Consider the following 144,179-nt stretch of genomic DNA (forward strand, 5'->3'; position numbering starts at 1 on the left):
GGTCATTTTAACTGGCAATTAGGTTTAATTTTATTATTGTGCAGGCTTTGACAAGGCCATCAAGTTGAAATTTTAATTTCATTAGGTAGCTTTCCAATTTCCACAAGACTTAATCCTGTCATGCATGCTCTCCAATTCGTAGAGAACCTAAAATTTGATGTCAAATTGTTGATCTAGCGATGAATACTTTATATTTCTTCGTTTTGGGCTAAGGAAGTAAATTGAGAGTATCTTTCTTTTACAAAAAAAAAAAAAAAAAACTACTTTTAGTTTTTTTCTCTCTTTGTGTTTTAAGACATATATGTAACATAAAAAAAAAAGGAACAAACTGATTAATGTGCAGCTGTTAATCAAACCCTACATATCCATTTGTGTAAGATTTGGTAATCCTTTTTAGTTAAAAAACACAATTTTATTCCATGAAATCTGCTCTAATCATACATGTTACATATACAGTAAATTTGAAGAATCACTAGATTTGCTAATCTAAAAAATAATGAAGATTATATTATGAAACTCTAACAAATTTTGAATTTAAATAAATCACCAGCAATCCAATAAAATTTGTACATGTCAACACTAGATTTACTATTCAATTGGTTCAAGCTTAAATTCGATGCTGAGATTTGATGAAATGATCCAAGAAATCAAGATCCAACATACAAATACTTTTAAAAAAAAAAATCTTAGATCCAATACAAAAGACAAAAAGCTAAAAAAAATATAGAATACAAATAAATTGTGATCTTATTGCCTACAATTTAGTGACACAAGTTATTCTTTGGGATGGGTTAAATCCATACTCCTACAATCTAAATTCACACCCTTAATGCACTAATGACTTGGACTGCGAGTACTGATAAATTGTACTATTAGTATTAAAAGTTATACCCAATATAGATTTGGGTCATAGGGGTGTAGATTAAGTATCACCTATGTTCTTTTCATGTGCATTTGACAATGTATTGTTTCACCTGATAATTGAGTGTAAAATGACTGGATCACAGTCCATAACTTCGAGGAAAGTTAGGGACTGATCTCAACCACAAAATGGTTTTCAAGCCAACTTGTTACCAGCAAATCCAAAGTCCAGTCAATATTTCTCATACCAAGAATTTTTTCTAATTTTTTTAATTTAGCACCTATTATTATTATTATTATTATTATTATTTTGTCAATCATCATCCTTACTTCTACTCTATCCTAATCTTGCAACTTGGTAAATTGGGTTCGCATTCTTGCAAGGCAGATTGTGAACGAGGGACGACAGCGGTACTTGCCCTCTGTGTAAACTGTATTTGAGGAGTTGATACTCCAGTACTAAAATTTTTTTTTCTTTCTTGGGATAAAAAATTCTTGCATGACGAATTATCTTAATATTTGCTCTACCATTTTCTAATCCAGTTAATTTTTTTACAAAAAAAAAAAAGAAGATTGAATCAGTTATTCAACCAAATTAGGATACCCAACCTGGTCTATTTACTTCCAAAGTTGGCTCTACGAAAATGACTCGGTCTATACTAAAGTAGGTTAATTAAATTGGAAATTGACATAACTCATAAGATAAGCTAGCAGTTTAACTTAATAATGAGGAACTAAGAAATGGGAAGCAATATAAGTCTGATCAATAGAATTAAGTACGGAGCTATAGCTATTGGTATAAACATAACCATTGGTGGTTCATTTCAAGTTGCAACCGATCAATAGTACTAAATAACCATTGGTGTTCCCTAAATTCTCATCACCATGACTCTAGTCTTCAATGTAATACAAAGTGAAAGCAACTTTACTATGTCGTAGTTCTTCCGTAGTTTCCAAGGAAAAACTATAGCAATTTCATCAATTAACACAAGGAAGGGTAAAATACATCAGAGCAAGATTCAACATAAACTTAACAATACAGCAAGAGAAACAAGATGAGGTTAAAACCAAACCTCTAACAGGAAGAAAAGTACAAGACTCTAGATTCAATGCAGCAAGAGTTTCCTGGTGGAAAGAGAATATCTTGTACCTTATTTCAATCACTGAATTTGCCACAAGATCTACGGCCTTATTTCTATCACAACAATTGTTCAAAAGAAAATTTGACATTTTCAAAGATACTGAGAAAGAAAAACAAGCAAAGAGATCATAGCAGCAGAATGTCGTTGCCCGGAGATAGGTACCAGGCCTTTATTACAGCAGAATGGAGAAGAAACACAAAAGATCGAGATAGAAGCTTCAGTGCCTCCAAGTTATGAATTCGTTTGGGCGAGCAGAAGACAAAAACTAGCAAGCATGAAATCCTGCAAAATTCATTGTTTCAAGTTTGCAAAAGATGATGGATTAAGATTCAGGAGTGGAAGTCAGAACAAGTTTACTAACCTGTTAAAGAAGCACTTACAGAGCAGTTTGCTTGGCGTTCAATACTCTGGAGGATAAACAATGAGCTTAACAGGGCTAGCCTTTTTACTCTTTTGCTGCAAAAGCACTTCCAATTGTAGTTGCACAATTCTCCTGGCAGATGAAACTACCGAATCCTTGGTATGTTCAACTTTGATCATCTCGAGCTTCTTCATGTGAACAAAGTCAGCTGGGATCCGCTCAAGTGTTTTGCACTGCTTGAGAATAAGGCATTTGAGTTCTGGGAAGTCATTGGCTTTAGCGTCCCAACGCTTTAAATCTGTAGCTCCAATGAAGAAAACTTTCAGAGAAGGAAAACCCCCTTGTTTAGTCTTCCAATAATCTCCCTTAAAGGCATAGTCCTTCAACTTGAGCACCTCAAGATACCTAAGGTTTCCGAGTATAGACATGTAATTCCAATCTAGACTTGTATTATGCAGACTCAGCCTTGTCAGCTTTCGTGGGAATTTGTGTGCCTGAGGAAGGGCAAGCAGCTTGGAGTTTACATCATCACCATATAGCTTCAAATTTTCAAGCGAATCCACTTCGCAAAGACTGTCAAACAAACTAGACTCGCCATTGGCCTCCACAAGATCGTGCAACTTCCCACGTATGCCGAGCTTCTTAAGGTTTTTAGCCCTTTTAAACACTTCTTTTGTAAGACTTTCAGGTGAAACAGTAGATAGAGTTTGTAGGTTTTCACCTCCAGGAGATTGATCTGAACATTTAGGCAAGGTTGTGGAGGAATTAGTATGTAGATGCCTTAACTTTTTCATTGCCCAAATGTCTGCTTCTATTGCAAGGGTAGGGGATGTGGTGCGAACTACAAGAGTTTGCAAGTTAAGCAGGCTAGACATTTTTTTGGGAAGGATCTTGAGCTCACAACAGATGGCAATGAACTTTAGGAGAACAAGGTTAGGCAGTTGGACTGGAAAACGAGGTCCAGGGAGCTTGATGGACAGAATATCCAACACTCGGAGTAGATTGAACTGCTTAAATACATTTGGGTAGAGATCTTGGTTCAGTGTAGTTTCTTCCTGGCCAAAACTCAAGAATGAACGGACATTCTGAGCAGGTTGTTGACTGGAAATGTAGTTCGAGAATTGAGAATTAATGCAGAAAAGGCGACGGCTGGAAGATGAAACCGTCCCCATGTCACATTCTTGGAAAAGATTTTCAGCTTTGGCTGTCCTTTTGCAGAAGTCACGCAGCGTATCATGGACTAAACACGTCTTAATCCGACCACTTAAGGTTCTCTGCCTCACCATCACTAAGTTCCTGTCAACCAATTCCCGCAAACATCTCTCTGTTGTTTCCTCCATACTTTCTCCCTTAATCTGGGGAATGAAGCCTTCCGCTATCCACAACTGGAACAATTTTGAAACTTGGATCTCCAAGTCTTCAGGGAAGACACCAAGGTATAGAAAACATGACTTGTATACGTGACGCAAGTTATCATAACTCCGTCTTATTAAATCATCCACTAATTGTTTCTGGCTGTCACTGTCTAACTCATCCATGCTAAGTGATTTTTGAGCCTTGCTCTCCCACCACTTCTCGTTTTCTGGATCATTCCTCAGAATACCTGCTGTTACCACTATTGCTAATGGTAGCCCGCCACATTTTTTCAGAATTCTTGATTCAGCAGGTTGCAGCTTCTCTGGGCATTCATTTTCATTGAAAACCTTCGTCCTTAGTAATTCTTCAGCTTCTTCTATAGTCATAAATCGCAACAGGTAGGGATCAGTCTTTGTTGCAGCACGCTTGGCCAGACTCTTGCCGAGTAGTTATCAACACCCTACTGCCCTTGTTATAATCTGGAAAAGCACCCTTGAGATCTTCCCATGCTTTTGTATCCCAAACATCGTCCATGACAATCAAATACTTGTACTTCAGTGTCTTTCGGACCTCGGCAACTAATTCTGGCACCGACATGTTACGATCCCTAATGTCCTTGATGAAGGCACTTAGTATACTAAGAAGCACTTCTTTCTTGTTGTAATCCTTCGAAACACTGACAAATATGCGAGTGAAAAAATGATATTCAACTTGAGGGTCATTCAGCACCTTTCTTGCAAGCGTTGTCTTCCCGAGTCCAAGCATGCCATGAATTGACACTATTTCAAGCGGGTTTTCGTCACCATGTTGCTCTGCCTCCGATGTGCTCTGCTCCCTTGACACTATTTCAAGCGGGTTTTCGTCACTGTGTTGCTCTGCCTCCGATGTGCTCTGCTCCCTTGCGTCGGACCTGCCTGGGTCTAGTTTGGGTATGCCAAGAAGGTCCAGTACCATGTCAGCTGCATCCTCAAACCCAATGATTCTGTCTCCCCATTGATTGCATGCAGGCTATTTGCATGAAAGTAAAGGAATCAATGACGAATTGAAAGAGTTGAACCAGAAGATATTAAGGGCTAAAACTTTGAAGCTCTACACCTTAAATTTAATAAAGGAATCAGAGACAAATTTTAAGGAATAAGGGGCGAGTTTAAAATGCAGACGACAGGATGGATCCAGATAAATGTATCAACAATTCAATTGTGAAGATGGCAGGCGCAATTTGCATTGGCACAATAACCGATTATTACTCGCAAGGAGAAGAGAGTCATAAGACATCCAAGAGTATGCAACTGATTTCCTCAGTTGCACCTTGCTGCTCTTTGTCAGTAAAACTAGTAAGTCCATATTTCGCAGGTAAGAGTTAACCCTTTTTATATTTAATATGGTTTTCTTCTATTTTGTGGTTTTCTTCTATTAATTAATTAAGGGTTGTGTCTTATATAAATATATATATATATAGGTCTTTTATGAGATTCTTAACAGTATGATTCACAAGAGGTGGACCTACTATTAATACTCCAATATTTTAGCATTAATATTTGCATTTTTTGCAAACAAAATAACACCGAGCACATTTTTCATATGGATACAAAAACAGAAAACAAAATCTTTTAAAATATACCCAGTAAAGAACCAAAAGGATGACAACTAATGAAGCCAGTGAGAGTCTTAAGATCTACACAAGGTTAACCTGCTTTCCTTCTTTCATTTTGAAAATCACATTACCTTCGGGAGTTTAATTTAGTAATTTAGAATTTTTTTCATAACACCCTTTTATATAATTAACTAATTAGAATGTTCATGCGTGTTTTTATTGACAGTAAATTTCCACCCAAAAAAAAAGTGGTGAAACTTTTCAACCCGTCCCCTCTCTGCTGCCAGCCTCGCCCTCCCATGCTACACTCCCCCTTCCTTCCCCTACTCCCAACAGTTTTACCCTCCCCTCCTTCCCCAGCTGCCCTTCTTTCATTTCCTCCTTCCTCTAGAGCAACTTCAATAAGCAACTTCAAATTAAATGAAATAAATTAAAATTTTCTAAATACACTTTTTTTTCATTTATTTTAGTCAACTGACACTGGAATTTTTCCTCTTTTTTGCTTTCCTTCCTCGATCCAAACAACACATCCAGTGTTTGCTTTGTATTATTTTTATATATAATTTAAATAAGGGATAATTGCAGAAACCTCCCCTGACTTTTATAGTAATAGCATGGACCTCCCCTATCAATTTTGAAATAGCACTGACCTCCCCTATCAAAAGTTGGAGGCAATTTAATAAGCAAAAGTGGGTCAATTTACTAAAGTACCCCTGACATGATTTAATTTTACCAAATGAATGTGATGAGTACTTTCATCAAACCCAACAAAACATTTGTTAATAAAAATTACACTAAATTAACTATTTCTGCATAGTTTAACTAATTAACTAAATAACTAAATAACTAATAATCTAATTAATAAATAACAAATTATCTAATTAACTAATTATCTAATTGTTAATAGTTATTAACTAATCAAACTATTTCTGCATAGTTAAACTAATTAACTATTAACTAATTATCTAATTAATTAATTAACTAATTTCTATTTATCTAATTAACTAATTAACTAATTATCTAATTAACTAATTAACTAAAGCTGTTGTCTGTCCGAAACTAACAAACTATTTGCATGTTAAACTAATTAACTAATTAACTGCTTAACTAATTAACTACCTAATTATCTAATTAATTAATTAACTAATTTTTGTTTATCTAATTAACTAATTAACTAATTAACTAAAGTTGTTGTCTATTCGAAACTAACAAACTATTTGCATGTTAAACTAAATAATTAATTAACTAACTAATTATCTAATTAATTAATTAACTAATTAACTAATTTCTGTTTATCTAATTAACTAATTATCTAATTAATTAATTAACTAAAACTGTTGTCTATCCGAAACTAACAAACTATTTGCATGTTAAACTAATTAACTAATTAACTAACTAACTAATTAACAAACTATTTGCATGTTAAACTATATGCAGTACGCATTATCTATTTAAAGTATCGGCTCTTTATGGGTATTTTACTTTCAAACATTTAATTTATGATAAAAACATCAATGTTTGTAAGTAAAATTCAAAAAGTGTTACAGTAATATCAATATTTTTAATTTCAAACATTTAATTTATGGTCCTATGCCCCTCCCTTTTTGTAAGAATATTACTGTAACACTTTTTGAATTTTACTTACAAACATTGATAGTTTTATCATAAATTAAATATTTGAAAGTAAAATACCTATAAAGAGCCGATACTTTAAATAGGTAATGCGTACTGCATATAATTTAACATGCAAATAGTTTGTTAATTAGTTAGTTAGTTAATTAGTTAATTAGTTAAGCAGCTAATTAGTTAATTAGTTTAACATACAAATAGTTTGTTAGTTTCGGACAGACAACAGCTTTAGTTAATTAGTTAATTAGATAATTAGTTAATTAATTAATTAGATAATTAGTTAATTAGTTAATAGTTAATTAGATAATTAGTTAATTAATTAATTAAATAATTAGTTAATTAGTTAATAGTTAATTAGTTTAACTATTAACTTAACTATTAACTAATTAGATAATTAGTTAAGCAATTGTCAAGCAAATAATAATTGTCAAGCAAGTAAGGGCAAAATTGGAAGAAAATTCTTATCTCACTTCTACAAAAGCTGTCAAGGAGGTTTCTGCAACGAATTGTTACTGTTCAGGGGAGGTGAATGCAATTTCTAAACCTAGAGGGGAGGTCAGTGCAAATGTCAGAAATCTCAGGGGAGGTTTCTGCAATTATCCCTTTAAATAAAATGGATGTGAACTACTTTCCTCTACAATCATCGTTTCAAAAATCAGACTGAATTGGTGGTTCAATCGATCAAATCACAAATCGGCAATATATCCTACTTTGTCCCTTGCAAAAATTTCTAGGCACAGAGGAAAAGAATTAAATACAAAACAAAATTTTAAAAAAAAAAAAACTACAAATGGTCGAAACAAGAAATACCCCCTCTACGGACAAAATATGAGCTTTTCTTCAAGATGGACGTAAAAATTTTGATAGAAAGAGGATGGAATTGTACCGTATAATTGTCTGCGGGAATAGGATCACATATTCCGCTTGTTATGATGCGGACGCCAATGTCCTTGTTGTCATTGCACGCCTTCTTCACCTTTTCAGTCAGCTCACGAATGGCTTTGCCCAAGTTCCGTGTGTTTTCTAGGCGATCCCACAAGCCCACCACTTTCCCAACGAAATTCTTGTTTTTGAACCGTGACACCTCGACGATGTGGGTTTCCAGGACATCTTCAACTTCATGCACCCGATTCCTGATCTCGTCCGCCAGCCCCCTCAGGATGTCGTCTTTGTAGTACTCGTCAGTGTACAACTCCATGAATTTCTTCAGTAGAACGAGGTTGTCCGTAAGCTCCTTGATTTTGGCATCGGTACCGCTCATCAATTTGCGGTTCTCATCGATCAACTGCAGCACATATGTAAAGATAAATCCTACTCCAAGTTCTATTGCCTTGTCCATCTCTAATTGACTTGTTTTTTGCTTTGATTTCTCTGTTGACAGAGGAAAGCAAGCTAGAACTGATTATTACTCCTCCAAGAAATGCACTGTAGTATGGACTGGGATTGGGAGGCCGTAGCTGAAGGCGTAAGGCCTCGTACAAATGCTACTACTACTTATACTCGCTCGGATCTTGTCCAGTTTCGCGTTGACTTGACTTGGTCTACTGTGGGGCAGCAACCAAGGACTTGATAACCTTGTGGGGTGGGGCAGCAACACGTCAAGTCAACTCTTGAATTTGTTTAAGAGAGGTAAAGGAGGAGAAGGAGGGAGGGAGGGAGGGAGAGAAGAGAAGGGGAAAGAGGCAGAAGGAGAGAGAAGGAGAGAAGGAAAAAAAGGGGGAGGGTTGCGCTATTATCGACGCCAGAAAAGATGTCAGCAGAAGTGCCGACCGACTAATGTGGGGAAAGAGAAAGAAGAAGAAAGGCAAAAAAATATTCATGGGGTTTTGAAATGTTTTGGGATGTCTATTTTAAAATTTTGGGGTATTTTTAAAGAGTTTTTATAGACAAATTTGTAAAAAAAATTTATCTATTAAAAATTCCTTAGATTTTTGACAATTTCACTCTACTCTCTTGAGGTTTACGTAATTACGGAGACCTCCCTTGGTTTCAGAAAAGGACAACAATCCCTTCATTAATTTTCAATAGACAAATTTGTAAAAAAAAAAAAAAAATTATCTATTAAAAATTCCTTAGGTTTTTGACAATTTCATTCAACTCTCTTAAGGTTTACATAATTACGGAGATCTCCCTTGGTTTGATAAAAGCACAACAATGCCCTTCATTAATTGTCAACTAATTGAAAACTCTATCAAATATTAAAACTCTCTCATCTATTTTCAACCAATAATTCAAACTACAGCTTTTTTCATTTAATTATTTATCCTCTTCTTCCTACATTTATTTTCTTTTTAAACTCGTTTATTTATTATTATCAACCAAATGTGCACTTTCGCCACTAATAAATCACCATACATACCAAACCACAAATACTTATATATCTTGGTATCTATTCTCAATTCCCGATATTTCATTATTATTAAATGGTTTCCTTGCGCCCATTTTTGTTTCCAATTTTTGATAGGCATTAGCAAATTTGAAATTGTCAAATGATAAATTGAGTGCTAATTTCATTATCAATCTAGATCAAGATGAAGATAGTGATAGTGATCAAAAATAAAAATTAAGGATAAGAAGTGGAAAATGAACTAAATATAGGTTATGCTGTTATGGTTGTCATGAAAAAAAAGTGTTCTTGGTATATATTTATAATTGCATTGTGTTTCTATTTTTTATTTACAATTATTGATATTATTCCTCTAGAGAGAGTTTAATTAATTTTGAGCTCTGTGCTAATGGAATATAATGGATATTGATATTACTAGTGATTGTTTAGATTATTTTGTATTAAGAAAGTGGTAGCCATGGAATTAAAATTTAGGAATATTGATGAATATTGTTGTGTATTAAGTAAAATCTGATATTGATATGAGATTGTAAATAAGTTTTTGGGTATCTGATGTAGCGTTTATAGTTGATACAATGGCCTGCATAATAAATTTTTTTGTAAAAGAGGAACATTAGAATAAATATAAATGTTTATTTAATAGTAATTTGGAAGTTGATGGGTAGGTAATAGTGAAGGACCAAATGAACAAATAAACTTGATCTTCTTATAAATAACGGCAACATCTCTGGCTTTCCCGCTGTCTCGAACCATAATCAATATCAAGTTGTTTTTTTTTTCCCCTGGTTATAATAATCAACATCAAGTGGCACAGCATGACAATGCAAAACCTTTCTACATCAAATTTCTTTTGGCTTTCATCTTAATGCATTGATTACACTAAATAAACTAATAGAAATAACAGCTCTCAGATTAGCCATCATCACCCTATCAACCTACGATGTTGAAAGAATATTAATGTAAACAATGGTTAGGTGATGAAAATTGGATTTACGTTTGTAAATAAGCCTGCAAATTATGTTAGAATATTATTATGGTGCTTTTCATGGCCACATGATATGATACCATGAATACTTAATTGTTTCTCTCATCAATTATATGACAAATTATTATGTAGGACAAGTTGCCACACGGGTAAGATATTATGAATAGCTAATTGTCTCTCATCAATTAAATGAAAAATAATTACTACACGTAATATGCATAAATGCAGGATTGTTAAGCGGACAATGTTTTACAACTGAGATATACTATGACAACTAAAGAACCAAATGTATTTGAACTGAATTATGAGAGATCAAACTAGGACTCAAAAGATAAAGACACCAGATTAACTTTTCCCAAGCAGTTAACATGGTTGATTATGGAACTTAAGCTGTTTGATAATTTGCCTTAAAAAAAGGTTGTTAGAAGATTCACTTGGCACCTAAAAATAAGGGATAATTTAAGAAACCTCGGGAGAGATTTCTAACAATTTCACTGAACTCCTTTGAGGTTTTTCAATATTACACTTACCTCTCTTGATGATAGACAATGACTATAATAACCTTCATAACTTTTCAAAAGACAAGCCATTGATAAAGAAGGGAAAAGATAACAGGAAAAAGGAAAACAATTCTTCGTGACTAGGGATGGCAACGGGGCAGGGTTGGGGCAGGGGACCCCTCCCCCATCCCCGGCCCCGTTGCCTACAAATTCCCCCCGCCCCTGCCCCGTCCCCTGTCCCCCGCTCCCCCCACCCCGTCCCTGCCCCACCCCGCGTCCCTCGCAGGTGCCCCCGCGGGGTTAATAAAAATTTGTTCGCGGGATTAATAAAAATTTTGTTATATAATTTTATTATAGTTAAATTCTAGCAAATAATCAAGTACTAAAATATCAACACATCACCAAATTATTATTTATTGTAATTTCACAATTGAAACTTATAAAAATAATCAAACAAAAGTTATTTGAATACAATCCAACATGATGAAATAAATACAACTGAAGTAGTCAAGTTTTCACTTTTGACACAAATACAATTACTAATTCATTATTATGCTTGTGCTTGTGCTTTTTTTTGAGAAAAAAATGATATTATATTAAGTATAGTCAGGAATTTAGTATAAATGTATTAGCAAATTTAATATAACCAGTTAATAATTTGTATTAGTACATATATATAATTATTAGTATAATCATATAATATCAATTATATTATATATACTAATATACATTATATAATACATATACCTAATAATATTATTATCATAAGTTTGTAACTAATTAAATTATATATTATATGTATAATTATATACATATATATTGTATATTTATATTTTTAAAGCGGGTGGCCGGGCGGGGAGTGTACCCCAGCCCCCCGCCTCGTTTCTAAGCGGGGGAGAATTTTTAACCCCCGTCCCCGCCCCACCCCCCGCCCCATTGGCATCCCTATTCGTGACCAGGCCATATACTGTGGCCAAACTATTTCAGCTATAACCATTAAATTGTAACCTTCTATCACTCAAATATACTAATCAAGTAAATGTCTCCTTCTTTCTATCACTTAAATATGCTATTGCTATTGATGATGATGGAAGCAATCATCACTGACAACAACTCAATTGTTCATATTATTAAATATAAAAAAGTTACTGGATTACGAGAATGTTTAATTTGATAAATTGTATTAAAATTATTACCCCAAACTTGCACTTTTGTTGATGTTTTGCCTTTTAAAATTTTTTTATGATTATTCATATTAAGAAAATTTAGATGAAGGCAATTTTGGGCATTCATAGACTTTTTTAGCCTTAAATCATCAAAGTGAAACCCAAATCTATGTTCTAAGGGATATATGTGTAATTTTTAAAACATAAGAGGAGCTGTCTAAAATTACTAGAAACCTCAAGGGAGGTTTCTGAAATTATCCCAAGAAGAAAGGCAAAAAAATATTCATGGGGTTTTGAAATGTTTTGGGGTGTCTATTTTAAAATTTTGGGGTATTTTTAAAGAGTTTTTATAGACAAAGTTATAAAAAAAATTTATCTATTAAAAATCCCTTAAAAGTACCCCTACCAAGAAGACATTTTATTAAATTTTGGATCAACTATTAAATATGACAACTAGTTAATTTTCACTAAGATAATATTTCTTAGGGTAAGTTTATGCAAATTTTCAAATTGCACGTGTAAGAAATTATATTAACAAGGTACTCGTCACTGAGAAATATTGTCATTAAAGATCAATTTTCTTGTAGTTCTTGGTGAAAGGACAAAGAAAAATGCTTTAAATCCTAACAAAAGATGAAAGAACATTTTTTAAGCCAATCCTACTACGTTTAGTATGACAGTTTTTCACAGTTTTTGAAAAGCAAACTTTACCAATTCTATTGGGTTACTTGATAATTTCACATTCCGGACTTTGCTGATTTGCCAAGACTTAGCGTTAAACCGAATTTTTATCATGAGCATCTTTCTGATCCATCTTTTAGACCAACTCATCCAATGTGCCTCGTGTGTCTGAAATATTGGCATCTAGTATTCATCTTTGTCACTCATTTTTTACACATCACGATTACATCTAAACCAGTCAAACCTTCAATTTTTCTTATTCTCAACGCATTTCGACCACTTCAATTGGTTTTTGTTAATTGACCGACAGTAGTGTTATTCCACAAAAATCCAAATACAGGGTTGTTGGATTCAGGGAAGAAAGCAATAGGAAGGCGCAGGAAATATTCTGGAACACCTAGCTTTTAATTAAACTGTAGCCCCCTCCCCAAAAAAAGACTTTTTTTTTTTGAACCCCACACCCAGAAAAAGACATGTTTATTTATATTTATCGCTGGTTATTTCATATCTGTTGCTCCCTTGAAGTTCTCATCATCCAAGTCTCTTATAATCAACCAACTTCAACTTCAAAATAGCAACTAAGGAAGCACCATTTACACAGGAAACAAAGATAAAGAAAAAAAAAATCAACTACTTCTACAATGGTAGATTGACGTGAATTACAGAAAAGTAGAAACATTATGTAAAAGAAACACCAAATAACTCTTTTTAATCATCCAAGCATCAACTCTTCCCCAACTCATTTCGAGACCTTTCCTACACAATTCCAATAAAATACATGTATGCATATTTGTGTGTGTGTTTTTTTTACTGCATTTTAAATTTTATTGCATTCTATATTTTTTTTGTTGCAATCCATATATGTATTCCATTGAATTTTTTTATTGCATTTTAAATTTTAGTTTTTAATTATCTAAAATATTATTCTAATTCTAAGCTTGCGTTTTGGAATGACAATTTGTCAGTTACTCTTCTTGTCAGTTTATTTATTTGGTAATTGATTATGAAAAAAAATTGTTTTGCAAGTCTCCGTCAAAGTCTTCTTGTCTGCAGTTGGCAAGAAAGAGCAGATACTAATAAAAGTACTTTCATTACAGCGAAATTCAGTAGTAAGTGGGTGTGAAATTTCTCCTACTCCCTTTGCTGTGCTGTGTTTGTCTTCTGCTATTGACTAATGAATAATGGACCGACAAAGTCTTGATCAGGGCATGCTTTAGGTCTTTCCCGTGGCTTGCCATTCTCAATCTAAGGAATTTAATACGAAAGGGATTGGACCATTATAGATTCATGGAACCAAAGATTCTACTTCTATTGAATTTGTTACATTTTGAAGTCTGTTGATTTGCCAAGACTTGGCATTAAACCAAATTTATTCTGATCCATCTTTGGGACCAACTCATCTCGGAAACTTGCATATGGCGTGAAATTAATATCGGCATAAATTTGCTTTGCTTCAAATATTCTTCTGCTCGCACCGTTTCCACTACTTCAATTGGCTTTTTTTCAATGGCTGATCGAGTTGTAGCACTGAATTCCAAACACAGCTGTCGTTGGATTCCATATATGGAACCTAGGAGGAACTAATAACACATTGTTTTATGGTCTTGTTTATGTATATTACGTAGTTTGTACTTTGAATATATTCACTACGTGAGCAATGTGAAGGATCAGTATCAGTAAATGTGAGTGAATGGTCATTAGCTTTTAACATTTTTGTAGTTTGGCACTTTGTGGTGCATTTCAACATAATTTTCACTACCTAATTATGGCGCTTCCTTGCAGTAATTTCAGCCTTTTGAATTCTCAATGCAGCCTTTCAAAGCAATAAGTGCGCCAGGCAGTCCCACTACTTTATTAAAGAAACTTTATGACTTTGTCTTCCGATTGAATGCTCTCACGATGCTACAATAATCTTGAAGTTCTTCATCAACCGTTTCACTGCTAAAAAGATCAAAAAGTATAATAATATCATTATCGTTTTACCCCCTGTGGTTTTGCATTTATCACGCAAACCCTTATTGTTCACTAATATCGACTTAGTCCCTTGTGATCTTATATAAAGTGAAAAATAGACCTAAAATATTGTCAGTTGTGGCGGTTGACTGAAACGCGTGCTAGAAGTACATGTGAATCATGAAATAAGAAATATGTTGAAAATTATACATCAGCTAAGCTCCAACGGGCTCACATTCGACAACTCGTAATTCATCTATAGTTTTATATAAAGTGGTTGTGTACTTCTGTTATGTGTTATTTACATATCGATAAATTACACATAATTGCCTTTTGATTTCACCTATTTTCAGGTGACTCAACCAACATTTTAAAATATCCACTTCATCCCCTTATAATTACATGCAAAGTGAAAACTTGATGGGAAATAGTCTATGTAATGTCATTAGTTAATAAAACAGTTTTGCCCTTGCTTAAATACTAAATCAAACAACGACCTAATTACCTTACATAAAATCATAAGAGAATTATGTGAATAAATACAAAACTAAAGAGGATACAGTGGATACTCAAACAAATCATAGGGAATTTAAATAGATATTATGATTCAATCGCACGTACTTTTGGAGCATCTCTAATTTAGTCGTAGGAAAAAATGGTGCATTCTATTCATTTTTTACTGTACATAAAATCATAGAAGAGTTATATAACTATTTTAAACCTTTAAGAAGGTCATCTAACAATTTGCAGAACTTTAGAAGAATTATATGTAATTTACTCTTTGAATAAGAACATAACTAGAATTTTACTTTGGGTTCTTTCTGTCCAGTTTCTACTTCACATAAAATCATTGGAGGTTAAGTAAATATTTTGAAGAATAAGAGGATTGTGTAACAAAACTTGATCAAGAACAACGAAGAAAATCGATTCTACTAGTGTTAAGAACGCAGAAGAAAGAGAAACAAAGGAATTAGTTGCCAGTTGGCAGCGTGCAAGTCATTTTCTAAATCGAAAGTCACATCAGATATAATCGGAGAAAAGAATCTGATGATAGCATCGAGCACAAAAAGAAAAGCAAGTTGATCAACAAAAAAATTTTTAAGTGAAAATCGTTCAAAACATCTCTTATATTCTGCAAAATTTTTCATCTCTCATTTTAAAATGCTAGTTTTATATTTCTTAAAAAATTAAGTCGGTCAAATCTGGTCTTAACCTATATTTTTTATCACTTTTTTAGCCTAAAAATATAGTATGTGACCTACACATAATCATTTTTTAAGGTGAAAAAGGTCATATCGGATTTGTAGTTAAAAAATTACGCAATTTACATTCGTTTTTGCCCCTAAAAAGATTTGCATGTAAAAAAGTACTCAACTCACATCTATTTTTCCCCTAATAAAGTGGAACTTGACTTTTTACACGTAAAAAAAAATGATTATGTGTAAGTTACATGGTGGATACATGCTAAAAAAAAAAGGCCAGCTACGTAAGATTTAGACTAATTTGACTTGTAAGAGACATAAAGTCAACATTTTAATAGTAAGAGATGGTAACATTCATTTGACAATATATGACGGACATTTTGAATAATTTTTAATTAAAACTAGACTTTCTTCAAATATTGAATAATACAAGTGGAAAATAATAAACAAGAGAACAAAGACAAGCTATTACATGATGGATTAATTCTAGGAATAACAAACAAGAGAACAAAGACAAGCTCTTACATCTAGTTAGAACGTACGGAGGGCATAATCATAACAATTTATTGCAAAACATGATGGATGACAGGTGTCGAACCTGTGCAATAATAATTACCTACTCAAGAAAATTACAAATTTTGTATATAGCGGTGAGTAGGGTCGAATCCACAGGGACTGGGAATAATTCGTTTCTTCTAGAGGTCAGAGTATGGGGGGTTTTTGATGGGAGGAAAATAAAAATAAAAATAAAACAAAAAAAATTCAAAACTAACTCACAAAGCACAATTTACTAAAAATAACAATTAATAAAAGTTCTACCCAAAAGATCAACTGCTCAGGCACGGTTCAATTAAATGCTCATCGATGCAAAGATATTTCATCCATTTATCACTAGGTTGGTTATAGCTATCAACAAGCTCTGACAGCCAATTTTTCCTTACCTTTTCGACAGCCAAGGTACGACCGTTGACTGCTTCTCTAACCAGAAAACAACCCTAGGTACGACCATAGGAATTTAATTATCCAGTTGCATTAAAGCTAGAAAAACCCAACCCTAATCAATAAATACGCTAAGAGGGTTTATTTAAATTAGATCCTGCGCTTCCCCAACATAAAGCCAATTATGGTGGTTGTCACTAATTATCAACTAAACGAACAATTACGGATTCAATTTAGTTAATGAGACAGTAGGCTATTCAATTAAATTAAATATCCGGCCGTTGATATTCAATTAATAAAATACCCTTGAACAATTAATTCAGGAAACGCACGAATAGCAACAAATTGGAAGAAATAATAAAGATTCGATTAGATCTCACAGATGTTATGGACCGCGCCTTCGCGTTAACCTTTGGGTAGAGGAGAAATCTAGCCGCTCCTCATCGTATCAATTTTGCGTGGGTTGGTTGATTTCATCCGCACAATCATCAGCGAAATTGGAACGATGGAGTAATGACGAAAGAAAGAAAAGAAAACGTCTTCCTTGTCTCTGCGTTAATGTTCGTACTAAAGTCGAAGTACAACGCAAAAGCCAACGAAAATTGTACAGAGCCAAAGCCAAAGCAAAAGAGTCAAAAACGTGAAAGCCAAAAAGCAAGAGAAGAGTCTACAACGTCTGACGGCTAGGGAAAAAGGGTCCTCAGCAAACCTTTTCTTTTTGGGGTTTTAATCCCATGCCTCTAGTTCACGCGGGCCTAACTTCTTAATTGCCCACATTTTTGCTGCTACCAATCCCGCGTGTTCGGCTTTTTCACGCAACTCCACGTTGTCTGGCGTGGGCACGCCAGATAATACCTAGTCTTCTGGAATTTGCCCTCTGGAGATTACTTTTAATACCAACCACTTATAATTCGCACAAATATCAAATATGAGCAAAATTTTAATTTTTAGCACCATAAGTAGCCAAAATTATGACAAAATAACAGTGCAAAATGTGCCCAATAATTGCTCTATCAAATCCCCTCACACCTAGACAATGCTTGCCCTCAAGCATTTCGGAGCTCAGAAGTACAACCAAGAGAGCAAAGGTCATGTAGTAATTTGTACTAACACAAACATCTCAGATCCCTGACAATGCTGCCAAAATTAGAGCACACCGGACAAGTGGTAATTCAAAGAAAGTAAATGAATACTAGGAACGCTCAAATCAACATCACGGAATGGCATTACCATAGGCTTGCACATTTATCACATCTCCACCACTCGCAAGTGAACTAAATACACAAATCAAAGGGACTTTAATAAGGTTGTAATGGGGTTTAGGTAAAAAGCGGGACAAGAAGGTAAAAATAGGGTGTAGTGTGTCAAGAGAATGTCTAATATCCACCACATCACCACAACGCTTCATCAGAAAAATTTCACGAGCAAGGCATTTTCATTTGCCATTTCCACTGTGCAAGTGTCGAAACTCTTCCCCTTTTCTCTTTTTTTTTTCTTTTTTTTTTTTTGAACAAGCGGCTCGCAAGGCGCGGGCACGCCTTGTAGGCTAGAGTTTTCTGCTCATGAGCTTTTTTTTTCTTTTTTTTTTTAATGGAGCAGCTGTCTTGCAAGGCGTGGGCACGTCTTGCAGGCTGGAGTCTTCTGCCCACCAGCTCATTGCCGATTTCTCCCCCTTCCATTTTTTTTTATCTCAGATGCACAGAGCACCATACAACTTCTATTCCGACAACACTTGCCACCTTAGATTCATTTGCCTTGCACAAACAACGGAATTCAGACATCTCTTGACGACACAAGGTTAAACAAGAAAGTCTAAAAAGGTCATGGATTATCAAGTACGGCTAATCAAACAATAGCGAAGGATAAAAGCTCAAATAGGTTCACAATGGGGAGACAAGATGAAGGCATGGTTTTTAGAAAGTCAAAAAAGGTTAAATCCTAAATGCCCTTATCATTTCAAATGCATCCAATTCAACAAAATGTGGTCTCGACATGTATAAAATAGCAAGTTCTAGAATGCCGATACCATGCATGATACCCACTCATTCAAACAAAAATAGAGCAAACAAGAATAATGTGCTCATATAAGGCTAAAAAGCTTCCAAAAGTTTCAAGAATGGGTCAAGTCCAACGTATTCAACACTCAACAACACTGCCAAGGGAAAACAAAATGCATAGCTAGTATATTTACCCACATACCCATGCACCATGATTGTAATATCCATCACAACAACATGCTCCAGCATTAACAAGCATAGAAATAAACAAAAAGCTGACTAACTACAATGTTTTCACTTTTTTTTCATTTTTCCCATTTTTTTTGTTTTTTTTTTTGTTTTTTTGAGTAACAAAGCAAAAAGAAATAATGGAAGCCACTCCCCTACACCTAAAACCTACATTGTCCTCAATGTAGAAAAGACAAATGAAGTATTAGGAGAAAAGAAGAGAAACTTCCTTGACCACCGGGGAGGGAAAGCGAGACACTAAGGCGGAGGAGGGTGAGGCGGCTGAGTGTACAAGGTGGTGTGGTAGCGGCGGATGCAAGGTGGAGTGGCGGCGACGGACGCAACACGAACAGGAAGGAGAAGACGTCAATTCCAAAACTTCATTCCTTAGGTGTGACGACCTAGCGTGGGGATGTCTAACTGCCAGCTTCCTGCCACAAAATAACAACTCACTAAATGACACTAACACTTAACAAAAACTTCAAAAATATAAGAAAACTAAAACAAAAGAAGTCTTGAGTTGCCTCCCAAGCAGCGCCTTTCTTTAATGTCTTTGGCTAGACATAGCACCACTCTTTAGTCTGGATGTAATTGAATTTTCCTTGTAATTGGTGGCCCTCCTCCGAGATCCACGTGGCCATTGAGTGCAACCTTTTTCCTAAATTTTCTCTCCATTTTCATCTCATGAATTTTTTTCATCCTATAGGACTTGTTCGCAGCAACCTTGAATTTACCCCTATAAGCAAACTTAGAAAATTCTTGCACAGAGGGATTAGTGGCATAAATAGCAAACACAGAATGAGAGTTAACATGATGTTTCATTGTATCAAAAATATTGAAGTGGACTATTTCTCCATCAAATTCCATCATGAGAGTACCCTTACTAACATCAATTTTAGTCTGGGCAGTACTCAAAAATGGTCTTCCTAATATAATGGGTGATGGATTTGGGGCACTTCTATCATCCATGTAAAGCAAATAAAAATCAGCAGGAAAAATTAATCCATCTACTTGCACTAAAACATCCTCAACTATCCCATCCGGATAAGCACATGTACGATCAGCCAATTGAATTATTATCCCTGTTTCTTTTAATGGTCCTAAATTTAGGGAATCATAGATTGACTTAGGCATCACATTAATAGAAACCCCTAAATCTATCATGGTGTTTTTTATACTAGAGTGTCCAATCTTACAGGGAATAGTAAACATACCTGCATCCCCGCATTTGGGTGAAAGTTTCCTTTGAAGTACAACTGATACATTCTCTCCTACCATTACTCTCTCATCACCCCTTAACTTTCTTTTGTTAACGCACAAGTCTTTCAAGAACTTTGCGTATTTGGGTACTTGCTTGATCACGTCCAATAGGGAGATGTGTACTTGAACTTTGCGGAACACATCTAGGATTTCTTTTTTCTTTTCTGCCCTCTTTGTCTTTTCCAACCTGCAAGGAAAAGGAGCTGGATTAGATTTAATAGGGATCGAAGGAATAGATGTTACCTTAGGATCTTCGCGAATGCGCCCTTCCTCTTCAATCTCCTTTTATATCTCCTCCTCACTTTTGCTTTTCAAATTTACCAACTTAGGTCCCTCCACCTCTTTGCCACTTCTTAATGTCAGGGCGCTTACATTCTTGGGATTTGTCTCGGGTTGTGATGGCAGTTTCCCATAAACGTGGGACTCCAGGAGATTAATGGCAGTTGCCATTTGATTTATTCGAATCTCCATGTCTTTCATGCCTGCTTTGGTGTCCTGTTGGAACTGAGTAGCGCTCGCGACCAAGGATCTAGTCTCTTGCTGGAGTTGAGCAGTGGTCATGGCCAAACTCTTGACAATTTCCTCCAAAGAACTTTCTGAGCTAGAGGACGAGGGTTGAGACTTTTGTTGCCACGGTTGTTGGAATCCTGGTGGACGATTGGAGAATGAATTCTGTGGCCTATTCCCATAGCTGAAATTGGGGTGATCTCTCCAACCCGGATTGTACGTGTTGGAGTATGGGTCGTACGGTCTTCGAGGCGCGGACACACCTCCAGCCATGTTCACTGGTTCAGCCACATCCTCTTGCAGCAAAGGGCACGAGTCAGTGAGATGGCCCACATTTGTGCAAATTCCACAGGCCTTTGCTTGATGCATGTTTCCCACAGCTAATTGTCGTACAAAAGATGTCAGCTCCGATATCTGCTGCTGAATGGACGACGTCTCTACCTCGTTGACCCTACGGGTAGGGTTACTCTCACAGAAGCCAAACTGTTGAGAATTCTCTGCCATCGATTCAATGAGTAGCCATGCTTCCCTTGGTGTCTTGTTCGCTAATGCTCCCCCACTTGCAGCATCAATGATACCCCTGTCGGACGACTGGAGTCCCTCATAGAAATATTGGATCAATAGTTGTTCACTAATTTGATGTTGTGGGCATCTAGTGCACAACTTATTGAACCTTTCCCAGTAATCATATAGAGATTCTTCAGGATACTGTTTAATACTGCATATCTCTTTTCTTAGACTTGCAACCCGGGATGCAGGGAAAAATTTTTCCAAAAACTTCTTTTTCAACTGTGCCCATGTGGTAATACTACCTGCTGGTAGGTAGTACAGCCTGCTGGTAGGTAGTACAGCCAATCTTTAGCTGCATCCTTGAGAGAGAACGAAAAGGCTCTCAGTCTAATTTGCTCTTCAGTGACCCCAGGAGATTTTATACTAGAGCAAACCACCTCGAACTCCGTAACGTGTTTGTGGGGTTTTTCACCAGAGAGATCATGGAAAGAAGGTAAGAGGTGAATCAACCCCAACTTCAATTCGAAAGCAGTATTCTTAGCCAAAGTGGGGAATGTGATGCATAAGGGCTGGTGAGTCAGTTCCGGGGCAGTTAGCTCCCTTAATGTTTGGGTGTTGGCCATGCTTACTTCGTTTTCTACTGACTCGTTTGCAATAAATAAATGCCCTTTTTTTCGTCTCTTGGTCTCTTGCCTCCGCCTACTGACAGGTGCCGAACCTGTGCAATAATAATAGTAAAAACCTAAATACCACTAAAAGCAGTCAAAAATTAATCCTAGGTATTGGAGCAGGGACTCTAGGTGTGCAATGGGTTACTTGATTCACCCTGTTCCCGAAGAATTTGCTGAATCCGATATACCAGAATTAATTAATTGACGAAATTTACTAAATAGTAGACAGTGACAAATAGGGTCGTCTCCTCAGGGACTGGAGATATTTGTCTCTTTTAAAGTCCAATTGGTAAGAGGGGGATTTCACGGATGGGCAACTAAAAATAATTAAACAATTCAACTAAAAATAAATAATTAACTAGCACAAATATAGTAGGAAGTAAATCAGGAATAAATAAATTCTAGCCAAGGATACAACTACTCAGACACTGTCCATTTACCCGATCATTGATGCAAGAGAGGTTCACTTAATTTATTAATAGACTAGTTATAGTCGCCGACAAATTCTAACGACCAATTTTTTCTTAATTTATTGACAACCAAGGTACGACCATTGATTACTCCTAACCAAAAAATACTCCTAGGTACGACCGTAGGAATTAATTTTTCAATTGCATTAATCACTAGAAAAATCTAGCCCTAATTAATAACACGCTACGAGGGTTATTTAAATTAGATTGCATGTTCCTCTAATGTGTAAACACACCAGTTGCCACTAATATTAATCAATCAAACAATTACGGATTTAATTGACTAAATTGGCATGAGATTAATAAATCACATTGAACATCGGGCCCTTGACATTCAAATAATAAAATAATCTCATGAAAATTCAAGCAGATAACGTGCAAATATTAATAAATTGAGGAACGCGTGAAAACTAATTAGATCTCACAGATTTTCGGGACTGCACCATCGAGTTGACCCTTGACTAGATGGAAGGCTTAGCCACGCCGCATAATTAAACCACCACACGAATTAATAGATTGCAAAGGCATTGCGTTTTCTACTAGAAAGCAAAGGATAAAAGGTGTTTTTCCCGTTGGGAAATATTGTCGAACACCTGGCGTGTGTCAGAGGCCAGTCGAAAGAAAGAAAACTAGAACTAAAACTAAAAGCTGAAACTCTCGCCGTCTGTACGGTTTTTTCTTGTCTACTTAAAAGCTAAAAGAAAGAACCAAATCTTCTCTCCAGTGGTCCCCACCCAATTGGTAGTCAAAGCTACCCGAAAAGAAGGCCTGCCGATTTTACTTCTTCCCTCTTCATCTATGTACGTTACTTTCTCCTTAAGAGCCAAATGACTAATTCTATTTCGTGGGCCTCCACCGAATTGAGAAGATGAATTACCAAGGATAGGCCCTGCCGAATTGACTCTTGTCTCCTATTGCTAGTAGGACCATTTGGTAATTTTCGGCTTCACTCCTGAAATTGATTCCAAATACCAAATATAAGTAAATATCAGCAATTAACACAATATTTGTCAAGGATAAAAGGGAAAATTAATAATAAAATTACTAACAAAATATACCCTATCAATTCCCCCCACACCTGAATCATGCTTGCTCTCAAGCATGGGGACAATTCAACTCAACAATGGCTAGCTTTCACATTATCATTGCCAATTGTGCTTATACCCAAAATTAAGATTTAGTGGCTAAGTGTCAAGACATATCTCTCCCGGTTAGCTCCTAAGTTCATAGATCTGTCCAATTCATGGCTAACTCACTTAGGAAATTCAAATATTAACTAGCAACAGTCAGTAATTAAGTCAACTGGCAACCAAAATCTCAACATTACAAACCAAGGATCGGCAGGCCAACATGATCATAAACTAACATATTTTTCACATCTGATTTTTTTCTTTTTTTTCGTTTCCTTTTTCTTTTTTTTTATTTTTTTTTTGATTTTTTTTTTTGGATTGCACGAATAATGCTTAGTCCCAAGCTATTCAAGTCTTTCGACGTGAACTCTGACATTTTTAGATGAAAGAGCCCAGTTGCTCAACTTTTCACAGCTCCAGGACTACTTACTCATAGACATCGCCACTTTTTGACGCGAGAGCCGACACTTGTGGTGAAGACTCCCGGTTACTGGGTGACGACACCAGCGGAGTATAGCCATACGTTATTCACCAATAAACACCAAAATACCAAGTAATTACAGATCATACCCTGCGTCATGTCCTAAATACGGAGAACTAAGGTAAACAGGAGACCAATCTACACAACAATGCCAGCAAAATATTTATATTGCCTAAACAAGTCAGCCATAAATTGCACCAAGTCGTTAAACTCAAAATATTCACCAAGACCGCATACTCTTACTTGCCACCGAAACTCAACTCATAGTATAAACTACAACTAACAATAAAAAAAAGTGAGCTGCCAACATACTCACCAAGATAAAAGCAAGAGAAAACACCCAAAAGAAATAAAGGAACAACACCTAAACAGAAAACACTCAAACTAAAAACATAGGAAAAACACCCCAAAAATGAAAACTGGAAATATCTAGCACAAACTGACCCCCCCCACACCTAAGTCACACATTGCCCTCAATGTGATAACGTAACAGCAAAAAGCAAGGAGAGGGGCAACGGTACTTCCCTGTAGTCGTCAAAACAGGGGTGGATCGGGCGCGAACTGAGGAGCAATTCCCGCCTGTTGCATAAATGCAGCCAGATTTTGCGCCATGTTATGCAAGTTGATGCCAATGTGAGTCACGCGAGTCTCCAGTCTCTCAACGGTGTTCCGGAGTTGGATCCAATCGTCGGCCGATGGGGTGGTAGGTGGCGGAGCGGAGGAAGACGGGCCAGAGTCGCCGCCCTCAGTGGAAGCTCGGGCAAAAGATGACCGAGGGGGAGGGCGTAGCGGCCCCGGGGGAACTACCTCCCAACCATTGTCGCCCTCCCGAACTAAGCCCATTTTCTCTAAGCACGGGATATCCAAAGGCTCCATTTGACAGGCTATATGCAAGTTATGGTTAGAAATATCAAATACATGAAAATTAATAGGCAAGTGAGTAATGTAAGACCCAAGAATCAAGGGGCGCTTCTTTTTAGGCAAAATGGACTTGAACTGAGACGCGAGCCAGCACCCCAGATTAACCTTAATCTTGTTATGCATGCACCATATAAAGAAAAATTCGGGCTTAGACAGAATGCCCGAACTATCTCGCCTACCCGAGAAACTATAGGCCAAAAAACGGTGGATATAGCGAGAGGCCGGGTCCTTCAGATAAGAATCCTTAGATAGACGAGGGTCATAGTTATCCCTGTCTACGGACATCTCATCCCAAATATAGCGATAACGGGAGAAAAACGGTTGGACATAGTCACATGCACTCTCAGCATACTCCCAAGACTCGGCATATGTAGGATCAATAAAACCAAGGGCCAGATTGAAGTCGGTTATGGAATGGTGGAACTCCTGACCAATTAAACGGAAACGAATGACATCAGGGGTAGAAACTGTGTAACCAGTGGGAAGGTCGAATTCAAATGTGGCATAGAACTCCCTAACTAACTCAACGAAGGCTGGGAGGTCAGTAATACGAGAATAGAGGAGCCACCCAATGGCCTCAATCAAATCGTCAAAACGAACTCGAATATTTAGGAGGCCCAGCGTGGTGGCGTCCCGATAACGGCATGGAATAATCCGCCGTTCACAAGCCTCAGTATATCGCCGCTTGTCGGCTGCCCTGGTGAAGTCCAAATGACCCCCAAACTGTGCAGGGTCAGAGATATGGATGCCTCTTTGTCGCCCAAGACGAGCCCGCCTCCCAGAGGAGGAAGGATCGTGCGAGGGGTCAGAGGCGGGAATGGAGTGCTGGGGTGGAGGGGGCTGAGGGGTTCTAGAGGTCCTAGACCTAGAAGAGGAAGACCGTGGTCTGACCATGGTAGCTAGCAAGTGACCCAATCAATAGAAAGCACAATTCAAGCACCTACAGGCTATAAAAATTACCTCAACAAAACAGCACAAGCAACCAACAAGCACTGGGGGTCCAATTTAATCAAAGGCATAAACAATACAGCCCAACCACAATAAGCAATGGAAGTGCCACAGTAGGAATGATTAAGAAATGAAAAGCAACCCTACAACTAGTACCACTGGTGCACAGACAGGAAAGAATTAAATTCAATAGCAGCAACTCAAATGCAAGAACTTTAACTTCAAAATAAGCAAGTATCTTCAAATATAAACCACAACGATAGGCAAAAGATCACAACCAGTACCACTGGTGAGTCGCAGGGAAAAAGTAATCAAAAGGCAAGCTTTTCAACAAATAGCAAAAAAGAACCTCACTATGGCAACAATTAAACACCTATTCTGTCCAACAAGTTCCCCAGAAAATGCCGAAATCACCCCCTGCTTTATCCAAATAACACCGATTATCAGATGCTAAACAACTACCATTACCAATACCACTAGTGAGTGTATAGGGAGAATTAAAGCAAATAACCAACCCAATGAACAAAATAGATTCGAACACCCAAGCAGCGCCAAAAATGAGCCAAACTTAAAGCCAGAATTAATTGGCAACTTACTCCCAAAGTACCCCCAAATATCGCAGCAGTTTAACTCAACTCTACCCAAAATTAACTCCAGAAAATGGCCAAAATCACTGCCTGGTGTATTCCAACAAGAAGCCCAAGAAAAGGTACAAAATTTTGCAATTCAGGGTTCAGAATAAGACTAATTGAGGCAGGAATTGCAATACCTCCACCTGCCAAAAATTGACAGGTGGTAACGTGCTGGGATGGACGGCCGCGAGAGGGTTGGAGCTGGTGCTGGGGTGGAAGCGAATTGGAGGTGAGGCGCGGCGAGCTTGGAGGTGGCGGCAGCTGTGGCAGAGTGAGGTGAGAGAGGGAAGAGCTGATGGTGGCCGCGAGTCTGGTGTCGCACGCGGGTAGCGGACGAGCTGAGGAGGAACCGCACGCGAGGGAGAAGGAGCGCGCGCCCGATTGCTGGTTGCGCCCGCGGGCTGTCAGCGGCCAGGTGAGTGCGGCTTGACGGAAAATAGGCGGCGTAGGCAGCGCGCCAGGCCGCGACAGCGTTGAGCTCGGGCGCGCGCGAGGGCGTGATGGTGCGCCGTTGGCCGCGGCTGGGGTTAGCTGGGCGCGGCGAGGGGTGGAGTTGCGACGGCGGTCTGCTGCGGCGTGGCGAGCTGAGGCGGACGAGGCTGAGGAGAGCTGGTGTGGTGGTGGAGCTCTGGTGATTTGGGTGAAAGGGGCGGCGGCCGAAAGAAGAAAAGAAGGAAAAGGGAAATAGGGGCAGCGGGGAAGAAGAAAGAAAGAAAGAAGAAGAAAGAAAGAAAAGAAAAAAAGAAAAAAAAAAAGAAAAGAAAGAAGAAAAAGAAAAGAGAAAAGGGAAAATATATATATATATTTTTCAAACATTACTCTAATGTAAATTGTCCAAATTAGAAAAAAAAAAATTTTTTGTTTATTTATATTATTATTATTATTTTTTTGTTTATTTTTCTATTATTTATTTTTTTGTTTATTTTTTTTTTCTTTTAGGGTTTAGATAGAAAATAATCTTTTCTTTTTCTTTTAATGTAAGTAATAATAATAATAATAATAATAATAATAATATTTTTTTTATTGCAAAAACCTGGTTTGGGTCGTCCAACACCGCGTGGGCACGCCAAGATTAGTTTTCGTCCTCTGGTCTCAGAAAACACAAACACCGCGCGGGCACGCCAAGATTTCACTTCCTGATCACAGTGGAGGAGATATTAGCATTGATACTACCCAATGGAGAAACGACAAAACTAAAGAAATAAACAACTAAAAACAATAAAATCTATATTCGGGTTGCCTCCTAAACAAGCGCCTTTCTTTAGTGTCTTTGGCTAGACACAGCCCGTAATTCGCTTAAACCAAGCAAATCGGGTCCTCTAAACGCATCGTCTCTACCCGTTCAATTGGAGCCCCATCATAATATGGCTTGAGACGATGACCATTCACCACAAATTTCTTCTCCGTCCTTAGACTCTGGATCTCCACTGCACCATAATCAAAGACATTAGTTACAACAAAGGGACTTATCCAACGAGAACGTAACTTACCTGGAAATAACTTCAACTTCGAGTAGTACAGTAGAACTTTTTGCCCACATTCAAACATTTTCCTAGACACCTGCTGGTCATGAAATATCTTATTTTTCTCCTTATAAATCACAGCATTCTCATAGGCCTCATTGCGAATTTCCTCCAATTCTTGTAATTGCAACTTTCTTTGAATTCCGCCATCTTCGATGTCCATATTGCATTGTTTAACCGCCCAAAATACTCTATGCTCGAACTCGACAGGGAGGTGACATGGCTTCCCAAATACCAAACGATAAGGGGACATGCCGATTGGCGTCTTGTACGCCGTTCTATACGCCCATAAGGCATCTTCAAGTCGCATGCTCCAATCCTTCCTATCGGGGCGAACCATTTTCTCCAAAATTGACTTGATCTCCCGATTTGATGTTTTCGCCTGACCGTTTGTCTGAGGATGGTAAGAAGTGGAGACTTTGTGCAAGACACCGTACCTCCTGAAAAGTGCAGCAATCGTCTTGTTGCAGAAATGGGTACCCCTATCACTTACAATTGCTCGCGGCATCCCAAAGCGGACAACAATAATAGATTTGACAAATTCTACAACCACTTTGGAGTTATTAGTATGGTGGACTTTGCTTCCACCCATTTCGAAACATAGTCTACGGCCAGCAATATATATAGAAAACCATAAGACGAAGGAAAAGGGCCCATAAAATCAATACCCCAAACGTCAAAAATCTCCACAAAAATTATTGGGGTTTGGGTCATTTGATCCCTACGAGAAATATTACCTACTCGTTGGCACCTATCATATGACTTACAAAATAAGTAGGCATCCTTAAAGAGGGTCGGCCAATAAAATTCACTCTCTAGAACCTTACGAGCCGTCCTTTTTGGTCCAAAGTGACCTCCACATGCAAAAGAGTGACAATAAGCTAAAATAGATTGGAATTCATTTTCACTTACACATCTACTAATGATTTGATCGGCACCACGCTTCCAGAGGTAAGGGTCATCCCAGATGTAAGACTTTGCGTCACTCCTTAACTTGTCCCGTTTTGCCTTAAGCCATCCTGCAGGAAACTTGTCAGTAACTAGGAAATTAACAATATCTGCATACCAAGGCAAAGATAAATTAGCAGAAAATAAATGCTCATCGGGGAATGTTTCTCTCAGTGGGAGGTCATCCTCGGTGACTTGTACTCGACTCAAGTGATCTGCTACCAAATTTTCGGCTCCTTTTTTGTCTCTGATCTCCAGGTCAAACTCTTGTAGCAATAGTATCCACCTTATAAGTCGTGATTTTACCTCTTTTTTGGTCAACAAATACCGCAAAGCTGCATGATCAGAGAAGATAATAACTTTAGCACCAAGTAAATAGGATCGAAATTTCTCTAAAGCAAAAATCACAGCTAAAAGCTCCTTTTCGGTGGTCGAATAGTTCAATTGAGCTCCGTTCAAGGCTCGAGATGCGTAGTAGATAGCATGGGCTGCCTTTCCCACTCTTTGACCCAGCACCGCGCCCACTGCATAATCGCTGGCGTCACACATGATTTCGAATTGCAGGTTTCAGTCGAGCGGTTGGATAATAGGTGAGGAGATTAATAACTCCTTCAACCTATCAAACGCCTTCTTACATGCTTCATTGAATTCAAAGGGCACCTCATTTTGCAAAAATTGGAACAGGGGCGCTCCAATTTTGGAGAAATCCTTTATGAACCTCCTGTAAAAACCTGCATGTTCCAAGAAAGAACGCACTTCCCGCACACTCGCAGGGTAAGGTAAAGTAGATATAACATCTATTTTCGCTTTATCAACCTCAATACCCTTAGATGACACTATATGACCCAAAACTATCCCGTGCTCGACTATAAAATGGCATATTTCCCAATTGAGCACAAGATTAGTTTCTATACACTTAACCAATATTAATTTCAGGTTATCTAGACAATTATCGAAACTTTCCCCATATACACTGAAATCATTCATAAAAACCTCAATAATCTTATCAACATACTCTGAAAAGATACTTACCATGCATCGTTGGAAGGTAGCAGGTACATTGCATAACCCAAATGGCATCCTCCGGTATGCAAATGTTCCAAACGGGCACGTGAAGGTTGTTTTCTCCTGGTCCTCGGGTGCGATAGCAATCTGGAAATAACCTGAAAAACCATCCAAAAAACAATAGTAAGCTCGACCCGCTAATCGCTCTACCATTTGATCAATGAAAGGAAGGGAAAAGTGATCTTTTTTCATGACGGCATTCATCTTCCTATAATCTATGCACTGCCGCCACCCGGTGGGCTTTCGAACCGGTACGAGTTCGCCCTTTTGATTTGACTCTTCCGTCACCCCTGCCTTCTTCGGGACCACCTGTACTGGACTCACCCAGGGGCTATCTGATATAGCAAAGATTATCCCCACATCCAGCAGTTTCAGGATCTCTTTCTTCACTACCTCCATCATAAGGGGATTCAATCTCCTTTGAGCTTGCCGGATAGGTTTAGCATCTTCCTCGAGTCGAATTCGATGCATACATACCGCGGGGCTAATTCCTTTGATATCGGCGATGGTCCACCCTATCGCCTGCTTATGGTCCCTCAAAACTCGAATCAATTTGTCTTCTTGGACTTTTGATAAACTCGCAAAGATGATTACCGGGAGTGTCTCCCCCTCACCCAAGTATGCATACTTGAGGTGTGTCGGTAGGGGTTTCAACTCTAGAATAGGTGCCTGCACCACAGATGGAAGTAACCTTTGGTGAGATTCAGGTGTAAAAACGGGTGCGAGACCATATCTTATTTTTGTGGTTGGCAACGTTTGCAACGCTCCAATCACACATTTGAGCTCTTCACTCAACTCTACTCCAGACGCCATCTCTGATTCGAAGTGTCTGGTCAAGGCGACTTCCAACTCATCCCTGCCTTCAATTTCAAAAACTTCTCGTACAGCAGGGTCAATAACATTTATAGAGAAAACAGAGCCAGCATGTGATTTTGAAGGATATTTCATGGACTCGAAAATATTAAAATGAACAATCTCACCATCAAATTCCATAGATAGGGTGCCCTTATTTACATCAATTTTAGTTCGAGCTGTGCTCAAGAAGGGTCTTCCTAACAGTAAAGGTGATGGGTCGTGAGAGTGTTCATCATCCATATCAAGCACGTAAAAATCAGCAGGAAAAACCAATTCATTAATTTTCACTAAAACATCTTCAATCAATCCGTCAGGGTATGCATTGGTTCGGTCAGCCAGTTGGATTATTATTTCAGTGTCTTTCAGAGATCCTAATTTCAGAGAAGCATATATAGATTTCGGCATGACATTAATTGAGGCTCCTAAATCTAATATAGCCTTTCCAATCAAGGTATTGCCTTTTCTACAAGGAATAGTGAACATACATGGGTCTCCGTATTTCGGTGGAAGCTTTCGTTGCAGGATTGTTGACACATTTTCCCCCACTACCACTCTCTCATCTCCCTTCAACCACCTTCGGTTGACACACAAGTCTCTCATAAACTTTGCATATCGAGGTACTTGTTTGATCGCATCCAGTAGGGGAATGTTGATCTCCACCTTGCGAAAGATCTCCAGGACTTCTTTCTCCTTGTCCTGCTTCTTTGATTTTTCTAACTTGCTAGGAAAGGGAGGAGGTGGATTACTCCTAACTGCAATGATTGGATCCGAGGTTACCTTTGGATTTTTGGTGTCTCCGCCCACCTCTTCCAACTCTTTCTCGATTCGTTCCTCGTCCTTGTCCTTAGGAGTCACAGGTTCGGGCCCCTGAATTTCCTTCCCGCTCCTTAGGGTCATTGCGCTCACGTTCTTCGGATTTAATTCAGGCTGAGACGGTAATTTACCTTGGTTCTGGGAATCCAACCGGTTGATTGTTGTGGCCATTTGACTTATCTGATTTCTTGTGTCCTGCATTTCGGAGTCCGTCCTTTGCTGATTTTACGTAATGGTTGTCATCATTTGTTTCATCATCTCCTCCAAAGATGGACCAGAGTTTGGGGGCGGAAGTGGTCGGGGTTGGTATTGCTGCTGGTACCCTGGTCGCTTATTTGGCACAAAATTAGACTGCCTGTTCGGAGCAAAGTTGGGCTGCCTATTTCTTCCATAACTGAGGTTGGGATGATCTCTCCACCCGGGATTGTAGGTGCTTAAGTAAGGGTCGTACTGCTTTCTTGGCACGGACGCGTGGTCAGTCATGTTCACCTGTTCTGCAGTTTCTTCCTGAATCGTTGGGCACATGTCTGCAGAATGTCCCATACCAGTGCAAACCCCACATACCCTGGCTTGTGATGCATTTTTCACAGCCAGTTGCCTAACGAACGAGGTCAACTCAGTTAGCTGCTGCTGGATAGAGGATGTCTGAACCTCATTCACCTTGCGTACTGGGACATCCTCCCTCGTACCGAACTGTTGTGAATTCTCTGTCATCCCTTCTATTAGCTCCCTTACTTCCCGAGGGATTTTGTTCACTAGTGCCCCTCCACTTGCAGCATCAATTATGCTCCTATCTCTGAAAAGGAGCCTCTCATAAAAATACTGAATGAGCAACTGCTCACTTATCTGGTGCTGGGGACACTTGTGCAACAAGTTCTTGAACCGTTCCCAATACTCATAGAGTGACTCCACTGGATGCTGCTTGATCCCGCAAATTTCTTTCCTTAGGCTTGCAGCCCTGGACGCCGGAAAATATTTGTCTAAAAATTTTTTCTTCAATTGGTCTCACGTGGTGGTGCTATCTGGTGGCAGGTAGTACAGCCAGTCCTTTGCAGAATCCTTCAAGGAAAAGGGGAATGCCCTCATTTTTATCTGCTCTTCTGTAATTCCCGGGGGCTTCATACTATTGCACACGACATCAAACTCCTGCAGATGCTTATACGGCTCTTCACCTGGTAAACCATGAAAAGAGGGTAAAAGGTGAATTAGACCCGATTTCAATTCAAATGAAGTGTTTTCACTCAAACTCGGGAAAGTAATGCATAAAGGCTGCTGATTTAAATCAGGAGCAGCCAACTCCCTTAATGTTCGTGCATTAGCCATGGGGATTTCTTCCTGCTCCGATTCACTTGAAGTGTTACCAAATGAATCTGTTGGTTCAACTTCTGACTCAGGTCTCTGAGACGTAGCACTGGAGTGCTCCTTTCTGAGTTGTCTGGTTTCCTTTCTCGTTCTACGCGCGGTCTTCTCTACTTCAGGGTCAAAAATCAAATCACCTGTACGAGAAGATCGAGGCATACACTAGAAAAATACCAGAAAATTAGAACAAAAATGAATTTAAAAAGAAACAAATAATAACGCCAATCCCCGGCAACGGCGCCAAAAATTGACAGGTGCCGAACCTGTGCAATAATAATAGTAAAAACCTAAATACCACTAAAAGCAGTCAAAAATTAATCTTAGGTACTGGAGCAGGGACTCTAGGTGTGCAATGGGTTACTTGATTCACCCTGTTCTCGAAGAGTTTGCTGAATCCGATATACCAAAATTAATTAATTGACGAAATTTACTAAATAGTAGACAGTGACAAATAGGGTCGTCTCCTCAGGGACTGGAGATATTTGTCTCTTTTAAAGTCCAATTGGTAAGAGGGGGATTTCACGGATAGGCAACTAAAAATAATTAAACAATCCAACTAAAAATAAATAATTAACTAGCACAAATATAGCAGGAAGTAAATCAGGAATAAATAAATTCTAGCCAAGGATACAACTACTCAAACACAATCCATTTACCCGATCATTGATGCAAGAAAGGTTCACTTAATTTATTAATAGACTAGTTATAGTCGCCGACGAATTCTAACGACCAATTTTTCCTTAATTTATTGATAACCAAGGTACGACCATTGATTACTTCTAACCAGAAAATACTCTTAGGTACGACCGTAGGAATTAATTTTTCAATTGCATTAATCACTAGAAAAACTTAGCCCTAATCAATAACACGCTACGAGGGTTATTTAAATTAGATTGCACGTTTCCCTAATGTGTAAACACACCAGTTGCCACTAATATTAATCAATCAAACAATTACGGATTTAATTGACTAAATTGGCACGAGATTAATAAATCACATTGAACACCGGGCCCTTGACATTCAAATAATAAAATAATCTCATGAAAATTCAAGCAGATAACGTGCAAATATTAATAAATTGAGGAACGCGTGAAAACTAATTAGATCTCACAGATTTTCGGGACTGCGCCGTCGAGTTGACCCTTGACTAGATGGAAGGCTTAGCCACGCCGCATAATTAAATCACCACACGAATTAATAGATTGCAAAGGCATTGCGTTTTCTACTAGAAAGCAAAGGATAAAAGGTGTTTTTCCCGTTGGAGAATATTGTCGAACACCTGGCGTGTGTCAGAGGCCAGTCGAAAGAAAGAAAACTAGAACTAAAACTAAAAGCTGAAACTCTCGCCGTCTGTACGGTTTTTTCTTGTCTACTTAAAAGCTAAAAGAAAGAACATAATCTTCTCTCCAGTGGTCCCCACCCAATTGGTAGTCAAAGCTACCCGAAAAGAAGGCCTGCTGATTTTACTTCTTCCCTCTTCATCTCTGTACGTTACTTTCTCCTTAAGAGCCAAATGACTAATTCTATTCCGTGGGCCTCCACCGAATTGAGAAGATGAATTACCAAGGATAGGCCCTGCCGAATTGACTCTTGTCTCCTATTGCTAGTAGGACCATTTGGTAATTTTCGGCTTCACTCCTAAAATTGATTCCAAATACCAAATATAAGTAAATATCAACAATTAACACAATATTTGTCATGGATAAAAGGGGAAATTAATAATAAAATTACTAACAAAATATACCCTATCACCTACGCGCTGCCTTCTCAACCTCGGGGTCGCATATCAATTCACCTGTGCAAAGAGAACGGGGCATAAACTAGCAAAAATACCAAGAAGAATAGAATAAAATAAAATAAAAACTGAATTTGAAAAGAAACAAATAATCCAAACGCTAGCTCCCCGGCAACGGCGCCAAAAATTGACAGGTGTCGAGCCTGTGCAATAATAATTACGTATTCAAGAAAATTACAATTTTGTATATAGCGGTGAGTAGGGTCGAATCCACAGGGATTGGAAATAATTCGTTTCTTTTAGAGGTCAGAGTATGGGGGGTTTTTTATGGGAGGAAAATAAAAATAAAAATAAAACAAACAAAATGCAAAACTAACTCACAAAGCACAATTTACTAAAAATAGCAATTAATAAAAGTTCTACCCAAAAGATCAACTGCTCAGGCACGGTTCAATTAAATGCTCATCGATGCAAAGATATTTCATCCATTTATCACTAGGTTGGTTATAACTATCAACAAACTCTGACAGCCAATTTTTCCTTACCTTTTCGACAGTCAAGGTACGACCGTTGACTGCTTCTCTAACCAGAAAACAACCCTAGGTACGACCATAGGAATTTAATTATCCAGTTGCATTAAAGCTAGAAAAATCCAACCCTAATCAATAAACACGCTAAGAGGGTTTATTTAAATTAGATCCTGCGCTTCCCCAACATAAAGCCAATTATGGTGGTTTTTACTAATTATCAACTAAACGAACAATTACGGATTCAATTTAGTTAATGAGACAGTAGGCTATTCAATTAAATTAAATACCCGGCCGTTGATATTCAATTAATAAAATACCCATGAACAATTAATTCAGGAAACGCACGAATAGCAACAAATTGGAAGAAATAATGAAGATTCGATTAGATCTCACAGATGTTATGGACCGCGCCTTCGCGTTAACCTTTAGGTAGAGGAGAAACCTAGCCGCTCCTCATCGTATCAATTTTGCGTGGGTTGGTTGATTTCATCCGTACAGTCATCAACGAAATTGGAACGATGGAGTAATGACGAAAGAAAGAAAAGAAAATGTCTTCCTTGTCTCTGCGTTAATGTTCGTACTGAAGCCGAAGTACAACGCAAAAGCCAACGAAAATTGTACAGAGCTAAAGCCAAAGCAAAAGAGTAAAAAACGTGAAAGCCAAAATGCAAGAGAAGAGTATACAACGTCTGACGGCTAGGGAAAAAGAAAACTAAAGCTAATCCCATATTTTCACGTGAATCTGGCTTCTTATTCTCCTCGTAGCGCCGCCAGGAGAATTCCACTCAAAGGGTCCTCAGCAAACCTTTTCTTTTTGGGATTTTAATCCCATGCCTCTGGTCCACGCAGGCCTAACTTCTTAATTGCCCACATTTTTGCTGCTACCAATCCCTCGTGTCCGGCTTTTTCACGCAACTCCATGTTGTCTGGCGTGGGCACGCCAGATAATACCTAGTCTTCTGGAATTTGCCCTCTGGAGATTACTTTTAATACCAACCACTTATAATTCGCACAAATATCAAGTATGAGCAAAATTTCAATTTTTAGCACCGTAAATAGCCAAAATTATGACAAAATAACAGTGCAAAATGTGCCCAATAATTGGTCTATCAATGGATTAATTCTAGCAATTTTTAGTTCTTTCGTTCTATCGCCAACGTTACACTGCTTTCTTCAATATTCTACTAGTAATTACAGAACGTGATGAATTTAGTTTATTAATCTTGAGTTTCTGTGTGCAAAAAAGTACAATCTCACTACCAAACGCAGCATTTTAGGTCACGGACTAAAATCCAGCAACAAATAAATCATTTAAACTAATGTGACTAAGTTTTAAAGCTAGTACGTGAAGAATCCTAATTTTAGGAGTACTCGTATTATAAATTTGAAAGAAAACAAATACTCACATACCGAGGTATCTGGAGAAGACTTCAAAAAACTCACAACATGTATCATCTCAAACAGTGAAACAGTGAAGAATCACCCAAGAATTAAAATCCAAGATTAGTCTTGCACCCTTTCAGTAAATTCTCCAGATTATCTTCAAAAAAATCCAACAATTTCCTTATTTATAATAGAGTAAAACATTGATAGTATATATACTATCATAGTTGGATATACGACAACACATATGTAAAATTTAGGTTTCAAATTCAAATTTGGATTATGTGTCGTGCATCCAATGGTGAAAGTGTATACGCTATCAGTGTATATAAGATTAATTCTTTAAAATATACAAAAGCTGGTGAATATGAGACTTCTTTTTTTTTAAGTTACAATTTTTCCCATCTTACCACCCAATCACACTCCTCAGACCGAATATGAAACATGTAACATAACAAATTACTCACTAAAGTATCCAAACCACTAGTAAAAAATAAAAGCAAGAGATGGGTGGGATTTGAGAAACTAGAAGAAGGAATGGGAATTTGAAACCAAACCACTAAATAAATAAGTACCAAAAATATTCTAAAAACTAGTACGAAAGATTTTCAAACTATTATTATTAATAAAACACTACTTTGCAGAGTTCTCTAGCATAAAGTTGCAAGATTATAGGATTGAAGGGTAAACTAATCAGTCAACGAAATTTATGTGGGAGAAAGGGTAACAAAATCAAGACATTAATATCCCAAGCATTGAAGAAATTCTCACCATGACAAAGGCAAAGAAGAGTAGCCGTAAACTCTCAAAACTCTCCGGACCTTTCCGAAAACATACTTCCTTTTTTTTTTTAAAGATTTTTGTTAGCAAGTGAAGGGTGGAATTAAAAAGGAAATTAAAATTCACAACCTCTAAGTCTTGAAGCCTTCCAAAAACATACCTCTACTTACACTCATTCGTTATTAATATAGTGGAGGAGGCAAAAAAATTTTCGGTGAGAGCAAAAGTAACACTAAAATTTTTTACCTATTTTTTTTCTAGTTTTTTAAGCAAAAAAATATTCACCAACCAGTTAAAATGAAAAGCTTTTATTTAACTTATTTCAAATAAAATTTTATGACTCACATATCCTTTTATAATATTAGTTTGTGAACTAATTTAGAGGACCACGTAATTCTTTCACTTTCTTCATAAGAAAACTCCGGAGACACATTTGGAATTATATCAAAATTCTATGGAATACTATAGAAATTTAACGGGGTAGTGGACGCCGTTCCCCCACCTTGAATCCGCCACTGTATAATGTCACCTCATTATTAATATCACCATAGTTGTTCTCAAGAAATCATCACATAATTGCCAAAACAGTAAGCCATAATCAAATAATTCAAAAGCCTATCTTTCAGAACTCTTGAAAAATTCATTCACTCTAGCAATCAAATCTTTAGTTTCATGACTACCACATTCTTTAAACAAATTTTCAACCCCAATAAAATTTGCATTATCAACCCAACCAACAATTTCATTACAGGATAATGACAATAAGCTGCTCTAATGTTTGCCACCCATGCCACTATGTTCTCTCGGTCGAAACTAGCGATACCTTTGAAGGGTCTCTTCTATGAACAATATATGTCAATAAGTTTTCCTACAGTACATTACTATCATGAAGATATGATTGATTACAAATGCAGTTTTTTACAATCCAACTTGACAATAAAAGGGGGTGGTGAATCTGGTAATGGCATGATTGCCAATGGAGTTGATAAGAATGGAAATGATAAGAGTAATAGCAATAATGAAGGAAAAGCAAAAAAGAGTGGCAAAATGGTTAGTTTTGATGTGGATGTAGTGAAAGAAGATAAGAAGAAGAAGAACTTGGAGAGAGAGTGTTGTTTAGAGACGATGATGGCGGATATTTTGAGTCCAGCTACCCACATTTGAGCCAATTGTTTGGTGTTCATATCTGGATGTCAATGATGTTTGCAGGTGAAAGGAATTTCTTGAAAAGGAACATCAGTTTGATTGGGGATGCCAAGGCAAGGGAATTGGATGGCAAGTGAAAGGAATTGCACAATGCTGAAGCAAAAGTTTTGTTGAAGTTGGATTTGATGAAGAAGCATACTAAATTGGTGATGGATGCTATGCAGAACAAGTAAATATCTTTTGATATTAAGGCATAATCTTTTGAGTTTTAGGTTGACGCATAACCAAGGCATAATATTTTTGAATATCAAGTTGATTAATCCTGAAGCTTTATAATTCTTAGTTTTGGTCTAGCTATGGAAACAATTTGGTTCCTATTTTGTCAATTCAGGTTTCGAGTTCTTCTGAAAGTAATAACATTTATAAATTCTTGGGTTTGAAAGTAGTACATTTGGATACTTTGTGGTTTCAAGTTCGGTTATCAACTATCATTAGATTCCTCCTGGTTTTTGATTGATTACTCCTCCCCTTTTACAATTCTATGTTTTCGACAACTCTTGTTCATTTGTGTTGGAAAATGACTTGTCTAAGTTAAAAGATACAGGGTATATAAAATTAAAGCTGGCTATCTTCTCCCCCCTAGTTATGCAGCTGCCGGAAATTAGTATTTTGCCCAAGTAGAACTGGAAAGTTGAACTGCAAGTAACTCGGACGTAGCTTGGTTTCCAAATTTGTGTGGCGATTGAGCCCATATTAGCAAGTAACCATGTGAATTTCTTGAAAGACACAATGGCCATCTTTGTGGAATAGAAAACTTGATGATCCAAAGAGGTGACTGCTAGACGTCGTCTCTTTGATCCTTATCCAAATAGCAGCAAGATGCCCCTTTCCATTGAATTGGTCCAAATTCAATGTTGCACCCAAGATGTTGTACAGTTTATTGAAATGCTATCTTAAGATGAATCAGAAAAATGTTGTTGGCTCTTTAGCATTTGCTATAAATCTGTGTGGGTATTCAAACTTGACATCTCTGTTAATTAAGTTACTGTTTTTATCAACTCAATTGAGATGTTTAGATTTTAGACTCAAATTTATACTGGAAACTTTTTTTCCAATTAACACAGTCTGCTATGTTTCCATGTCTAGTATGATCGAGTACTTTTCCAAACAATATTAAGCAAACACAGCAGACTTCTCTATTCTTGAAAAAAGGCAAACGTGAAATACTTGAAAGATAGTTCACTGAAATTATTTGTCCAAAATTCCTCAAATATCACATAAAAAATTGGTAGAGCAAATGGGCCCTAAATCAGCTCCCATTCTTCCTTGATCTCGTTTACTAATGTTGCACCCTTTTTATTGCCCAAAGAATTTATGAACGAACTTACTTTACAGTCTGTCTAAAAGAATCAATAGATGTCAATACATTTTTCAATATTGTAGTACCTTTGCTGGACGCTATCATGAAAATATGACTGATCACAAAGACAGTTATAGAAACCATCTAGGAGGAACAAAGTACAAGATTATGGTTTCCCTAACAAAACATAGGCTTGTTCTCGGTTTCTTTAGATTTTCTTGATTTGATGTATTCGATTAAGGGGCAATCCTTTCTACAGTGTAAATTCTTCTCTGAATCAATAAAAGATTAGGAATTTACATAAATAAAAAAAGAAATGATAAGCAATATAAGTCTGATCAATAGAATTAAGTACAGAGCTATGGATATTGGTATAGACGTAGCCATTGGTGATTCATTGCAACTGATCAATAGTACTAAATAAAAGCTTTTAACAAAATTCTCATCACCATGACTCCTTTATACTAGGCTTCAAAGTAATACAAATTGAAGGCAACACGTTTCAGCCTGAGGAGCAAGACAAGGGAAACTTGAAGCTGGAAAGCAACTTTACTAGGTCGTGGTCCTTCCTTCGTTTCCAAAGAAAAACTATACCAATTTCATCAATTAACACAAGGAAGGGTACAATACATCAGAGCAAGATTCACATAAACTTAACAATACAAGGAAACAAGATGAGGAGGTAAAAAACTAACCTCTAACAGGAAGAAATGTACAAGACTCTTGATTTAATGCAGATAGAGTTTCCTGGCAGAAAGAGAATATCTTATACCTTATTTTTCTATTACTGAATTTGCCAGAAGCTTTAAGGCCTTATTTCTATCACAACAATTGCTCAAAAGAAAATTTGACATTTTCAAAGATACTGAAACAAAAAACAATGCAAAGAAATCATAGCAGCTGAATGTTGTTGCCCAGAGCCAGGTACTAGGCCTTTAATACTGCAGAATAGAGAAGAAAAACGAAAGATCGAGATAGAAGCTTCAGCGTCTCCACATTACGAATTCATTCGGGGGAGCAGAAGACGAAAACTAGCAAGCATGAAATCTTGCAAAATACATTGTCTCAAGTTTGTAAAAGATGATGGATTAAGATTCAGAAGTGGGAGTCAGAAACAAGTTTACTAACCTGTTAAAGAAGCACTTATATTGCAGTTTGCTTGGTGTTCAATACTCTGGTGGATAAACTATGAGCTTAACTGGGCTAGTCTTTTTACTCTTTTGATGCAAAAGCACTTCCAATTGTAGTTGCACAATTCTCCTTGCAGATGAAAATGCCGAATCCTTGGTATGCTCAACTTTGATCATCTCGAGGCTTTTCATGTGCACAAAGTCAGATAGGATCCGCTCAAGTGTTTTGCACTGCTTGAGAATAAGGCATCTGAGTTCTGGGAAGTCATTGGATTTAGCATCCCAACGCGTTTAAATCTGTGGCTCCAATGGAGAAAACTTTCAGAGAAGGAAAAACCCCCTTGTTTTGTCTTCCAATAATCTCCCTTGAAGGCATAGTCCTTCAGCTTGAGAACCTCAAGATACCAAAGATTTCCGAGTATAGACATGTAGTCCCAATTTAGACTTGTGTTATGCAGGCTCAGCCTTGTCAGCCTTGGTGGGAACTTGTGTGCCTGAGGAAGGGCAAGCAGCTTGGAGCTCACATCATCACAGTATAGCTTCAAATTTTCAAGAGAGTTCAGTTCGCAAAGACAATCAAACAAACTAGACTCACCATTGGCTTCCATAAGATTGTTTAACTTCCCACATATTCCAAGCTTTTTAAGGTTTCTAGCCCTTTTAAACACATCTTTTGTAAGACTTTCAGGTGAAACGATAGATAGAGTTTGTAGGCTTTCATCGCCAGGAGATTGCTCCAGACATTTAGGCAAGATTGTGGAGGTATTAGTATATAGACACCTTAGCTTTGTCAAGAGTGGAGGATGTGATGTGAACTACAAGAGTTTGCAAGTTAAGCAAGCTAGATATTTTTCTGGGAAGGACTGTTAGCTCGCAACAGATGGCAATAAACTTTAGCAGAACAAGGTTAAGCAGTTGGGTGGGAAAACGAGTTCCAGGGAGCTTGGTGGACAAGATATCCAACACTCGGAGTAGTTTGAACTGCTTAAATACATCTGAGCAGAGATGCGGTTCAATGTTGTTTCTTCCAGGCCAAAGCTCAAGAATTAACGGACTTTCTGAGCAGGCTGTTGATTGGAAACGTAGCTCGCGAAGTGTGAGTTAATGCAGCAAAGGCGACGGTTGGAAGATGAAACCGTCCCCACGTCACATTCTTGGAAAAAATTTTCAGCTTTGGCTGTCCTTTTGCAGAAGTCACGCAGCGTATCATGGACTAAACACGTCTTAATCCGACCACTTAAGGTTCTCTGCCTCACCATCACTAAGGGCCTGTTTGGAAGTGAGTTTTTTGGCCAAATTTTTTAGTTACAAGTTTTTTAACAATTTTAGTTACAGGAACTCAAAAAAATTATCAAATTTTTTAATTTACACACTTCAAAATATCTAATACACAAAAAACTTCTATCTTTCTTCTTCTTTCTCCCCCACCCCATCCACCATACCTTCATCGCCGGCCACTACCTCCACCGCCGTTTCCGACACCGGCCACCTATTCCGGCACCGGCGTTCCTAAAATTTTTTTTCTTCCTTACTCCCTCCCTCTCTCCTTCCCTCCCCTCTCCCCCTTCCCTCCTTGGCCAAACTCCCCCGACCTATGCAGCAGCAACAGTTACTTTCCTCCTGCTCTGGTTTTTCTTTCTCCCTCCAGTCCCGCCAACGCTACGGCTGACGGGGGAACAGGGGAACAGGGAAGGGGGTGGCGGGAAACGGGAAACGGGAAGGGGAACAGGGGAGGGGGAAACGGGAGGGGGATGGTGTGCAAAGGGGAGGGGGAAGGGGCAGAGGAGGTGGCGGGAGGAGGGGGTGGCAAGGCAACGGGGGAAGGGGAAGGGGAAGGGGAAAGGGAGGAGAAGGGTGGCGGGAGGGGGAAGGAAGAAAAAGAAGAAGAAAGAGAGGAAAGAAAAAAAAGAAAATTGAAAAAAAGAAAAAAAAAAAGGAAAAAAAAATTCACCTTACAAAAACTTTTACAAAATTTTTTATCTTACAAAAACTTCTACAAAAAAGTTTTTCACCTTACAACTTGTCCACATGTGTGGGGACCACCTAGATAGCTTTAGTCTATCTTTCTTTTGTTTCTTAAATAGGGAGAACGTAGGGAAAGAAGACATCTCTAGTTTTTAGTCTTTTAGTTTAGTTTTAGTTTTTCTTTCTCCTGACTGGCCTCTGACACACGCCAGGTGTTCGACGATATTCCCCAACGGGAAAACCACATTTTATTCCTTGCTTCTTAATAGAAAACGCAATGCCTTTGCAATCTATTAATCCGTATGGTGATTTAATTATGCGGCGTGGCTAAGTCTTCCATCTAGTCAAGGGTCAACTCGACGGCGCAGTCCCGCAAATCTGTGAGATCTAATTAGTTTTCACGTGTTCCTTTATCTATTAATATTTGCATGTTGTCTGATTTAATTTTCATGGGATTATTTTGTTAATTGGATGTCAAGGGCCCGATGTTCTCCCTATTTAAGAAACAAAAGAAAGATAGACTAAAGTTATCTAGGTGGTCCCCACACATGTGGACAAAGCCTCCAAAGTACTTCTTGTTCCAAGTCTCTTTTTCGTAGCTTTCTTTGAAGAGCCCAAATGACTTATAACTTTGTGGTCCCTACCAATCCAAGGGCCCAAGGATTGAAGCCCTTAGAAGTCTCCATATTCTTCATAAAATCCCTCCTTTTTGGTAGTTTTCTGTTTCATTCCTGAAATTAAGTCCAGATACCAAATATGAGTAGATATCAGCAATTAACACAATATTTATCAGGGATAAAAGGAGAAATTAATAATAAAATTACTAACAAATTATACCCTATCAGGGGGAGGGGGTTGCTTGCAGAGAGGAGGGGGAAGGGGCAGAGGGGTTGGCGGGGGAAGGGGTGACGGGGGAAATGCAGAGGAGAGGAGAAGGGGAAAGGGAGGAGAAGGGTGGCGGGAGGGGGAAGGAAGAAAAAGAAGAAGAAAGAGAGGAAAGAAAAGAAAAGAAAATTGAAAAAAAGAAAAAAAAAGAAAAAAGAAAGAAAAAAAAAAGAAAAGGAAAAAAAAATTCACCTTACAAAAACTTTTACAAAATTTTTTATCTTACAAAAACTTCTACAAAAAATTTTTTCACCTTACAAAAACTTCTACAAAATTTTTTCAAAAACTTCTACAGTGCACTACGGTAAAGTTTTAATCAAACTCCCAAAAAACTCAAGTTCCAAACAAGCCCTAAGTTCCTATCAACCAATTCCCGCAAATATCGCTCTGCAGTTTCCTCCATGCTTTCTCGATCAATTTGGGGAATGAAGCCTTCCGCTATCGAACAATTGAAACAATTTTGAAACTTGGATCTCCAAGTCTTCAGGGAAGACACTAAGGTAGAGAAAACATGACTTGTACACATGAAGCAAGTTATCATAACTCCGCCTTATTAAATCATCCACTAATTGTTTCTAGCTATCACTATATAACTCATCCATACTAAGTGATTTTTGAGCCATATTCTCCCACCACTTCTCGTTTTCTGGATCATTCCTCAGAATTCCTGTTGTTACCAATATTGCTAATGGTAGCCCGCCACATTTTTTCAAAATTCTTGATTCAGCAGGTCGCAGCTTATCTGGACATTCATTTTCATTGAAAACCTTCGTCCTCAGTAATTCTTCAGCTTCTTCTTGCTGCATAATTGCCATGGATAGGGATCAGTCTTTGTTGCAACACGCTTGGCCACAGACTCTTGTCGAGTAGTTATCAACACCCTACTGCCCTTGTTATGATCTGGAAAAGCATCCTTGAGATCTTCCCATGCTTTTGTATTCCAAACATCGTCCATGACAATCAAATACTTGTACTTCAGTGTCTCTCGGACCTCAGCAACTAATTCTTGCACCGACATGTTACGATCCCTAATGTCCTTGATGAAGGTACTTAGTATACTAAGAAGCACTTCTTTCTTGTTGTAATCCTTCGAAACACTAACAAATATGCGAGTGACAAAATGATATTCAACTTGAGGGTTATTCAGAACCTTTCTAGCAAGCGTTGTCTTCCCGAGTCCAAGAATTCCATGAATCGACACTATTTCAAGTGGGTTTTCGTCACCATGTTGCTCTGCCTCTTTCTCTTTCTGTCGGACCTGCCTGGGTCTAGGTTTGGTACGCCAAGAAGGCCCAGTACTGTCTCAGCTGCATCCTCAAACTCAATGATTCTGTCCTCCCATTGATTGCTTGCAAGCTATTTGCATGAAAGTAAAGGAATCAATGACGGATTGAAACAGTTGAGCTAGGAGATAATAAGGGCCTGAAAGTTTAAAGCTCTACTCTTGAATCTAATGAAGGAATCTGAGACAGGTATAAAATGCAGGAGGACAGGATGGATCCAGATAAATTACCAAACATTCAATATTGTGAAGGTGGTAGCCACAATTTACGTTAGCACAATAACCGATTATTACTTGCAAACAGCAGAGAGTCACAAGACATCCAAGAATTTGAAACTGTTAGAGATGTGCACATGTGCCTTAGTCTGCAGAACGAGTCTTTAGGAATGTTTTATTTGTTGCTTGTTTTAGGAAATCAGTTGCATATGTTTAGGAGTTGTTATTATGTAGTGGGTTATGCTTAGAAGTCATGGGAACATGGTTGTTATATTTTTCCCTATATATATTCAGCAATAAAGAAGTAGTTTTGTGCTTCCCAAAAGCTGAACTACAAATTGGTATCAGAGCTTTTATTTTGAGGGACCTATAAGATTGAGTGATATAAACAAAAACTTTCAGAATGGAGGCTGATACACAATCACTCTTCAATCATGTTAATCCACCAGTTTTTGATGGCCAAAATTATCAAGCATGGGCTGTTAGGATGACAGTCCACCTTGAGGCATTAGATCTTTGGGAGGCTATAGAAGAAGATTATGATGTTCCACTGCTACCAGCAAATCCAACGGTGGCACAAATGAAGAATCATAAGGATAGAAAAACAAGGAAGTCAAAGGCTAAAGCATATCTTTTCTCTGCCGTTTCAAGCAACATATTTACCAGGATCATGAATCTGGAATCAGCCAAAGACATATGGGACTATCTCAAGAAAGAGTACCAGGGCAATGAAAGAATGAAGAATATGCAAGTGCTCAACCTAATCAGAGAGTTCGAGATGGTGAAGATGAAGGAGTCAGAAACGATTAAAGACTACTCTGACAAGCTGCTAGGCATTGTTAACAAGGTGAGACTGCTCGGTAAGGACTTTTCTGATGAGAGGATCGTCCAAAAAATTCTTGTCACTTTGCCTGAGAAATATGAGTCTAAAATTTCTTCTTTGGAAGAGTCTAAAGATCTGTCAAGCATATCCTTGGCAGAGTTAGTTAATGCTTTACAGGCTCTAGAGCAAATAAGAATGATAAGTAGGGGTGGCCACGGGTCGGGTACCCGCCCCGAATGCTAATTGGCTGACCCGACCCTAACATATCGGGTCACTATTTTTTTGACCCTAATCCGCTCCGAACTTCCTCGGGTACCCGATCCTCGGATACCCGAAAAATAGGGGCGGGTCATAGGGTACCCGCCCCTATTTAAAGAATGCAAATTTTGCAAACTCATAAGACATAAGATGAACCTGCTGGACGATAGCATCATTCAACAAACAAAAAAAAGGCAACAACATCATTCAAACTAGACAAAGACAAAGCATATTCAAATCTCAAAAATGATCAGTAGCAGTAGTTCCACACTAAATCATAAAGTTAGAAATATCTACTCTGATACATAACTTCCAAAAAGGGCATATAAATGAGAAAAATGTACACTATATAGACATTCTCAAATCCAGCAAACATGGCATAATGCATTGACTAGGCATAAATCAAGAAGCTGTCTTCATTTTCCTCCCCTAGCCATGCCATGACAGTTTCAACAACCTCAAATGTTTCAACAACCTCAACCTTCTACAACACATGAAGGAGCACAATCTTCAAGAATCATCAATCTTCAATATTAATAATTAGGGGTGAGCAATTACGGTAAATACCGATTTACCGACCGAAATCGATTTCAATTTGGTAAATCAAATTTGGTAATTCGGTAATTCGGTCGGTAAATCGGGGATATAGTACAAGTTGAAATCGAATTAGGTTCGAAAACGATTTTATAGTTTTTGAATTCGGATATACCGAATTCGAATTCATTTCGGTAAAGCGGTAATAATATACCGTTTTCAATTTCGAAATTCCCGAATTAAGTTACATAGGAAATAGTTCATTATGTCTGATATTCATATTGGTCCAATTTCAGATTTTCAGACGTGGTGCCCTAATTCCGCTCTTCGTCCCCTCTTCCTCTCGCTCCTCTGCACTGCCGCGGCCCGCGGCGCAGTCCCATCTTCCTCAGTTCCCCTCTTTCTCTCGTTTCTTCTCCTCTCCTCATTCTACTCAGTCATCTCCTCAGTCAGTCCTCTGTCCTTTCCTCCCCTCTGCTCAGTCCACTCTTTCTCCGTTTCCCATTCTGACCGAGGTTTCACCATTGCTGACCGAGCGGAGCATCCACTATCACCAGGAGGTCCAGGACCACAGTTCGCTAGTGCTGATTCCAGTGAAGCCTTGGATAAGCCTATCAGGTAAATGGGTTTATGAAAAAGACTCAATAATTGGATTTTCATTTGGTGTTTTTTTTTTTCTTTTGGTATTTGATTCTGGATGTCGTTGTTTAATTTGCTAGTTTTTTTATATGGGCTAATTTAATTTCAGTGGAACTTGTATGATGTTTGATGCTCAATTTCCTTCCTGATTGAATCTTGATAAAAGTTATGAGTTTTTGAATTGGATAAGAGTAGTTGAGCCGGTACAAACTTGAGCAAACTTGGATCAGTTTCATTCTTCTTCTAGTGCAGCAAACTTGAGCCGGTTCTCCCTCTCTTCTTCTTAATCTTTGCATTTACAAATCATCTAATGTTGATTCCTGGATTTTTTGTCCTGTCAGGTATTATTGTTAATGGAAACATTGCCTGGTATTAAGTGACCGTGGACGTTTTATTCGTGTGAATTGCCAAAATGGATAGACTGTTGAACTCAAGTCAATGTCGAAATTGGTTCATTTCTTCATTTAAAGCTTTAGATCTGTTCCATATATTTTTTTTGAGGTTTTGGCCTCTGTTTTGTCATGGCATTAGTGGGAAGTCTTTTGTACAGATTATCACATGTGCCAATTATCTGGCCACTAGAATACATACTCCAATACCCATTGTCTTCGATTATCTGAAAGGAGAAAAGTAAACATTATTCTAGGCTATCATTAAGCTTCAAATTTACCAGTAGCAACTGATGTTACTGCTTACGATTGCAATGCTGCTTAGGATGAAGATGATTGATGCCCACTTAAATGACTAGGAGTCAAGAGCATACTGTTGCTTGTATGGGAGTGACCTTGTAATTATGCAGCTTTATCATATAATTGGAATTTCGATGTTAGATTAATTACTAATGCTTTTGTTTGTGCGTGGGACTTTGTGGTCTTAGTAAAAACATTCCCAGACAGCACTCATTGTGTCTCTAGTTGATTTTCTCAGCGTTCATTGAATGTTGTCCTGAGTTGGTTCTTCAATTTCATCTAGTCTTTTATTTCAATTTTATTGCTAAATGATTGTTGCACTAAATTGTATAATTTATTTGCTCAGATTCTCGCAAAACTTAAGGTATGTCTACTACTAATGAGGGTGAGAGTAATCCAAGTCACAATGAGTTAGAACAAGAAGGATCATCTAGAGGTTTTCTTCCTAGTCCTACAACACAAAGCTGTGAAGAATCTGGTTTTGGCAAGAAAAGAGGAGAGTACAAGAAGAGGTCCAAAGCTTGGGATCATTTTCATGTAAAGCATGTGAATGGAGTTCGTCATGCAATTTGCAAATACTGTGAGAAGGACATAGCCGCGGATCCCAAAAGTCATGGTACGACTCCCCTTAATACTCATGTAGCTAAATGTCCTCTAAATCCTAAAAATAAGCACACTGGCCAGGCTACTTTGTGTTTGGGTGAAACTGAAACATTAGAGGGAGAGGTTAAAGGGGCACTCATAAGTTGGAAATTTGATGCGGAAGCCATTAGAAAAAGCATAGCTTATATGGTAATTGTTGATGAATTGCCATTTAAACATGTAGAGGGTAGAGGTTTTCAATACATGATGCGGACTGCTTGTCCATCATTTAGAATTCCTTCGAGGTGGACTATTTCTAGAGATTGCTATCAGCTGTATTTAGATGAAAAAATTAAGTTGAAACATCTCTTGAAGAATAACAGTGGCAAAATTTGTCTAACCACAGATTCTTGGACATCCATTCAAAGGATAAACTATATGTGCCTCACTGCCCATTTCATAGATAATGATTGGAAACTGAACAAAAAGATCCTAAATTTCTGTCCTATTGCTAGTCACAAGGGAACTGAAGTTGGTAAGGCCATAGAAAAGTGTCTACTAGAATGGGGAGTTGATGATATCCTAACTGTTACAGTTGACAATGCAAGTTCCAATGATGTAGCTGTCAGCTATTTACGAGGAAAACTTCAAAATTGGGGGAAAGCTGTGTTAGGGGGGAAATGGACTCATGTGAGATGTGTAGCTCACATAGTGAATCTAATTGTTAATGATGGCATCAAAAAACTGGGGGAATCAGTTGATTGTATCAGGGCAGCAGTTAGATATGTTAGACAGTCACCTTCTAGATTGAAAAAATTCAAGGAATGTGTGGAAATTGAAAAAATTGAATGCAAAAGATTGCTCTGTTTAGATGTCTCTACTAGGTGGAATTCTACATATCTAATGCTAGACACGGCTCAAAGGTTTGAGCGGGCTTTTGAGAGGTTCGAGGAGCAGGATCCTTACATGCTTCAAGAGTTAGAAAATCTGCCAACAAAATCTGATTGGACAAAAGCTAGATTCTTGGTAATTTTTTTGGAGAACTTTTATCAGCTAACTGTGAAGGTTTCTGGTTCCAAATATGTGACTTCAAATAATTTTTTCACTGATATTAGTCACATACATGGCATTTTAATTGAAATGGCAGCAAGTGATAATGAAGAATTAAGTTCAATGGCAAGATCAATGAAGGAGAAATATGATAAGTATTGGGGAAAGATTGAAAAGATGAATATGCTGATTTTTATTTCCTCCATGCTTGATCCTCGAACTAAACTTGAATACCTTGAATTTGTGGTTTGCCAAATGTATGGTGAGTCCGATGGTACAACAATAGCTGGCCTTGCAAAAGATGCAATGTTTGAGCTGTTTAATGAATACAAGATGCTCAACACACCTGCCTCAAATTCTGTGTCTCATGTTTCTTCACTTTCAAGTGAATCTCAAAGGAGTAAAACTACATTTTATGGACATGGGAATGCCTCTAAAACAATCACTGATCGGTACAAGTTGGAGTTTAAGAAGAGAAAAATGGAACTTGGGGGTAGGGATGCAAAATCTGAATTAGAGAAATATTTGAATGAGGATTGTGAGGAAGATGATGAGAGATTTGATATCTTGTTATGGTGGAAGGCCAATAGCCTTAGATTCCCAATCCTTTCAAAACTTGCTCGTGATGTGTTAGCAGTCCCAATTTCTACTGTGGCCTCCGAATCTGCTTTTAGTACCGGAGGTCGTGTTCTTGATACATTTAGGAGTTCTTTGACTCCTAGAATTGTGCAAAGTTTAATATGTGCTCAAGATTGGTTTCGGTCCTCCAAGACAGAATTAAATGTAGAAGAAAATCTGGAAGAACTTGAAGCCTTCGAATCTGGTATGCTATCAAAATTTTTATTGCAAAATTTGAAGTATTTCTTTATTTCTAATAATTGCCTTTATGATACTTCATGAATTTTGTTTGTTCTTGCAGAGTTGCTGAAGACCGGAACTGAATCAACTGTAATTGACCTTTGAGAGGTCACAAATGCTGAAGTTTGAGAGTTGAACCACCTATAATTGTTTGTTCTTGTGGATTGTGGATTGTTTCTAGATAATTGACCTTTATGATTTCTGGATTGATTTCTGTAATTTCTGATTGTGGATTTATGATTTCTGGATTTGTGGATTTGTCATTTCTGGATATGTATGAAGTTTGGGATAGTTAGTAATTTTGAAGTTTTCTAGATTCTGTTTGGATTTGTGATTTCTTAAGTAATGCTGTTTTGAACTGGTAGGCGTTAGCTACTGGGAAGAGGTTTTATATGTTGTGATTTGGTAGTGCAATCATCTGGCTATTGTGCCTATGGACGTGATTACTACTTCTATTTTTTGATTATTTTGGTGCAACTTTATGAATGATAATTGTGAACAGCACTTATTTTATTGCTAGAAATTATTTTATTATACAAAGCAAAACAGGCTGCAATTGCTTCAGGAATTCGGTCAATTCGGTCAATTCGTGTTTACCGAATTCAATCCGAATTGAATTCGAATTCGGAATTTGGTAATTCGAATACGAATTAGGTCGAAATATCCCAACACCATTTACCGAAAATTACCGATTTCAACCTACCGAATTACCGAATTCGAATTCGATGCTCACCCCTATTAATAATAGAATGCTCCATTGTCAAACCTGAAAAAAAAATTTCCAAGAATAAAAGCAACCAAGAAATATATTAGCACAAGTTGAAACTCAAATGAATAAGAAAATTTGCACTGATGCTCCATAATAATAATACTCCTACATTTGTTTAGTGCATATCAGCACTGATGCTCCATTAAATTGTAGCCATTCAACGCAAAAAACCAATTCCAATTCCAATTCCAATTTTCTTGTGCTAGTTCTAAAGAATTAAGAAAGCATGACAGTAGAGAATCAAGTAAAAATGATATCACTACTCTATAAAGAATGGCATTTTGAAGGCAGTAATTTACTCCCTATTTGAGTGCAGGGATCCTTTCTTTTCGCACCCAATCAAATACAGAGGAGGCACTGATACATATATTAGATGTCCACCGGCTGCTTTAGCTTTTAACCAAACAAATTTATTCAAAATAAAAGTTGTTCCTAATCAATATCCACACATTCCTCAAGAAAAATTCCAACTCCACATCGTTGCCAAAATCAGAAACCTATCAAAACATGAGTTAACAGCTCCAGATCACTTCCTCAGAGCCATCGCATGAGTTGCAGAAAGGGCAATCGTGAAATTCAAAGCATGAGAATCAAGCAACATTTTCACTTTTAAGTATCTGAGTCTTAATTTTTGTTTTGCATTTCCAGTGTCTGTTTTTTGGTATCTCTTTAACACTAGTTTCCTTTTATTAGTGAATGTAAATTATGTAATAGTGATGATATGAAGCTTTTCCGTGACAAATGTAGGTGCAATCATGTTAACACTTCCCAAAATAAAAATTACTTCCCAAAATTTTTACTAAAATTTACTTTTGGTCATTTCTTCAAACAATTTGAGAGCATAAAAAAGATTAGCAGGTCCAAGTTCAATTTGAGTCATGGTTGACCCAAAAATTTTCAACAGATGAAACAAAATTTTAACCATTCATAATGACAAAATGATAAAAGCAAATAAGCATGCTAATCAAAAGCAACGAAAAGCAATTGGCATGTGATTCATATAAACATTTGAAATTATTAAAAGGAAATTTGGGATAGAAGGCAGAAAGACCTTTATAGGGCTATTCTGAATCTCTGATAATGGTTCGGCAGATAGTGGTGGATTCCAACGACGACCAGCGGCAACTCTTGCACTTCAGCTCTTCCTTTTCCTCTCGTCCTTTTTTTATTTTGGCTTTTTTTCCTAGTTTTTCTTTTCTTGATTTTTCCTTTTTGAATTTGGATGGAATATAAGAGTTTAAAGCTAAGATTGAAGGACTTTTGGAGGTTGGATTAGATAAAGATTGAAAAGATGGAAATGGTCTATAGATTTTTGTGGGTGAAGTTTAAGGGAAGGTGCAAAATGGAAGCTGAGGTCTCTGGTTTAGTTTGATTAAGGCTGTTGATAATGAAGGTGAAGAAGTTGCGACGGCGCTGAAGTGAAGACTGAAGGCTGGAGTGTCGATTGTCGACTGAGATATGTTAGGAACTTAGGGTTAATAACTTTAAAATATTATAAATTTGCCCCTATATTTTTTAATATTTGTAAAATATACCCCCGAGTCGGGTACCCGCGGGTTTTAGATTTTGTGATCCGTATCCGTATCCGAATTTTATGGGTACCCGACCCTATCTGCTCCGCTGATAAAAATAGGGTCGGATACCCTAATTTTCGGGGCGGGTCGATCGGGTTTTCGGATTTTCGGATTTTTTTGCCCACCCCTAATGATAAGGAAAGAAGAAATTGTAGATGGTGCTTTCAAAACCAAATCAGAAAATTCAAGAGGAGAAAAAGACAAGAAAATTATGGAGAAGAGCAGCAAGTTTAGCAAAGCCAACAAAAATGATGCAAGTTCACCTTGCCCATATTGCAAGAAGTTGAACCATATGCCAAAAAGGTGTTGGTGGAGACCTGATATCAAGTGTAGAAAGTGTGGCAATATGGGACACATAGACAAGGTCTGCAAATCGCAACAGTTCAAAACAGCAGGAGTGTCCACAGAACAACAAGAGGAAGAACAACTCTTCGTGGCTACGTGCTTTGCTACCAATAACAGCTCAAGTGATTCCTGATTGATAGATAGTGGCTGCACCAACCACATGACCAATGATCAAGCTCTTTTTACAAAAATTGATAAGACTCTCATTTCCAAAGTAAAAATTGGAAATGGTGAGTTTATCTCAGTCAAGGGAAAGGGACCGTGGCTATTGAAAGCTTGACAAGTTTGAAACACATCACTGATGTTTTATATGTGCCTGATATTGATCAAAACTTGCTTAGTGTTGGACAGCTTGTTGAAAAAGGCTTTAAAGATATTTTTGAAGACAAGTGGTGCTTAATCAAGGATGCAAGGGGCAAAGATATGTTTAAAGTGAAGATGAGAGCCAAGAGCTTTGCCTTAAATTTGATGGAGGATGAGCACGCAGCACTTGCAAGTCATATAAGCAATGCAGAATTGTGGCATAAAAGACTTGGGCATTTCCATCATGCTGGACTTTTATATATGCAGAAAAATAACTTTGTGAAAGGTGTAGCATTGTTGGAGAATAAACTAGCAGATTGTGTGGCTTGTCAATATGAAAAGCAAGTAAGAAAACCATTTTCTCAATCAGCCTGGAGAGCATCACACAAGCTGGAACTTGTACACACAGATGTTGGAGGATCTCAAGCAACTCCATCCTTGAATGGTAGTAAATACTATATTATCTTTATAGATGATTATACTAGATTTTGCTGGATTTATTTTCTCAAATCCAAAGCTGAGGTTGCTAACACTTTTTGGAAGTTTAAAGCTTTTGTGGAGAATCAAAGTAATTGCAAGCTGCGCATAATAAGGTCTAACAATGGGAAAGAGTACACAAATGAAGTTTTTGACAAGTTTTGTGAGGAAACCGGCATTGAACACCAACTCACAGCATCTTACACCTCACAACAGAATGGTGTGAGTGAAAGGAAAAATCGGAGCATCATGGAGATGGCGAGGTGTATGCTATATGAAAAGGAGTTACCAAAGAATCTTTGGGCAGAAGCTGCAAGCACAACAGTTTTCCTGTTAAACAGGCTGCCAACTAGAACTGTACAAGGAAAAACACCATTTGAGGCTTAGTTTGGCTACAAACCAGATTTACAAAATCTAAGAATTTTTGGTTGCCTCTCTTTTTCTTATGTGCCACAGGTGAAACGAGACAAACTTGATAAGAAGGCAGAAGAAAGTATTTTTGTTGGTTATAGCAGCACTTCCAAAGCTTACAGAATTTTCCAACCACAAAATGGGAAAATTATTGTAAGTCGAGATGTCAAGTTTATGGAAGATAAACAATGGAGTTGAGAGGAATCATTAGAAAAACAGGTGCTAGTGGATTCACATTATCTTGATGACAATATCGATGATGTCCCAACTCGTGGCACAAGACCTCTATCTGATATCTATGAAAGAAGCAATGTTACTGTTTTTGAACCTGCAGAATTTAAGGAAGCAGGGAAAGATGACAACTGGATTGAAGCCATGAGAGAGGAGCTTCGTATGATCGAGAAGAATGGCACTTGGGAATTGGTAAACAAACCTCAAAATAGAAAGATCATTGGAGTGAAATGGGTTTACAGAACCAAATTCAATGCTGATGGTTCTGTTAACAAACTCAAAGGTAGGTTAGTTGTGAAGGGGTATAGTTAAATTTTTGGGGTAGATTTTTCAGAAACTTTTGCTCATGTTGCACGTTTAGACACTATCAGGATGTTGTTGGCCTTGGCTGCACAAAAAGGTTGGAAACTTTACTAGTTGGATGTAAAGTCAGCCTTTTTAAATGGTCATCTTCAAGAAGAAATCTATGTTGAACGACCAGAAGGATTTCATGTCAAAGGACAGGAGGAGAAAGTTTACATATTGAGAAAGGCTTTATATGGCCTTAAGCAGGCTCCTAGGGCCTGGTATAGTAGAGTTGACAATTATCTTCAAAGTCTTGAGTTTGTTAAAAGTCCAAGTGAAGCCACTTTATATGTGAAGAAATCAAATGCCAACTTAATTATAGTGTTTGTTTATGTTGATGATCTGCTTGTTACAGGAAGTAATGAGAAGCTAGTGGATGAATTTAAAGCTGAGATGTTCAAAAACTGCAGCACATTTGTAAAGATGGCTTCTACTCCAAGTTCTATTGCCTTGTCCATCTCTCACTGATTTGTTTCTTGCTTTGATTTCTCTGTTGAAAGAGGAAAGCAAGCTAAAATCTGATCATTATTACTAGGTCGGATTTTCCCCCACGGTACGTTGACTTGACTTGGATGCTTGCCCTATCCCCACAAAGTCATCAGCTCAAGGTGGGGCAGCAACCAACGACTTGATGTAGAATAGAAATTCTCCGAAAATCCATTATTGGTTTGCACTCTTATCCGAGATTTCGTAGAAATTTCATCAACCGATACATGGTTCAATCTCTTTCAAATTTTTTATTAACCCTCTTGGATTCACTTTTATTTCCTAGTCGCCTATAGTAAAAGTAGATATAGAATAAGAATTATTATATTGACAAAAAAAAAAAAAGCAACCGATGACTCGATGACTACTTTGTGGGGGTGGGGCAGAAACCAATGCAAGTCAGTCAAGTCTTTCCACACACATATATATATACTAGGCATTGTGCCCCGCGAGTTTCGCGGGGTGCCCATTATTGACTGTTTAAGAGTAATGTAAGATTTATTTAATAATTAATATTTAGAGTGTTTTATATGATAGTAGGGTTGGAATAATAAATAGAGGAACAATATATTGGATTAATATATTTATAAATAGATATAATAATATTGTTGTGATTTGTATTTAATTTTTTAAGAGTAACAGGATGTAAATATTATTTAAATTAATGGAATGTAAATCATTTTTTAAGAGTTGAGATAAATTAATAATTTGAAATAATTTCGATGTGTTTATTTTTATATTGTTAAATATAAGTGGAAGTAGAATAAAGAAAATTTAGAGAATAGATAATTGCTATGTGTAAGAAGCTGTAGTGGACATGTTTAATTATGATTGTTGGATAAAGTCTCTGCTGATGAGTTGCAGATGATAATTGTTTTCATTGAGCATGGTGAACAAGATGACACTTCCTTCATGTAAGAAGTGTTTTTGTGTAAATATTGGCCAACCTTCTGTTATTTCTATTCCTTCTAGCTGAAAGATCCATCGAATTTTAGCATGATAGCAATTGATGACTCCTATGTTGTCTGTTTGTATATGCGATGGTATATCACTAATGAGTACTTGAGATAAAAAATAGGGAAAAAATGTAGTTGCATTATGAAATGAGAGTAGCATGGTAGTGTATGAATTATATTGATTGGAATGTAATTTGTATGAAACTCACAAAAAATTCAAAATCGTGTGTTAGATAATGGAAGAGTTTAGTATTAGAAAAACTAAAAGAAAAGAAATATAGTGAAGAATATAAATTCATAAATATAATATATACAAATTAAGGATTTTTAACAATTTGAAATTATAAATTTAGAATCATATATTTGTATTTATTGATCAAATAATTGTTTTTTGAATCAATAAATATTGGATTGATTTATTTTTAAGTTTATATATATTAGATACATGTCAAGTACATATGATTTTCATTCATTTGTATTAATACGAAATAGCATAATCAATTTATATATTTGACTGGATACACATAGAATTTGTATTCATTTGCATATATTAGATGCACGTAGGATTTTTAGTGATTTGTATATTTTTTTATATTTAATATTTTTGCTAATATATACATTTTGGAGAAAACTAATTAAATTTATATACATTAGATACATGTTAAGTACATATGATTTTCATTGATTTGAATTAATACGAAACAGCATAATTGATTTATATATACTGATTGGATACACAAAGAATTTTTATCCATTTGCATATATTAGATGTACGTAGGATTTTTAGGAATTTGCATTTTTTTCATATTTAATATTTTTGCTAATATATATTTTGGAGAAAATTAATAAATAAGCAACAAAATAAAAAAAGCTATTTTATGTATTATATGTGCATAGCATTTTTAGCGATTTGTGTATTTTTTTAATAGTTAATATTTTTGTCAATATACACACTTTCGACAAAATTAATAAATAAGCGAGTTAATAAATAAGCAGATAAATATAAAGAAGGAGAGAAAATTATAAATATAGAAATAGTCTTGAAATTATAATTATTTGATATAAATAACACTTATTATATGTTAATACAAGGCAATATTATTAATTTATATATATTAGATATAGGTTAAACACATATAATTTTCATTGATCTGTATTAATACAAAACAGCATAATCGATTTATATATATTGATTAGATACATATAGAATTTTTATTCGTTAGTATGTATTAGATATACAAAGGATTTTTACTGACCTGCGTAGTTTTTTGATATTTAATATTTTTTTCAATACACACACTTTTGACAAAGTTAATAAATAAGTGAGTTAAAAAATAAGCGGATAAATATAAAGAAGGACGGAAAATTATAAACATAGAAATAGTGTCGAAATTATAATTATTTCACATAAATAACACTTATTATATGTTAATACAAAGTAGTATTATAAATTATATATATTAGATGCATGCCAATCATATATGATTTTCATTGATCTGCATTAATACAAAACACCATAATCGATTTATATATATTGATTAGATACATATAGAATTTTTATTCATTTGTATGTATTAGATATACATAGGATTTTTAGCGACTTGCATATTTTTTTTATATTTAATATGTTTGTGTATATAGCAACCTGCATATTTTTTTTATATTTAATACGAAACAGCATAATTGATTTATATATACTGATTGGATACACAAAGAATTTTTATTCATTTGCATATATTAGATGTACGTAGGATTTTTAAGAATTTGTATTTTTTATATTTAATATTTTTGCTAATATATATTTGGAGAAAATAATAAATAAGCGAATAAACATAAAAAGAATGCTATTTTATGTATTAGATGTGCATAGCATTTTTAGTGATTTGCGTATTTTTTAATAGTTAATATTTTTGTCAATATACACATTTCAACAAAATTAATTAATAAGCGAGTTAATAAATAAGCGGATAAATATAAAGAAGGAGAGAAAATTATAAATATAGAAATAGTCTCGAAATTATAATTATTTGATATAAATAACACTTATTATATGTTAATACAAGGCAGTATTATTAATTTATATATATTAGATATAGGTTAAACACATATAATTTTCATTGATCTGCATTAATACAAAACAGCATAATCGATTTATATATATTGATTAGATACATATAGAATTTTTATTCGTTAGTATGTATTAGATATACAAAGGATTTTTAGTGACCTGCGTAATTTTTTGATATTTAATATTTTTTTCAATACACACACTTTTGACAAAGTTAATAAATGAGTGAGTTAAAAAATGAGCGGATAAATATAAAGAAGGACGGAAAATTATAAACATAGAAATAGTGTCGAAATTATAATTGTTTCACATAAATAACACTTATTATATGTTAATACAAAGTAGTATTATTAATTATATATATTAGATGCATGCTAATCATATATGATTTTCATTGATCTGCATTAATACAAAACAACATAATCGATTTATATATATTGATTAGATACATATAGAATTTTTATTCGTTAGTATGTATTAGATATACACAGGATTTTTAGTGACCTGCGTAATTTTTTGATATTTAATATTTTTTTAGTCTCGAAAAATAGTCTCGAAAATGCAAAAGCTTTAAATTAATAATTTAGTAGTTAACAAATATTATGGAAGTTACATTTTTGAAATAGAGGGAAATTATCCTATATTTTTAAAAACAATTGGTCGTATTAATGGAAGCTAATACAAAGTGGCACAATTGATTTATATTTATTAGATACACACAAAATTTCTGTCGATATATATATTTTCTAAAAAATCATTATTTTTGTCGACATATATATTTTGGAGAAAATGAATATATATATATATATATATATATATATATATATATATATATATATATATATATATAAAGGCATACAAATAGGATGCAAGAATATATATAGATTTGGATAGCCCAAAAAATTCGCGTCTGCATTAAGGAATGGAATGTAGCGGCTGCACAGCTGCAACAAACAAAAGTAAAGAAACAATAATTAAGAGAGAATATCATTGAAGCATCATCTTTATTATTCAATGTGTGTATCTTGTTTCTTGTATATAAATTAACAATGTGATATCGAAGCAACATATATAAATTAAAGATTTTTAACAATGTGATATTAAAAATTAAGAAATCATATATTTGTATTTATTAATCGAATAATCATTTTTGTATTCTATGAGTATTAGATCGATTAATTTGTAAATAAATGTTGCTGGAAAGAATAGTACTTGCATTAATTTTTTGGGAATTAATAAGATTCTAAAATTTAAAGATAAAACAATTTCAAAGAGTCCGTTAGTTTATTGATATCGAAAATTAATAATGCTTGATTGAATAGCATATATGAAAAAATATTTATTTAATCATGAAGGAATTTATTTATTGATCAATCAATAACTTACTCAATTTTTTTGGGAATTAATAAGATTCTAAAATTTAAAGATAACACAATTTTGAAGAGTTCGTTAGTTCATTGATATCGAAAATTAATAATGTTTGATTGAATAGCATATATGAATAAATATTTATTTAATCATGAAGCAATTTATTTATTGATGAATTAATATCTCATTCAAAATCAACGAATAGATAATGTAACACATAAAATTTATATTGTTCTGCATATATTAGATGCACACAGAATTTTTATTGATTTGTATATTTTTTAGAAAATCAATATCTTTGCTAATATATATATTTTGGAGAAAGTTAATAAATATAAAAGAGCAGAAGAAATTATATTTTGAAGAAGGAGAAAGTTAAAGAAGGAAGTTATATGTTGAAGGAAGTTAATAAATCAAATCGATAAATTAATATATTTTTGTCAATAAAGTTAGATAACAATTGCAGCAGCCGAAGATGCACAGAAACAAAAGGACAAAACTGTTAGCTAACAATTGCAGCAGCCGAAGGATGGACAGCAAACAAAAGGACAAAATTGAGCATAAAATTACAAAGAAACCAGGACAAGGGCACAATTGGAAGAAGGGAACAAAAGCAGAAATGAGCAAAAAGGCACCAGCAGCCAAAGGGGCTGCACGGAAGCTTGGAAAGGACCAAAAAGGACGAAATCAGCTGCGAAACCACAGCAAAACCGGCACAATCAACTGTTCATCAGGCTTCGCGGCTTTAAGTAGTTTAGATATATATATATATTTATATAACCAAGGGCAAATTTCATAAGCCGGCCTTCCCTAGTGGTAGTATATGTTGAGAAATTTTATTTTGGTCCAAAAGACGGTTCTATTTGAATTACACAACTTGGGATGGGAAATTGCCAAATTATGCATGCAAGAAGTTATATCACTAAGGTACTCGTTACTGAGAAATATTGTTATTAAAAATCAATTTTCTTGTAATGTTTGGTGAAAGGAAGAAAGAAAAATTTTTAAAATCCTAACAAAAGATGAAAGTACATTTTTTAAGCCAATCCCACTATATGTGTGTATATATCTATACATATAAGAATGTAAGTGGAAGGTTTTAAACTCGAAACTTCTTATTTGCATTCCATTCTCTCCTACCATTCAACTCATCCCTTCTTTCTACTCCCACTACATTTAGTATAATTTTTTTATTTTTGAAAAACAAAGTTTACCAATTCTATTGGGTTTATTACATATTTACATTCCGAATTTTCTTGATTTGCCAAAAAGACTTAGCGTCAACCCGAATTTACCATAAGCATCTTTCTGATCCATCTTTTAGACCAACTCATCTAATATACCTCGTCTATATGAAATATTGGCATATGTGTACTACTCGTCTTTGTCACTCATTTTTTGCACATCATGATTACATCTAAACGAATCAAACCGTAAAATTTTCTTATTCCCAATGCATTTTGACCACTTCTATTGGTTTTTGTTAATTGGCCGATAGAGTTATAACACAAAAATCCAAATACAGGGTTGTTGGATTCTGGGAAGAAACCAGTAGGAAGGCGCAGGAAATACTCTAGAACTCCTAGCTTTTAATTAAACTATAGCCCCTTCCCCAAAAAAAGACGTCTTTTTTTCAACCCCACCCCCCAAAAAAGACGTTTATTTACATAGGAAACAGAGACAAAGAAAAGAGAATTCAAGTACTGATATAACTCTATTTATATTAGATTGACTTGAATTACAGAAAAGTAGAAACATTATGTAAAAGAAACACCAAATAACTCCTATTAATCTTTCAAGCATCGACTCTTCTCCAACTCCATCGAATTCATCTAGAGACCTTTCCTCCAACTCCAATAAAATATATGTATGCCCATGTATGCGTGTGTTTGTGTGTGTATTTTTTCTTTACTTATTGCACTCAATATTTTTTTAATTGCAATCTATATATGTATTCCGCTGAATTTTTTATTGCATTTTAAATTTTAGTTTTTAATTATCTAAAAAATTATTCTAATTCTAAGCTTGTGTTTTGGAATGAGAATTTGTCAGTTACTCTTATTCTAAGTTTGTGTAAAAATTTGAAGCTATATGATGTATTTGCTATCAGTTTATTTATTTGGTAATTGATTATAAAAAAAAAATATTGTTTTGCAAGACTCCGTCAAAGTCTTGCTTTCTGCAGTTGGTAAGACACAGCAGATACCAACAAATGTACTTTCATTACAAACGAAAGTCAGTAGTACTTGGGTGTGAATTTTCTCCAACTCCCTTTGATTTACTGTGTTTGTCTTCTGCTATTGACTAATGAATAATGGATCAACAAAGTCTTGATCCGGGCATGCCTTGGGTCTTTCCTGTGGCTTGCCATTCTCAATCTAAGGAATTTACTACGAAAGGGATTGCACCAATCTAGATTCATGGAACCAAAAATTCTGCTTCGTCAAAAGAGAAAATTCTATGTAGCTAACTCGAGCAAAGCATGGACATAGTGTCGTTGGGTTCCATTGAACCTAGGAATAACTAATAACACATTATTTCATATTCTTGTTCGTGTATCTTGATCACGTCTGCCTGGCAACTTTGCATTTTATTACTTGGTTTGTACTTTGAATATATTGGCTGCATGAGCAATGTGAACGATCAGTATCAGTAAATGTGAATGGTCATTAAGTTTTAACATCTAAAGAAGCGCATGTTGTTTCCTTCTATTTGTGGTTGGCACTTTGGGGCGCATTTCAACAAACTTTTCACTATTTTATAGCGTTTCCTTGCAGTAATTTCAGCTTTTTGAATTCTCAATACAGCCTTTCAAAGCAATAAGAGCGCTAGACCGTCCCCCCACTTTATTAAAGCAATTTTATGATTATTTCTTCCGATTGAATGTTGTCATGATGCTACAATAATGAATAATCTTGAGGTTCTTCATCAACCGTTTAACTGCTAAAAAGATCAAAAAGTATAATAAAATCATTATCGTTTTATCCTGTGGTTTTGCATTTATCACACCTTATTGTCCACTAATATCGACATAACCACTTATGGTTTTATATAAAGTGAAAAATGGATGTAAAATATCATCAGTTGCATTGCGGTTGATTCAAACGCGCTCTAGAAACATGTGAATCATGAAAGAAGGAATGTACATGTTGAAAATTAGATATCGGTGAATCTCCCAAGGTTTCACATTCGACCCTTTGTAATTTATCTATAGTTTTATGTAAAGTGGTATGGCACTTATGATGTGCATTATTTAAATAAATGAAAATTACACATATCCTCTTATAGTTTCACCTATTATCAATATTTAGAATATCCCCTTCATCCCCCTATAATTTCATGCAAGGTGGAAACTTGGCGGAAGATAGCCTATGTAATGTTGTTAATTGATATATCAGTAGTGTCCTTATTTAAACACCGCATCGAACAACGACTTAATTACCTTACATAATGATTATGCAGAGAATGAAAAACTAAAGCGGAAAAAGGGGACACTCATAGGGAATTAAGTGGATATTTCAATTCCACCACACATACTTTTGAAGAGCGTCTGATTTAATTGTCATAGTCGATGGTGCATTCCATTCATTTTCAACAGTACGTAAATCCATTGAGAGGTTATATGGTTATCTTGAAACTTTAAAGAAGTCATATGACATTATGTAAAACTACAAGGGAATTATATGTAATTTACTCTTTGAACAAGAACATAACTGGGATTTTCAATTATGTCATTACTGGAGGTGCTTTCTATCTGGTTTCTACTTGACATGAATCCATTGGAGGTTAAGTAAACATTTTTGAAGAATGAGAGGATTAGGTAATAAAGCTTGATCAAGAACACCTAGGAAAATCGATTCTTGAAGGAGTGTTAAGAAGCACAATACACTTTACTCCCCTGTGGTATAGCTATTTTTCACATAACCCTCCTATAATTTTAAAAGTTATATACAATCCCCTTATAATTTGGATTAAAGTGTCAAAGTGCCGAAAATGATCATTCGTAACGGAACTTATAAAAATGTTTAAATTACCCTTGTTTAAAAACTAAAATGGCTGAAGTGACCAAAATATATAAATATAATATGCATAACACTATAGTTTTATGTTTTACCATATAACCCCTTAATGGATTAATGTTTTATCATATAATCCCCTTATGATTTTCAAAATATATACATAACTCCCTGTAGTTAATAAATAATTGGGCAAAATTCATTTTACCCCCTTGTGATTTAGCCTTTTTTTATATAACCCTCCTATGGTTTCAAAAACTATACATAACCATTTTATGGTTTGGATTAAAATGTCAAAGTGACGGAAATGATTATTCGTAACGGAGTCACCTAAAATGTCAAAAATACCCTTATGTAAAGTTGAAAATTGTTTATTAACCAAGGGGGGTTATGTGTATATTTTGAAAATTATAAGGGAGTTATATGGTAAAGTATTAAACCATAAGGGGGTTATATGGTAAAATATAAAAATCATACAGGGTTAATGTGTCATGTATTTATAAGGGTAATTTCGACATTTTTAGAAGTTCCATTACGAGTGACTATTTTCGTCATTTTGACACTTTAATCCAAACCATGAGGGGTCATGTATAGCTTTTGAAACCATATGGGGGTTATGTAAAAAAACGCTAAACCATAGGAGGGTAAAATGTACTTTGCCCTAAATAATTTTCAACTTCACATAGGAATATTTTTTACATTTTAGTTGACTCCATTATGGAATGCAAATTCCATCACTTTGACACTTTAATTCAAATCATGAGAGTGTTATGTATAGTTCTTGAAACCATAGGAAAGTTATGTATAAAAGCACTAAATCATAGGGGAGTAAAGTGTAATTTGCCCTTTCAAGAAATTAAACTACATTTTATAGAAAATAGTGCTTCCTGCTTGTTAGTAATTTCAACAATTAGAATTGTCAACAAAACCTTGCAAATTAATAAAGGAAAATTCGACCACCCCTTTTGAATATCATATCGTGATTATAATTCAATAAACTCTTGCCACATCATTCAACAATTTAAACTCTTAAAACCATCTAAGGAATGGCATCTCTTTTTATACATCTAATGGCGAATTGATGTGTAAACTGTAGAACTATGCACCCTATAGTACGACCACTTAAAGGTAGAGCAAATTTTTATGCATTAATTCTTTCAGTTAATTTTCTCATAACACTCCAATAATCTTGGGGTAATTCATCAAGACAGCAAAAAAGATGACATCGAATGATAAAATTATCATATCAGGAATAAATTGGGAAATCTATTCTACAATGTCTATTAGAAAGGAAAAATGAACAAACAATGGAAGCACTTTTGACGATGAATAAGTAGTTTATTTAATAGATATTTCTTATTAGAAATAATTGGAGAAAAGAATCTTATGAAAGCACCGATCATGCACAAAACAGAGCAAGTTCCTCAACTAAGAGTATTTTTAATTAATGCAAGACCATAAATCTTTCAAGATTGTAGTACTTTTGCTGGACACTAGCAACTTACATTATTGTCATCTTTTTTATTTACCGGACATCTTTTATAAGTGTGGAGAGATGAAACGGCGCGTGTTAATTAATAGAAACACCGTTGACTAATAAATAAAAGAGAAAGAAAACAAGATTATTACGTTATAACGTGATTTATCAGCAACTATTCGAAATTGCAAGTTCATTTGTTAACCAGTAGATTCCCACGAAACCTTAGTTTTACCGAATTTCAAGGCCATCAAGCTGAAATTTTAATTTTATTAGGTAGCTTTCCAATTTCCACAAAACTTAATCCTGGCATGCGTGCTCTCCAATTCGTAGAGAACCTAAAATTTGATGTCAAACTGTTGATCTAGCGATGAATACTTTATATTTATTCTTTTTGGGCTATGGAAAGTAAATTGAGAGTATCTTTCTTTTACAAAAAAAAAAAAAAAAAACTACCTTTATTTTTTTTTTCTCTCTTTGTGTTCTAAGACATATATGTAACAAAAAAAACAGGAACAAACTGATTAATGTGCAGTTGTTATTCAAACCCTATCTATCCATTTGTGTAAGATTTGATAATCTTTTTTAGTTAAAAAACACAAATTTATTCCATGAAATCTGCTCTAATCATACATGTCACATATACAGTAAATTTGAAGAATCACTAGATTTGCTGATCTAAAAAATAATGAAGATTATATTATGAAACTCTAACAAATTTTGAATTTAAATAAATCACCAGCAATCCAATAAATATTTGTACATGTCAACACTAGATTTACTATTCAATTGGTTCAAGCTTAAATTCGATGCTGAGATTTGATGAAATGATCCAAGAAATCAAGATCCAACATACAAATTTTTTTTTTAAAAAAACTCTTGGATCCAATAGAAAAGACAAAAAGCTCAAAAAAATATAGAATGCAAATAAATTGTGATCTTATTGCCTACAATTTAGTGACACAAGTTATTCTTTGGGATGGGTCGTTAAACCCATACTCCTACAATCTAAATTCACACCCTTAGTGCACTAATGACTTGGACCGCGAGTACTGATAAATTGTACTATGGTTTTTGGTAAGCTAGTAGTTTAACTTAATAATGAGGAACTAAGAAATGGGAAGCAATATAAGTCTGATCAATAGAATTAAGTACAGAGGTATGGATATTGGTATAAACATAACCATTGGTGGTTCATTGCAAGTTGCAACCGATCAATAGTACTAAATAAAAGCTGTTCCCTAAATTCTCATCACCATGACTCCTTTATACTAGTCTTCAATGTAATACAAAGTGACAGCAACTTTACTAGGTCGTAGTTCTTCCGTAGTTTCCAAAGAAAAACTATAGCAATTTCATCAATTAACACAAGGAAGGGTAAAATACATCAGAGCAAGATTCAACATAAACTTAACAATACAGCAAGAGAAACAAGATGAGGTTAAAACCAAACCTCTAACAGGAAGAAAAGTACAAGACTCTAGATTCAATGCAGCAAGAGTTTCCTGGTGGAAAGAGAATATCTATTTCAATCACTGAATTTGCCAGAAGATCTATGGCATTATTTCTATCACAACAATTGCTCAAAACAAAATTTGACATTTTCAAAGATACTGGGAAAGAAAAACAATGCAAAGAGATCATAGCAGCAGAATGTCGTTGCCCGGAGATAGGTACCAGGCCTTTATTACAGCAGAATGGAGAAGAAACACGAAAGATCGAAATAGAAGCTTCAGTGCCTCCACGTTGTGAATTCGTTTGGGCGAGCAGAAGACAAAAACTAGCAAGCATGAAATCCAGCAAAATTCATTGTTTCAAGTTTGCAAAAGATGATGGATTAAGATTCAGGAGTGGAAGTCAGAACAAGTTTACTAACCTGTTAAAGAAGCACTTATAGAGCAGTTTGCTTGGCGTTCAATACTCTGGAGGATAAACAATGAGCTTAACAGGGCTAGCCTTTTTACTCTTTTGCTGCAAAAGCACTTCCAATTGTAGTTGCACAATTCTCCTGGCAGATGAAACTACCGAATCCTTGGTATGTTCAACTTTGATCATCTCGAGCTTCTTCATGTGAACAAAGTCAGCTGGGATCCGCTCAAGTGTTTTGCACTGCTTGAGAATAAGGCATTTGAGTTCTGGGAAGTCATTGGCTTTAGCGTCCCAACGCGTTAAATCTGTAGCTCCAATGAAGAAAACTTTCAGAGAAGGAAAACCCCCTTGTTTTGTCTTCCAATAATCTCCCTTAAAGGCATAGTCCTTCAACTTGAGCACCTCAAGATACCTAAGGTTTCCGAGTATAGACATGTAATTCCAATCTAGACTTGTATTATGCAGACTCAGCCTTGTCAGCCTTGGCGGGAATTTGTGTGCCTGAGGAAGGGCAAGTAGCTTGGAGTTTACATCATCACCATATAGCTTCAAATTTTCAAGCGAGTCCAGTTCGCAAAGACTGTCAAACAAACTAGACTCGCCATGGCCCTCCACAAGATCGTGCAACTTCCCACGTATGCCAAGCTTCTTAAGGTTTTTAGCCCTTTTAAACACTTCTTTTGTAAGACTTTCAGGTGAAACGGTAGATAGAGTTTGTAGGTTTTCACCGCCAGGAGATTGATCTGGACATTTAGGCAAGGTTGTGGAGGTATTAGTATGTAGATGCCTTAGCTTTGTCATTGCCCAAATGTCTGCTTCTATTGCAAGGGTAGGGGATGTGGTGCGAACTACAAGAGTTTGCAAGTTAAGCAGGCTAGACATTTTTCTGGGAAGGATCTTGAGCTCACAACAGATGGCAATGAACTTTAGGAGAACAAGGTTAGGCAGTTGGACTGGAAAACGAGGTCCAGGGAGCTTGATGGACAGAATATCCAACACTCGGAGTAGATTGAACTGCTTAAATACATTTGGGCAGAGATCTTGGTTCAGTGTAGTTTCTTCCTGGCCAAAGCTCAAGAATGAACGGACATTCTGAGCAGGCAGTAGACTGGAAATGTAGTTCGAGAATTGAGAGTTAATGCAGAAAAGGCGACGGCTGGAAGATGAAACCGTCCCCGTGTCACATTCTTGGAAAAGATTTTCAGCTTTGGCTGTCCTTTTGCAGAAGTCACGCAGCGTATCATGGACTAAACACGTCTTAATCCGACCACTTAAGGTTCTCTGCCTCACCATCACTAAGTTCCTGTCAACCAATTCCCGCAAACATCTCTCAGCTGTTTCCTCCATGCTCTCTCTCTCAATCTGGGGAATGAAGCCTTCCGCTATCCACAACTGGAACAATTTTGAAACTTGGATCTCCAAGTCTTCAGGGAAGACACCAAGGTAGAGAAAACATGACTTGTATACATGACGCAAGTTATCATAACTCCGTCTTATTAAATCATCCACTAATTGTTTCTGGCTGTCACTGTCTAACTCATCCATGCTAAGTGATTTTTGAGCCACGCTCTCCCACCACTTCTCGTTTTCTGGATCATTCCTCAGAATACCTGCTGTTACCACTATTGCTAATGGTAGCCCGCCACATTTTTTCAGAATTCTTGATTCAGCAGGTTGCAGCTTCTCTGGACATTCATTTTCATTGAAAACCTTCGTCCTTAGTAATTCTTCAGCTTCTTCTATAGTCATAAATCGCAACAGGTAGGGATCAGTCTTTGTTGCAGCACGCTTGGCCATAGACTCTTGTCGAGTAGTTATCAACACCCTACTGCCCTTGTTATAATCTGGAAAAGCATCCTTGAGATCTTCCCATGCTTTTGTATCCCAAACATCGTCCATGACAATCAAATACTTGTACTTCAGTGTCTTTCGGACCTCCGCAACTAATTCTTGCACCGACATGTTACGATCCCTAATGTCCTTGATGAAGGCACTTAGTATACTAAGAAGCACTTCTTTCTTGTTGTAATCCTTCGAAACACTGACAAATATGCGAGTGAAAAAATGATATTCGACTTGAGGGTCATTCAGCACCTTTCTTGCAAGCGTTGTCTTCCCGAGTCCAAGCATGCCATGAATTGACACTATTTCAAGCGGGTTTTCGTCACTATGTTGCTCTGCCTCCGATGTGCTCTGCTCCTTTGCGTCGGACCTGCCTAGGTCTAGTTTTGGTATGCCAAGAAGGTCCAGTACTATGTCAGCTGCATCCTCAAACCCAATGATTCTGTCTCCCCATTGATTGCTTGCAGGCTATTTGCATGAAAGTAAAGGAATCAATGACGGATTGAAACAGTTGAACCAGAAGATATTAAGGGCTGAAACTTTGAAGCTCTACACCTTAAATTTAGTAAAGGAATCAGAGACAAATTTAAAGGAATAAGAGGCAAGCTTAAAATGCAGACGACAGGATGGATCCAGATAAATGTATCAACAATTCAATTGTGAAGATGGCAGGCGCAATTTGCATTGGCACAATAACCGATTATTACTCGCAAACAGAAGAGAGTCACAAGACATCCAAGAGTATGAAACTGATTTCCTCAATTACTATAGTGAATTGCACCTTGCTGCTCTTTGTGAGTAAAACTAGTAAGTCCATATTTCGTAGGTAAGAGTTAACCCTTTTTATATTTCAAATGGTTTTCTTCTATTTTGTGCCCCCAAACAACAAGATAAGCACATTAATTAATTAAGGGTTGTGTCTTTTATATATATATATATATAAAAAAAATAGGTGTTTTATGAGATTCTTAACAGTATGATTCACAAGAGGTGGACCTACTATTAATACTCGAATATTTTAGCATTAATATTTGCATTTTGTGCAAATAAAATAACGCCGAGCACATTTTTCATATGGATACAAGAATAGAAAACAAAATCTTTTAAAACATACCCAGTAAAGAACCAAAAAGATGATAAATAATGAAGCTAGTGAGAGTCTTAATATCTACCCAAGGTTAACCTGTTTTCCTTCTTTCATTTTGAAAATCACATTACCTTTGGGAGTTTAATTTAGTAGTTTAGAATTTTTTTTCATAACACCCTTTTATATAATTAACTAACTAGAATGTTCATGCGTGTTTTTATTGACAGCAAATTTCCACCCAAAAATAAGAAAAAAAAAAAGTGGTGAAACTTTTCAACCCGTCCCCTCTCTGCTGCCAGCCTCGCCCTCCCATGCTACCCTCCCCCTTCCTTCCCCTACTCCCAGCAGTTTTACCCTCCCCTCCTTCCCCAGCTGCCCTTCTTTCTTTTCCCCCTTCCTCTAGAGCAACTGCAAATTAAATGAAATAAATTAAACTTTTCTAAATAAACTTTTTTTTTTCATTTATTTTAGTCAACTGACACTGGAATTTTTCCTCTTTTTTGCTTTCCTTCCTCGATCCAAACAACACATCCAGTGTTTGCTTTGTATTATTTTTATATATAATTTAAATAAAATGGATGTAATCTACTTTCCTCTACAATCATTGTTTCAAAAATCAAACTGAATTGGCTGGTTCAATCGATCAAATCACAAATCGGCAATATATCCTACTTTGTTCCTTGCAAAATTTTCTAGGCACAGAGGAAAAGAATTAAATACAAAACAAAATTTAAAAAAAAAAACTACAAATGGTCGAAACAAGAAATATCCCCTCTACGGACAAAATATGAGCTTTTCTTCAAGATGGACATAAAAATTTTGATAGAAAGAGGATGGAATTGTACCGTATAATTGTCTGCGGTAATAGGATCACATATTCCGCTTGTTATGATGCGGACGCCAATGTCCTTGTTGTCATTGCACGCCTTCTTCACCTTTTCAGTCAGCTCACGAATGGCTTTGCCCAAGTTCCGTGTGTTTTCTAGGCGATCCCAGAAGCCCACCACTTTCCTAACGAAATTCTTGTTTTTGAACCGTGACTCCTCGACGATGTGGGTTTCCAGGACATCTTCAACTTCATGCACCAGATTCCTGATCTCGTTCGCCAGCCCCCTCAGGATGTCGTCTTTGTAGTACTCTTCAGTGTACAACTCCATGAATTTCTTCAGTAGAACGAGGTTGTCCGTAAGCTCCTTGATTTTGGCATCGGTACCGCTCATCAATTTGCGGTTGTCATCAATCAACTGCAGCACATTTGTAAAGATAAATCCTACTCCAAGTTCTATTGCCTTGTCCATCTCTCACTGATTTGCCTTTTGCTTTGATTTCTCTGCTCAAAGAGGAAAGCAAGCTAAAATCTGATGATTACTCCTTCAAGAAATGCACTGTAGTATGGATTGGGATTGGGAGGTTGTAGCTGAACGTGTAAGGCCTCGTATAAATGCTACTACTTGTACTTCTACTCGCTCTGATCTTGTCCAGCTTCACGTTAACTTGACTTGGGTCAACTAAGTGGGGCAGCAACCAAGGAATTGATGACCTTGTAGGGTGGGGCAGCAACAAGTCAAGTCAAGTCTTGAATTTGTTCAAGAGAGGTAAAGGAGGAGAAGGAGGGAGGGAGGGAGGGAGAGAAGAGAAGGGGAAAGAGGCAGAAGGAGAGAGAAGGAGGGAAAAAAAAAAGGAGAGGGAGGGTTGCGCTGTTATCGACGCCAGAGGAGATGACAGCAGAAGTGCCAACCGACTAATGTGGGGAAAGAGAAAGAAGAAGAAAGGCAAAAAATATTCATGGGGTTTTGAAATGTTTTGGGATGTCTATTTCAAAATTTGGGATAATTGCAGAAACCTCCTCTAAGGTTTCTGATATTTGCACTGATCTCCCCTGTGGTTTAAAAATTTACACTGACCTCCCCTGAGGTTACTAATCCTTTGCAACTTCAGTCCAAACGATTAAAATATTGTTTTAGGGAGTAAAATTAGAATTTTTTACCAAATTTGTCCTTTGTACTACATGTCCAATGAATGATAAAATACTACAAATCAATTAACAATTAATAAACTTTAAAGAATATAGTTTATAGGCAAATATGCATTACCGATTTAAAGTACCGGCTCTTTATGAGTATTTTACTTTCAAACATTTAATTTAATACAAATATTTACGCTCAAATACATATTTGTATTTACTTTCAAATATTTAATTTTTGTTAAATACAAAAACTACAAATCTCTCTTCCGTAAAAATATTAATATAATACTTTTTCAATTTTAGTTACAAACATTTATGTATTTAACATAAATTAAATGATTCAAAATAAAATACCCATAAAAAGCCAATATTTTACTTATGTAATGGATGAAAACCATAAAGAATTGATACTTTATGGGTCATTTTTTAAAAAAAAATATTTAATTTATATTAAATAAATAACCTATCGATTTCCTTTTTACAAGAATATTACTGTAACACTTTTTGAATTTTACTAACAAACATTGACATATTTATCATAAATTAAATATTTGAAAGTAAAATATCCGTAAAAAGCCGATACTTTAAATAAGTAATGCGTGTTTGCCTATAAAGAGCCGGTAACTATTTAAAGTACCGGTTCTTTAAGGGTATTTTACTTTCAAACATTTAATTTAATACAAATATTTACGCTCAAATACAGATTTGTATTTACTTTCAAATATTTAATTTTTGTTAAATACAAAACCTACCAATCTCTCTTCCGTAAAAATATTAATATAACACCTTTTCAATTTTAGTTACAAACATTTATGGATTTAACATAAATTAAATGATTCAAAATAAAATGCACATAAAGAGCGAATACTTTACTCGTGTAATGGGTGAAAGCCATAAAAAATTAATACTTTATGGGGCCATTTATTTTTTTAAAAAAAATATTTAATTTATATTAAATAAATAACCTATCGATTTCCTTTTTGCAAGAATATTACTATAACAAATTTTAAATTTTACTTACAAATATTGATATATTTATCATAAATTAAATATTTGAAAGTAAAATACTCGTAAAGAGTTGGTACTTTAAATGAGTAATGCGTGTTTGCCCATAAATTATATTCCTTAAAATTTATTAATTGTTAATTGATTTATAGTACTTTGTCATTCATTGGATATGTAGCACAAAGGGCAAATCTGATACAAAATTCTAATTTCACTCCCTAAAATAATATTTTAATCGTTTGGACTAAATTTGCAAAGGATTAGTAACCTCAGGGGAGGTAAACATAATTTTTCAAACCACTGGGGAGGTTTCTGCAATTAACCCTTTAAAATTTTGGGGTACTTTTAAAGAGTTTTTATAGACAAAGTTGTAAAAAAAAATTTATCTATTAAAAGTACCCCTATCAAGTAGACCTTTTATTAAATTTTGGATCAACTATTAAACATGACAACTAGTTAATTCTCACTAAGATTATATCAACAAGATACTCTGAGAAATGTTGCCATTAAAGATCAATTTTCTTGTAGTGCTCGGTAAAAGGACAAAAAAAAATGCTTTAAATCCTTACAGAAGATGAAAGAACATTTTTTAAGCCAATCCTACTATGTTTAGTATAACAGTTATTGAAAAGCAAACTTTACCAATTCTATTGGATTTGTTACATAATAAAATAACATTCCAGACTTTGCTGATTTGCCAAGACTTAGCGTTAAACCGAATTTTTATCTAAAGCATCTATCTGATCTATCTTTTAGACAACTCATCCAATATGCCTCGTGACTCTGAAATATTGGCATCTAATATTCATCTTTGTCACTCATTTTTTACACATCATGATTACATCTAAACCAGTCAAACCTTCAAATTTTCTTATTCTCAATGCATTTCGACCACTTCAATTGGTTTTTGTTAATTCCTATCCCACATCGAAAGATCGTGGGATCTTTACTCTGAGTTTAAGGTCCACAGAAACTCTGTTCAATTATCAATTGGCTGAATAGTGGTTCTTTATAGATCTCCCTTAAATTGCTTTCGATTAACTCCTGCGTTTGTTTAAATTAGGTGGGTGTGTGTGTGGGTTATTTATCGATTTCGATAAAAAACAAACAAACCATTCAGTTGGTGAGAGTGTTCGCGAGGGAGGTTAAGGCATCCTATCCTACATCGAAATATCATGGAGTCTTTACTTTGGGTTTAAGGTCCACAAGAACTCTTTTAAGGTCCACAAGAACCCGGTTCAATTATCAATTGACTGAATAGTGATTCTTTATAGGTCCCCTTAAATTACTTTCGGGCGTTCTTCGATTAACTCCTGCGTGGCCGACAGTGTTATACCACAAAAATCCAAATACAGGGTTGTTGGATTCAAGGAAGAAAGCAATAGGAAGGCGCAGGAAATATTCTACAACTCCTTGCTTTTAATTAAACTGTAGGCCCCTCCCCACAAAAGACTTTTTTTTTCCAACCCCACCCCCAAAAAAAGGCATGTTTATTTATATTTATCGCTGGCTATTTCATATCTGTTACTCCCTTGAAGTTCTTATCATCCAAGTCTCTTATTACCAACCAACTTCAACTTCAAAATAGCAACTAAGGAAGCACCATTTACATAGGAAATAAAGATAAAGAAAAAAAAAATTCAACTACTTCTACAACTCTATTTATGTTAGATTGACATGAATTACAAAAAAGTAGAAACATTATGTAAAAGAAACACCAAATAACTCTTTTTAATCATCCAAGCATCAACTCTTCCCCAACTCCATCGAATTCATCTCGAGACCTTTCCTCCAATTCCAATAAAATATATGTATGCATATGTGTGTGTGTCTGTTTTTTTTTACTACATTTTAAATTTTATTGCATTCTATATTTTTTTTGTTGTAATCCATATATGTATTCCATTGAATTTTTTTTATTGCATTTTAAATTTTAGTTTTTAATTATCTAAAAAATTATTCTAATTCTAAGCTTGCGTTTTGGAATGAGAATTTGTCAGTTGCTCTTCTTGTCAGTTTATTTATTTGGTAATTGATTATGAAAAAATTGTTTTGCAAGTCTGCGTCAAAGTCTTCTTGTCTGCAGTTGGTAAGAAAGAGCAGATACTAACAAAAGTACTTTCATTACAGCGAAATTCAGTAGTATGTGGGTGTGAAATTTCTACTACTCCTTTTGCTGTGTTGTGTTTGTCTTCTGCTATTGATTAATGAATAATGGATCAACAAAAGATTCTACTTCATCGAAATAGAAAATTCTATGTAGCTAACTACTCGTGCAAAGCATATATAGCCCATTTATTTACAGATAGAGATGTACAGACACAAAACTACTAGTTTGATGATAATCAAAGTACCAAACATAAATCATTTGACATTATTCGGTGACCAACACATATAATTATTTATTTGGCATTGAGAGACCATTTTTGGAGCCAATCCCACCATATTGAATTTGTTACATTTTGAAGCCGGTTGATTCGCCAAGACTTGGCAGTAAACCAAATTTATTCTGATCCATCTTTGGGACCAACTCATCTCGGAAACCTGCATATGGTGTGAAATATTGGCATAAATGTGCTTTGTTTATTGTCGCCCTATGTCTTTGCTTCAAATTTTCTTCTGTTCACACCATTTCCACTACTTCAATTGATTTTTTTCAATGGCTGATCGAGTTGTAGCACTGAATTCGAAACACAGCTGTCGTTGGACTCCATTGAACCTAGGAGTAACTAATAACATGGCTATGTTTGGATTAGTTATTTTTTGGGATTTTTTTCAAAAATTTTATTGTAACTGTGTATATGAAAAACTTTTACTGCAGAGGTTTTTTGGATTTTTTTCAAAAGTATTTTTAAAATAAATCTTTGAGTATTTTTATAATTTGCAATTTTTTTGGAATATTTTTTTGAAAATTTTACACTACCCACCACCCATCTCTCCCTTTTCCTCCCCCTCCTCCTCCTCCCTCTTTCCTGTCCTTCCTCCCCCCTCCTGTCCTTCCTCCCAACCCCAAACCCCTCTGCTGCTTGCGGGTAGTGGTTGCGACTTTAGCCACCACTCTGACCACGACCTTCTTGGTTGCGGCTTCTGGTCGCGATCAGATTTGATCGTGACTAGGAAGGTTGCGGTCAATGGAGGCGAAGGAAATTGGGGGGATGGGGAAAGGGAAAGAAAAAAGGAGGAAGGAGAAGAAGAGAGGAGGAGGAGGAAAAAAGAAGAAAGAGGAGGAGAGAGGGAGGAAAGATGGGTGGAGAGAGAGGGGAGAGAGGGCCGTGGATGTAGGGGTGGTGGCGGTAAGGTGGTGGCCGCTGTGATGGAGAGTGATGGGTAGTGGTATATTTTTTTTATATATATTTAGAATTGTTTTTGATATATTGTATAGATATGGTATTTTTGAAATTATTTTTATTTATGTATTACTGTAGCATTATATATAAATAAATTATTTTTAAAAAATTGAGGAATCCAAGCAGAGTCAATGTTTTATGGTCTTGTTCATGTATCATGATCACGCCTGCCTGGCAACGTTGTATTTTTATTAAGTAGTTTGTACTTTGAATATATTATTCACTACGTGAGCAATGTGAAGGATCAGTATAGTAAATGTGAGTGAATGGACATTAGCTTTTAACATTTTTGTAGTTTGGCACTTTGTGGTGCATTTCAACATACTTTTCACTACCTAATTATGGCGCTTCCTTGCAGTAATTTCAGCCTTTTGAATTCTCAATACAACCTTTCAAAGCAATAAGAGCGCCAGGCAGTCCCACTACTTTATTAAAGAAATTTTATGACTTTGTCTTCCGATTGAATGCTCTCATGATTCTACGATAATCTTGAGGTTCTTCATCAATCGTTAACTGTTAAAAAAGATCAAAAAGTATAATAAAATCCTTATTGTTTTACCCTGTAGATTTGCCTTTATCACGCCAAACCCTTATTGTTCACTAATATCGACTTAGCCCTTTGTGGTCTTATATAAAGTGAAAAATAGACCTAAAATATTATCAGTTGTGGCGGTTGACTGAAACACGCGCTAGAAATACATGTGAATCATGAAATAAGAAATATGTTGAAAATTATACATCAGTTAACCTCTAACGGGTTCACATTCAACACCTCGTAATTCATCTATAGTTTTATGTAAAGTAGTTATGTAATTTTAATGTGTATTATTTACATATAGATAAATTACAAATAATTCCCTTTTGATTTCACCTATTTTCGCGTGACTCAACCAACATTTTAAAATACCCACTTCATTCCCTTATAATTGCATGCAAAGTGAAAACTTGATGGGAAATAGTCTATGTAATGTCATTAGTTAATAAAATAGTTTTGCCCTTACTTCAATACTAAATCGAACAACGACCTAATTACCTTACATAAAATCATAGGAGAATTATGCGAATAAATACAAAACTAAAGAGGATAAAGTGGATACTCAAACAAATCATAGGGAATTTAAATAGATATTATGATTCCATCGTACGTACTTTTGGAGCATCTCTAATTTAATCGCAGTAAAAAATGGTGCATTCTATTCATTTTTTTACTGTACATAAAATCATAGATGAGTGATATAACTATTTTAAACCTTTAAGAAGGTCATCTAACAATTTGCAAAACTTTAGGAGAATTATATGTAATTTACTCTTTGAATAAGAACATAACTGGAATTTTACTTTGGGTTCCTTCTGTCCAGTTTCTACTTCACATAAAATCATTGGAGGTTAAGTAAATATTTTGAAGAATAAAAGGATTGTGTAATAAAACTTGATCAAGAACAACTAAGAAAATCGATTCTACTAGTGTTAAGAACGCGGAAGAAAGAGAGAAACAAAGGAATTAGTTGCCCGTTGGAAGCGTGCAAGTCGTTTTCTAAATTGAAAGTCACATCAGATATAATCAGAGAAAAGAATCTGATGATGGCATCGAGCACAAAAAGAAAAGCAAGTTGATCAACCAAAAAATTTTTAAGAGAAAATCGTTCAAAATATCTCTTATATTTTGTAAAATTTTTCGTCTGTCATTTTAAAATGCTAGTTTTACATTCCTTAGAAAATTAAGTCGGTCAAATCTGGTCATAAACTAGATTTTTTATCACTTTTTTAGCCTATATACAGTACGTGACCTGCACATAGTCAATTTTTTTTTCAAGTAAAAAATGGTGATATTCCATTTGTAGTTAACAAATTATGCGATTTACATTTATTTTTGCCCCCAAAAAAGATTTGTATGTAAACAAAGTACTCAACCCACACATCTATTTTTTTCCCCAAAAAAGTGAAACTTGACTTTTTTACATGGAAAAAAATGATTATGTACGAGTTACATGGTGGATACAGGCTAAAAATTGGCCAGCTACCTAAGATTTAGACTAATTTGACTTGTCGGATCAGATTCTCGATCTCTCGCTTTAGGTCATTACAGTCCTCGGTCTCGTGCCCAACATCTCGGTGGTAGGCACAGTAGAGGCTGGTGTTCCTCTTATCCCTCCTCCCCAGAATTTCAGGAGGGGTTCGGCCGAGGTGATTCTGCCTCATCACAGTCAAGACGTGAGACCGACTGGAATTGAGTGGCGTCAGCTCGGCGTCCGAGGTGGACGACCTTCCTTTCACGATCCAATCGAAGACACTCCGGCGATCTCGAAATTGATTCGAGGAGCCACTGGGGTCTTATTCGACTCGGCCGGTGTCTTTTTTTCTCCGGGACTCTTGCCCAATACGAGCTGCTTGAGCTTCCCGCTTCGCTTCATGCGATTTAGGTTCTCATTTCGGATTCCTTGGTCTACTCGTTTCCAGAGTTCCCGAAGTGTACGGGGGTAATTCCGATGTATCTCGGTATGGAAGATCCCCGTAATCAACCCGTTGGTGAAGGCAGTAATGATTACCTGCTCATTTTGATCAGGTATCTGCACGTTTTTCTCATTGAACCTCTGCACATACGAGGGCAGTAACTCGCCGGGAGCCTGTTGTAGGGTCAAGAGGTAGGCTGAAATCTTCGTAATTGGACGGGACAATACAAAGCGGTGGATGAACCTGTCTATCAACTCGTCCAATGAGGAATGCTCCTCGGTTCTAAGGCCCAGAACCATTTTCGGGCTGTCCCTTGTAGAAAAATGGGAAAAACTCGACAAATCATTTTCGGGAACGCAGTAGAGTCGGAATGCAGAGATGAAGGCGCGGAGGTAATCCTCGGGGTCACCTCGGCCATCGTAAGAATGCAAGGTTGGGAGTTTAAAATTTGGGGACACCATTTTCTCATTGATGTCATCAGTAAAGGGCGGAGCCCTCATGTAGTCGGCTGCTAAGCCTCCAGGACGCCAAGGGGGTCTTCATCTCGTTTTCCCAGTAGACCCCGGGAAAACGCCAGGAAAATAGAGGCAATTTTAGAGGTCGCCTTGGAAGAGGCGCACCTGGAAGTACTCCTAGAGAGGTGCCCCTCATCAGAGTCCTCACCTGAAGGTACTTCAGGTGACTTTGTCGATCTCCTCTTGGAAGATTCGACTTTTTCTTTCCCCTACCTCTTGAAGTACCTCCCTAGTTCTTCGAAAATGTTGGGATTGTCAGCTACGAACTCGGCCATCTTGACAATGGCGTCCTCGTTGGAGGGTTGGGCCCTTGGGGACCCTTGTTCTTCAGAGATGCGACCTTGCTGGGCTCCCGAGATTTTCCCAGCCCCGGTTGAGGGAACTCTCCCGCTTCTGGAGCGTGTGGATCTCATTTTAGCAGTAATCTCGTTCCCACAGACGGCGCCAATTGAAGAGGTGATTTTTGGTGAGTAGCTGAACCGACCTAAATCAATCCCTTCTCAAATGAAGTGATGTGTATTTGCTTATCCGAAATGGATGGCGGGGCTTCTCCCCTGAGATCACTCCAACGGTCAAGTTAGTATGAGAACGAGAGAAAATAATAGTATATGTGAATGAACAGTATGCTTACTTGTGGGGAGTACATAAGGGGTATTTATAGAGCATGAGTGGATGATAGGACAGAGAGATCATGCTAGTGGGACCCATGTCCTGGTCATTACGGCTATGTTCCCTACCAGGAGGTCTGACTCTGACACTGTAGCCGTCTGGACATGGTGACGGGGAACCTTGCGTAGTAGCCATTAAGAGCATCAGGTGCTTTTCAGATAAAGCACTGGTCCCGGATGATGTCAGGCGTGTTGACATCATCAGCGTGCAGCCGAGGTGGAAGCCTGAGGTGTAGATGTCATCTAAGCAGTAGACCAGGGACCTGGCCGAGCTCAGGGGTCATGTTTAGGACATGACTGCGCTCGTGCGAGGGACGGAATGGGGTCACCTCGACCGTACGGTGACCGCCGAGGTGAGCATCCTCAATAACAATTCACTGCAAAACATGATGGATTAATTCTAGCAATTATTAGTTCTTTCATTCTATCCCCAACGTTACACTGCTTTCTTCAATATTCTACTAGTAATTGCAGAACATGATGAATTTAGTTTATTAATCTTGAGTTTCTGTGTGCAAAAGAGTACAATCTCACTACCAAATGCAACATTTTAGGTCACGCACTAAAATCCAGCAGCAACTAAATCATTTCAACTAATAGCGACTAAGTTTTATCGCCAGTACGTGAAGAATCCTAATTTTAGGAGTACTTGTAGTATAAATTTGAAAGAAAACAAATACTCACATACCAAGGTATCTGGAGTAGACTGCAAATAACTCACAATATATATCATCTCAAACAAAAACAATGAAGAATCACCCAAGAATTAAAAATCCAAGATTAGTCTTACACCCTCTCAGTAAATTCTCCAGATTATCTTCAAAAAGATCCAACAATTTCCTTATTTATAATAGAGTAAATCTTATATACACTGGTAGTGTATACACTATCACAGTTGGATGCACGACATGTAAAATTTGGATTTTAAATTCAAATTTGAATTGTGTGTCATGCATTCAATAGTGAAAGTATATCCACTGTCAGTGTATATAAGATTAATCCTTTAAGATATACAAACGCTAGTGAATATGAGACTTCTTTTTTTTTTTTTTTAAGTTACAATTTCTCCCATCTTACCATCCAATAACATCTCTCGAACCGAATATGAGACATGTAACATAACAAATTACTCATTAAAGTATCCAAACCACTAGTTAAAAAAAAAAAAAAAAAAAAAAAAAGGCAGGCGATGGGTGGGATTTGAGAAACTAGAAGAGGGAATGGGAATTTGAAACCAAACCACTAAATAAATAAGTACCAAAAATATTCTAAAAACTAGTACGAAAGATTTTCAAACTATTATTATTATAAAACACTACTTTGTAGAGTTCTCTAGCATAAAGTTGCAAGAATATAGGATTGAAGGGTAAACTAATCAGTCACCGAAATTTATGTGGGAGAAAGGGCAACAAAATCAAGACATTAATGTCCCAAGCATTGAAGAAATTCTCACCATGACAAAGGCAAAGAATAGTCGCCGTAATCTCTCAAAACTCTCTTGACCTTTCCGAAAACATACTTCCTTTTTTTTTTAGATTTTTGTTAGCAAGTGAAGGGTGGAATTTAAAAGGAAATTAAAATTCATAACCTCTAAGTCTTGGGGCCTTCCAAAAACATATTTATACTTACACTCATTGGTTATTAATATAGTGGCAGAGGCAGAAAAAATTCTTAGTGGGGGCAAAAGTAACACTAAAATTTTTTATTTACTTTTTTTCTAGTTTTTTAAGCAAAAAAATATTCACCAACAAATTGAAATGAAAAGCGTTTGTTTAGCTTACTTCAAATGGAATTTTATGGTTCACATATCCTTTTATAATATTAATATATGAACTAACTTAGAAGATCAGGTAATTCTTTCACTTCCCTCATAAGAAAACTCCGGAGCCACATTTGAAATTATATCAAAATTCTATGGGTACTATAGAAATTTAACTGGGGCTGTGGGTGCCGTACCCCCACCTTAAATCCGCCACTGTATTAATGTCACCTCGTTTTTAATATCACCATAGTTGTTCTCATGTAATCATCACATAATTGCCAAAACAGTAAGCAATAATCAAATAATTCAAAAGCCTATCTATCAGAACTCTTGAAAAATTCATTCACTCTAACAATCAAATCTGTAGTTTCATCACTACCACATTCTTCAAACAAATTTTCAACCCCAATAAAATTTGCATTATCAACCCGACCAACAATTTCATTACAGGATAATGACAATAAGCTGCTCTAATGTTTGCCACCCATGCCACTATGTTCTCTCGGTCGAAACTAGCAATAGCTTTGAAGGGACCCTTCTATGAACAATAGATGTCAATAATTTCCTACAGGACATTACTATCATGAAGATATGATTGATTACAAATGCAGTTGTACAATCCAACTAGGACAATGAAAGGGGGTGGTGAATCTGGTGATGGCATGATTACCAATGGAGTTGATAAGAATGGAAATGATAAGAGTAATGGCAATAATGAAGGAAAAGCAAAAAAGAGTGGCAAAATGGTTAGTTTTGATGCGGATATAGTGAAAGAAGATAAGAAGAAGAAGAATGTGGAGAGAGAGTGTTGTTTAGAGATGATGATGGAGGAGATTTTGAGTCCAGCTACCCACATTTGAGCCAATTGTTTCGTGTTCATATTTGGATGTCAATGATGTTTGCAGGTGAAAGGAATTTCTTGAAAAGGAACATCAGTTTGATTGGGGATGCCAAGGCAAGGGAATTGGATGGCAAGTGGAAGGAATTGCGCAATGCTGAAGCAAAAGTTTTGTTGAAGTTGGATTTGATGAAGAAGCGTACTAAATTGGTGATGGAGGCTATGAAGAACAAGTAAATATCTTTTGATATTAAGGCATAATCTTTTGAGTTTTAGGTTGAGGCATAACCAAGGCATAATATTTTTGAGTTTCAGGTTGATCATTAATCTTGAAACTTTATAATTCTTAGTTTTGGTCTAGCTATGGAAACAATTGGTTCCTGTTTTTGCCAATTCAGGTTTCAAGTTCTTCTGAAAGTTATAGCATTTATAAATTCTTGGATTTGAAAGTGGTACATTTGGATACTTTGTGGTTTCAAGTTCAGTTATCAAATATTATTAGATTCCTCCTGGTTATTGATTGATTACTCCTCCCTTTTCAGAATTTTACGTTTTCGACAACTCTTGTTTATTTGTGTTGAATGATGACTTGTCTAAGATGAAAGATACAGGGTATGTAAAATTAAAACTGGCTATCTCCCCCCTAGTTATGCAGCTGCCGGAAATTAGTATTTTGCCCAAGTAGAAAGAACTAGAAAGTTGAACTACAAGTAACTTGGACGTAGCTTGGTTTCCAAATTTGTGTGGTGATTGAGCCCATATTAGCAAGTAACCGTGTGAATTTCTTGAACTTGAAGACAAAATGGCCATCTTTGTGGAATAGAAAACTTCTTGATCCAAAGAGGTGAGTGCTGGGCATCGTCTTTTTTATCCTTAACCAAATAGCAGCAAGATGCCCCTTTCCATTGAAGTGGTCCAAATTCAATACTGTACCCAAGATGTCGTACAGTTTATTGAAATTGTTTCTTAAGATGAATCAGAAAAATGTAGTTGGCTCTTTAGCATTTGCTATAAATCTGTGTGGGGATTCAAACTTGACGCCTCTGTTAATCAAGTTACTGTTTTTATCAACTCAATTGAGATGATTAGATATTAGACTCAAATTTATACTGGTAACTTTTTCCAATTAACACAGTCTGCTATGTTTCCATGTCTAGTATGATCGAATACTTTTCCAACCAATATTTAAGCAAACACAGCAGACTTCTCTATTCTTAAAAAAAGGCAAACGTGAAATACTTGAAAAATAGTTCATTGAAATTGTTTGTCCGAAATTCCTCAAATATCACATAGCGCAAATGGGCCCTAAATCAGCTCCTGTTCTTCCTTGACCTCGTTTTACTAATGTTGCACCCTTCTTATTGCCCAAAGAATTTATGAACGAACTTACTTTACAGTCTGTCTAAAAGAATCAATAGATGTCAATACGTTTTTCAATATTGTAGTACCTTTGCGGGACGCTATCATGAAAGTATGACTGATCACAAAGGCAATGATACAAACCAACTAGGAGGAACAAAGTACAAGATTACACCAGTTTCCCTAACAAAACATAGGCTTGTTCTCGGTTTCTTTAGATTTTACAAAATCGAATTATGAAAATTGACTATAGAGAATAATCAGAATTAGCATTAGCTATTCTTTGGGTGATTATATATTTTAGCTTTTTTATCATTAAAAAATCTATAATCCAAATATAAAAGCAATCGAAAATATCACAAAAATTGAGTATCTAAAATTAGAATCTATAATCATTTAAAATAATCAATTGAGAACAAGCCCATAGTGATGGCCTGGTGGGGATGTTTTTATCATACATGAGGTTTCAAAAGGAAGAGTGTGTAGAGAGACTAATCAAAGTACCAAAAGGTGAACACAAAAATGAGGGGAAAAAAGGGGAACACCATAGAATAGTAAATTGAGCCTTTTGTTGCCTATGGATTTGCTGCTGTGGTTGTAACATAGTAGGCAACAGAAAATAGGCCATGAACCATGCACAAGATTCCTCCAATAGACAGAAAATGGTGGTGTGTGAAACCACAAGAGGCTCTTGACTTCCTGTTTGACATTATTCCAATCACCAACATAGACAAGGCAACAGCCAGTATGATCCTGAAAAATCCAAACATTAGAAGAAAACATAACCATAACCAATTAAAAAGTGGCAACAAGATATAAATATCTTAGACTCTATGGATCAGTATATTTTGTTTTAAAACCATTAGAGAGAGACTCATGTTGCTTTTCTACAAAATTACCATGTGAATAGCAGGCATGCTAGAGAGATTTGCCTACTGGGGGATGCTTTCTGAACATCATGTGTAGTGCAAATACTGCATCCTCCAAGCAGGTTTGCAAGTATATGAGCTATTGCAAGAAGGGATGCTGCAGCCAATCCCAGAAGAAAGGCATCATGGCTTGGCTCTTTGCACTCAAATATGAAAACCCTCAAATGCTTTTGCTGTATATCAAAATTGAGACACAAATATATACACTCAAAAACAAATTATACAACACAACCATGAAGTTGATCATTTCATCAATGTACAAAATTTCAAACCAAGTGACTTGCCTGGTTTTGAGCTGCTTCTGCTTTGATACCAAGAATCCCTGCTGTAACATCCAAAGCCACAATCAGAAAACAAGCAAATATGCCAAATATTTTGGCCATCGTTTAAACGAAACAAGATTGGCCCCAAAGCACACTCTTTATCTCTTCTTCCTGATGTATGTGGTGATTTTGATGACTACAGGAACATTGAGCAAAGGAAAGCTGTATTCACTAACTAAAGAGAGTATAAAGGTGCAATCCAATGTTTGATGTATCCTGTAATATATATAATCTAACCAAAATAATATGTAAATTAATAATAGATCATGCTAGGAAAAGTGTCTTTTGTCAACAGAATGCTAGCTTTATCTTGCTTTTGTCTCCTTTAATCTACTTTTTTCTTCGCTTTGGATTCCTTTCAAATGGTAACAAGCAAAGTAGGGTATAAACCAACTAAGAGGCAATTTGTTACTGTGGCTTGGAATCTATGGAAGACAAAAGTAAAAAAGATAGTCTGTACTCTGTACAGGCCTTTTTGACATCGAGGGCCAATGACTTCCCAAATTTTCTTGAATATGTCTTATTTGATTGACTAATGGTTTACCTGATTAGAAGTTGGAAGAGAAAAATCTGTAAGATGCAGTGTGAAAAATAATTATAACAATTATTTAAAATCATATTTAATACTTTATCCTATACTATCGATTTTTCAAAAAACTATTTTGGTATCCTATTTATTCTTCAAAAAACATATTTTGATGTTGGGACACAACTAATCTTAAGTGTCAATTTTTTGGAAAAGTAAAAGTTAAATCAAGAAAGCATCTAAATGTATGGAGAGTATATATGCCATTGCATTGCATATTTAGATAGTAAATTTGGGTGTATCCATCGAAAACTGGTTAACAAACCCTTTTTCTTTAAATTGGTTTTCAAATTCATACACTCAAATCTATTTGTCTCCGCAAAATCTGGGGTTAATGGGATATGATATGTCCTTATCTTATTAGATCCTTGCCTTTAACTTGGGGTCTCGTGCATGGCCTGTGTTCTGCCAGTATTCATGGCTAATTTTCTTCATCCCAATGATTTCTCCAAGAAAACTCTAATTGATTTGATTTTCCATCCTAGAACTTCTCACACTATCTGTTAAGTACTTAGGTGTAAAGATACACAGTAAAGTTTGTAGTGGATTCACTTGATCAAGACATAGACCTAGTGAAATTATTAACACCTAATGAAATCATTAACACCTAAACTCGATCCAAGACTCTCATGAATCTTGAAAAGAAAATCCACACTCGGACTCTAATGAATTTGGGTACCCATTGAACATCCATAGGTATCTCTTGATGGGCATCTCTTAATAGCAATATATGAAATCCAAAGATAAAATAATTGCATCCAATTACAATTTTCAAATAATCTAATCAACATTAAAAAAAATGCGTGTAAAAAATATGAACTATAGCATAAATTGTGATCAAATTTCTTTTCTCTTGAAATTTGTTATCTATATTCAAAAGTGATGTTTGTATGTATTTAAACCTCCTCTATGTTTCCTAACATATGCATATGAATTTGGGTAGCATTTAGATTTCAATCTAGGTTTGGACATGCACCCTACAAAACCAAATCCTACCCAAATCATGATTTTTTTTCACTAGGTTTGGATTTGAATCTAGACAGGGCCTAAGTTGGATAAATAAATCCAAACTCAAGAAAAATCTAGTGGATTTGGGTAATACCTGACCCATTGACATGCTCAGTCTACAAGAGTCTTGTTTCTTAGTCCTGTATTCTAATCTCGCTACATGTGAGTTGTTTAATTTAACTATATATTCGTGTTCCTTCCACCATCGGTGGATTACCATTCTAGGCTAGTTTTGATGCTTTAAAAGAGTCACATATTTGCATTCCAACCCGTAGACTTTAAATCCAGAAGGGATTAAATATTGTGGAAGTTATTAGGTTTAAAATCATCATTTTCTTTCTTAATTGTGTAATCTAGATGATGGATGAAAAATCAAAGAAAGACGGTTATGTGAACTAAATTGGATAAATTATCTGAAAAATCTTAGAAGACACTCAAAATTTAAGTGATGGTTAATACACATATAGGAAGATAGATATACATTAAATTAAATAAACTAACAAGTACTGATTGAGCACTCGTTTATCAGCTCCTAGATACTAATATTTCAAACAATAATTTGAGACTATTAATCATTGTACCAAAAATTCAATCTTAGAGGAGAAAATGTTATTAAAATTTAATTTTTAAAGGGTATAGAAAAAGGAAGACATCATCAATATTTAGAAGAAAATTAAGATGTTGAAATAATGATGAAATATCATCAATTAACGCAAATGTGTACCCTCCACCACTGGACCCACTGGGCCGGCCCATTTTCGACTCCTCTCAATTTTTCGTTCAAAAAATAGACAGGGATTTCAGCTTGCTTTGGATTTTGTTCTTTTCAGCTGCGACGACTGCAAAAAGACCTCTTCTTCAAGCATTTCAGTGGAACCCTCGGGCTTCTTTGGTGAGTTTCTGACTTCTCAGATTAAGGGTTTTTTCTATTTTGTTTCTTTTTTTTCCTGATGGTTTTCAATCAATGGATTAACATCATAGATTGGTATTCTATTATGTCCCTAATCTTAAGTTTTAACTGCTCATTCTGGTTAGTTGGCACCTGCTTTTCCAAATCAATTAAGCTTAGAACTTTATTCTCGTGTAGATGGTTTATTTTGTTAATGCAATGATGATTATTGAGCATATATGTCTATAGTGTTTTTGCTCCAGGGAAGAAAGAGGAGGGCTCTTGTTAGGTTCCCTCTATGATCTTTTTCATATTGTTTATGGTCTGTTCATGTCGTTGATGTTGTTAACTGCATTTGTCATAATTGGCACAAGAATGGAAATTATCTCATGTTTGTATATAAAAATTCTTGTCTGATCTGCACACTACTTGTTTGTAGAAAGGACTATAAGAGATTGTTTCTTGTGTATGATTTTCTTCTTTCCCTTTTTCTGGTATTAGGGTATTGTAACTTCATAAAGCTAGTAGTTTGGCTACAGAATTCACTAATCTGAGCAAAAGTATAGTAGAATCAATGAGCATCTTTTGTATTTTTACTATGAGCTTCTTGTTTATTGCCTATTAATTTCAAAAACCAAAGCCTTACTTCCTTGGCGTTTGGAAATATTGCCCAAAGTAAAGTTTCATTCATAGAAGAGAAAGATATGTGTAATGATTTTTTTTTTTTTTTTTTTTTTTTTTTTTTTTGCATTTTTTGTAACGAGTACAATTTTATCTGGCTTCACAGATTTAAGTTGTGGATTAAGGCCAGTATAATCTCCTATTATGGGCACAGAACAGACCAAAGACTCTGTTAAAGAGTTAGACTGGAAAAATATAGGGGAATCAGTGTCTAATGAGCCAGGTAGCGAACAGGTAGCAAAGAAACGTCTCCCAAAAAGGATCAGGCAGATTCCAGATTATTATTTCCTTCCTCGAAGACCCCTCCCATCTGCCATTGCATTCTATGGTGCATGGATTGCTGCTGGAATTGGTGCTGGTATGCTAGCAGAAGTATGGATAAATAAGAAGATCAAAGGTATGCCTTTGTTCTTTGTTTTTTGGTGTCATATTTGTATGTTAAATAAGTGAGTCACATTCAATTGCAGTGGTTCTGAAATACCAGTTCTAAATAAGTTTTTCACTAAAACTACAATGTATGCTGTTCGGGTTTTACATAAAAAGTATCTGGTCGCATACATCTCTAAACTTGATGTTGACAGTTATTCTTCGATATCAGCCTGTTGCTTTTCTGCTGTATACAGCAAATTAACATTGTGATCTCTGATTGTGATGAATGGTGCCCAGTTACCAATAACCACAATCAGTTATCTTTCCTCATCATTGAAATGTCTAGTTTCTTACTGGAATCAAGACAAGACATCTCAGCCTTTTGGTTTGCAACCACACCTAACACTAATTGTACTTTATAAGCTGCATCATATAGTGGTACAGAGTCAAACACAAGGACTTTATAAGCTGCCAAGTTTATTTATTGTCTGTTAATGTATGTAACATGCACATTTTCCACATCTGAGCTTCTTGTTTACATGCCATTACGGTTGTTGCAGAGGATGGAGGTGTAATCTGGGAGTTTGGCAAATGAGACTCGTTGGATGTTACGATTATTACGCATCTTGGCATTGCCAATGTGCCTAAACATTAGCTCTCCTTCCTTTTGATCTATTATGCAGCAGAGAAGATGGTGAAGACTTGATTCTGACTTGTTCATAGATAAGGTGAAGAACTGAAAATGTTGTATCAAGTGAAAGAAAGGGCAAGAGATTGCCATTCGAAACAAGCTTGGCAGTGTTTACATCATTGAAAAGAAAAATTAAGCGTCTCCTTTTTCTTTCTTGCCCACTTGTGAATATTCTCAATGCTGTTTGGTCTGGGGTATTAAATTAATCTCTTCTTGTTTTTAAGCCAAAGCGATGGATAATTGAAGCTAGAGCTTGGCATCATCATGATCTTTCTGGTGTTCAAGTGCTACCATGAATGTAGCAACACTCATAATAAAAAATGTCAATGACTTCTACACCTCCATCGGGAAAGCCGAAATTTGCAGCTGCATATTGTTGGTCTTTATGGTCTTAGTGGCAAAGGCCTAAAGCCCTACAAATATGAAAGAAAAGAGATAAACCCAATACCCAAAATCGTTGTATTGAGGCCAAGGATGGAAAGTTGTGTTAGCCTGATGCCCGAATGGTTGGCTACTTGTATCATATATTAGGCCCGTTCTTGTATGCTCAAAATGTAAAGCAAGTTTCAGCCCAGATTTCTACTTGTAGCTAAGTGTCGCATCAAATCCAAATTAGAAACACGAGTGCGAAAACAAAATTTGCTGCAATACAATATGCAAATGACAAAGTAGTCAATTACTATAGCATTAGGTTAAGTTCAAGCAAGGGAGCTTCTCAACACTAATAATTTTTTTTAGGATAAATAACAAAAAAGCCCCTTATGGTAAATCTAATGTATAGAAAAATCCCCCGTAGTTTTAAAATGTATAAAAACGACATCTCATACTCTGAACTAAATTGTAAATGTGACGAAATTCTTTAAAATTAAAGGAAATGACTTATTGGAACCTAAAAAAAAATTTTATACCGAATTTTTAACAAATATACTTGTTCTATCCTTTAGCCCCCAATTCTCTCTCTCTGAAGAGTAAAATAAATGATTTTATTGAGTTGTCTTTTGCTTAGTTATATCAGGGCATTTTTGTCATTTCGTCCATCTCCGTTAAATTTAACAGTTTCGTCACCTTTACAATTTAGTTAAAAGCATAAGATGTCGTGTTGTAGGTTTTGAAACCACGAGACTTTTTTGTTTTTTACCCTTTTGTTTTTATCTGTAATCATTTACTGACATAATACCTTCTCCATAACCACAACTTTGTTCATGATTATGTTGGATAGTTTCTTCATTACACGTTTGTGTCATTTATGATCTGACTCCCTAGTTCCCACAATGTAGCTTCTTTAAGTGCACACAAAAGAACCACACAGACACACACACTGGACACCAACAAACAAAAATAAGCGAAACTGAGATATGAAAAAAAGACTCTCAAGAAAATGACGGGTTTTTACTACAAACTGAAAATCCCATCATCAAGCATATTTTATCTTGCACGTGGTTTCTTCAATCATTCCTTGGAGATTTCCTTAATTGGGATTTGAGATTTGATCGTGGATATCCTCAGACCCTCCACAGCACTCAAAGATCAAATAGAAAATCACACTTAGTGTGTTTTTTCTGGTTCCATGAGTACGGGTAGTAGTAAACCATGTCAAGCCTTTTTCCCAAGAAAGAAACAGCATGAACTTGAACTGCGCTCCATTTGACCATTTGCCATTTGCTGAATTGATGAAAATCAACTTTGGCAATATTGATTGCAACCTGCCAAAAAAGGCCCTTTCTTTTTCCTAATTGGCTGGCTGGATATACAAGAAACAAGTAGTAGTAATAGTATTAACTTCAGCTTGCAGCAGCAAGTAGTAGCAGCAATTGGCTATTCACATATACTTTAGGCACTGCAAACTGCAAAGTGCAAACCTACTTTAGACAATAAAGCAAGTGTAGCAGAAGGTTGCTGAGAATTTCTCAGCAACAGTAGTGTCCCAAACCAGAAACACAAGACAAAAGCATATATAGCATAACCCCTGTTTGGTAAGGCAGAGCTCTACGAAGACTAGAATATCCAATACTCTCTATATTCAGCATTTACTCAAGTGATAATTACCATATCCCCACTTTCTGCAACACACACTTGCTGCTTGCATGGAAAAGATATGAGCAAAATGTCCACTCTGAGAAAAGGACCTATATTTACTACACTTCTAGTAATTCATCAAAACCCCAGAATTAGCATACCATTAATACAACTCCTCAGTACCCACAATCTTGCTGCTTCTTTCAAAATACAAAAATCCCACTTTCTGCAACACACACAAAACACACACATGCATGCTGCTTAATTAAATGGAAAGATTTGAGATAAAAGATCACTCTGAAGAAAGGACGTATATGTTTACTGCTATTAATTCATGATCATCAAAATCCCATAATTACCATTAATACAACTCCATACAATATTACTGTTGTTCTCATCTATGTTCTGACCTTTCCCCATTTCCCACAATCTTGATTCTTCCTTAAATGCAAAATTTCGATTTTCTGCAACACACACACAGAGACAGACATGACATGCACACGCATAGACGCTGCTTTCATGGGAAAGATCGGAGACAAAAGATTACTGTGGGAGAGAAACAAAACTTTACTTCTATCACTACTGATAGAAAATTCATCAAAATCCCATCATCAAACCCCTCATTGTCCTCGCACACTACTTATCTTTACTATTACTACTGCTACTACTACATAATACGTGCCCTCAAAAAGAAACACGGGCCCAGCTTTTAGCATTTACAAAACTACAGCCAGCCAAACAGAACCTTGGGAATTGTTATCATTCAGGAGAAAAGAAGAGGAGAGGCGAAGAGGACTTGTTCCGACAGCGTTTTTTTCTCCGCCATTTTCTTCAGCAAAACCAATTGCTCCGTTGAGTAAACGCAGCAGCCTCTCGAGTACAGTGCCGTCTGCGCCACCCTCGAGTTCACCACCACCTCCAACAACTGCTGCCTGTTCAACTTCCCCAGATCTCCCCACGCAACATTGTTTTCGCCGACACCACTGCTGCTGACGTCATAGCTAGGGTTTTTGCTCTTTCCTCCTGAAGAAGAAATAGCAGCCGTAGAACTTTTCTCCGGCATGGTTTGGAGGACGCTAATTTGTGCCTGGAGGAACTTGACGTACTTGTAGGCTTCTTCAAGCATTGTTCCCATGTCCATTTTCTTGTCCCAGGGCAAAACTCGCTGTAAACAACGAGTCTTCTCGCTGATCTTCTGCCTGATTCGCTTCCTGTCCGGTTTCGGTGACAAATTGTACGGGACGTACCGTTTCCCTGGGTCGACTCGGTGAGTTGGAAATCTGGAGGAGGACGATGACGACTCAGTGAGCTGTTGGACTTGGACATTCATGATGTCGCTTAGAGAACCGGTTTGATATACGAATTGACCAGCACCTCCGCTGCTGTTGCTGCTCAGGTCATCCATGGAAGAGGAGCAGGTGGAGAAGAAGTTGATGAGAGGCTCCGGCGGTGAAACTGCTGGGCTTGGAGTCGTTTCGTTGAGTTTGAGCAGCTGGAAGGCGAAGTCTTGGGTGTCCAAGACTTCATGTTTAGGAGTTTTAAGCTCCTCCCGGTTCAGAAACTGGTAGGTCGTAGGATTTGGCTCAGAAAAAGTACTAGTACTACTCTCCGGAACATCCTGGATATAGTAGCCGTACGTCGCCTGAGAAAAAGCAGGAGTCTCCACAGCCGGCTGCTGCAGAGATTGATTGTCGTAATGACAGGGAGGTTGGAGAATAGACTGAAAACTCAGGTCGGAAAAGTAACCGTTGAGATACGCTTCTTCAAGTCCCAGCATCGCCGGAGCATTAACTCCGGCCGAGTAGCCCCGTAGTTGTCCTCCGGCGGGAAATTTTCTCTCCATTTTCTTTTTTAAATTTTCAAATATTCAGGAGAAAAAAAGCCTGAAGAGTATGAAAGCTCCGGAGGCTATATATCGTTGGGGGAGGGGACGCGTGGCGGAATATTCATTGATGAGGTACAAAATAATTTTGGCGGCTTGAAGGAGACAGGTGGCAGAGTTGGGTTAAGAATCTGTTGGGGTTTTTTTGTCTGTACACTGACGTGTATTTTCTGAACTATATGAACCGTTGGATGAAGATACTGGGCGAAGATCGGACGGTGGAGAATGAGGAGGAGTGTTGTTGGCTCGTGCAACTGACGGATTTGTTGGGGAATAAGACAAAAAGCCAGGGTGATTTACTGATTTTTTGTCTGTATCGGGGATGAGGTAGGACGTGTAGTGGTTTTACTTTTATACCCTTGGGTTTGTGTGATATTTTACCTGTGTGGGGTTGTCCAGCTGGAGGGTGGAAATGGAAATCGAGTGAAACACTTTGGGGGCAGGGTTCAGTACAAGGGAATGATGGTGTTGAGGATTAGAATGTGGTGGTGTACACGTGTCCTACAGGTACTGTGTCTACAGCACGATTTGGGTACTAATCATGAGCTGAGTTGCCGTAGAAAAGACAAAGGCTTTTTATTTTGTTTTGATTTAGTTTTATCTTTTTGATGTAGAGCACAAAAGGAAAAGGCCCTGTATATATTGTATTGTATAATTTGGGAGAAGCTAGGAATGGTCACACTTGTATTAAGAGTTTTGAAAGGAGTAACAACTCTTAAACTTGTGATTCATTACAAAATATTTGTATTATTTTATAGGAATAGAGACGTTACATTTAGTTACTAATTATTCGTAGCGTGTTTATATATGTTAATTGTGTCTAAATTTTATTGGCATTCTATAATTGCACGTTTTAAATTTTTATCTTGTTCACAAATTTTAAATCGTAAACTAAATTTTTATCTTGTTGACAATATTTTATATTGTAAACAACAGTACCACTTCTCCGTATAATGTAAAGTATTAAAAACTAATAGTGACTGGCTCGTTATATCCCTTTTTTTTTAAAAGACATACGGATTCTCAATTTATGACAAGCTCTATACTCGTGACGTAATGTAGTACCATTTTTCTAACATTTTGCAGTAATAATAATTGATTTATAAATATTCAATCTCTTTTGGGATAAATCATAAATGGAGCATCATTAGGGACTTAGCATTTCCTTTTGGTTTAAATAATGGTATCTTTTTTCCCCAAAATCATGTACAATATCTGAGCATCACACTTATAAATTACTATTCATCTGGCCAAAAAGTGACCCTTCGGACCCAGATAAATCGGAATATCGGATTTGATAATTTAGGAATATTCATGCCGCCATACAGGCAACAGAAAAATAACACAACTTCTGCTCGACGAGTCCGAGTGTATGACAAAGCCAACAACATAATTTATGACCTGAAAAATGGGACTCATATCATCTTTTGTTTGGAGATATATTCCAATTCCACTCCGAAACCTCTTCAAATCTTTTTTGAAATGGAACTCCCTCTGTATACATTTTGTTGCAGGTTCGAGAACCTAAACATGCACCACCCACTTCACTTTTAAGTAACCCTGCCATACCTTTCTTACTTGTTCCAATGACAAGAAAAGCCTTCATATCAAATATAATATGTGCATCAATTAAAAGTCGAATCATACCTTTTACCTGGTATGCACATATGCTCCTGATAATTAAGAGAATTACACAATTTTCGAAACAAAAGGCCCTCATAAGGCTTCAAATTTGTCATTTTGATGGTGCGGTAAAGAAGCAACAGCTTTAACCCATGAGCCATGAAAGCGAAAAAGGACAAAATAATCAAATCATAAGTCGTTCATCAATCCTTGAACCATAAAAACTCTCATCTTTAATTAGCCTAAATCGATATAGCATATGGAGGTTAGGATATAGCATGAAGCAAAATGCTTGGACAACCCGATTTTTCAGCCCTTATGCCATTTCCATTAAATTAGAAAGGAAGACTATCTACCACTAATCATGAATTACAAATCATATGAAAAAAAAAGGAATGAAATTGCAAAAAAAGATTAAACTGTACACAAGAATGGAGGGTGGAAGCAGCAGAATGGGGAATCAACAGCCAGCCCCACCTCACATGTTAACTAAATCTCGGAAACCATTCCTAAACAATGACTAGGTAGAAGAATAACAATCTAATCCCGCTGCTTCTCACTGCCTGCAAAATTTCACCTGTCCCACATTGCTTGAAAAATGGGAGGCCTGTGCTTCAACCAATGTAACATCTCCTTGTCAAGCGAAGCCTTGTTTAGTACAGCATCTAGCATAGGACTGCCAATGATTTTGGGAGAACTTGTAAATGACCATATACACTCCTTTGGCCAAGGTCTCTGAGGCTGCTTCTCCTGAGAAATAAACAACAAAATGACCATGAACGAGAAGACAATTGCAGAAATGTCCTAGTTGTAGAAGAACGGAGATCAAATTGCTGAGAGAGGCTTCCACAAATATCCGACAATTACTTGAATAATATCCAAGAACTTGGAAGGCTACTCCTAGATATGTGGTACTTGTGAAGTCCACAACTATGTCAGATGATGCAAAATGAAGATTGGATAACAAAATCCTTCATGTCGGTCAATAAGTCACTTGAAAGATGAAACTGAAGATCATATTTAAAAAAGCCGAAACAACAATTCGTGTCAGTGAAACCCCAGAGAAGAAGGAAATGGACATTAAGCAGGACAAATCATTTCCTCTTGCCATTAGTTCGGAATGACCAGTTAATTCTGAACATGCAGTTCCAGTATTATGAAGTCAGTTAACATGTTGCCTCAGGTCAAACTACTACCTTACCCTGACAGGAGCAGTTTAATTACTCTAGACTTTCTGCTCGGGCAGTGTGCCATATCATGATGTATAGTGGTTGATCATTTGTAAGATATGAGATAAAATGAAGCAAGAAAGGATCAAAAGGGAATTAGCTTACCATCCTTGAAAGCATAAACTTCACAGTCCTAGGACCATAAACACGCTGGCGTGATGGTTTCTGGACTTTTGCATAAAAGGAACCAATTTCTGGTAAAGACAAACAACCCCTGCTCGCTCTGGCAAGGCCACAATCTGGGTCAGCATTAGCTTGGTTATGCCAATATATCAGCTGTCCTAAACAATAATTCTCGCCATATGTCTTGCAGTACTCGTGACCCTGTGAGCCCAACTTATCTGCATACTTGGGACACAGGTCAAGCGGACTGATGTACACAGGCGGAGAAGTAACAGTCTTGTATTCCTGCAAGATGCAGCACTATAGTCACAGCATGCACTAACACCACATCAAGGCACAATATTTGCTCAGATTTCTATGTAAAACAAAAGACAAAAATCACTCACTCTTATTCTGAAGAAGCACTTTGTGTGGGCGTATATATGGATTAAATCAGCAGCAGCATCATGCCGACACTTATAAGTACAAGGAAGGTTCCGCACCTCATCCCTCAACCTGAGGCAATAAAAGGAAGTCCAAAAATTTACTATTCACTGCAAGAATGAGAAAGCAAACACAAGCACGTCATGCTTCTGATGAGTCTCACCATATTAACGACCTCTGCAGATCCGTCTCAATGTCATCAGAATCAGACGGATCATGAGCACGAATACTAGCCTTGAGTTCACTTAACATATTATCTTCCATATGCGGTGCTATGCACTGAATAAGGTCTTCCACGAGGGATTCCTCTCCGCTCCAGAGATATGAAACTGCTTCTCTGGGATCAAGCCTCTCAAGAGGGGGAGGGGCTCTCTTTGGATCACCAAAAACACATCGCATTACATACCTCACCTGTAAACACCACCCAGCAAAATAAAATTTTTGTTACCTTCAAGCTTTTTATAGACCAAAAACATGCAAGTTTAGAGCATAGGAAAAGCTTATTAGGCAACCATCCAGGTTGTATAGCTACAGCATCCGCGTAATGTTTCATTAATATCAAGATTCTAAAAGGCCTGTACTGCAGATAGTTTTCATATTAAGAAGTCCGTTACCTTGTCAAGAGTAAGAGCCAAATTCTGCAGCCTTTGGTTATATACACCTTCAGCCTGCAGCATTCAAGAGAAAATATAAGACCAGCACTCCATGTCTCCAAGTACAAAAATGGACCATCAAACCGAGAATAATCGAGATTATTTGAATAAGAGCCATACTGAAACTAAAATAACACTAACCTGAACCTCGGCATCACTCTTTTCAAAGTCCATCGAAATCTCTGCAAAATATTTTTTCTTTTCTTCCAAATTGTGCTTGAGAATCTCCTTGGGAAGTTTTGTCCTCTCAAAATTAATGAATCTCACCTACATCTCAATCAACATAATCAAGGTGGATCCTCAAAGATTTTCTTATAAATTAGAGAGTAAATTGAGTAAAAAAACATACAAGACGAGCTGAGTAAGCAATCAGCCAGTCTGGTAATCCATCCAGCAAACAACTGCCAAGTCCAGCCTTTAACAGGTCAATATAATCTTCTTCTGAAACTGAATTCAATTCACAAGCTTCTAGCATAAGCTGGTGTCGGTCCAGGATTCCATGATACTCCTTCAGCACCTGGCAGACAAGTTAGCAGTTAAGTATACATAAATAATCAGACAATGACAATGGCAAATTATTTAGATCTCATAAACTGTAAAATCAAACATCCATCATGAAATAGCAGAAGCTTCTAAATCTTGCAAACCAAATACAAGATGTGTATGGAAACTTCTGCAAACAAAAATTCATCATAATCCTCCAATGAATCCCAAATAATGCTTTACACTTCAGGAAATTGCACTGATGCACTGTACCTTTTGATAGGCCCCTTCACCCGTCAAATTCAGATAACTGCCACGACAAACTTGGCTGCCGCATAAACAAACAGAAGCTTCATACTCTTCTTTACTCTGCAGAATTAATGAGGAACAAACTTTTACCTATCAGATTCTGGGAAAATTCAGGATTCCAGGGGCTAATTCTCCTTGTACTTAAAACGAAGGCTTAGTAGAGTTGTGATGAATTCTCCTTAGACTTAAGAGCAACATATAGATTCGCACCTCAGTAACAGAGTTATAGTCAAAAGTTATCTCTTCACCATATTGAATTGCACGTACAGTGTAGATTCCAATCTGGTATTGGCCATCAACAGCCGTAACCCTGCACTCATTAACAGATAGCCAGAACAATATTAAATAAAATCCCTGCAAATAACGAAACATTCTCTCCTCCATGCCACTAAAAGCAACACCACAAATAACAACAAAGATGCATGTAGAAAATAACCATCAACACTACCCAGCTGACCAACCTAAGCATTAGTGGATGACAATGTGCCAATGCCAAAGGGTTGGAGAGGGAAAAGGGCATACCAAATCAGTTAAAAGAACAACAAAAGAAGACGTATCTTTTAGCTGTCCAAATAATACAAGTTACCACTTATAAAAATTCATCATAGAATCATATCATGCTATCTAAAAAATGAAAATTAATATGTTGTATAAAAAGGATTTTCATCTAAAAGTATAGATCAAATCTTCAAGCACAATATGCAGCTGCCCAACAATATAATTTGGTACAACTATTATGTCCGCCTAAGACACCACATATACATACTCCACAAATCCATGAAAAAGGCACAAAACACAGCAAAAGTGGTGAGTCTCTCACACATAAGGGCTTCAATAACAGAAATCAAAAATAGAAGGGAAGAAGACAATAATTGAAATTCACGTGGATATTAGAAGCAAAGATATAACATGGCTAAACTTCTACATCCAAATTAATGATGATCTCTCCATCCAGAAGATATTCGATTTCATAAGTATTCAAAGCCTAGCACCAGAGATGAGAAATATCCATGAGATAGTGGAAACAAAGTATGCCCAGAGAAACAAATTTTCTATTGAAAACTTACTTTGCTTCACAATTAGGTCGACATGAGTGACATATTCGGCTAGCATAATTTGCCTTGTGCATTGCATCAACAACTACTAGATCATACCCATCAGCATCACCCTGCGAATTGGAACAATACTTAGACATGCAGAAAAATGGGAAAAGCCACCAACGAATACATCCATAGAATATAACAGAACACACAAGTTCCCAGTCAGGGAAATAGGAAACTGATGTAGAACTATTAGGTTAAAGATAGCACACACCTTTGGCCTCTCAAGATATATGTTGTAAAACTCTGGTGCTGGATCTTTACTGTTTTTCTGTAAAGACCGAATACCATCTTGCTTCTCAAACCACTTCCAAGTAGGATAAACCTGAACACGAAATCAGAGAAAATCTTCATTAGTGTGGGCAAGAAGCACAGAAGCATATTTTTCGAACAAAACTGACCCAAAAACATAAACAGAAAAAACATACACAAGGACCAATCAACAAGTAGGCCAGTAAAAATTCATTGACTAGCTCCAAAATATGAAGCAGGAAAAATAAACATTAAGATCTTGGGAGAATTAATTCCAAAAACCAAATACGGGTGTATAGAGGCAGAGCAATGCAAGCTCAGTCTCAAAATTTCTGACATAATCCCACCCTTATGAAGTTTCATCTCTTTTGGTACCGCATAGCCTTGTTTCTCCTAGCACTTCTGTTCCGGTCAAGAATTCCTACTGTTAAATCATATACAGACTCATGGGATTTTTTTTTTTTTTTTTGGTCAACAATGACGGCAGCAATCTCCTTCTGCCTCTCACTGTGCATCTATATAGGTTGGTAGACATCACTTCACTCTTCCAGCCTATTCCTAATCTAAAACTGATAAATTCCACAGAATAACATAAAACCACTTAGGCCCTTGAAGATGTTACCTCTACCTGCTGTTCCCTATGATTTGATATTTATCAATACAGGCTGGCCAGCCCACTCTAATTCAAACTCATCAAGATATCCACCATAAACTAGCTCAGGTGTGTCTGTCTACAGCACCAACAATTTTGCATTGAATATCACTCTGGAGGACACAACACTCTATGACATTATTTGATCCCCAAAGGAAAGAAACCCGCAAATAAACTAAACGCACGCAATCAACCAAACAGAAAGAGTCAAAATCTAAAAGGTCTCAAAGTGTTTCATAAAGCACCATAACAATCGGGTTTACTGTAACAAGTGAACTACTGAACTCTTAAGTTAGGCTACAAGACTTAGCCTCCAATAAAGCAACAAATAAGTTCAGCTGAGAGACTACTTCAAAATCATGGGCTTAGACTATAACGACAAAACTAAAGATATATGACTCCAAATCGATCATGTGTATCACCAAGGACCCCAGCAAAGTCATGCATAGGACACAAGGAAAGGAAACAACAGATCTCGTTCACTTCTACAGAAACATTTTTCACAGCAACAATTATTGTTAGTATAAGGAATATCACAAACAAAATGACAGAGCAGAAACAACCATACATATCTAACTCAATCAGCATTACTCTGAAATGTACCAGATCTGATAACCAAGAACCCTGAGTTACTGAAAACAGTACAGAGATAATCTACCCCAAAACAAAAAGCAACAATAACAACAATAGCTATCCTGCAAAATTTACTAGCCAGAAAGTGACAATTTAGGATTTACCTCTCCCAAGAACTCAACAACAAAATCCTCCTCACCAAAGCCACCTTCTTTATTGCAGACCACACCAAGCCCCTGCTCCCAAAAAAGGGGGTGACCACAAATAGCCCATCAGAGGAGAGTTTGAGAAAACACATCAGAATCTACTATCGAAAGGGAAAAGATATCAACTGCCTTACCTTTCTATATGCAACATAGTTGTCCTCTGGACGACTATCAATGTTCTTCAAAATGAACTCACATAATCTTACAGTTCTCCAATCATGGTCTTCCTCAGCTGTATCCAGGATTTCCTCGAATACCGGTTTTAGTGGATACATCATAGGAGTATTTCCAGAACCAGTGAACTGCCTAACTTGTTTATTCAAAGTGCGAAGCAGCACATCTTCAATAAACACATGCTTATCAACGAGAGACCAATCTGATTCCTCTGGCATGGAATCAAGAAGAAGATTATGAGTGTAAGGGTCAATGCCATAAACTTCTTGTTCTAGCACCTGATCTCCCAGTTGTTTTCTAGGTCTATAGTCCTTCACTTCAGGGATTTCCATATCAGACTCCTCAGTTCCATTTCTCTGTGCATTGAGCTTCTCAGCATAATCCTCAGGGAGAGACACCTGCATCTTTCTTCTTACTTCCACCTCGCCAGCCACTACAACATAGTGATCAATGACTTCATATTTCCTAGTAACAGGAGGCACAAGGCTTGCCTTTGTCATCCGAGCACCCCATTCACGTTCATCAGCCAATGAATCGAATACTTCATCTGGAGGGAAGTATGTTTCTCCTCTTGCTTCTCCCGGTCCAATCTCTGACCTTAAATCTGAGTCACTTTCAGTGTCTGAAGCGGTGCTCTCACTGTCGGTCATGCTCTCATTTGAAGATCTGTCCATATCATCAGATGTTTCACTTTCTGAGTCCATAGATTTCTTATTCAATTTTGATAAACGCCTCCTGATTTCCCTATCAGATGCATAATCTCCATAATCCGAACTACCATTAATAGAAGAGGACCCATTGCTCCTGTTTGCGTGTTTCTTTTCAGTAACTTTCTTCTTGTGTTTAGAAGAAGACGATGAGAACCCTGGAGGAGAATCTTCCTTCCATATCTTCACATCTCTTTCAGTACATGACTTAGAACCATCCTCCAAACTTGTAGCAAGACGAATAAACAATGTGATAATACGATTAACATTTCTAGCATCACCTCGATTCTTTGATCTGGTTCACAGAGCAAGTCATTAAATTAAAATGCAAAACTTCATCATATCTAGTGAACATGTGATAAGTGGGAATATTAAAATAAAGAGCGAATGTTAAAAAGACTATGCAACCTAGATACTGCGAGTGGTGTGTTTAAAATACATTATGGTGTAAAAAATGTTGTAACTCTGTTGAAACCACCAAACTAGAAAATTGAGATTTAAAGAGGAATTCAGGAACATGTGGATTGACAAATTTTGGTTACATAGAGATGAAAAGCCAAAAAATCAATATTCAGTTTAAAGCTTCTGCACAAGCAAAATGGACAATATTTTAGAACTGGCTAGAAAGACAAATTAGAGATTCAATTAGTATAAGAGAGAGAAAAAAGGATACTTTAACTGGGAATAATATTCAATGTACCACAGTCAAGAAGAAATCATATTTACAAAGTACATCAAGTCTAGCGTGGGGCAACCATACTTCCTGCTTCCCCAATACCAAGCCTAAGGTCATAACACATTAAAACCAAAACAAGTTAAAAGAAACCCTTAAAGATAATGTCAAGGCTTTAGGGACACTTAAAAAAGGGTTTAAAAAGGGTTAAGAGGTCTAACTACCAATTTTCTTCTATAGCGTCTGAACAATAGACTATCCTTCCAGTAGCATAAAAATGGGAAATCCAGGGGCTTTCAATACCAATAAAATAAAAATCCATATTTCCAAACCAGTCAGAAACAGAAAGCACTTACTTTATAGCATCCCTGCACATACGCCTAATATCATCTTTTACAGAACTCAAGCCCCGGCCAACATAATAACCACTTCTCATTCTGTTCTCAATCTCTGCAACCTGATCAACAAGGAGAAAATATGAGAAAAATGCATACAGTAGTATATATGGGACACAAACCACAAAGAAGCAAACCACGTGTACCTTCGGCACAAAAAATTCAAAAGTGTTTTCCTTCATTATGTCCTTTAAGCTTAAAGCCAGAAATTGCTCCATCCTCTTGTACCCATTTTCAGACTTTCTCAAGGCCAACCGCCTCATATGAGCATCCCTAGATAAGATAGATGAAGATTTCCTAGCGTCAAACAGTTTTGAACGTTTATACAAGCTCTGTCGAAACAACCGATTTGCAGAGTCTCTCCTATCAGAACTTTCCAGATAATCTCTCAATCCACTGGAATCATATGTTTGATTATCTAGACCACTGAAGTTCCTAGAGGCTGACAAAGTTCCATCAGTTAACTGTTTGAGACTCCTTGTTTTTGAATGTAGTCCCCGGCTCTTAATCCAGTTAATATTTGGAAAATTAGCTGCCAAGTCTTCCAATTGACTACAACCTCTAATGTCTACTGAAGATAAACTCGTGAATGACTGAAGAACTTCCTCAAGCATAGTAGAACTAATTTTGGTGCAGCCACGTAGAATCAAGGTACTAATCTTTTTATTGTTATATCCATCCTGCAGGCAAAGAAATAAAATAGCTCAGTAAGAAGTTAAGTTTCTTTCTTATTTAGAATACTCAAACGTCCATACACATCCCCACCCATAAAACCCCAGGAATCACAGAAATACTGTGTGTACGCGTATGGTGCATACACGGAAAACAATCACAACAAGGAACTTGTTTGTATGAACACGAGATTACCATTATATTCCACAGGCTGGCATCATTGCAGTTTGAGGCAATAGACGACAAGTCGACTTGTCTAGAGACTTGTTTGAAATACTTTAGTACATATCTCCAGTGTTTACAAGTCAAAGCAACAATAGCAAAAGATTTTAAATCTGCTCTAAGGAAATGAAAGATTCGTGCCAGAACTCGGTCTCCCAAATCAGCCCAGCTTCCATTTTGATATTCAGCTTCAGCTTCACTAAAATTACCATCACCACATATGTCATCAAAAGACCATTCATCCTTCAATGGAGCCGAGACATCCTCCATCTCATACTCATCCTCGCTACCATCAATCCGCAGTCTCTTACTAGCACGCATTTGATCTGCAAGCACCACATGACAATATCAGGTCGAAACTCTACCTAAATTTCAACAAAATGGAATTTTAAATGTTTTCCAGTAATTGCCAGGTGGGACTAGAGGGGAAAAACGAGAGAATGAATGCTATAGGATGCACAATTTCACATGGTAAGCACAATTACCCTCAAGACATCACCACCACTGACATGCCGCCTACCTTAAGTTAGAACAATTCTGCAGATTTTGGAAAGGGATACACTTTGTTTCACTGATCCAGATTTCAACATACAAAATTAACTCTTAGCACAGTTCACTGTCTTGAAATGAGGTGGCCTCCATAGCTTTACAGAGTCCTCCTTCTAATTTTCAGCTTAAAGTCTTTATCTCATTTCCATCTCATAGGTTCAAATTACACATATTTTAACCAAACAAACATGATACTTGCACAAGAAACCCATACAAAACCCAACTAATATCATCAGAATACACACCCCTAGCAGAAGAGGAACTTAGTCCTGTGAAGATGGAATAGTGCATCTTTGAGCAGTTAGAAACTACAGAGACAGCATATAAATTAACCTATTGTGCAAAGAAAATAGTCAATGGACCGTAATGCATTGGCATATTGTCATGAACAGATATTATGTGGCAACTTTGAAGAAGGTGAAACTTCTCAACAGATTGCACAAACATCCAGAGTGAATTGGTGACACCAAGAAAATATAAGACTAAAAAGTATGAGCTGGATAGATCATGGTTGCTTGATCACTTCAAGCTAGCATATTGTATCCAAGAAGAATAGATTCGTGATATTGTTTACAGCTATATGTTTAAGTACTCTCTTTTTCTTTGCAGGAAGTATCAAATGGCAGACCAAATTGAGAAGCCAGCAGTCTGCAATATACTTTGTAAAAGCTTGTTGGATATAGTCAGGTAGGCATTAAGGTGGGAACTAATTCTGCAGTTATAGAGAGGAGACTAAAAACATGGCTTGCCCACTACAATTCCACACAACTAGAAACTAATCATTCATACGTGATCAAATTCAATTTTTTAAACAAATTATCAGAACTCTAGGAGGGTATGATTTTTGACTAACTAATACGTCACAGCAAAACACGCCATGGAAAGAAAAAAAAAAAATTACCATACCAGATTTGAGAGCAGAGGGGTATACATGTCGTTCAGTCTCTTTCTTTGGCTGTCTTGCATTGATCCACGGATCTAAGACTTCATTTATTGCTGCAGTAAACTCCCGGCTCTTGTAGGATTTCATCACTAACTCATGGACCTTTCCCTGAGTATACCCAATGAACTGTGGATGCATGCTGTGAAACATACTGGAAGCCCAGCTACTTCTACCAAGTATAGCATCACTTGCTTCCAATCCAGAAGCTCCAGCTGTATCATTCAAGGCACCATTTACTCCTAGAGCTTTAGTGGGACCAGTAGCTTCTCTAGGAGAGGAAATTGGAACCCAAATCTTATCCACTTTCCTGAAAGCACTGCTATGCTTCTGTATTACACCTTGATCAGCCAAGACTTGCAGCTCTGAAAATGATAAAGGTCCTCGTTCGTGCCCAGCACCATCAAAGTAGTACCACTCACCAAAATTCAGCTGAAGCTCATCTGCAGTGCAGATATGGTCTTTAGGAACACTTAAGGATGTGGAACTCTTCCATGAACAATGTGAGCCCTGTTCATGTGTGTTTTTCACTCTAGAAAGACCTTCTGACGATGACCTCTTTGTTTCACTAGTTACTGAGTAGTTTCTTGAGGACTTTGAAGAGAATCTGTCTTTAACCCTAGCTTTGCCACGAGGGTCAGAGAGAAGTGTATCATGGTCCTTCACTACACAAGCATTTATTCTGACCACAGGAAGCATCATTCCTCGAAATCCTCGTGCAATGTTAGTTTTACTTTGAGGTGTTCTGTTCACACTGCTATTATCATTCCATTCATCAGGAGAGGTAAAAGCCCAAGGTGGAAGATCAAGCCTTCTACTTTGCGAAGGATAATACAACTCATCTTTTCGCTGCCAACGAGGATCCTCATAGCCAGATTTTGGCATCTGGCACAGAGGATAGTTATCATTGAGAACAAGCTTTTTCCTCCAAGTTTTATCTTGAGAAGCTTCATCGATCCTCTTCCAGTCCCCACCCTTGCAAGACCAATGGCCAGAAAAGCATCCACCACTCTCACAAGCAAAAGCACCATCCTTCTCTGCTGGTATCATCAAAGATGCTCTCAACTCCACACTTTCTCTGGAAGCAGACTCAGAATTGAGCATAACCTCACTAGATCTTTGATCATTGTAATCACCCAGGTGAAGTTGATGCCAAGTGAAACCTGTGCATGATCCAAAATCAAATTCAGTATAACAGATTGAAAATGCCCCCAGTATACAGCTTGCCCACCTCCTCCCTTTCACTAAACAAAGCTACAAGACAAAATGTTGCAGTGACATAAATCCCAAGGCAGTTACATTAGCTTAGTACTTGAATGGATAAAATTGACTAATAGCTTAAATATTAAAAAAAAAAAAGATGAAAATCAAAACGAGTATTTCAGAACATGCAAAATAGCACAAAGCTTGCACAGGCAATTAAAAGGCAATAAATGTATTGGGAAATCTTATGTGATAAGAGTTACTTAAAACCATGTTTCTTTTCCTTTTTGACTTTAAAGAGCAAACATAAATATAGTAATAATAATAATAATAAAAGATAATTTTGCAAAAATAATAATAAGAGTAAAATGAAAATTGAACACCAGATCAAAGCAAATTACATAATTACCAAGAATAACAAAGCAAACACCTCATCCATCAGAACATTTATAAACATACTTTTGTATAAGACTACATGGATCAACACTGCTAAGCTTCCAACCAATAAAAGATTACTATTAACTACAAAAGGAATTAACCCAGAAATATATGATAGATACAAGCAACAAAAATACCTTTACCTAAAAAAAAAAAGAAAAAAAAGATATTACCTTCAATTTTTCCCCATCTCTCCCACTCCCCATCCCCAGATGTCATCTGAAGCACTTCTGCAAGGTGCAAGAAATTTGTGACTCAAATTCAAATATGATATCACCAGAACAAAATTGAAAATTTAAATTAAAAATAAGCAAAATAATCAAGACCTAAAAAGAAGAAGAGAATTTGTTTACCTCCAACCATCTCAAGTTCCCTGCCAGGAATAACTGTAAAACCATCTAAAAATGCACCAACCCTTTCATCAATATGAAGGTCTTCCAGAGGTTCTACAGACGCCAGATTGTCCCCAGAGGATATTGGATCTAAGGAAGGGGGTGGCTTTTCCTGGCCAACCTGACTACTAATTTCAGACAAATCTCCATTATCGACCAGTGTATTACCTGGAGCTTCAGGAGGGCTGACCAGCTGTGTGATAGTATCCGAAACAATTGAATGGAAATTAGAAGTCACTAATGGAGAGGCTGCCTTTTCAACAGTTACCCATCTATCACCATCCAGATGCTTGATCAAGTGATCTGACACAAGAAAACCTTCTTCCACTAATTTCTTTAAGTCAGATAATCTGGAAGGGCCCTGCTCCACTCCCAGGTGATCAAGATAAAACCATTTCCCAGTGGCTGCATCATCCACCACAGGTTCATGTGGTGGCGTATTGCATATGTCCATATCTTCTTCCATTGAGACCAGCTCCTCAGCACATCCATTTTCCTGAGGAACTTCCTTACCCGTCACTTCAGGAACTTGAGAATGTTCTTCCTTGTTTGAGGGCGGAACTACATTTCTAACCTTGGAAACATCAACAATATCCATGTGACTTCTATCCTCAGATTCTTTAACTGACATCCGCAAATCTCTTCCAATTGGAGCCTTCTGGTTGGGAGGTTTCTCATCTGCCCCTCTATTTCCACCATTACTCTTTTTACTTGCCCCATTCTTTCGATTGGGTTCACGGGGCTTCCCATGATCAGGAGGAGACCGTTCCAAAAAACTTGGGCTTCGACCCCTCTGATACCGAGCTTGATTTTGTGGAGACCACTCTGAATAACTCGGGCTGCGCTTCCTACGATCATAGTGGTGACTTCTATCATATGGTGACCTACTGTGATCATACTGGCGGCTCCGATCGTATGGGGACCTGCTGTGATCATATGGAGACCTTTCACGATGGGCCGGGCTCCAATCACGATGATCATGGTAACGGGCCCGCTCATGTGGGGACCTCTCAAAGTGATGTGGACTGCTGTTATACTTGTCATAGCCTGCTCTTGAAGATTCGTAATGCCTAGAAGAGTACCTATCAGAGAGAACATTCCGGGATGAAGAAGAAGAATTTCTATATTGCCTGTCCACAGACCTGCGTGAATGGTGCTCTGATGAGTACATTGACCGAGTGCCATTATCAGAAAGCTTTCGGCTTCTAGTACTTGTGTAGTCATCAGAGTCACCACGATGTTTCCTGTCACTGCTGTCAATATCAGCACCTTGGCGCTTTAGCCTGTTACCTGAAGAGTATTCTCTAGCATAACTCTTGCCATTGCTGAGTTCATAACCATCTTCGTCCACAACTTTTGAGCTGATCCTTGGAGTCCTGTCAAAAATACCATCTTCATATCTAGAACCCCTCTTTGTAAGCTGATTCGCACTTCTACTGAGCTCCTTCTCATTCAAATACTTCCCAGAAGAAGGCAGAGGTGGAGGCGTCCACTCACGCTCACCTTTCCATCCTTTGTCTTTGGCATAATCATACCTTCTTGTTCTCGAGTAGCTGTAATCATCCTTCATTACCACCTCACTTTTGCGCCACCTATCTGGTACAAACTCCCCTTTTTCCAATTCTTCTTTCGATGAAGTCCTCCACGACCCAGATGATGGTTCATTCTTTTCTTCCAGTTTTCGCCATCTCCCACCTAAAAACTCCCCCTTCTCCACCTCCCCACTTTTTTTCCACTTATCAACAACACTTTCGCCCTTTTCAATCTCACTCCTGATCTCATGCTTCCTAGTTGTTGGCCTTTCCACAATCACCTTGCCATTCTCAATTGGCAAAGTACCCAATTCACCCTCCTCCACTTCATCCTTATTATTAACCTCACTATTAACAACATTACTACTATTGTTACCATTAATATTACTATTGCAACTATTACTAACCACAACTTCTTTCTCACTATTCACACTACTCTTGGGACCCAATTCTCGTTTTCTCTTAATCACTTTTTTCACCTTCTTCATAGTCTTCCCGTTCACTTTCACAACAGTTGTTGTAGAAGATGAACTAAGCTTGCTCTTACTACTGGTGCTGGTAGTGGTGCCGCTGGTGCTGTTACCATTACTTTTGCCTCCGCAAATAGGAAACCGCTCCATAATATGTGGCTGCGAAGGCACGCATGCAACACCGCCATCGCCCATGGAATGCCAGAATCCCTACCCGAAATCCCCGGAATCACCTTTCAGAAAATGGACCCTAATTCTCCACTTCTCCTGGGCTTTCCTTGCTCATACTTCTCTTCCACTACGGCAAAAAAAAGCCTCCAACCGGCCTCCGAGCAATCAAAACCCTAGAATTTCCATAAACAGCAATAAAACCACATAAAAATCCAAGAATTAATACGAAACTGCATCAAACGTTTCGGAAATTCAATTTAACTCCAAAAATGTAGGGTCTTGGGATTGGAAAAGAAAATATAAATAGCAATTCAATCTTGGTTTCCTTCAAAATTAGAAAACCTAGGGTTTTGAAATCTGCAGACTTACTTGGAGAGCTGAGTTGAGACGCACGGAGGGATCGACTGTGGAGTTGAGATGAGTTGAGACGAGTTGAATCGCCGGTGAGTTCAGATAACCGAGTCGAAATGAACCAGGTCGAGAGAGAATGGAAGAATAGAGGGCGAGGCGAAGAGAGCCTTTGACGAGGAAGGAAGGAAAGATCGATTTGTTTTTTATTTTCTTTAAACTTTTTTGACAGAGACGAAAAATAAGAATAGCTGAAGACGAATCTCTCTCTCTCCTCTCTGTAGATTAAATCCGCTTTTTTTTTTTTTACTATTTTCCTTTTTCGGCTGGGATATTATTTTCTATTTTTGTTTTGTTAAAGCAAAAGGGCATAACCGTAAATCCATAATTGATCAGTGCCAAGCAAATGGATCGCCCCATAAGAACAGTATCCTAATGACAACTAGAGATGACAATGAAGACGAATAGAGGGAGTAACAGGACGAGAATGGAAGAGGAGGAGATGGGGCGGGCCACAGAGAGGCGAGGATACTCTCGGCCCATCCCCTGTATAAATTAAATATAATTTAAATATCCTAATAATTATAAGTTCAAGATTTAGCTTTGTTATACTCCCTCCCTTTTTTTATAACTGACGTTTAAGGTTTTACACACTAATTAAGAAAAGTTTTTCAATGCTTAAATCTGTACACTACTTTCCTTTTGTACTCTCATTAATTGTCCAATTCACCCATGTTTTCTCTCACTATAGTACTAAATGGTGCTGTTTTACTAGGCCAAAAGCAATGCATGGGAGTGTATTAATACCAGAGAGATAAAAGGGTAAAATTGTGAAAAAGTAATTAATGCTATATGGGGATAATAAAATGACAGATAAAAGTACACTAGAGCAAATTTCTTAAACATCAGTTATAAAAAAAGGGAGGGAGTAATTCATTGGATTTGAATGGATCGGGGATTATTCATTCAACCTTGCCTAGTAACAAATACAATTTTTTATTTTACTAGTCAACCGTTGCTATTCTTATGTGATAAGGGTTGTGTATATGTATATGTGTGTGTATATATGTCTATGTAAATATATATTTTCCGCTTCTCATCTGTTTGGTTTTTAGCCCTTTTATAGAAGCTACTCTATTGGCTTGTTCATTGGTTAAAGGACAGCTGATGTTCATTGGTTAAAGTATAGCTGGTTGGAGATGATGGTGTTACTTCAGTTAGGTCAATTGGTAATGTATGCCTTCGAAAACTTGAAGTAGCGGTAGCATTTTCTCGTTGCGTACTAGTGTTTTCTCCTCCATGGACGCCTGCCGGGAACTGAGGCAAGGCGGAGGGGGCACCGTGATATTTTTGTTGGGGGTGGTGGGTAGAGCTGTTAATCGAGCCGAGTCGAGCCGAGTATTTGGTTGCCGAGCTCGACTCGAGTTTAATTCGAGCCGAGCTTGACTCGAGCTCGTTAGGAAAACGAGCTTTAAAATGTGTTCGAACTCGACTCGTTAAATGTACATGTGACTCGAACTCGAGCTCGAGCTCGACTCGTTTGTGATAAACGAGTCGAGCTTCACGAGCTCGAGCTCGAGCTCGTGCAAATTAACCTTAATAAAAACCTATAATTTTTAATTTTTATAATTTTGATTTCTAAAATGACAAATATGCTCTTCATTAACGAGCTCTAACGAGCTACTCGAGTATCAAACGAGCCGAGCTTACTCGACTCGTTAACTAAACGAGCATATTTCGAGCTCGAGCTTGACTCGTTAACCAAAATTAACGAGCCGAGCTCTAACGAGCTTTCGAGCTATTCGATTGACTTAACAGCTCTAGTGGTGGGGGAGGTATTGGACGGGGTCGAAGGCAGGGTCCATTATCATCTTTAGTGACAACCATCATACCGATTGAGAGGAACCAAATAAAATTAAAAGTATTAATCCACATCTCGTGATTAAATATAATTTAGTGAATTTTGCAACCACAGGAAAAAGGTTTAACAAATTTTTATGGTTTATAACAGTGAAATATGGTGGAAATTTATACAAAACTGTGTTTGACAATTGTTTCACTCAAATTCAGTCATACGATAACACATCCCATAGTGTTTTGACCAATTATATATTGGTTGCTGTCGAGTATATAGACCAACTCGCAAGAATAATATCTTAATGGTAACCGTCCTTCATAGTTGGTGGTTAGAACCGATAACAATTTTGAGAAGTGTAATCAAATTTCTGAATATGAATATGTGGTCATGCATTTGAACATTATTTAAAGTTTACAAAGTTATGGACAATGCTTACAAGTTTTGTGATTTCTAATATATGAAATACGTTACTATGGTTGACAATTGTTCCAGTCTCAAAGCAAACCATCACAAAAGCCTTCCATGGTGCTAGCAACACCAAGTCATTGACCCCTATGACTTTTGAAGTTTCTTTTTTAAGTGCCTTCCAAGGAATGATGCCCTTGTTGGCATATATTAGTGTGTATTTATAAAGGTTGAGATAACAAACATCTTTTTAAAAAATTCTATAACACTTTTTATAATGTGATATATTTAAAATAAAATTAGTGATCGAAAAGATAAAAAAAGTTTAGAAAACGAGTCTATAATGTAAGTAATTTTTCACGTGTTTCCAAACAATGAGATATCCAGATGCACATATTCATCTTTTTTCTATCCTTCTGATTCTATATATTTTTTTTCTTTTTCATTTTTCACTTTTATAACTGAAGGAAAATTTTCTTTTCCATATTTAAGGTTTCATATATACAAGGTTAAGAATGTAGTGATAAGGCTTTAGTGTAGGTTAAGGTTCTAGAAATTAGAGATTCTAGATTCTAATCTCTCTATCCCATCATCGCTTCTTTAATCCTACCCCTTCTTTGATAAAGGAAAAAAAAAAAGAAAGAGGCTGAGAATGTAGATTCAAGACATTGGAGGTCATTTTCCGATTTGAGGACCAACTTTAGCAAAGAGTATTTTATTTTAGGATTAATTACAAAAGCTCCCCTTAAGGTTTAACTAATTTTATATTTGACCCTCTAATATTGTTTTTTCTTACTTTATCTCCAAAACTGTTAGTCAACTCTAACACTATGTAATGAAAAATATCAAAAAGACATCTATACCCCTAACAGTTAACTCCAATAAATCCCCTTAAGTTATATTGCCTTTTTGCACTATATCCTCTAGTATTATTTTCTCTTAATTTGTCTGTTTGTCCCTAAAACTACTCAAGACATATAATATTTAAATTATTAGTATCCCTAACATAATAATAAAAATTATTGTATATTTATGGATATAGATCTTGTTAAATTTTATCTCTATAATTATATATTTTTGGATAAGGGGAAAATAAAAAATTATTAGTGAGAAATAAACTACAAAAGTATTATTAAAAAGGTCTATAGATTGGGATTGTTTGGATTGAAAGTTACTTGATAATTTTTAAATTAATACCATAACAATTTTTACTATTTGATGTTTGTGAAATATAAAAGTGGTTAAAAATTAAAAAGATGATTGAGAAACATGCTTATGATGAAACAAAAAAAAATTTAGAAAAATTTAGCAATCCAAACAAATTTTAATAGCATCTAACTATGCTATATTAAGAAATGACCATAGAAACTTTAAACCTAAAACAACCATATTTCTCTCTTTTTTAAGTATTACCAACAAAGAAAAAAACTGTATACTTACTCCCATATAAAGAAAATATCTAGCTATTAAACAAAAAATGCAACCATATGCACATTACAAAGAGAAACTAACAATATTCAAGTATTTTTAGACTTTTAATAATAATTTCATATATTAATTTTTGTTATTTTTTCCCGTTATTACTTGAAATTAGCAAGATATTTCGCTCAGTCTTGAAAAAGTATAATTATAGGATGAAATTTAATTAGGACCGTATCTATAAATATATTACTTTTTCATTACTATGTTAGGAATATTGGTTTTTTTAGACATTTTTTATCTCGGGTGTTATAAAATATTGGAGTTTAACTAATGATTTTAGTTATAAACAGACAAATTGGGAAAAAATGGTATTGGGGGGATAAAGTGTAAAATTAGTTGGTGGAATTACTGCATTTAACTATTAAGAATATAAATATCTTTTTGGCTTTACCGTCTCATAATGTTAGAGTCAACTAACGATTTAGACTATGAAGTGAGAAAAAAAAAAGTAAGGGAGCAAAGTGTAAAAATAGATATACTTTAGAGGGCATTTTTGTAATTAATCAAGGAGTACTTTATTTTACTACTTCTGGATTTTTGGTTCTTTTATATTATATTCTATTTATATTGGTTAGGTAGTATGTTCTACTTATGTGGATACGCAAAACTGTTGGATACTAATGGTAGTACTACTTAGTATTTTAAAGGAATATTATAACTCACTAGTGCTGTGGATTGATACATGTGCTGTTTGAATTAAGAAACAAATTTGAGTCTTGTAGTTAATCAATACCTTTTTTTTTCCCTTTCTTAAATTGACTGTTTAATAATTGCCTTGCTATCATCATCATCATCTTTGGCAAAACAAAAATTGGGGTTTGATGGTTCATAATTCATACTGATTGCCAGTTGGGTTGTCAAGAAATGGATTGCACTTGGTGTAATACTCAATTATGCTTATCATTGACCAATTTAGTAGTAAAGCAAAAAAATAATCAATCTATTCAGTAGTTAATTAAGTATGATGCTAGTAATTATTACAAGTCAGATTCTACGAGGTATTAAGCTAATAAACCAAATGTAAATTACTCTCCGAGCCACACTGGCAAAAGATGGTCTACTGCCACAGTGGTTATTTATATATGCCCATCAAATCTTAAGAAGGCTATTCTTGTCAATTAACGAGTAATGGTACTTTCTCTGCATTTTTGGATGAAAACAAATTGGGTAGGGAGAATTTGGTAAAGTGGGGTGCTTTGTTTTGGCGCTCAAACTTTTAGGCCCAAAATATTCTAATTGGAGGGAGTTCCAAAGTTTCATGAAGATCTGGAATTTGGACATTGGAGTTTGGACTTTGAAATAGAATCTGAATCTCCAGACAAAGATGATAAGAGTGGTATTAGCCTATTTTTTGGGAAATTTTTGTGGCTTGGGTTGGACTTGTGTTTACATTTGGAACGGAACCAAGGATAACAGCAATGCTAAAAGTCAACGGGGATTATACTACTACGTCTGTTTCTTTTACCCGTTCTTGTAGACTAGTGGAGTGCAGCTCCTATCAAGTTATGATATTCTCTCTGTCATAGAATAAATTGTTTTGCCTTTGTCCTAAACATGAAAAGGTAAATAGATCATTTTACTACTCTAATAAAACAATTTTTTTGTTCGAATCTCAAATGTACATTTACATTCCCATTTGGATTGTGTATTGAACGAGATGATTGTGTAGTGTTCCTGCCCTGAGCGACAAAAAAAGAATTGGGTAGGGAGATGATAGAGGGGCAAAAAAAGTTTTTTTGTTCGAATCTCAAATATACATGTCCGTCTGAATTGCTATTTTTAAGAGTTTTTTGTAAAAAATATATATTGTAACGATTTAATGTACATGATTAAAACGGTGATTGAAAATTGTGTCACCCCTACTTGTTCCAATAGCTTTTACGGAGTTGTCTTGGAAAATAAGAGTAGGTCCATTTTGACAAGAAAATAATCAAATCTTCCTAAAATAAGCCTTAATGATGTAGAGTCTTGTCATAGAAAAATCTGAACTTAACATTTGTATGCATCGGTAGGAATATCCTCAATTTTGGATGGCTAGCTTTTCTCAATGCTTCAAGCAGTTCCTTTCTTTATGCCTTTTTTTCCCTTGGGAATGTTTAAATTTGTTCTTTGTTTCATTTATACAATCATTATTGTTCTAGAGAAATATATCTTCACAATGCAATTATTCCAATCACAATTGCCACTATCAACAAAACAAATACTAGTGCTAATGAACACCGTACTAGAAATGATTTTAAACTTAGGATAAAAGTTAGATAAAATTCCAAACTATTACTGCTGAAAAGAAAATGCAAAGGATTGTATGAGACAACAGATCAATCTAATTCTTAAAAATTAGAAATTTAATTTTCTAGTTATTATAAAATAAATTATGAATCTCAACAAAGCACTAAATAATACCAAGTTCCCATTTAAGGAGGGTGCGTTTGATAAAATTGAATTTTGAAATCTGAAATTTGAATTCATTAAGTTATTAAATTGTTAAGTATTAAATCTAATACATTTGAGTGCATATCACATTTAGTGATAAGTGAATAGCTTATCACTTAATTTTGACAACAAATTTTATCTAGAAAATTCAGTGCCACTTAATTAATTCAAATGTTCAATTTTTTGTTATTATTGAATCCATTAAGTTTAAGTGCTGAAACGGAAAATCAAACACGAGCCTATATTACATCCAGTCAGTTGGTGCATTCTGTTCTTGTTCCACGTCTGGCCCAAAAAACCAAATGTGGTAGATCCATAGCTGTACAGCCCACATTTTCAATTGGGCTCGATTGGAAACAGCCCCAGCTTTTAGACATTGGGCAAGTGCAGGGAACCGGAACTCAAGCGTTAATCTAAGAAGCCATAAAATTGAGTTAATTTTATCATAGCTGACCTCTATTAGAGAAATAGTGAGGTTAATCAAAATATTTAAGCCTGAAAATTTTGTTTAGGTTGAATTATTGCCTCAAAATTCTTTAATTCGTACCCTAGGAGTGTGCATCAATTTAGAAAATTTTGACAACTAATCCATATAAAAATAAAAAATTACTGACACAGACTGATATTTAACAGTTCGCATAAATAAGAATTTTTTAAATTTTTTCCCTATAATATTTTCATCAATTCTTTATCTTTTTAGATCCTTTACTTCAATTATTCTCTAAATTCTATAAAGAAAAGATTTAAATTGAACCTTTAAGTAAATTTCTAAATAACTAAACTAGGCATATTGACCAATCATGATGATGAGTAGTCTTCTTTGAATGTATAACACTACAGTTAGTCGAATATTTTACTTTTGATATAATCACTAACTGTCAAAGCTCATGCATTTATGTACGAAAAGAGTCAAATGAAATCCTTGAAACTTTTTGCATTCGAAACATATATTACAGTCTCAATTATTAGACATCAAATCTAAGATAATTTCCATGATGAACACCAGAAACTCAATATAAACACTTATTCTGTCTTTTTATAGGCCACATAAGATTCAACATAATCATCAGGACAAAAAGGAAAAAATGAAAGGATAGAAACAAATGAAGGGACTTGTAGATCTTGGCATATTCATAACTGATTGGATTTCATTCAATATGAAAAAAAAAATCAAAAAAAAAAAGAAAACCTAATCAGGTGCAATATTACTTTTATTTAACACCACACTCAAGTTTTAACCAATACCAAAAAAAAAAAAAAAAGAGTGGAGAAACAAATTCTTCTGAAAATTAGAATGGCACCCAGGGGAATGCTGGGATGGTCCATGAGTCGTGGGATTTCCTGAAATATCACGGCAATCAATATAATAATAGCCCTTTAGATCAAATGTAATTCAGGATAGACCATCAATTTCTTTTTACTTAATTGTTAAAACAATGAAAATTAGTTGAAAAAGTATGAAATCTATCAGTTGTTAGACCAGTATGGATAGTATTCAATCGGAATGAAAGTGCCAGATCTCGTTCCCTTTCATTTCGAACTTAGTCACTTATTGCTTGAACTTCAAATTAATTAACTCTTTGCTAGAATGAAAGTTATTCGACATTCAACCCGTACTCATAGCATATTCTTTCCGGTTCCAATTCTGATTCCACAATTTGCACAAAACACCTCTTTAGTAACCAAAGCAGGAATATTGAGTAGTTTAGTAACCAAAGAAAAACTAGAACTTGTGTTTGGGGTTGGAGTTTCATGTGTGTGTTTTTTTTGGGGAAATTTTCAACTAAATAAAAAAGTATCAAAGTGTAAGAGATAGTAAGTGTGATTATGTGAAGAAAAAAGTAAATCATGTGTAAATTAAGTGTTTAAAAATTAAAAAAAAAAACAAAACAAAAAGGAATACTTGTGACATATTTTTTTTTTTCGAAACGATAATTGATTGTATTACTTGACAAAAGATTTACAAGTACGAGCAAAGGCTCGAATGAACTTTACAAGCGGCTTTACTTGCCACTAAGGAAACCAATGTTCCTCATCTAAAATAATGCCCAAAGCATAGTTACTAAGCTTAGTGCTTAGTTGATTCTTATCATTATGAACTAGACAAAAGAAGCACTTATGAAACAAATCTCTGAGTTGTAAAATATCGTCCACAACAATAGCTAATCTGATATCTTGTGACATATTAAATGATAGTAAATGGTACCAAAACCCGACTTTTTTAGTTCATACGTCATTAACCATGTAAAATAAAGTCTTTAATTCGACTCTTAAGGCTTCCCCTTCGTATTTTTCCTGGCAAGGTTTCAAGTCTACAACGAATCTCAATCAAAAAAAAAAAAAAAGAGTAATCAAGACAACATACCGATAAACTTGTTCATAGTCATGGTGTGCTAATTTAACCTTGCCACATGATCTAGCTTTGACTATTTTCGGAAATTCATTACCACACCTCCTTCCCATCTCACAAAGCGCCTGACTATCCTCACAGATCACTTGCAGAGCTGGCTTCCATGCCTCGAGGAAGTGCTAGTAGACTTTACTTCTCTAGACCCTGCTTGGCTTTGTCCTATGGGGTCTATGGAGGGAGTCTCCGCCGTGGATGTTGCGGCGGAGCCACCACAAGTGGAACCCAGTATTAAGAAAAACTTCATCATGAACTAACGTACGTAGGATTGCTGGAGCTTTTCTTATGGAAACTTGCCAGAGAGTTGCCACTCCGAGAAGAACCTCGTACTTGTGGTAAAGTTTATATAACAGAAAATTTCATTTCTGACGTAGCACTAAATTTTGCAAGTGGGCTTCTATAATTGTCAGAAATAAAGTTTTTTTTTTTTTTTTGTTAAGGAAACAAAATTAGCTTGGTTTGATTATTTACTTATGGTCTTTTACTGTTTGTTTTTAACTTATATAATAAACCAAGTTCCAATCTTGTTACATATTTTTGGTTCAATGGACTTGGTATTTACTATCTAGGGTTTGATAAAATTGGTAAAAAGCAAAATCAGAACCATTGGTTTACCTATGCATTACAATGTAATATTAGGTTTAAACCATCTCAAATCAGAAATTAGTTACTGATGATTACAGTTAGGTGAAAACGAAATTAAAATATGAACAGAGAGTCTAACGTTGAATTTATGCCAAAAACAAGCTTTATCAACAAGGTGTCACATCTTAATTGGGATACCATTTTATGTCAGTTTCCTAGAGAATAGTAAAATCCAATTACGCAGCCAACAGTGATCAACGTGATCCATCAATATAGTCATGAAATTAGTTTAATTCCATGTGGATTGTAAAGTGGCTGATGAATTATGCAGGAATTTTTTTTTTTGTAATTAGCTAATTAATGACCTCAAGGGCATGTTTGATTGTAACATCTGGGTGTAAAAGTCAACTCAATAGCAAGATGGAAAATGACACGCATAGGAATCCCAGTTATTCGTTTACTTTTTCTGTTCAAAAGAATTCAAATCAAGTTTTTTTGTTTATATTTGTAGATATATTGTGTGAATATCATGGTTTAAAAATTGATTACAAGCGTACATTACTAACAACAAGGCAATTGGAGTTATTTGATTCGTAGAGGTGCCAAAATGGATAATTCTAACAGGTTTGGACGGATTATAATTAGGTAATGGATATAATTAGATTAACCATTTATATCATTTAACAAATGGGTCAAAATGGGACTGCCTATTTATACCTATTTAATAAATGAGTGTGAATATACCCAATTATTCATGTAGGACTTGTTTGAAAATTTACTCTTTTGTTTTTGCATATTGTTTGATAAGGAATAATGATATTTTATTATTATTGGAGTGCTAGAAAATTCAAAATTGTTCTCTTTACACCCATAAAATTGAGTTTAAATATGTAATTATTTTTAAATAGGTATAAATGGGTGATGCGAATTAAACCACTATCCAGTATCCACTAGTTAAACGGGTTTAATTAGATCATTTATTTAGATCCATCTAAACTTCATTGCACATTCAAGTTCACTTATCGTGGATGAGTTTGAACGATCAAGATATTTGGGTTGTGATTAAAAGATACCAATTCAACACTAGTGTTTGTTGGTGAAACATATTAGGACTAAAATACCCTAAATTTGAATCCTTCAATTTGTCCCTATGTGAATCTTCTTAAATAGTTGCATCCCCCTTCACAACCCTTTTGTAACTCGTTGTATTATATGGATTTGATTTCTAATGGACATAAGAGATATTGACAAAATTGTTGCATTGTACTTCGGGCTTGTTCTTGTTCGTTATATATTTTCCAAAAATTGATTATAGACAATCATTAGAGTCACTTAAGGCTACAACTTGATAAAATTTGAATTTTAAAATTTTCTTGTTCACTAAAAAGTCTAATATCTAGATGCAAAAGTGAACAAGAACATAAAATAAAAAATAATTATCCAAAAATCAGATTCTATAATCTAGTTAAACGATCAACCAAAAACAAGTCCCTCATCTACTAGGCTTTATTAGATGACTGGGGTAAACTTGCTTTTTTGGGTAGGTAAAATTTTATTAGTGCCCAAGAAAAATACAAAATACAAGGGGCATACCCCAGCCACAAACCGACCAACAAAGTCACAAATTTCAACTAAACATTCAACACCAACAAGATTACACATCCTATGCAGTAAACAGTCTCACTCATATAACATATATGATACTCCACTGTTAACAAATCATTTGGAGAAAATAAGTTCTGAGAGACTCCAATTCCTTTGCAATTGCCTATTTGAATTTGTTCTCTTCACGTCCCGTAGGAAAAACAATTTACATCTTGTCAATTACTTGGGTAAACTTGTTATTACCGTCGTATTAGTTAGCCCACTTTAAAATCTCAAATTCTGATTATTGATTTGCAAACTTGACATAATCATCACAATGACATCTCTTTTTCTTCGGTACAATGGAGGGCCAAAGGTCCATTACCTAGAAACTAAGCGGGGATTGAAACCTCGTATGCATATTTGAGTAAGTGGTATGGCAAGAGTTTATTTGGAATCTCTTCTTAAATTAAGGGTGCGTTTGATAAAACTGAAATTTGATATGTGAAAAATGAAATCTGAATTCATTAAATTATTGAATTATTAAATATTAAATTTAATATATTTGAGTGCATATCACATTTAGTGATAAGTGAATAGCTAACACCTAATTTTGGGAGTAAGTTTTGCCTAAAAAATTCAATGCCACTTAATTAATTCAAATGTTCAATTTCTGATTATCAAACGGTCTGAATATATTAAGATCTGATTTTATTAATTTTAAGTGCTAAATTAGATTATTAAACAAGGCCTAAGTCTAATGTTATGAAACTAGTCTAGAGGACGCCAATGATGATATAGTTTTAGTTTTATGGAAAATGGAAGATTAACGGATACATTTTTACCAGAAAAAAAAAAGAAAGAAAAAGGAATTTGTTCCGACTAGGCGGCTAAATCCATCATTCTGTTCGCGTAGGCCTAGTGGAATCCGCCTGGTTCACAATGATAAATCAAATTGGGCTTGTTCTAACTTTCCTACCCCAAGGCCCAAACTCTCCGCCTCCCCTCGCCCAAACAAAAATAGAAAAAGATTTAAGTCCATTAACCAATTGATGATTTTATTATATCTGCTTTTCAAGGATTTCTTGACCCTTATATTTTACAAAAGAAATAATGCTCTAAATCTCCTAACTAAATTCAAAAAACTAATGTAATCATGCCCAAAGAAAGAAGGTATTGGGGGCTAGGGGTGTCAAGGGGTCGGAATTGAAAATTCCAGACCCGAACCCATTTGTATAAAGTAGATCAGGACCCAACCGGTTTTGGAACCGGATTCAATTGGTCCCGGGTCTAATCTGGGTCTATCCAAAAAGAAAAGGTTCAAAATTAGACATACCAAAATTAAATCCAAAACCAATCACAAATCCAATCTCCAAACTTAAACAAATCAAATTACAAAATTAAATCACAAAAAACTTGCAATAGGCAATCCAAAACTAATCACAAATCAATATATAAAGTCATTACTAAATTGTTAATTTGGTAAAAGAATGTATTTAGAAATATTTATATTTTATAATTATTAATATATTATTCGGGTCCGGATGGGATAGAATCGAAATCCTATATTCCGTATTCGACCCGTTTTTTTGTTAGACTAAACGGGTCCAGATCCAGATCTGGGTATCGGAATTACTTTTCAACCCAAACCCGAAAAAACTTATTGAATCTGAGTCAGGTCCGGATCCAAACTCGACCCGTTGACACCCTCTATCGGGGCGTCGTTGAGAGGAGGGACTGATTAGGTGATATGGAGAGAGGGAGTGTAAGTGAAATTTATCGGGTTGAAAAGCAATTTTTGTAATTCAAGCAAGTAAGTAGGCCTGGTCAACACAAAAAAGACCAAATGGACTAATGCTTTAGACTATCTACCTAAACGGGCTAACTGCTCCAATGAATAAATCAATCGACCATATTTGATCCGAAATTGGCGCTAGCATTTGCATTAATTTTATTTCACACGTCATTATTGTCACGCTCACATCAAATAATAATTAATTTTCCATTTGTTAAAAAAAAAATGTTGAGGATGAGGCGATATTATTCTAAAGGTCTTATTAAGTGAACTACTAGGAGCTGTAATTTTCTTTGGTAAATGGATAGAGACAAATAATCCTTTTTTTTTTTCACGGTATGAGCAATGGCATTAATATTTTATACGTACCATTTTTTTCTTTTTAATAATGAAGCTATTCTTTGTCCCTAGTGGATTGATAGGAAGAAGGATAAAGAAATCATGCCATGTGGAAATTTCTTAAAGATGTTATGCTAATTGATTACATTTTGGTAAAACCTCAACGTCACTCTTGAATCAGCTACATAGATGACAATAATTATGATGTCTCCTGTTAGTTTTTTCTTTTTTTTTTTTTTTTTGCTAGGTTACATGCTTCCATTGGATGCTATAATTTTTTGATGTCTATTTAATCTGTATGGCACACCACTAAGATATAGAAATATTCAAAATGCTTAATTGAAACTCCACTTGCTTAACCACTTAAGCCTTTGTGGTTTATTTAAGCAAAAGCCTTTGCTCTTTTTTAATGAACAGTTATTAGGTTACTTAAATTAATGATATTGGCTCTTCAATTAGTGTCATTGACACTCCCTCTTTCTGACTTTTTGGATTCTATACACAACAAAAAGAAGCAAAGTGGAAGCCCTGTAGAGCGCCACTCCTATAAAGTTTCGCCAAAATGAGGTAATAGGTTTTTAAATTTTACCACATTAATTTCAACAGTGTATTATCAAATGTTTATTTTAAGCTCGTATTAGGATAACCTCAAATTAAGATCAAGATTGATGAATGCACAAGATATACATCCTTCTCCTTCTCCAATAAAACTGCAAGAGATACTATAATATGAAACATCCACTTGTAATAAAATAGCCACTCGTGGGGTTGCTTGCAAGAGATCATTAAGGATGGCTAATTGTGATGACACTTGCCATTTAATCGAGGTTTGCAGTTCACCTAAGTGTCACATCAAGAAAATGACGGTGGAATTGATTGTGATTTGGTATCCTAATATTTTTTTGGGTACATTTTCTCCTTAGTAGTATTCAATTCTAGTAGGTACAGCAGTAGTTCATTAATTTTTCTTTCAAGTAGGTATAGTAGGAAAGCAGTATTCCAAATTACATTTGATGATGCATTGTCAATCTTACCAAGGATTGACACAATTTATGAACTCGACCATTTTTTTATATATAAAACATCGTAAATTTGTACTAATGGTAGAAGTTACATCATAAAAAACACACAGATATTAAGGAATAGATAAAAAAAAATGAGTATTACATCTAAAGAACAAATAAAAATTACACTATAAACTCCAAAAAATATTTCAAAAAATGAGATAAAATAATTATAGTCCCACGAATATTTGTGTATGTTCCAATCTCCAGGTTTGCTAATTAACTACTTCAAGTTCAAATATTATGGTGAGATTTGGTGAATAGATCCAAGAAATTTTAGATTTGATAATTAAAATCTGGAAAACTGAAATGTAATAAAAGAAAAATGAAAAAACTACCTAAATCTCTCACTAAGAGTCCCCATGAGAGAAAAAAAACTCTCACTTGAGTTGACGAGAGAAAAAATCCTTACCGGGCAATGTTAGAAGAAAAGAAACTCTCACTAAAATAAAAAATCTTAGAAGAGACTTTATTTAAAAAAAAAATTAGAAAGAAGACTCCTCCTACGAGGAATATCAGAATAATCTACTCTTTCTCCCATAAGAGAGTTGGAGAAAGTTTTGGTCAGAGAATTTTTTTAGAAAGAAAGAAGAGAGAATTAGGTTTTTTAATAGAGGAACTGGACCATGTTTAAGAACTAAACAATGGATAGATATTTTTTTTGATAAAACACCATAATTTCATTAAAATCTGCACTAATGGTAAAAATTCCATCATCAAAAAACATACACATAGATATTAAAAAATATACATAAATATTAAACAACAGATCTAAAGAATGGACACTATACTAAACATTTGAAAAATAGATAAAAATTACACTATAAAACTCCAAAAAATATTTTAAAAAAATGATATAAAATAATTGTAGCCCATGAATATCTGGGTAAATTTTCAATCTCCAGATCTACTAATTAAATATTTCAGTCCAAATATTATAGTAAGATCTGTCGAATAGACCAAGAGAATTTCAGATCTAATGATCAAAATCTAAGAAAACTTAGATTTAATAAAAGAAAAATGAAAAAACTACTTAAAACTCTCACTAGAAATCCTTATGAGAGAAGAAAATTCTTACTAGAAAAATCTAGAAAAGAAGAAAACTCTTACTAAATAACCTTAGGAGAGAAGAAACTCTCACTAGAAAACCCTAAAAGAGATTTTATTCAAACATATGAAAAGAAATTATAGAGAAGGCTCCTTCCATGAGGAAATATCAGAAAAATATAATCTCTTTCCCATGGGAGAGTTGAAGAAATTTTGGCTAGAAAGAAGGAGGAGAGAAGTAGTTTTCTCCTTTTTTGGGCTAGTTAAACAACGGACATATAATAAGTACGAAATTCTGAAAAGAAAAATAAGATAATGGCATGCAGAAGACTATTAAGAGAAAAAAATTAAATAAATTGAGGTACAAAAATGATCAACTGTAAGGAAGTAGCCATAAGAAAAGCGACTAGACATATCAAGATAAGAATTATGGCTGTTACAGCGGAGAAGGCTCAAATCTAGATCCATATACTTACATGGACTTAATAATTTAATTTTTTTAATTGAAGCTATCCATATCGCTTCTCAAGAAGGAAAAACCATTTGCCAAAAAGAAGAAGAAGAAGAAGAGAAACTAATCTATTCATTTATTAATGAGTTTTTATAATGTGATCTGAATTATGTGCAAGCTTCATGTTAACGGTTAATTCAAAGTGGTAATGAAGGAATTTGGAATTGAAACAAACCAGTACCAAACGTACCTAACATGGGACATCCTCTTATGAAATATAGGAAAAGTAAAGAGCCAATGATGATGCCATTTTCTTCTGATGTAAAAAAGCATTTTTTTTCCCAAGTAATGTTGAAAAGCAAATAGCTAATGGTTTTCTGTACTCTGCAAGGACCAACAATTCAATTCAATCATCCGGTGAGCAAGTATTTGTTTTGTTAATTGTGGGTTGAGACGTGCAGTTCACTTTTCATACATTGTAGAGTAATACATAAAACAAAAGAATATCAACATTACAAATCTAGCTTCATTTTGTTGTTTTCTCAGGAAAAAAAAAATCAGATTTTCCACTTATTAGTGAAAGAAAGGAAAATTGCAGAAATATAGTGACAATAACAGTTCATGTCAATTATAATAACTAACGGATTAATCTTTTCCTACACTATTCGTGCTTCGGAAACATCATCTTAATTAATTTGAAGATCAAATTTTGTATATGTGACATGACTCTATTAGTGTGTACACTGTATGTGCATAAAAAAGATTTATCCAAGACTAATTATCCTTATCTTCTTCTCTAATACATATAATTATCCTTATCTTCTTCTCTAATAACCATTTTTCTTCTTTTTGTTTATCCTTTTTTTCTTGGCCACAAATATTTTTTTTTTGGGTAGAAATTCCTGACCACAAATACCAAACTACTCGCCAACATAAAATGATGATGCATATACATTAGCAACTAGCAAAATTACAATTCATCCTTACAAAATCTGTATGCACTTGTTCAGATCCAGAACCATTGACAAAAAAAAAAAAAAAAAAAAAACCAAACTAGCCAGAAATCAAAACGGCGACGGAGCAAAGGCTGGTATGGCCCACAAGGAGGATGATTTCCTGAAATTTCACAAATTATAGTATCAGTAATTAGCCCATATCATCCCAAAAGTTATTTGAAGATGTATTTAAACAAGAAAAAAAACACTTGGAAATTATATCTTGATGTTAAAATTAACAAAAAAAATCAGAAAAACTGTAAAGAGTTTCAGAAAAGATACAAACAAGAAAAAAAAAGAGGAATCAAGAAAACCAAGAAAATAAAATATTTACCAGTAATCTTCTCCATGATATGTTGGTTTAGCTGCCTTACATCTAGAATTAGCTTTGACTTTAGCAGAAGATTTTTGATCATCAGATCCAACTCTTGATGTTCTTCCCTTATCAGAAACCAGTACACTATCTTCCGAGATCATATGAAGACTAGGCTCCCAATGCCTACTTGGGGACTTCACTTTTCTTAAGCTACCTGCAGGGGCCATCACGGCTGCATGGCTGCTGTTTCCTCCCTGGCCTAGACCACCGCCGACCACCTCCTCCAGCTTCCTTGAAGTCAAGTCTGCAGGGGTGGTTTCCGCCGCCGGTGCAACGACGGGGACACCACAGCAAGACCCCAGTTCGGATAAGAATCTCATGATGAATGTATGGTAATGAATGACCTGTCACAACTGCTTTCTTGAAAACTTGAAATAGTATTAGGAGAATGAAGGATTGGTGATGAAGATGGGAAGAATAAGATGAGAGGAGTATTTAAAGAGTGGGATTATTAAGGAACATAATTAGCGTGGGACTACAGGGCGGATTTTTTTATGGTAGCTTGCAAAAATGTAGGTAATGTTGACAGCAATGGTACATGGGGTTTTATACAGGAATAGGAAGGTACGCTGGATAGGGCTAGAAGGATGTCAATTTCTTACGTGGAATTGAATTTTATTGCCTTTTCTTGTTTTTTGGAAAGAGTTTTTCCACTTTTGGAAAATTTATATGCTTTTTTTCTTCAAGCTAAGTTTTAAAACTAAAAGGAGGAAAGCTCACCAAAAATAATTAAAAAAAAGGGAAAGGAAGTTATGGGCATTTGGTAGTTGCCTGTTTTCTTCTTTGAAAGGCATTTGGTAGTTACTTAATTAGTTGATCCGCATAAGACAGATTATGATTTTCTCAAGGGGTACTTAATCTGCATTGTTTACTCTATAGAATACCTAATTTCTATATATTTTTTTTAAACTCAAGCTCCATTGCATTTAGAAATTGTTTTAAACTCAAATTTATGTTTTCAAATGCCTATTTAAGTACGCATCAAACAAACTCAAAAAATATTTTGAAATTTTTTTTAATGGGTACCCATTAAGCACTCGTTAACACATCTAAAATTCACTTAACCTACCATATATATATATACACATATTAATAATTATTACATTCACTTATATTTATATATTTTTCCTATTTAATCTTACCTGCACTCTTTTGTATTCATTTATTTTTCTTAATTAATCTTACATTTTATAAAGTATGACACCTGAAATATGTCTTAACGAGTGCCTAATGGGCAACTTTGACGGACCCTTTGAAAATAAGAAATGCAATATCAACATATCCAGGTGCTCTTCTTTTAGTAAGATAGCAGGCTTGTTCTACTGTCCTTCAAATTTTTTTTCGTTTTTGTTTACTTACGGCCAATAAAATATTTGCAAAGAACAAAAAATGTTTTGTTGACCGAAAATTTAGAGTTTTAAAAATCTATGGGGGGAATTTTGGTGATTATGCCAAAATTTAGGGAAAGTTCCTTCATAAATTTGGATTCAGATTTAACGGTATTGAGCTTATCCAGTCTTGAGACAGCCTCAGCCTGCGGTTTCGGAGAGCCGCCGGTGGAGCAGCAAAAGTTTGTTCCGTTGTGGTCCCACAGATTTCAGGTGATAATAATGGGTTGGGTTTGGGCCTGAATGGACTTCATTGGTTTGACGGTTGGTTTATTTACTGGCTTACAGCAGCCTTTTCATTTTTTATTTTTTACAATCCAATGTGATGATTGCTTTTTTTTTTTTTTTTTGGTTCCCGTTTTTTTGGGTTTCATTTAAATATTCTTTTCTTATAGGTGATTGGGTTATTACTTTATTTCGATATATTTTGGTGTTTCCAGTCTAATTTCAGTTTAGAAGAAAATGTGAAAACAAATGAAGAAAACGTCGTGATTGGTTGGATATCCTATATATTTTTTTACTAATTATAATTTTCTATTTGAGTTCAATTTGCTTTCACCTAAATTCTTCCATTAATTTATTTGGATAGTATATTACTTGCACAAATTTATTTACTTGTATTATAGATACATTTTTAACTATTTTTTTTATTTCACATACATCATATCAAAAAAGTGTTACAGTTTTTTTTAAAAGAATTATCTCAAATAATCTCCTATCTTACACACCAACTCTTTTTCGAAAACACGTTTTAGAAAAAATTCAAATTTTTTCTAATTCACATTTTTACCTCATCAATACATTTACCAACAAATATGTCATAGCAAATTTGTTTGAATTTATTTAATTTAGCATTTTTTGTTTTTTATCTTGTCTTGGAGAACTAATAATGGACTATTTGAATCTAGACTCAATAAGCCAATTAAATTCTAGGTTATGTTTTTCTTGAATATTACCTGTTTTTTTTTTCAATCATTATCATCTACTTTATTTCTATTTTTTTTCTTTTAGTTGTATTTTATCTTTTTAAACTGTGCAAATTTACAGTTTAGACTGTCTGCGTCAGGGACAGAGCCACATGGAGCTGATGCTTGGGAATCACCGTCCCAACAACTTGAGGAAAATTGCAAAATGTCTAGTCAACTGTACCCAATTGGACATATCAAAATGCAAATGGAGCAATGTACAAGTTACAACTCCTTCCCTATGGCTGCTTGAAGAAGTCAATTCTATATTGAAGGATGAATTTTGATCACTACAAAGCAGTTTTATCATTTTATATTAAGCATAAGATACAGATTAATTTAGTGGTTGTATTTAAACAAGAACTAATGCAATAGATTAGTTGAATAGTTAATTATAAAGTTGTTTAAGTATAGCGATTTCACTTGCATGAGCAGCTGCTGTGGCGTATGTTGAGGAGGAAAATCGGGCCTTAATGTCATGGGACTTAAAAAACAAAAAATTGACCTAATTAAAAAACTGACTTTCTTGTGGGAATTCATCTTCAATGCATGTAATCAAGTCGATGTGGCGTCTAAAGAAGATTGATCATAGGATAATCTTGATCATATTTAAGTCCAATATTGTAGCTGATCAATTAAGTTGTTTAGTGAAATACGTACGTTGATAAGCAGTCATCAATATATAATTAACGGATGGATTTATCTTATCAACTTGGAAAATTGACAGGAGATATTACCAGCTAACAATACATGCAGTATAGTGTATTTTCTTCTAATTATTCAGATGAATTGTGAAAATTGACATTCTTGATAAGTGAAACAGCATAGGAAACAAGAAGTAAGATAGCCCATGCATCATTGTCGGAAAGGAACTTGATTTCCATTGTATTTTACCTCAAAACTTTTCACTGGTAGATAAAAAATTAGGAACTGCAATTAGGTTTCCCCACTTTTTCTGCTACCATATAATAAAGATAGTTGGACACTTGCCATTAAAACGCATGTCCTACAGCCATAAATGGTTACTACTCGCATTTTTCTAATATAGAGACAGGTTGGTTGTCTAAATTTTGTGGGGCTTTCGATTTGATCAATAATGTGTAAATTCTCTTGAAAAGTGGGGTATTTTGTCCCAAAATTGAGCTCTTCGATGGAAACACCGATCATTATCTGCTACTTCTTATTTGTTCACTCTACTCGATTTTTTCATTTCCCTATAAAACTAGGGTAATAGTTTTACTCATGCAGTAAGAACATGGAACCTCAGTGCTACCTTTTCAGGGTAATTCAATGTCACTTCTATATTTATGCAAGTGTTCTGTTTATTTAATTTATTATGTGCTGTTTATTTAAACTTTTTCTAATTTCACATAATAAGTGAGATTGACACTGGATAATAGTACAGAGGTTTCCAACCATGCAGTTAAGATGTGGAACAAAATATGCATGATTCAGACTGTCAAGACCAAATTGTTAAAAGTTTCTAAGTGTCAGTCACCTAATTGATGAAAGTCACATCCTAAGTTCATCCTAAATTCACAGATCTAATCTTCATACAAAAATTTTATGTTTCGGGCTCTGGCCTGTAATTTGAATGGCTTAATGAAGAAGGCCATAATATTCCAATTCAAATGCCTAACCTACTAAATAGTCATTGCTCGTCTGTGTACAAACCCTGAAAATGGTTTTCTGAAAACCATTTTAGTACTTCTATGCACATTCAGAAGCAAACTGATACGTTGCTAGCTTTGAGGCCCTTTAGCACATTGTTTTGATTCAGATCTGCAGGCAAGCAAACAGCACGAAGTTAGCATCACAAGAAGATATATATAGACAATAAAACATAACTTTTAGTGAATACGAAGATTCACTCGTAACTGATAGGTTATGAGTTCGAGTAATCAAGGAAATATGTAAAGAACTACTATTGGTCCTCTTTGTAAATAAAAAATAAAAAATAAACTAACTTTGATTCTTACATATCAAAAAATGCTAAGGGAAAGTTTCTTTCATGTAGGGTAAATTACTTCCTTTTTTTTCTTCACCCCTCCATATTTTTTGTTTGAAGATGACATAGATATGGTGGACAGTTTGATACGGACTTCTACAAGATTGTATTAAGCAACTTGCAAAAGAGTATGCCTTGAAAAGGATATAAAATCATACCCAGAAGCAGTACATCTTGTTCTTGACAGAGTTTTAATGGTTTACTAACAGTTATTTGGGCTAATTCCAGAAGTTCATTGTTTCCTCAGAGAAGAAATAATAGCATGAGCAAATCACTGGTCCATGCATCAAAGTTCAAAACTGTCTCCATCTTTCAGAATGGCAACGCATTCATTCCTTAGGATCCTCAATTTTCTTTAATGCTTTGGGCCAGAAAGTGCATAAAGTCAAGTCTGACGCTGAGAATATTTCATCAAGAAAAATCAAGATACATCATTAAATTCAAGGTTGATTTATGCCAAGAAATTGATAAGAAGTGCAGTACCGTTGTCTGAATCCCATTTCTTTTATCTTCCTCCTTTTTGAATCCCATTCCTGTCCGGTTAAAAATTTAAAAAAATTTAAAATTTTTTACAATACCTATATCTGCAATTGAGAAGATTAGATCACTTTGCGTCGAACTATGAAGTTTATTCGTATTTCTTCAAATAAAAACAAATGTTTATGTATTTGGTTTGTATTTCTACAAGTAGTTGATCAATTTGTGATTGTGATTCGTGCCTCTTCATTATCAAACAAAAAGTAAAAAGAGTATTGATACACAATTCAAACTCTGAAACTCTTAGTGTGAATTTTAACTAAAAAATTGGAAAATCTAGATATATGTCTAAATTCTACATTTCTTTCTATAGGATGATAGGTGTAGTCAAATTCTAAATATCCCTGCTATCCACTATTATTCAACTAAAAATGATTGAAACAAGATTTGAGTTGGATGGTAAACGGGGAAATGATTATAAGTAGGAGGTTTTGAATTCAGATCCTCTCACTTAAAAAAATCGAAAAATATCTAAAAATTATTGGATACAAATATTACAATGAAATTATTCTTTTTATTGAAAAAAGTAAAAATTGTTAGACGGGATCGTTGTTGGGCTTTGTCAAATCCTCCATATTATTATGTCCAACGCCGTATAGCCCATAGACTATCCTCGTCCAATCCACAAGGATTCGTTTCGTTAGGAAGCTTTAAACCGGTCCATGACAAGACTAATCCAATCAGTCTCTTGTAGACTAAACTGCACTGGTCCAGATTCGACCAAACCTTAGTGCCTTACCAAGAACGCCGAGGCACCAGCCCGGAACCGAAAAATATAAAACATAGAAAATAATAATAATAATAATAACAATAGTAATAAATAAATAAATAATGTAAGTATGAAAAATTGCAGAATCCTTCACTGGAACTAAGATGGACGTGAGACTGATGAGTGGCCAGAGATACGACTGTCTAATCCGCCAGCCGCCGCCTGAAGTTTCAAAATATTGTTTTAACCCCCACAAATTTGTTGAACCTTTGTGGGAGGATTTTTTTTCCTCGCTCCCCCGCCACCACAATTTTGGCAAAATTCCATTTCCTCCCCTCCTCAAGCTTTTTCCTTAAAAATCTATTATTTCTTACTCTTCTTCAAATGTTTTGGGAATTTGCATTTGTCAACTTAATCCACTTTCTATAAATTTGATTTATGGTCTTGAATAAAATTTATGTAATCAGGTTAATCGTGCATACTCTTGGATATAATATTGCAATTTTGTCTCTAACGAATATGTCATGACTTGGTTCTACTTCTTTTTTTCACAAATTATCTCAATAATTGAAAGTATAAAAGTTTTTACATCCTTTTTGTCAAAATAGGAACGCATATAGGAAGGTTAGTTAATTTAATTTCTACTTACCTCAAAAATAAGGTTATTTAATTTACGCTTCTTATTAAAACTCTAATATGTACCCTTTTTTTTTTTATCAAAAAAATGATAGTGGAGAGCAATCGATTTTTAGTTTGTACAAGTGACCAAAGCACTTGTTCTAATTGAAATTATCTTGTAACAAAGAATTTCTCCTGTAAATTGTGTTATGCTTATTACGTCCATGTTCCCTTCAAAATTCTTTGCCTACCATCAAATGGAGTTAAAAGACAGGAAACGAAGATTCTTACTCACAATTAGATTTTTATCCATTGCACTTCATGTCTCATTCCAATGTTAATGGAGTGATATCTTGCTATCTAAAATTCCATTTCAATGAACAGTTAGTTACGTAAATTGTCTTCATTGTATTTATACATTTCCATGTTCAATTTTATTTTTCTAAAAAATAAACACTAGAAACTCGAACATTTTCTATATAATTACACACTAGCTAAGTACCTCTTAGGCAAACATTTTTAACAATTGAAACTTGGTCATGTGCCGTAATTCAAAACTTTAGTTCATAATTAGCAGAATCTGGTTCTTATTTTTATCTAGGGAAACAAATAATCGATGATAGTTGCCGGACTTAATTCATTTTTGACCTATTTCATGTCTTTATTCACCATTGTCACTCAAAGCAGCTTCTACTGAATTCTTTTTGTCCAGTATCTCCATACAAAAATTCTTAACGGCCTTGCAGGCCTTTAAAGATCATTTTAGTGATTTTTGTGTTTGTTTCCTCTTTGGCTCCGACAAATCAAAGGAAAAAAAAATCAGAAGAATTGCCCTATATTGGATCCCCCCAACATATTGCCACCTTCAACATATACCTTGAACGAAACTGCAAAAGCAACTCCATGTCATTTATATTAGATATATGTTTGTGAGAGGTACTACAAAACAATTCTTTTTCTTTTTTAGAGGAGAACTACTTTTGATACAGACAAATTACTGAGGTTAAGCAAATATATGTGAAGTGAAAAAGATTGTGACAACTACAATGCTTTAAATTTGCTTGACAAAGTATCGATGGACAAACCTTTCATTCCCACTAGTCACTAGTAATTACTCATTTTCATTCCTAGCTATCAGTGGTAATCAATCAAAATGATGCATGACTTGACCTAAATTATATCCCATTTTACCTAAAATGATGGTAAACTCATAAATTGATTCCCAAGCTTTGAACCCGGAAAAAAAAAAAAACCCTAATGAGAAATGATATTCTCCCTGAAATTCTAGTAGGATATTAATCGTACTACAAAAATCATAAATTAGAGAACAATTTGTATAATAGGTACATTGAGATTCGTTAAGTGAGATTTCTGATATTAATTCCTTAGAGGCGTGAAGTTAAATTACACAAATATCTAGATGCAAAGTAGTTAATAAATTTGAGAGCACATATAAATGATATATTCCAAGTCTTCGGAGTTTGGACTATGTATCAAGACCTTTTCCATTGGCTTCACGGAATAAATTGCTATTTCAGTCATAGGAAATTGGAAGAACTTATTCACTTGGGTACCATTGGTTCATTGATTTGTATCTTCATCTACTGTACTTGCACGTGGCATACTATGCACTGTGCAAATATATCTGCTGATTCAACCTCACAGTTTCTTAAAACTCTAGAAATTCAACAAAAATCTCAGCAAATAAAACAAGATAGGATTCAAAGGTCTTGCATGGTGTTGCTTTCATAATGGCCATCTCTTTGTTAAAGAGCCGAGCAAATCACTTCTCAGGGTGTCTTCTAATTACTAAAACAAAGTTTTGTCTGTTGTGCATCCCATAATTCTTGTTACTATCAATTGACAAATATTTATATGCTAATTAATGATTCTTGTAACTTGTGAAAGTAACTAATTAAGGTAGAAGTATCAGATTCGAAGCCCTAATCAAGCTGATATTGTTTCATCGTTTGAACAGCAAATATGCTGACAATGCACGTAGCAAGAGTGCTCTAATTGTTTATTTCAACCATGGAAACCGAAATGGTTTCCTAACATTATAGAACTACAATTAATACATGCACTTTTTGGTAGTGGCAAAAACTTCGATAAAAAGTCAGTGGATTCTGCTGGATGCTGCCGATTGAAATGACTAAACATGTCTGCTTCTGCAGACTTGTACCTAGTTTTTCAGTCCTGTTCATGTGTGTATATCCTAACCATGATACTTCAGTATAGACATAATCTCCAAGGATGGTGAAACGGGAATCCTATATGAATTCGGAGGAAATGGGGCAGGGACCGTCCTGAACGATTAATGGTCATGATTTGGCCTCAAAAATTTGTGCGGCTGAAATCACAAGTTGTAACTCAATTTCCACGTCATGTGTGGGACTCACAAAAATTTACTCTAAAGTTACGCGATGTGCAAAAAAAGTTACGCGATGTACAAAGAAAGTTACGCACAGTTAAAAATGGGCAAAACCGTCCGGGCAACCGTTGTCCGAATTCGGAGGATCCATTCTTTATGTATACAAAAATTTAGAGCCAAGAAAGCATTACAGTCTCTGACTATTCTTTTCAAATTATTTTTAATTTTCTATTTTAAAAATTAAATTTTTTTCTTAATTATAATTAATATAGATGATACTAACTTCTTAAAATCTCTTTGCATTTATCTTTCCTTAAATCTTTATTATTTTTTGGCAAATCAATTAAAATCTTTTCCTAATGAATCACTTACATGTTTTCAATTTCACTAAACTTGTATTCCACAGTTAGGGAGCCGGAGCACCAGCTAAAACTTAAAATTCTGAATATGGCTTTCCAACATTACTATGAGAGTTTTCCTTAAATGAATTAAATATGGGATACTCTTAAGTTAGATATCTTTAGTCATTTACTTTTCAGTTTTGAAATTATACCTAACATTTTTTAGTGCTAAAGTGGTCAATATCTTTTATCCAATCTAATGATTTTTGCTGGAAATGTATTTCTTGAAATGCCATGGTAAAAATGTATATGTGTGGCACTTCTTAGGAAAAAAAAAAAGAAGAGAAAAGACTACATTCCAGAATGACCATAGAAATGGCTTTGAATATATCTGTATGATTTGAAAAAGAAAGGCAATTGCTTAACCAAGATTTTCTCCTTGTGCTTTTCTCGTCTTTTCTTTATTCCTCATTTTGCACTATGGTTGTATTGTGATAGCTAATACGTCAGATTTTAGCTATATATTAGTTTGGGTCAAAAGATAATGGATCCTGTGTAACTTTATCTGAAAAAGTAAAATTTTAATGCTAAATTGTGCACAAGTTAGGGGGTGGATGATCGCGTAAGGATTTTATGGTTGGATCCATTTTTTTTTTGGGTATGCTTATAGGAAAAACCATTCTAAGGGTGGGTTTAATAAAATTGAAGATTGAAAACTGATATATGAAATCTGAAATATAAATTCATTAAATTATTGAATTGTTAAGTATTAAATTTAATTCATTTGAGTGCATATCACATTTAGTAATAAGTGAATAGTTTATTACTTAACTTTGGGAGCAAATTTTGTCTCGAAAATTCAGTGTCATTTCATTAATTCAGACGTTCAATTTTTTGTTATCAAATGATATGGATATATTAAGATTTGAATCTATTAAATTTAAGTGCGAAACTGGGTTATCAAACAGGGGCTAAGATTAGCATTGGATTTTTTTAGCTTAAAATTCTTTTAAAGACATCTAGAAAATTGTCTTAGTTAAACTTGTTTTTTGAAAAAGAAATTGAAGTAGGAAGATTGCATGGAAGAAACGTAAAGTATTAGTTGAAGAGGGAACATGGAGAAGTGCAATGGATCTACTTATGTATAAGGTTTATGTTTTCTCTTTATTGCTTACCATGATCCTAATTTAATTGAAGTATGATGTTTATATTAGCATGAAGAATTTACTTACAATCCTGAATGTTTGGAATTTGGATAAAGTTTTATTTCAAAAAGTTTTTAGTTGTATCATAAATACTTTTTTCAATAATTTCTTTTATTTTTCAACTACTTTTTTTTAATCTCAAGTATATCATGTTACAGAATCACTACAGTATTATTCTATTTTTTTCAAATAAACTTTAATCTGAATTAAATAAACACAAGTTTATTGAAGGAAGTAAAATAATGGCGGGTTGGTAGATAGGGATGACCTAGTGAGATAAGGAGGATGGGGAGTGAAATTTGGTCTATTATTGGTACTATGATACATAATTTATCAAATAAAGATCTAAGTTGAAAAAAGATAGATCTAAATTTATACCACAAGTTCATTTTGTAAATCCTCATTTTTTCCTTTTTCATAAGTAGTTCGATAGTATTATTTTTTGAACAGTAGACATGTCGTGCATTAAAATGATATACCTCTACTTTACACACAAAATTTTACCATGTGAGTGAACAATTTTTTTATCTATTCTCCTTCTACATTTAAACACTTTCTATACGTAACATTAATTTTGTATACAAACTAATACCTGAAAACTCTCTTGACAGAATCCAAACAAACTCTTAGGATTGCACTGAAGCCCCATCAATCAATAAGTAGCACCAAACAACCTCTGCCAGTTGTATATTTTACTGCCCTTAATTTTCAGGCAAGGAATTGGAAATTTCCTGGTTCGTTTTGCACAGTATAGTGGTGCCATCTACTTAAGCGAACAGAAAATTATATTCTTTTGAACTTTATAGTACATAATCTAAAAAGCTTTAATTCTAATGAAAACACATTTCATCGTGTTATAAAGTCCAATATGCAAGGGAACTTGACAATGAAGCACAGCTTGATTAGTAAAATCTGTACTTAAAAGGTCACAAGTTCAAGTCATTAAGAGGGCAAATGAAGAGTTAACTTATTGACAGATTGAAAAATTTGCCAACATTGTCAGCTTAAAATTGGCAACCCTAGTGAAAACACGACTTTAATGTCGTACTTTTTGATGTTAATGATCTGATACTTCCCCCCTCCCACCCATCTCAACATGTACATTTGTCTAGTAATATTACCTTGTAAAGTGTGTAAACGAAGAAATCACCATCAGAAAAACTATACTGAGAAATTACAGGCGTGATAATATAGGCAATATAATTTTATTGATGTTGTTTCCGATCAGTTTGCTTGTGGAAACTATAGTAAGTGCTCGAAACTGTTTGTCAATAAGGTAAAAGACTGCTCAAAAAGAAAAGCCTATGTCTCTAGTTCCACATTATGAAAAAGAACAAAGGCCAATAAATTTTCATTCTACTTGGTTTGCAGTATGATTTGTTTACTCATATCTCGTGACAACCGTCATCATTCAATAGTTACCCAGGTACATATGACTAATAAACGGAAGACATGGATTAGAAAAGAAACAAAATTGGGAAAGTTTGTGCAAATATTCTACGGTCTTCAGCAGGTGGATGGAATGACATTTTGAGTGAAATAACATATAGTTTGTCTTCTTATACACAAAGAGGTCCATTTGTCTTTTGTTCTGGCGTTATATGACACTAACAATTAACTTGACATCATGTGGGTAGAAGGATGAGAATGAATGGTTACCATCAATCACGAAACTGAAAGATAAGATCTAACTAATTAATTTTCTAAGAAGAAAAATTGTCCTAATTGGCATTCTTTGAGTGGAATTGGACAAAAAAGGTGGCCGGCAAAGACAGCTTCTTGAAACGTTTCTTTGCTTTTGCTAATACGGATACATCGAGCCATGTACAGACCGGAAACCCTAAATGTTCATTCTCTAGAAGGCAGCTTAAGAATTTTAGATGTGGCCAACCAAAAAACTCCACTTAAGGAATCTACATATGAATTGGCTTTAATCAATGTAGAAAAGTCAGTTAATCATGAGATGGGAATATGAATTTTGTTTCATTCCCCACTAACCTTTCTAGCATCCATCCATTCCACCACATTAGCTAGCCGAGTGTCACACGTAGATTGGAACTTAAATAACGTACAACAATGCATGCCTAAACTAGATATTGTGAGTCTAGGTTCCATGGAAAACAAAAGTTGCGGCTTAAAGTACCCCAAAATTCAGTTATTCATTTTTTGGGGAAGTAAGATTGATTTAAAGGCAGGCCACTTAGGGTCTCATGTTTATCAACACAATCTTTCTTCTAAGATAAAGAACGATAATACATTACATGTTGGAAAATTCAAGCCACATAAATAGATGAAAAATCAAAGTGACTACATCAGGGGACGGAATTTCATGCAATAATTAAAAAAAAAAAAGGAAATTGATCCTGCTGTCCGCAAAACCGCTGTGATATTAGATGTGTATGTGTGTGAAAACATGGTCCAATTAAACAGGAAATAGTTATAGGTATTGAAAGCTGAGGCATGCACTGGTCATCTTGCATGATTGGTATGGAAAAACAGTAGAAGAAACAATCAAACAGATCCAATTTGTCTGCTAGAAAGCTGTAGGGGAAGATGGATATGGGCAAAAATTTAGGCAGTGTTGTCATTATAGTTCCATTAACTCAAAAACTAAAGTTGAAAATATCATCTTTGTCCTTATTATACCTTCATTATTGTGATAATTAACCGTGCATTCCTTTCTTGGTGTTTATATATATGTTCCTTCCTAGTTGGAAAAAATCTACTTCTTGATTCTTCTCCCTCTCAATCATTCACACACACACACACACACACAAAGTTTTGGCAAGACTCATGTTTGTTCATCATATAAAATCACCTCTTTTAACAGATAAAAAGAACTTTCTTTCATATCACATCCTCCATTATTTAACAAATGGCTTGTGAAGAAAAAGGCCGGATGACTCCTGTCTCTTCTCCTTTCTTCAGCTGAGGCCTATAATCTCCATGCGAGAAAGGTAACACCAAAAAACCCTAGTTCTTCATTTTCTTCGTCTCCATCAAACTCATCATTAAAAAAAAAAATAAAAATGAAAACTGAGCTCAGAGGAAACAACACTCCCATTTCATTACAAAACCCTAATCTTTTCGACAGTCCGCAAAGCTCAATACTATCTGGTGCGCTAAAGGGATGCCTAGGCAGCCTTGATGGTGCATGCATAGAGAAGCTTCTACTTCATTGTGCAAGTGCTCTTGAGAGCAATGATGTAACTTTGGCTCAACAAGTGATGTGGGTTCTAAATAACGTGGCATCTCCAGTTGGCGATCCAAACCAAAGGCTAACCTCGTGGTTCCTAAAAGCGCTTATTTCAAGGGTTTCAAGAGTATGTCCAACACCAATGAATCTGAATGGGAATTCTTCTCCTCAAAGAAGATTGATGACTGTTACTGAGCTTGCCGGGTACGTTGATCTAATCCCTTGGCACAGATTTGGATTTTGTGCATCAAATAGTGCCATTTTTAAGGCCATTCAAGGGTACAACAAAGTTCATATATTAGATCTCAGTATCACTCATTGCATGCAATGGCCTACTCTTATAGATACATTAGCTAAAAGGCCTGAAGGGCCGCCATCGGTTCGAATATCGGTGCCTTCTTGGAGGCCACCTGTGCCTCCTTTGCTTAATGTATCAAGTGAAGAAGTTGGCCAAAGGTTAGGAAATTTCGCAAAATTCAAAGATGTTCCATTCGAGTTTAATGTGATTGGAGAGCAGCCAACAGTACCCTCGTCTCCTTGCATTAGTACTCTGGAATGCTCAAGTTTGCAGTATGATTTTCTCTTAAATCAAGTCCTCAATCCTTCAACATTGAAACTTGAGGATGACGAGGTTTTGGTGATCAATTGCCAAAATTGGCTACGCTACTTGCCTGATGAACAAAATAATGGAGCGTCTCAAGAGATTTCGTGTCGTGATATTTTTCTCAATAGAATTAAAGATCTAAATCCATGTATTATCACTGTGGTGGACGAGGATTCAGAGTTAGATGTTTCAAATCTTACATCAAGAATCACCACTTGCTTCAATTATCTTTGGATTCCTTTTGATGCCTTGGAGACGTTCTTGTCTAAGGATAATTCCCAAAGGATAGAATACGAGGCCGATATTGGTCAAAAGATTGAAAACATCATTGCATTCGAAGGACCTCAAAGGATAGAAAGATTAGAATCCGGGACCAAATTTTCTCAAAGGATGAGAAACAATGGTTTTTTCAGTGTTCCATTTTGTGAAGAAACCATTAGTGAAGTTAAATTCTTGTTAGATGAACATGCCAGCGGTTGGGGAATGAAGAAAGAAGATGACATGTTAGTGCTAACATGGAAGGGTCACAACTCTGTATACGCTACAGCTTGGGTCCCTTGTGGATTTGACGATTAATGATTGAATACAATATGATTCAAGTGGTCTGAAATTGTAATAATACATAGGCAGATTTTTCAATTTCCATGTTTTCTTGGGGGCCTACCACGACATGGATTTTGCGTATCAGTGGTCCTTCTGGGGGGAAAAAGTGGCAATGACAAAAATATGTTCCTTTTCCTGGTGGCAGATAGATCAAAGAGACAAGACAGGGCAGAGGGACATGAATTTTAGAATAATATCTTCAGCAAAACATTTCTGTTCGAGCTCTTCACCTACGGTCACATGAAAGAGTTGTTTGGTGAAAAGCAGAAGGAAAAACATTGTACATATTGTCTTTTCATGAAAAACAAAAGCTATCACTTTTGTTTTCTCTCATCTAGCGGGCTTTGTATGAGCAAGTTTGAAGTAACCAACCGTAATTGGCTAAGCTCTTTTTTTATAACATTAGTTGGAGTACACATTTTTACATGCTTTAATCAATGATGATTAATGTTGGATATTTTCCTAGAATTGGTAATTAACTACTGTAAGTTACTGATAAACAACATGAAAGAAATCATAATACACCAATTGAAGATACACTACGAAGTTTCATTAAAGATTTTTTGCCATTTTGTCTTCATTAAGTACAATAATTGGACACTAATTGTAATCAAGATTCAAGAGTATGCAGTACTTTGATTCATGTATCAGTTCCAAGAGATTAAGAAAAAAGGATGGCGCAAAAGGTTTCGTGTTTTTCTTTAATTAATTAATTGATTTATTTTTGGTTGCATGACACAGGTGTTAAGAAAAGTTAAACAAGATTTCTCTTGTTATAAACAGTAGAAACTCTAATAATATTTAATGAATTGTCTTGAAATTTTAGGAATACATTTATGGAAAAATAACCACGAAGAGTTAAGGAACTATTCAAAAATACTTTAAGTAATGTTTACTGCTTGGATGGATTAAGGAGGTTGTCTAAAATTTTTAGCATTCAAACAAATATCGTTCAAATAAATATCAGATCATAGTATGATTGTGGTTGATACTGAGCCTGAGGAGAACAAAAGAAGGAAGAAGTTCATATTTACAAAAGGTGGATACAGAAAGAAGGGGTGGCACAAGTGATTGATGAGGCCTGGAGGTTGGATGTGGAAGGATAAAAAATGTACAAAGTCACCAGGAAGATCTCAAACTGCAGAGTGGCACTGTTAAAATGGAAAAACGGCTTTCAAAATAACTCTAGGAAAGAAATAGACAGAATCAAGGCTATGATGGAGAGGCTAAAAAATTCACCTGACTTCAATAAAGGGGCTATGGATGAGCTTAAGAATCAACTCAAGAAAGCATACTATAATGAGGAAATGTATTGGTCCCAAAAGTCAAGAGTGACTTGGTTGAAGGAGGGTGACAAAAATTCACAATTCTTTCATGCTAGTGTCAAAGGTAGACGGAGAAGGAACAGGATGTCCAATGTACAAAGAGATGATGGGACATGGACAAAATCAGAAAAGGAAATAGGAAAAGAAGTGACAAGTTACTACTAACAGCTTTTTGATAGTCAAGGAACTGAAGGTGTTGAGAAAATTCTGAAGGGTATACCAAACAATCACTGATCAAATGAATACTAACTTGACTAGAACTGTTACTGAGCATGAGATTAAGACTGCACTTTTCTCCATGAATCCCAACAAAGCTCCTGGTCCTAATGGGATGACACCTTTATTTTTCCAAAAATTCTGGAGTATTGTCAAATCTGATGTTGTTCAAGCTATCCAACGTTTCTTCCACTCAGGTTTCATGCTTAAGTCTGTAAACCATACAGTTGTCTCCCTGATTCCTAAAATTGACATGCCTTTCAATCTTAAGCACTATAGACCCATAAGTTTGCGTAATGTCTTGTATAAAATCATTTTCAAAGTGCTAGCAAACAGACTCAAACAAACTCTGGACTGTTGCATAAGCAAGAATCAGGCAGCCTTTGTCCCAGGGAGACAAATCTTAGACAATGTCATAGTGTCCCATTAATACCTCCACTATTTGAAAAACAAAAGACAAGGATCAGTAGGTTGTATGGCTTTAAAACTTGACATGTCAAAAGTCTATGATAGGGCCGAGTGGAAATTCTTAGGGGCCATCATGCAGAAAATGGGCTTCTCTAGGACATGGATCAATTGGATATGGAATTGCTTATCAACTGTCTCATACTCTTTCAAGGTACATGGTGATTAGAAGGGTTATGCCATCCCCAAAAGAGGCATAAGATAGGGGGATCCTCTATCCCCCTACTTATTCCTAATACGCTCAGAAGGGCTCTCTAATATGTTGAGAAGAGCTGAGGAGATGAAGCTGCTTTCAGGAATTAGTATTAGTAGAAGGGGTCCCTCAATATCCTATCTATTTTTTGCTGAAGATACATTAGTTTTCTGTAAAGCAATTCCTGTTCAAGCTGAGGAGCTTATGAAGATTTTGGCAAAATATGAAAAAAGCTCAGGTCAGATGGTAAACTATGACAAATCTTCTGTTTTCTTCAGTAAGAATGTACCTGAGGTAGAGAAAGTAGAAGTGTG

General features: G+C 35.8%; 11 protein-coding genes and 1 non-coding gene across 15 annotated transcripts; 3 read left to right on the forward strand and 9 right to left on the reverse strand.

Annotated features, from left to right (window-relative positions):
• Window positions 1-1,843: 1,843 nt before the first annotated feature.
• Window positions 1,844-4,106, reverse strand: LOC140004401 (putative late blight resistance protein homolog R1C-3). 2 transcript variants are annotated; one of them, XM_072048762.1, is made up of 2 exons: window positions 2,384-4,106; window positions 1,844-2,285 (listed from the first exon to the last, which is right to left on the reverse strand). In XM_072048762.1, the coding sequence occupies exon 1, from the start codon at window positions 4,104-4,106 to the stop codon at window positions 2,403-2,405; it is 1,704 nt and encodes a 567-aa protein (XP_071904863.1). In that variant the 3' UTR covers window positions 1,844-2,285; window positions 2,384-2,402. The 2 variants fall into 2 exon arrangements, with proteins under 2 accessions (XP_071904863.1, XP_071904862.1); XM_072048761.1 differs by having other exon boundaries at window positions 2,365-4,106.
• Window positions 2,455-8,590, reverse strand: LOC113743339 (probable disease resistance protein RXW24L). Its single transcript, XM_072048763.1, has 2 exons — window positions 7,830-8,590; window positions 2,455-4,728 (listed from the first exon to the last, which is right to left on the reverse strand). The coding sequence occupies exons 1-2, from the start codon at window positions 8,280-8,282 to the stop codon at window positions 4,126-4,128; spliced, it is 1,056 nt and encodes a 351-aa protein (XP_071904864.1). The 5' UTR covers window positions 8,283-8,590; the 3' UTR covers window positions 2,455-4,125.
• Window positions 8,591-20,486: 11,896 nt separating this feature from the next.
• LOC113687517 (uncharacterized) lies at window positions 20,487-21,841 on the reverse strand. The gene is made up of 2 exons (XM_072049762.1): window positions 21,521-21,841; window positions 20,487-21,416 (listed from the first exon to the last, which is right to left on the reverse strand). The coding sequence occupies exons 1-2, from the start codon at window positions 21,839-21,841 to the stop codon at window positions 20,487-20,489; spliced, it is 1,251 nt and encodes a 416-aa protein (XP_071905863.1).
• On the forward strand, window positions 21,343-21,449 carry LOC113688702 (small nucleolar RNA R71). The gene has a single exon (XR_003448065.1). It is a non-coding gene; the product is annotated as a small nucleolar RNA R71 (small nucleolar RNA).
• A 7,668-nt stretch (window positions 21,842-29,509) lies between the features above and the next one.
• Window positions 29,510-31,846, reverse strand: LOC140007063 (uncharacterized). Its single transcript, XM_072049763.1, has one exon. The coding sequence runs from the start codon at window positions 31,844-31,846 to the stop codon at window positions 29,510-29,512; it is 2,337 nt and encodes a 778-aa protein (XP_071905864.1).
• A 14,003-nt stretch (window positions 31,847-45,849) lies between these two features.
• On the forward strand, window positions 45,850-46,512 carry LOC113687503 (uncharacterized). Its single transcript, XM_027205101.1, has one exon. The coding sequence runs from the start codon at window positions 45,850-45,852 to the stop codon at window positions 46,510-46,512; it is 663 nt and encodes a 220-aa protein (XP_027060902.1).
• Window positions 46,513-67,035: 20,523 nt separating this feature from the next.
• LOC113687926 (putative late blight resistance protein homolog R1A-3) lies at window positions 67,036-72,248 on the reverse strand. 2 transcript variants are annotated; one of them, XM_027205461.2, is made up of 3 exons: window positions 71,349-72,247; window positions 67,582-69,884; window positions 67,036-67,485 (listed from the first exon to the last, which is right to left on the reverse strand). In XM_027205461.2, exons 1-2 carry the CDS (start codon window positions 71,799-71,801, stop codon window positions 67,620-67,622), a joined length of 2,718 nt encoding a protein of 905 aa, XP_027061262.1. In that variant the 5' UTR covers window positions 71,802-72,247; the 3' UTR covers window positions 67,036-67,485; window positions 67,582-67,619. The 2 variants fall into 2 exon arrangements, with proteins under 2 accessions (XP_027061262.1, XP_027061261.1); XM_027205460.2 differs by having other exon boundaries at window positions 67,036-69,884; window positions 71,349-72,248.
• Window positions 72,249-84,779: 12,531 nt separating this feature from the next.
• On the reverse strand, window positions 84,780-85,889 carry LOC113743784 (protein VASCULATURE COMPLEXITY AND CONNECTIVITY). Its single transcript, XM_027271882.2, has 3 exons — window positions 85,628-85,889; window positions 85,314-85,516; window positions 84,780-85,167 (listed from the first exon to the last, which is right to left on the reverse strand). The coding sequence occupies exons 1-3, from the start codon at window positions 85,724-85,726 to the stop codon at window positions 84,990-84,992; spliced, it is 480 nt and encodes a 159-aa protein (XP_027127683.1). The 5' UTR covers window positions 85,727-85,889; the 3' UTR covers window positions 84,780-84,989.
• Window positions 85,890-92,396: 6,507 nt separating this feature from the next.
• Window positions 92,397-93,781, reverse strand: LOC140006596 (uncharacterized). Its single transcript, XM_072048764.1, has one exon. It carries the CDS (start codon window positions 93,747-93,749, stop codon window positions 92,670-92,672), a length of 1,080 nt encoding a protein of 359 aa, XP_071904865.1. The 5' UTR covers window positions 93,750-93,781; the 3' UTR covers window positions 92,397-92,669.
• A 1,922-nt stretch (window positions 93,782-95,703) lies between these two features.
• LOC113688176 (histone-lysine N-methyltransferase ATXR3-like) lies at window positions 95,704-110,517 on the reverse strand. Its single transcript, XM_027205886.2, has 20 exons — window positions 110,322-110,517; window positions 107,741-110,125; window positions 107,561-107,617; window positions 105,713-106,909; window positions 104,231-104,583; window positions 103,510-104,043; window positions 103,325-103,425; window positions 101,549-102,590; window positions 101,373-101,444; window positions 99,946-100,056; window positions 99,699-99,799; window positions 98,842-98,941; window positions 98,596-98,691; window positions 98,189-98,356; window positions 97,981-98,106; window positions 97,801-97,854; window positions 97,350-97,597; window positions 97,150-97,258; window positions 96,746-97,048; window positions 95,704-96,161 (listed from the first exon to the last, which is right to left on the reverse strand). Exons 2-20 carry the CDS (start codon window positions 109,974-109,976, stop codon window positions 95,985-95,987), a joined length of 7,185 nt encoding a protein of 2,394 aa, XP_027061687.2. The 5' UTR covers window positions 109,977-110,125; window positions 110,322-110,517; the 3' UTR covers window positions 95,704-95,984.
• Window positions 110,518-126,683: 16,166 nt separating this feature from the next.
• Window positions 126,684-127,639, reverse strand: LOC113688300 (uncharacterized). The gene is made up of 2 exons (XM_027206098.2): window positions 127,080-127,639; window positions 126,684-126,866 (listed from the first exon to the last, which is right to left on the reverse strand). Exons 1-2 carry the CDS (start codon window positions 127,439-127,441, stop codon window positions 126,815-126,817), a joined length of 414 nt encoding a protein of 137 aa, XP_027061899.2. The 5' UTR covers window positions 127,442-127,639; the 3' UTR covers window positions 126,684-126,814.
• Window positions 127,640-139,985: 12,346 nt separating this feature from the next.
• LOC113687795 (scarecrow-like protein 32) lies at window positions 139,986-142,068 on the forward strand. Of its 2 annotated transcripts, XM_027205319.2 has the most exons (2): window positions 139,986-140,220; window positions 140,358-142,068. In XM_027205319.2, the coding sequence occupies exons 1-2, from the start codon at window positions 140,210-140,212 to the stop codon at window positions 141,637-141,639; spliced, it is 1,293 nt and encodes a 430-aa protein (XP_027061120.2). In that variant the 5' UTR covers window positions 139,986-140,209; the 3' UTR covers window positions 141,640-142,068. The 2 variants fall into 2 exon arrangements, with proteins under 2 accessions (XP_027061120.2, XP_027061119.2); XM_027205318.2 differs by lacking the exon at window positions 139,986-140,220 and having other exon boundaries at window positions 140,234-142,068.
• The last annotated feature ends 2,111 nt before the right edge of the window (window positions 142,069-144,179 follow it).

The sequence above is a fragment of the Coffea arabica genome, chromosome 5e (assembly GCF_036785885.1).
Source record: "Coffea arabica cultivar ET-39 chromosome 5e, Coffea Arabica ET-39 HiFi, whole genome shotgun sequence".
NCBI classification, from domain to species: Eukaryota; Viridiplantae; Streptophyta; class Magnoliopsida; order Gentianales; family Rubiaceae; genus Coffea; species Coffea arabica.

Bases quoted from the DNA above. Each gene is read 5' to 3' on its own strand.
- LOC113687795 (XM_027205318.2), top strand. From the start codon at position 140,293: ATGAAAACTGAGCTCAGAGGAAACAACACTCCCATTTCATTACAAAAC.
- LOC113743784 (XM_027271882.2), bottom strand. From the start codon at position 85,726: ATGGCCAAAATATTTGGCATATTTGCTTGTTTTCTGATTGTGGCTTTG. The intron at 85,517-85,627 runs GCAAGTCACTTG...TTTGATATACAG, and splicing joins CAGAAGCAGCTCAAAACCAG to CAAAAGCATTTGAGGGTTTT. The intron at 85,168-85,313 runs GTAATTTTGTAG...TGGATTTTTCAG, and splicing joins GCATGCCTGCTATTCACATG to GATCATACTGGCTGTTGCCT.
- LOC140007063 (XM_072049763.1), bottom strand. From the start codon at position 31,846: ATGGCCACAACAATCAACCGGTTGGATTCCCAGAACCAAGGTAAATTA.
- LOC113687503 (XM_027205101.1), top strand. From the start codon at position 45,850: ATGGAGGCTGATACACAATCACTCTTCAATCATGTTAATCCACCAGTT.
- LOC113688300 (XM_027206098.2), bottom strand. From the start codon at position 127,441: ATGAGATTCTTATCCGAACTGGGGTCTTGCTGTGGTGTCCCCGTCGTT. The intron at 126,867-127,079 runs GTAAATATTTTA...GTGAAATTTCAG, and splicing joins TATCATGGAGAAGATTACTG to GAAATCATCCTCCTTGTGGG.
- LOC113687926 (XM_027205460.2), bottom strand. From the start codon at position 71,801: ATGGACAAGGCAATAGAACTTGGAGTAGGATTTATCTTTACAAATGTG. The intron at 69,885-71,348 runs GTACAATTCCAT...TCATGCAAATAG, and splicing joins TTACCGCAGACAATTATACG to CCTGCAAGCAATCAATGGGG.
- LOC140006596 (XM_072048764.1), bottom strand. From the start codon at position 93,749: ATGGAGAGAAAATTTCCCGCCGGAGGACAACTACGGGGCTACTCGGCC.
- LOC113688176 (XM_027205886.2), bottom strand. From the start codon at position 109,976: ATGGGCGATGGCGGTGTTGCATGCGTGCCTTCGCAGCCACATATTATG. The intron at 104,584-105,712 runs GTATGGTAATTT...TGGTGCTTGCAG, and splicing joins CCCCTCTGCTCTCAAATCTG to ATCAAATGCGTGCTAGTAAG. The intron at 98,107-98,188 runs GTATGTTTTTTT...ATTGAGATGTAG, and splicing joins TTGCTTACTCAGCTCGTCTT to GTGAGATTCATTAATTTTGA.
- LOC113687517 (XM_072049762.1), bottom strand. From the start codon at position 21,841: ATGGCCAACACCCAAACATTAAGGGAGCTAACTGCCCCGGAACTGACT. The intron at 21,417-21,520 runs GTAGTATTACCA...AGTATTAAACAG, and splicing joins GCTGTACTACCTACCAGCAG to TATCCTGAAGAATCTCTATA.
- LOC113743339 (XM_072048763.1), bottom strand. From the start codon at position 8,282: ATGGACAAGGCAATAGAACTTGGAGTAGGATTTATCTTTACATATGTG. The intron at 4,729-7,829 runs GTACAATTCCAT...TCATGCAAATAG, and splicing joins TTCCCGCAGACAATTATACG to CCTGCATGCAATCAATGGGG.
- LOC140004401 (XM_072048762.1), bottom strand. From the start codon at position 4,106: ATGACTATAGAAGAAGCTGAAGAATTACTAAGGACGAAGGTTTTCAAT.